A 144,179-nucleotide genomic window follows, 5' to 3' on the forward strand; every position below is an offset into this window, starting at 1 on the left:
GCCTGACCTGCTGAGTTACTCCAGCATTTTGTGAATAAATCAATTCTTATTGATGATCCATTTGATTAAGGGTGCCCACACTCATGCACGATGCACGGCACCTTGGCATGCACAGTGCCAACAAAATGACATGTGAATCGTTCTCTGCAAAATGGGAAAGCTTGCAATTCTATCAGAACCCAATGCTCTCACCATCAGCTTGCCCCAGGCAGAGGGAATAAAATGTAGCTCACTGTCCAAGATGGAGAACCTTGGTGACCCTTCATCTGTTCTGTTTCCTGTGTTTTTGTTTACCTTCCAGCAACAGCAGAATTCAATGAAATCACCTCTTGGAACCCATCAGATCCCCTGATTTTACCCCCCCCCCTCATCAATAAGGTTTATTGGGAGAGGTGTCCCTTGAATATCCTGGCCAGTTTGTTATCCAAATTACAGGCTTTCACTGCCATTCTCACTATCTCTCTCCCACCACTTATCCTCTTCTCCTTTTCCTCTTAGAACCGTGACAAGTTCTGTGGCTTCAGCCTGTTGCCCAGTCATACATCCAGTGGGATACCTTTGAATCTATCCATTGCTCAGAACAACTGGTTTGTTGAGGTCAGTAGAAATATCTTCAACACCAACCACACTACTTTCTAAAGAAAGGAAGACTTATTTTTGAGTCATAATGTAAATGCATTTAACCTCCTGAATATCTGCCACCAAATTAATAATTGACATCCTCCCCCAAAGAAAGAACTGATATGTGCATGCCTACATCATATATTAAAAAAACTACTCTTCAAGCTTCTACTTGAAGGCATTATAGATGAGTATATTTCTTGGCATATGGATCCTGAAAATGTGGAAACATAGGGTTTTTAAAAACAGTAAGTTCATCATTCTGGCCAATGATGCCTGAATGTACTGAGACATCATTTATGTTTTCAAAATTAGTGAATCAAAATCAATATTGCCTCTGCAGAGACACCAGCATAATCAAGGATGAGTCTAACTCGCTCTTCTCCCTTCTCCCATCAGGTAAGAGATACAGAAGAGTGAAAACGCACTCATCCAGATTCAGGGACAATTTCTTCTCGGCTGTTCTCGGGCAACTGAACCGTACCATCATCAACCAGAGAGTCGACCTGAACTACCATCTATCATTGGAGACCTTCGAACTATCTTTAATCGGACTCTACTGAGCTTTATCATGCACTGAAATCTATTCCAGTTAAACCTATATCTGCACAAACAGTGTGGATGGCCTGATTACAATCATGCATAGTCTTTCGGCTGACTGGATAGTACGCAACAAAAAAAGCTTTTCACTGCACCTCGGTACATGTGACAAGCTAAACGACACGAAACTGAATTTAGCTGTCCCCTGTTAAACCAAATAGTAACAGAAGCGACCGATTTTCTGATAGAATACTGAGAAAACTGTCAGACCCATAAACACCTCGAGCAGATGTAGCACCTCAAACGTGCTGGACACCTGAATTTAATACAGCAATATGGGTCCATTTTGCGTCTCAAAATAATCTTGCATTTAGATGCCTATATCTCAGGTAAATGACCATTCTGGACTAATTAAAAATGTTATTGAGCTAAAGTAAGCTAATATGTGTGCGCAAGTTGGGGAGTTATTGACTGTGGAGAGGCAAATACTACACATTTAAACATTCCTTGCTCTGCAACCGTGGATACCTACAGCCAAAGTGCAGATGGTCATAACATATGATTTGCATTTATGTATTTGTTTATACATAAAAACACTACTTTTTAAATTGAGTAACAGATTAGATTTGTACACTTCTGACTGCAGTGGGCTTTGAACACGCAACCCTCAGATTTGGAAACAAGAATGCTTCCAGCTGTAGAAACCAGGGACTGCAGATGCTGGTTTACCAAAAAAAAAAGGGTTTACAAAAATGTGTTGGAGTAACCCAGCGGGTCAGGCAGCAACCCTGGAGAACAGGGATAGGTGACGTTCCACGACCCACTGAGTTACTCCAGCACTCTGTAATGCTTCCAGATGTGACTGCTACTTTTAAGTGGGTACTGTTTATATCCTTCACAAATAAAGAAATCATTTCACTCCTCATTGTAAACTCCTGTGCCCGTTTTCTTTCAAAGGCAAGACCAGAGTCTTTTATTTTAATTCCTGGACATTATTGGTGAGAGAGCGTTGTAAACATTGTAAACCTTATGACAACCTTGTCTGTACGTGTTTTCAAAACCTCGGCAGGATTCCATTAAAATGCTTTCATTTCATGGTTTTCAGAAATGTTAACACTTGTGAAGTGTTCCGTGACATTTATGACTAAAGAGCTTGACATAAGTTACAAATTCCTTTAAAAGCTGAAGTAAAGTTTTACTTTAAAAACAACTCATCATTTAAGTTCCCATATTGTGTAACATTCATTTAATTTTAGGTGGCTGTTATAAACATAGCACAAAAAGTAAGGAAATTTGTGTTTGATAGATTATTTCTTAGTTGTAACAATGCTTCTTGGCAATAAATCTTATACCGTTGGAAAGCCTGTTTATTTCCCTTTTAAATGGTGCCACATTTGTAAGGAACATGCATTTGTGGGATGAGCAGCAGAGCTGAGTATATGGGTTGCGCCCATGAAAAATTTGCCAAATCTCTGCCAATGCCAAACAGCTTATTCTGCCATTGACTCTTGTTCGGTGTTGTTTGGTGGATTGGATGATTGAAGTCTGAAGAAACAAGACATATTGGCAATTTAACAATTTATTCATTTAATAAACAGGAGCCACAGTAGCGTGTGGAAGAACCATACACAGCCATAACAGCCTGGCACCTCCTCCTCATGCTGGTCACCAGCCTGGTCACACACTGTTGTGGGATGGCATCCCATTCTTGTCAGCACCTGGGGGTACCAGAAGCTCAAAACAAGAGTCAATAGCAACAGCAGAATAAGCTGTTTGGCATTGGCAGAGAAGATTTGGCAAATTTTTCATGGGCGCAACCCATATACTCAGCTCTGCTGCTCATCCCACAAATGCATGTTCCTTACAAATGTGGCACCATTTAAAAGGGAAATAAACAGGCTTTCCAACGGTATAAGATTTATTGCCAAGAAGCATTGTTACAACAAAGAAATAATCTACCAAACACAAATTTCCTTACTTTTTGTGCTATGTTTATATACCAACAAAGATTAATGCCAAATATTTGTGTTTTACTGTACCAACTCAACACTAAACTTCAGGCCAATATCTCATCTGAAATCTCACCTTGAACAATGGTTTGGGTGAGTTGTGCTCTAACTTTTCAGCCTAAACAATCTTGAAGTAAATAAATTCCTTGAAGATTGTGGAGCTATGCCTTACAGGGCAGTCTTAAAGGGTTAGCACAAACGAAAAGCTTTTCACTGTACGGTACACATGACAATAAACTAAACCTGGTTTCAATTAAAAGATCATGGCATGAACTGAGCCAGGCAGGGTTCCTTATTCTGAAATTAAAATAGTAGCTCTGGTCACTACTTTGCTTAAAATGTTCTTTCATCCATTGAGGTTCAGGATTCACAATAAATTCAATTAAAAAAATTTAATTCAATTTTTGAATGAAATGGCACAGAAATTGACAATGGGGGACTTGAAATGATTTTTTTATTTGTGGAAAAATAGAAGCAGTAACCACTTAAAAGTAGCAACCACAGTTCGTATTATATTTAAACATCGCTTGCCATCCCTGGATAAGCATGGTGTAGATTTAACTATGATACAGGTTTTTTATGGGGAAGGAATATTAGCAGACTCTCATCCCCTGAAAGAGTTAAATCTCTCCAGGGGTAAGTGGGGAGAGGGATGAGGATTTATAATAGTAAATGTTGGAGGTAATTGCCACCCTCTGTGAATGAAACACCTTCAAATCGTTGCCATGGTTGTACCCACGTTGTACCTCTGACCCTCGGAGGCAGATCTTACAGACTGATAAACAAGAGAGAGAGGGAGGGAGAGAGAGAGAGAGAGGCTGTCGGGTAGAGAGCAGATCGCACCACCCAATTTGAGAGAGAGAGGGAGAGAAGCAGCGAACATGTCGGATAATATTCCGCTGCAGCCTGTCCGCCACAAGAAGCCCCACGATCCCAAACAGCGGAGCGGGTAAGAGGAGACAAAGGGGCGACCGACCACCTGCAAACGCCTTGTCCTTTGAGGCTGGGGGAGAGGCGATGTTGTGTTGTTACTGAGCAGGATGTGGGAGGGCTGCGGATTATTTCTTGTGTGTGTGTGTTTAACCAGTGCTGTGTTTAGGCTGCCTCTGTATCTCTCTCTCTCTCTGTCTCTCTGGGCTTTAGAGCCTGGCCCGTGGATGGTTGGTTCTCTTCCACCACCACCACCACCCACCCCCCACACAACACCACCCACCCCCCACACAACACCACCCACCCCCCACACAACACCACCCACCCCCCACACAACACCACCCACCCCGCACACAACACCACCCACCCCCCACCCACCCAACACCACCCACCCCCCACACAACATCACCCACCCCCCACACAACACCACCCACCCCGCACACAACACCACCCACCCCCCACACAACACCCCCCACACAACACCCCCCACACAACACCACCCACCCCCCACACAACACCCCCTCTGCCGTCCCAGGACAGGTGTGCGTTGAGCGGCCGGGCCAGAGCAGGAGAGGGGGAGGTCGGCGCATCAATGATCAACACCAAGCGCTCGCTCGCTCGCTCGCTCCCACCCACCGGCCGGCCAATGCCTCTGCTCTAGGGAGGGAGGGAGGGAGGGAGGCCAGCGCGGAACCATCTGGCCAGTAGAGGTGTCCATTGTTTGTAGACGAGGGTGGGGATTGAAAGAAAGAATATTCAGAGTTGTGTTGCATTTGGGAGAGTGAGGGGGAGGGAGGAAGGAGAGAAGGAGGGTGGGGTATATTGTGTTTCTTGCCCCCAGGGCTCGGTCTGTGGGAGGCGCTAGGTTTTTTTCTCGACAGGTTCTTCCTGATTAAAGCCAACAACGAGAGATGGGCCAACAACGCAGGCAGGAAACAGATGCTCCTCTGAAAACAAACGTAGCCCCACAAGTGGGATGGTTTAAGAATGTAACATCAATGCTTTCCCAACCACACACACAATACACTGTACTTCCTGATACTCGGTATCGTCTGCCAGTAGAAAATCGATCTGTGCTGTCGTGTCAATCAAGGAGCGGCGAGCCCATGGGGTGACACCCTTCCACGAGTCATAGGTAGACCTTCCCTGATGATCTAATGCTGGAGTCATGCTCGCTGGCTTTAGGGAGGAGCCGCCTGAATCCCCAATTCACCTACAAACGCGGGGATTCTTCTATATTGGATTGAAGAATGTGTATGTATGTGTGTTGTTTTTTTTGCACCACGGGTGCATGGTGTCAGAGGTCGGTGAATCTGTGGAATTCATTGCCACAGAAGGCTGTGGAGGCCAAGTCAATGGATATTTTGAAGGCAGAGATGGATAGACTTGTCTAGTAGGGGTTATGGGGAGAAGGCAGGAGAATGGGAATACAAAAACACAGATGTCTTTATAAGGCGCTGGTCAGACTGCATTTGTAGTACTGTGAGCAAATTTGGGTCCCGTATCTGAGGAAGGATGTGCTGGCTCTGGTCCAGAGGAGGTTTACAAGAATGATTCCAGGAATGTGGGTTAGTATATGATGAGCGTTTGACAGCACTGAGCCTGTACTCACTGGAGTTTAGAAGGTTGAGGGGGGACCTCATTGAAACTTACAGAAGGCCGGAAAATGGGATTTGGAGGCAGAGATCGGCCATGTTTGAATGGCAGTGGACTCGATGGGCCAAATGGCCTAATTCTACTCATAACTTGAGAACGTGTTCCTTTAATCTTCATGGAAATTTTGGATTTTTGATGGATATTATTGGTAATTTCTTCTACACTAGAAAATTAATGAACCTTTCACCTTCTACAAGAACAGCTACCAGAACACTAAATGTTATTCCCGTTGCCCTGTATCTGTACACTGTGGAGGGCTTGATTGTAATCGTGCAGAGTCTTTCCCAAAGCATGAAAGATTTTCACTGTACCTCGGTATACATGACAATGAATGAAAATAAACTCAACAATGTGATGGAATTGTCTGGGTTCATTCCAGCCTCAGTCCTTGGAATTTAAATTTCGAACACATACTTTTTTTGGAATATGCTTTTCCCTGTCACCTGCCAACAAACACTGGCCACACCAAGAAATGCAATCATATTTTTTTGGAAAAAATGTAATTGGGAGTAGAGATTAAGTTGGATAGAAGCATATGGAGTTTCTGGAAGGAATTGCAGTCAAACGGGACTGAATGAAACAAGAAAATGGTGAAATCATCTTGGCAAGTGGTTATTTTTGCAAAGAGAATACTTTATTTCATTTCAAGGCATTTTTGTTTCAAGAGTTGTCTGCTTTGGTTTGATCTACGTTACTGTTACAGCAATTGAAATTTTAAAACACTGAATAATGGTCAGAGGGAATGAATGAAGGTCAGAAAATTTCCATGAAGACTCGATCATCATTTCCATTCATAACACTGGCATTTTAAATTAAAAATAGTTTCTTTACATCAATTTCTGCTGTGAATGGTATTTCAGTGCCTCAATTGCTGTAGAATGGCTGTGAAAAATTATTATTATTGTGAAGGAATTCTTTAATCAGACCCATTAGGCTTTTCCATACTTTTGACAAGTGCCAATGTTGTTGGAGAATATATAGCATTTTTCCTTAATAAAGATGATTATTTTGAAATGTAGGGGGGTATTATTAGAGTGGCAGTTATTGCTGGATTGCATCTCCAGGGATCTGAATTTGGCCTTGATCTCGGATGCCTGGCTATGCAGAATTTGCACGTTCTCTTTGTGTTCAAAGAAGTCTTCTCTGAGTGGTTTCAGTTTCCTTTTGCATTCCAAAGATGCTCCGATGTGCCTGTTGCTGATTTACCATTTAGAGTAAGTTATGGCAAAATGAATCAAAGTGGATTGGCGGAAATGTGCGAGAGAGAATAGGTTATCAGGGTGTGGGGAATTGAAATGGAATAGAATACTTTGTCACATGTGATGGGGCACAGTGAAATTCTTTGCTTGCATACCCAATGTATACAAATAGCAGCAACCTACAGCGCTGACAAAGTTACAAAGCACACAGGCTCCTTTTTTTCTCTCCCCACAGTGGTTCCCCCACGCCGGGGTCCCCATTGTCCTTTGTTCTCCCACCCTCCCCAATAGTCCATTGTTCTCCTCCCCCCACCCACACGGTGGTTCCCCCATGCCGGGTCCTCCATTGTTCTTACCCTCCCCCCTCACAGTGGCCCCCCATGCCGGGTCCTCCATTAAACTCCTCCCCCCTCACAACGGTCTCCCCCCCCCCCCACGCTGGGTCCTCTATTTTTCCCCTCTCCCCTCACGGCAGTGAGAGGGGAATGGAGCTATTAGGGTTGCTTCTTGGGAGCTGGCATGGCCCCACTGGGCTGGATTATTCCCTTTGTGTTATTATAAGATGCATATCCTTTGGTGCATCTGTTGGTAAATCAGCAATTTGTAATTTTCAAAACAAAAGGGAATTTAAAAAAATGGATCAAATCGCAACTAAACTAGCAGAAAAACTGGAGACGCAAGAAACTGCAGAAACTGGAATCTTGAGCAAAATGCTGGAGGAATCAGTTGGTCAGGCAGCATCTGTGGAGGGAATGGACAGACGGCGTTTAGGATGGGGTTACTTCCTCAGACTCAAAAAGGGTCTAGTCTGACTCAAGTCTAAAGACCTCTTCAGAATCTTGCCTGATGAAGGGTTCCAACCCAAAGCGTTATCTGTCCATTCCCTCCACAATGCTGTCTGACCATCTGAGTTCCTCCCATTTTGTTTATTGATCCAGGTGATTCTGTTACCGCCATAAGTATGCTTGAGCAGTGAAATTAATTTGCGTTTGACTATGCAGTTTTGTACAATTAGTTATTCAATGATAAAGACAAAAAAAGTGTGCCTTCCCCATCAGTCTGCATAATTGTCAATTAATAGCCCAGTTTCTTCAATGTTAGTTTCCCCTTTGGTATTGCCATAAAGTTTGCAAACTTCCTTCTTGCGTTTGAGGCAGCAGAAATTATGTAACGCCCTCCAGGCGCTATAGCCAGTGCAATGTGCTGTTGTCAAGGGCCGTGAGGTCTACCCCTCCACCAGGGGGACGGAGGACAGTGCAGTCGAAAATGACGTGCTGCGCTGTTTGCTGGTCTTCTCCACACACGCAGGCTGCTGATGGACGCAACCCCCAACGATGCATGTTGGCATTAAACTGTGCGGAGCCGGTTCAGGGCGACCCACTCTTTGCGGGGCATGTCCGAGCCGGGTGGGGCTGTGGTGTTCGGTGCGACAGTGAATTGAGGAGGTCGGGATGTCTGTTCCCAGCTGGTTCTCCATGCTCCTAGTATGTTGGAACCGGAGCCACAGAGGGTCGCTGCATTTTGCAAGGTAATCCTGGAAGTAAACATCTTTCATATAACATTACTACTTTGATCTGTTCCTGCGTTTCTGGATGGAATTCCTCATGTTCTATCTCTGCCTTAAAAATATCCACTGACTTGGGCTCCACCGCCTTCTGTGGCAAAGAATTCCGCAGATTCACCACCCTCCAAAGCAATTTCTCCTCATCTCCTTCCTAAAAGAACGTCCTCTTATTTTGAATAGCAGCAATGGCCAAGCCGGCAGATCAATCAGGCCTGCAGGTCTACAAAACAGTTAGCGCAGCCATGATCAAAGCATGGATGAGTGCAAGCAGTAAACCAGTGTCTGCAATGAAGAAACTAAAAAAGACAAAGTACTGGAGTCACTCAGCGGGTCACATGGATAGGTGACTTTTCAGGTCGGGGCTCTTCATCAGACTGAACAAGAAGGCGCAGCAGTAGAGTTGCTGCCTTACAGCGAATGCAGCGCCGGAGACTCAGGTTCGATCCTGACTACGGGTGCCGTCTATACGGAGTTTGTACGTTCTCCAATTGGTAGGAATATGGGTTCCGGTCTTAACAGAGTTCAACCAAGCAAACCTGTGCTACAACAATCTTGTATTATGTCAACATAGATTCATGCTGGTAAAGACATTGATTTGTTATTTGTACTGAGTGTGTGGGTAAAATTCACCTGCCTACACAATGAAGAGAATTATTGACCGACTGTATTTGTCATTGGATCTCTCTCGGAACAAGGAGATTAATTGTTGGTGCATCCTGACAGAAAAACAGGACGTTCTCTGCACTTTTTACCAAGGGAGCTCTCTTAGAAGCGGTTCGTTTCTAGCAAATCGTTTTTTGACTGTCGGATGATAGAAAAGCAGCAAGAAAATTAATTGGCCTACAGTTTTATTTTGCAGTAGTACGAGGGACACAGTTAAATGGAACACAAGATTCCTGGCTCATAAGTTCATAAGTCTTAGGAGCAGAATAGGGCCATTCGGCCCATCAAGTCTATTCTGCCGTTCAATCATGACTGATTTATCTCCCTCTCAACCCCATCCTCCTGCCTTCTCCCCATAACCCCCGACATCCGTAATAATCAATTGACACCCTTACTAATCAAAGGGTGATTAGTCAGGCTTTTCCTTACAAAGTTGCAGATTTTTATGTGTACCATTGAGGGAACATTAAGAATTTTAGTTATTTGTGGAAAAGACATAACAGTCTTTCACTTTGTAGATGATGATCTGTTTGTGATTTGGAACAAATTGTTTACTTTTCCCTTGTGATACATGTTGCCCTAATTTTTAAATTAATGCATATATGAATGATTCAGAAAAGTGTTTGCCGAGATTTCAAATTTGAGTATAATGTGTTAATTTAGAACCAAGTCTAATTTGCTTGAGGGAATGATTGAGAAAAACAGAATAATTTGCTTTAACTCTTGCGCCCAATAAATCTACTCGAGAACATTCTTGGGATTAATGAAGAAAGGACAGGACCAGAAATGTCACCTATCCATGTTCTCCAGAGATGCTGCCGGGCCTGCTGAGCTACTCCAGCACTTTGTGTCCATTTGTGGGCATTTTCTGTTTTATTCAGTAGAAAAGTACAAATGGTGCTAATTTAAGTTGAGTGCAAACATTTATTCACTTTGCCTACATTGATCTCTTTTATCTTTGACAAGATTGCGAATATGAAATTGCAATGAATGTCATTTTAAAAACATGAAGTGTTAATTTCACTTATAAATACCTTGTCACTCACTTGTTAGAGCGGCACAATGGCGTAGTGGTCGAGTTGTTGCCTTACAGCGCCAGACAACCAGGTTCGACCCTAACTACAGGTGTTGCCTGTGTGGAGTTTGCACGTTCTTCCTGTGACTGCATGGGTTTTCTCCGGTTTCTTCCCACATTCCAAAGACCTGTAGGTTTGTTGGCTTCTGTAAATTGTCCCAAGTGTTTAGCATCAAACTAGTGTATGGGTTGATCACTGGTCAATGTGAACTGGGTGGGCCGAAGGGCCTGTTTCCATACTGTATCACCACAGAAAACGGTAAAAATTACTCACCACTGTTTTCTTTATAAGTGCACACTCTAAACATATCTATTTCTTTCCTATAGATGCTGTGGTTGTTGCTGTAGAGGAAGAGATTTCAAACCTCGCACCGTGTGGCTTGGGCATCCAGAGAAAAGAGAGCAGAAATACCCACGAAATGTCATCAATAATCAGAAATACAACTTCTTTACCTTTCTCCCTGGGGTATGTGACTGAAACAAATCGAATCGTTAAATCGGCACAATGGCCCAGCTAACAAAACACTTTTATAGATTTCTCTCGCTCCATGCGTACAAATGTACGCACATGTGTATTAATTATTTTGTATGCACCACACAGTCACATTCTTCAAACAAAATTGCCTTATTAAATGAGCTGACAGACTCTCCCATATATTTTTAATTTTTGTTTTTCTAATCCAGTGTGATAAAATAGTTCATAGTTGTGTGATATATCTCGTCCAAGTCCATTCCTTGCCTTTGGCCAAAAGAAATGTCAGGTGATCTGTTTCCAGGCATCCCTCAGGTTCTTCATTAACAGGTAGATGAAAGAACCTTCAGAAAACCTCTTCCCTCGCCTCCCTTCACCTGGTGAGAAAGCCAACTCATTCCATGATAATGACATCCACTTCACAGCATCCTATGTTGGTTGGAGTCCTGCAGTGGAGTTTCTCTTGTGTTGAAAATAATAAGAGCAACCTTTGGGTTTGGGATTAAAATCATTCCAGGATCTGAATGTTGACTGGAGTGTTGTACTTTTACAACGGACTGTAAAAAAACTAGCCTTGTCATCATATTTTCTGTTTTCTTTCAAGCTGGGTGTGGGTCTTCTCCCTTCATCCAGGATTCTCTGTTGAAGAAACTGACTTAGTTGTGTCGGATGTTATTTCGTAGAGTTTGAGGATCTCGAAACTCAAAGAAATTTATTGGATCTGTTAAATAATCAGTAGGCAGATGTTTCCCAGATCATTCATTCCTCTTTAGAATTCACTTATTTCTTTGGATTAATGGAAGATCTCATTATCAGCTGTTTTTGCTTGGTTGTAAATTGTCAGCAGTTCAATTGGTGATGAATGGAAGATATTGGTGTTGCAATAATTCTTATCTGGATCTTGTATCCTGTGGAACATATTTATCAATGCGACAAGTCTTTGCCTGCAACAGAATATATAAAGCTCGGATGCTCTCTGTGAAGTTTGCACATTCTCCCCGTGGCCACGTGGATTTCCTCTGGTTTCCTTGCATATCTGAAAGATGTGCAGGTTCGTAGGTTATTTGTTTTCTGTAAATTGCCCCTAGTGTGCAGGGAGTGAATGAGTAAAATTGGATAACATGGAAGCGGTGTGAATGGGTGATCGATAGTCAGTGTGGAATCAATGGATAGAAGGGACTTTCTCCACGTTGTTTCTCTAAACTCAACTAAATGGGCTCATTCATATTTTCACAAAAATCCATCTTCTGAATCCCAGGAAAAACACTTTGCCTTTGGAAATGTTTCAAACTAGATTTATGGATCGCACGCGCATTTTATTTCCTGTTTTTATTGCTTTATGTTGGTAGTCAATTGTTGTGAAGAGTGCAGTAGCAGCAGGGGCTGTGGGTATATCAAAAGTCAAGAATGTTTTATTGACATATGTCCCAAAACGGAACAATTAAAAACTTGCTCGCAGCAGCACAACAGTAAACGTGTAGGAAAGAACTGCAGATGCTGGTTTTAAATCGAAGGTGGGCACAAAGTGCTGGAGTAACTCAGCGAGACAGGCACCATCTCTGGAGAGAAGAAATGGGTGACGTTTCGGGTCGAGGCCCTTCTTCAGATTGAATCTTCAGGCCCAGTCTGAAGAAGGGCCTCGACCCTGAAACATCACCCATTCCTTCTCTCCAGAGATGCTGTCTGTCCGGTTGAGTTACGCCAGCATTTTGTGTCTACCTTGTAGTGTTTCATAGCCTGATGGTTGTTCGGAAGAAGCTGCACCTTAGTAAATTAACAATTTAGTATCAATGATCTTCTGAAATGTTTCCCCTCGTGATTTTACGCCTGAAAATGAATGAATGACCAAAGTCAGTGTCCATTGATTAAGTTTGTACACCTTCACGTGAAAATGATCAAAGGTGGAAAATCACGAGGAGAAACATTTCAGAAAATTATAAAAACCAAATAGTTAATTTACTTAAGAAACTAAATAGTGTCCAGTTAAGTTTCTATTATGATGACCAGATGGTGCAGTTTGTTTGAAAAATGGCACATTTGTGTTTGGGCAGAAACCTGAACTATATTTTCACCATTGAAATCAGTGTAATTTCTAGTGTAGTTTGTGTCCGCTTTTCATAGTGTGTCTTCAGCAGAAACTCTGTCCTCCATCTAGAATTCCTGTTAAAACTATTGTTGGTGCAGTGTTTACAGCTTTACTAATTGTTGAAAGGTTTATTTGGGGGGGGGGGGGGGGGCTGGTACAATGTGGCAAGACAAGGCATTGACCAAATTTGTTCCTTAACATTGATTACTTAAATGTCCTTTGTTTTGAAATTGGCTCATCTTCATTTCATGTTTGATTCTTTCTCTTTTTAGGTACTTTATAACCAGATGAAGTATTTCTTCAATCTGTACTTCCTCCTGTTGGCATGTTCCCAATTTGTGCCAGATCTGAAGCTTGGTGCCCTGTACACATATTGGGCTCCATTGGTAAGTCTTCTGTGCATTAGCTTCACTACAAAATATAAGAGGGCAATTAGTTATACGAGAGATAAAATAAGTCTTCGCATTTGTCTTCCAGAGACTTGGGTAGCCCCAACCTGTTTTGCACTCAATGAAATGCAACAGTAGCAGTGCTACCAAAGTATGTAGGAAATGGGCCAGATAATTTGTACAAAGCAAACTCCCACAAATATCAATGAAATAATGACCAGATATCAATTTTAATCAAATGTGTAGGAACGAACTGTAAATGCTGCTTTAAATTGAAGGTAGACACAAAATGCTGGAGTAACTCGGTGGGTTAGGCAGCATCTCTAGAGAAAAGGAATGGGTGATGTTTCAGGTCGAGAGATGCTGCCTGTCTCCAGAGATGCTGCCTGTCCCGCTGAGTTACTCCAGCATTTTGTGTCTTATCATCAATTTTAATAATATTGGTTGAAGGATAAATATTGGCCAGGTCTTTGCATGAATTAGACTGTTCTTCAAAATAGCATTGCAAGAAGGCATTGCAAGAAGACCATGGGTTGAGGTTGAATGTTGACCTCCACCGATGAGTTGGGTAATAGGCCCCAGTTTGAATCCAAGTGCTTCACAATAATGGGGCAGGAAGGTGGTATTCATGTTATTCATGTCACATTTGTGCCTAACACCATTTAAACATTGAAGATAGACACAAAATGCTGGAGTTCTCCCCGTGACTGCGTGGGTTTTCTCTGGGTTTTCTGGTTTCTTCCCACTCTCCAAAGACATAATGGTTTGTAAGATGATTAGCGAGGAAAAAAATTGCAGATTGTCCCTAGTTTGTAGGTTAATTGGCTTTGGTAAAGTTGTAAAATTGTCCCTAGTGTGTAGGATAGTGTTAATGTACGAGGTGATCACTGGTCGGTGCAGATGCGGTGGGCCCAAGGGCCTGTTTCCGTGTTTCTCTAACGTCTAACTTTCGACAGATGCAACATGGAAAGCATCCGATCCACTTGCAACACAACTTGCTATGGTGACTGCTCTGTCCAAGACCACAAGAAATTGCAGAGTTGTGATACATCCCAGTCCATCATCTAAATCAATAATTTTACTTCCCCTCCCCCTAAACCCCCTCCCATTGACACTTCTCAGGAATGGTGCCAACATATTTAAGGCCCCCTCACATCCCAGTCATTCTCTCTTCTCCCTTCTCCATTTGAGCAGAGGATACAAAATTGAAAGCACATATCAAATTCAGGAATGGCTTCTTCCCTGCCGTTATAAGTCTCTTGAACGAACATCTGGTATGCTGAGGATTCCCAATCTTCCAATCTACCTCATTGCAGCCATTAGATTTTTTTATCTGCACTTTCTTTGTAGCTATGTTTATTCTCTCCTTTGCACTACCTGGTATATTCATGTATAGTCTAATTTTCCTGGATAACATGCAAAACAAAGGTTTTTTTTTGTTGCTGTATCTCCATACACGTGACCATAATAAACCAATACTATTATCAGTAGATCGTCTCATTTAACTCTCTCTAAGCGGCTTGGTCCTGGTACTGAATTATCCTAATGCTCCATTCCTGTGTCCATATTCAGAGACAAAGTTTGTGTGTAAACTTGCCGGGTGTTGAAAGACTGGAGCGACTAGTCTTGTATACACTGGAATTTAGAAGGATGAGAGGGGATCTTATCGAAACATAAAAGATTATTAAGGGGTTGGACACGTTAGAGGCAGGAAACATGTTCTCAATGTTGGGGGAGTCCAGAACAAGGGGCCACAGTTTAAGGTATGTAGGTTAATTGGCTGGGTAAATGTAAAAATTGTCCCTAGTGGGTGTAGGATAGTGTTAATGTACGGGGATCGCTGGGCGGCACGGACTTGGTGGGCCGAAAAGGACTGTTTCCAGCTGTATATATATGATATGATATGATAATAAGGGGTAGGCCATTTAGAACTGAGATGAGGAAAAACATTTTCAGTCAGAGAGTTGTGAATCTGTGTAATTCTCTGCCTCAGAAGGCAGTGGAGGCCAATTCTCTGAATGGATTCAAGAGAGAGCTAGATAGAGCTCTTAAGGATAGCGGAGTCAGGGGTTATGGGGAGAAGGCAGGAACGGGGTACTGATTGAGAATGATCAGCCATGATCACATTGAAGGGCCAAATGGCCTCCTCCTGCACCTATTGTCTATTGTGTTTTATTTTTATATGCAGACTCATTATTTAAAATTGTAGCTGCTGCTTCTTCGGCAGTCCCTTATGTCAAGGGTAATTTGCTTCCACTGTGGGTTCTGAGGTCAATGATGAGTCCCATGAGGGAACCACAGACTATGCCGCAGATGGGACGGGTGGAGTTTGGTGTTGCAGCTGTGTGAGTTGATTGCATAAGTGTACGCATCTTTCTCTGTTTGTACTTGGCGTCTATGTGATCCCAAAGAGAATCAAATGTTCTTGGTGTCTTCCCAATTGATTCCCCTCCAGCTTGGGTGATCCTCGCCTTGTGATCTCTATGGTTTTATCATGAAGTTATTTCTTTGATGAGGTTCAAAGAGAATCCTTGTACTATTTCCTCTGCTCAATTGGATGTCTCTTACTGTGATAAAGCTGGCAGTAGTGCGTTTCCTTCCTAATACTGGTGTTGGGAATGCAGATGATGTGGGCCTCCTGTTGAATTGGATTAAGCACATTCAGCTATATATTAGTTTTGGGATATATTGCTTCTATTCTCTACCTACCTCAATGGGTTGAGGTTGAATGTTGACCTCCATCGATGAGTTGGGCGATAGGCCCCAGTTTGAATACAAGTGCTGAATTTATGCAAAGCTTGGAATGTCAGACTGAGAGAATTTTGAGGAGCAAGCAGTAGTGGGATATTTAATAGTGGCTTAAAGTTTGTAGTGTTAAGTGTCCACGTTTTTGCATGCAGGTGAGTAGGGAACACGCCTGCTTGGTAGATCATGAATTGAGCGCCTGCTTTAAAGTCTTGGACGTTCAACGGTCATTACCCATGAAGGATCTTGGAAAATGATGTCTCGTTTTCTCTGTGTTGACACCCAATAATTAGGTTAATGACAGTACTTTTGTGGTTATTGAGTCCCATTGATCCCAATGCAAGAGTTTCGTTTATTGTCACGTGCACTGAAGTACAGTGAAAAGCTTTTGTTGCGTGCTAACAACTCAACCCGGAAAGACTTTCCATGATACCAATTGAGCCATCCACAGCATACGGTTACATGATAAAGGGAATTACGTATAGTACAAGGTAAAGTCCGATTAAAGATAGTCCGAGGGTCTCCCATGAGGAGTCTGAGAGTCTCCAATGAGCTAAATGTGACGAAGTGAACAAAGCTGGGAGCCTGGCATCTGATTATTTCACAGTACGACTGGACAATTTCCATCTATACACACTTGTACATGCAGATGTGAGCTGATGAATAAGGATTAGAACATCCAAGATTGAAATACATTGAGTCTGCTCATGTGAATAACAAATGTCTTCATATATGAGCCAATGATAGTTTGGTAGGTCTCGTGAAAGTACATCCCAAATAAAGTGCCAATTCAGCACCAGAGACTTGGTTCGATCCTGACCTCGGGTGCTGTCTGTATGGAGTTTGCACATTTTATCAGTTTATAGGTTTAGATTATTGTCACGAGTTCCAAAGCACAGTGAAAAGCTTTTGTTGTGTGCTAACCAGCCAGCGGAAAGACAATACATGATTACAGTTATACCTGTGACTGAGTGGGTTTCAAACGGGTGCTCTGGTTTCTTCACATATCCCAAGCACGTGTGGGTTTGTAGGTCAGTTGGCCTCTGTAAATTGCCCTAGTGTGTAGGGAGTGGGAATAACGGGATAACAGTGACCTAGCGTGAATGGATGATTGATGGTCGGCATAGACCCGGTGGGCTGAAGGGTCTGTTACTATGCTGAATCTCTTAAGCTAAACTAAACTAATGGATGCTGAGCACATTGATGTCATTATGTGTGGAAAAATGTCATATGGAAATTACTTTGGCGTGTGGGTGCATTGGGAAATGAGTTGCTCTTTTTCATTTTCTGATGAATGAGAGTTCAATGGTAAAGGTACGATCTTTTCAAAATGTTCAAAATGGCACTTCATACGCTATTGTGCATCAAAAGCAGTTTGAGCGATCCAGTTTCAGACTTATGACTTTAAAAACCTCAAAATACTACCGAGCTGTAACCAATTTAACCACATGGATTAGAATGGTGAAGTTGGCCTCAATTGCTCGGGCACTGCATTGATATGTTGAGTTTGTAATGTTTCAATTACCTTAAAATATAGCCTTTCACCATAAAAGCTGCAGGTCCATGCTTTTTACTTTCTTGCAGCAATTACCACAGAGTAAAGCCAGAGGGTGGTGATTCTGTGAGATTCATTGCCACAGACGGCAGTGGAGGCTAAGTCATGGGGTATTTTTAAAGCAAAGATTAACAGGCTCGTGATTAGTTTAGAGATACAGCACGGAAACAGGCCCTTTGGCCCACCGGGTCCGCGCCGACCAGCGATCCCCGCACATTAGCACTATCCTATACCCACTAGGGACAATGTTTTAAATTTTCCAAGCCAATTAACCTCCGTACCTGTACGTCTTTGGAGTGTGGGAGGAAACCGAAGATCTCGGAGAAAACTCACGCAGGTCACGGGGAGAATGTACAAACTGTATAGATCGTACCCGTAGTCAGGATCGAACCTGGGTCTCCGGCGCTGCATTCGCTGTAAGGCAGCAACTCTACCGCTGCCTTAGTAAGGGTGTCATATGTTACAGGGAGAAGGCAGGAGAATGGGGTTGAGGGGGAAATTAAATCAGCAATGATGAATGACAGAGTTGACTTGATGGGCCAAATGGCCTAATTCTGCTCCTAGGTGTTATAGTCTATGGTATACCTTCCTTTAAATTGTTAAACCATTCTTTGGGCTTTTTATTTACTGAGAGAACCATCATATTAATAAAACGTGTTTCTCCTCACCAAGAATACTGACTTTCCTTTTCTTTTTGACTTGTATTTAGGGTTTTGTCTTGGCCGTCACGATCATCAGGGAAGCAGTGGAGGAGCTGCGATGTTACGTCCGAGACAAAGAAGTGAACTCCCAGATCTACAGCAAGCTCACAGCCAGAGGTCAGTGTTTCGCGCCCTGCCCCTGCCTCTTGTATCCTGTTGGCAGCTGCTAAAACAGTGGGACTTATCTTAAATGAACAACATTTAAAATCAAAGGTCTTTTTGTGCCGGGGCGAGCGTATGTCTTTCTGCAGTACTATGTGGGTATTGTAATTGAGCCACCATTTGGAGCACTCCTGTCGGTTTATGATGCATCTCCTACTTGCAAATCCACGGAAGTTCAGTAAAAAGCCGTGCTGTTAAATCCAGGCTTAGTTTTGGGATATTGCTTTATTGCTTAAAAGCCTCTATTCTCTTACCTACCTCAAAATTATACATAATACATTATGATTACATTTTTGTGGTCTTGTCTTTACCAGAGAGCAAAAAACCTAGAGAGCAGAGGGGTTAAGTTTTTTTACAAATTGAATGAAGTGTAGATTAAACGCTTGGCTTATTGCAGGTAATTGATGCACTGTAAGCACTGGGTCGGTGTAACTTTGCTTAGTTTAATAATATCCGGCTTTATTGAATCAGTTGATTTGATTGTAATTTTATGGTAATCTCTGTAGAAATGAGAGACTTTAGCCTCTGTTGTTAGCCCTGACAAAATTGAATGCTAGTGTTTTGATTGGACTTGGTTTTACCACAGAAGAATGTTGAAAAGACCCGCAGAATAAATGTATTGAGAAATGAGCAAAGCACTCTGAAAGATGTGTAGTGTTGACAGGGTTCAGAGATAACCTCACTTTTCTATGAGATGGCTGCTGTGTCTAACAGTGACTGAAAGCCGTAACAGTGCCATGAAATCTCAATGTAGTGGAACTAATCCAATCTGAGATGGGGTGCAAGGTTGGGTTGGAGCACTGAGCACAATCTGCTTTTACTAATTGTACCGTTCCTCTAAAGTGCAGTTGTACTTCTGCTTTTGTGAGTGGATGTAACACAGTTATTTTATGGGACGAGGCTCAATTTCCCACCAAATCACCACATGCAGGACAGAGGAGAGAGGGTGGTTAAGAAGGCGTATGGTATCTTTGCCCTTCATTGCTGGAGACATTGAATACAAGAGTCGGGAAGTCATGATGCAGCTCTGTAGAACCTCAGAACCTTTTTCCCCAAGGTGAAAATGTCCAACGCTAGAGGGGATAGCTATAAAGTGAGAGAGGGAAAGCTTAATGGAGATGTGAGGGGCAGGTTTTTTTACAGAGAGAATGGAGAGGCGGGGGCCTGGAACGCACTGCCAGGGTTGGTGGTGGAGGCAGATATGGTAGTGGCGTTTAAGAGGGTTTTAGGCACATGGAAGTGGAGGGATATGGAGCAGGTGAAGGCAGATGAGATCAGTTTAACTAGGCCTCATGGTCAGCACAAGTATTGTGGGCCGAAGGGCCCGTTCCTATGCCAAAATGTTCTATGTGAAGTACTGGGTCAGATTTTCCACTTTCCTGAGATTGCCAGCTGCCTACTCCTGAAGCAGGTATTTATTCACAAAATGCTGGAGTAACTCAGCAGGTCATGCAGCATCGTGGGAGAGAAGGAATGGGCGACGTTTCGGGTCGAGACCCTTCTTCAGTCTGAAGAAGGGTCTCGACCCGAAACGTCGCCCATTCCTTCTCTCCTGAGATGCTGCCTGACCTGCTGAGTTACTCCAGCATTTTGTGAATAAATACCTTCGATTTGTACCAGCATCTGCAGTTATTTTCTTATACTCCTGAAGCGGGGATCTGTGTGGAGTCTCTCACTGTGAGCCTGACGTACGTGGTTGTTGCATGGTGCAGCAAAGCAATTCTCCAAGTGCAAGTCAAATGCAGTTACAGGACAACTTTTGCCTGTTGGTGAAACCCCATCAGATTCCCTTTCTCCCGCACTCTGCCTTGCATTCTCACTCATGCACTCTAGCATACACTCGGAAAACATAAAAATGTAAGCTAAGTTTAGTTTAGAGATACAGCGCAGAAACAGCCCCTTGGACCCACTGAGTCCACACCAACCAGCGATCCCCGCACATTAACACTATCCTACACACTAGGGACAATTTACAATTTTACCAAGCCAATTAGCCATCAAACCTGTATGTCTTTGGAGTGTGGGAGGAAACCAGAGCACCCGTAGAAAACCCACGCAGACCATGGGGAGAACACACAAAGTCCGTACCGACAGCACCCGTAGTCAGGATCGAACCCCGGTCTCTGGCGCTGAAAGGCAGCAGCTCTACCACTGTGCCGCAAATGCCTTCCCTTGCTTTTCCTTTGAAGTGTAGATAGTAGCTATTGAGAAAAAAATGAACAACATTTGCTCTTCAAGTTAAATATTAACAACTTGCAGACTGCTCTATCTACCTAGAGTGTGCATATAAGAAAAGTGAGTTCAGAGGAGAGGAAACATTATAGCTCCAGGATATTCCTGATATCCTTTTTTTTTTTAAAGCAATTCTCTCATTCTTCGCAATATGTGCCCCATGTTTGCTGTTTAACTTGTGGTGAAAGATCTGCTCAAAGTTGTATTTTGTCACTTTTGCAATGGACATCGGTATATTAATGTTATTTGTCACCTGCTATTTTTTGATGTATTTGGCTAATGTAAGTTCTTCATGTATGACAGAGATTTCTTGGGAATTGGAGGAAGGGGAGAGAGAGAAGTTGCTTTGAAGTTTATTGTTTAAATCTATAAGAAGTTTGGTTCAAACATTTGGCCCGAATCACCATCTTTGTGAATTAACAGGCTCCTAATCTGCAGCACAAAATGTCGAGTGGAAGTGTTAATAGTTGGTTCTCTCAGCCTGACTGTCAGGAAGCCGGGGAGGGGGGGGCTGGTTATTGTTAATTTAAAGTTGTGATGGGAAGTAATCTTCTGCAAGAGATATAAACAAAGTGTTTTAAGCAATAAAAACAAGGCGAGCCTTGTCAATTCCACTGATTTCTTCCTTGAACTGGTTACCAGCCTGGTAATAAATGTAATGCATTGCAGATTATTGTTGCAGCTGGTTTTAAGTTTCTCTTCAAATTGAAATGCCTTTAATAAAAAGTGAGTTGAAAATGCAGAAACAATTGTATTAATAGATGTGTTGTAATTGTATTTTTAGTGGCAACATACCTTCTTTTTGCAAGTTATTTGTTCAGTGAAAATATAAGCCAATATTTTTACAATGGTTAAGTTCATAAATTACATGAACAGGTTGGGCCATTCGGCCCACCAAGTCTACCCTGCCATTCAATGCATGGCTGCTCTATCTTTGTGATTTCTATCTTGTGAAGGAGATTTCTATTAAAACTGTAAATGATTAAGGAACTTTACTATTATACCATAGTCTTTTGATGTACACATCTTTCTTGTAAAATGAACACTTAATTTTTGTTTAAATTCTTGCAATTCCATCTTCTGCAAATAATGTTAACCAGGTTTTAGATCTGTAGTCCCCTGGAGCTTTGATTTGACCACTATTTGTGGGCCTCAACCAAACATGCCAATTTCTTGACAAAGTGTTACAAAATTAAGTCCTAATCTATCCTCATTCAGTGTCCACCATTGGAATTTCCAGAAGGGGTTTCAGGATGATCAGGAATTGATTTTATTTCCATGGCACTCTGGAGACCATCAGATGCACTTGGTTTAGTTATCGTGGACAAGAGCTTGAATTGTGACCAGCTAGCTTTCATATGCATGTACATTTTAACTATTAATTTTCCCTTTCAACTATATTTGCAGTCCTTGGAAAGAGAAGAGGTGCAGTAGTGTGCGGATTGCTGTTAAGAGGCCATTCCCATGTTGTATGGTTTCTTGGCTTGCTCTTGCATGTCTTTGCAATTGACTGACAAAGCAAAGTGTTGGTGGTGGTCTGTTAATGGTGTTAGAAATGTAACAGGATCAAAATTAATGTAACCTTCCCTTATAACCAAGGACTGTCAACCATTGCGCTTACAATTAACAGATCTATTGCTTAAAGTTAACGCAGGTGTCTCTTTTAAAATGTTTTAATCAATTTCTATAATTGATTTCATTTAGACTAAAGGAATTATCTTTCAGTGAATTTGTTCAAACTGGTGGCGATGGTTATGATGGCAATCAGTTTCTTCAACATGGAAGTGTAATGTTAGAAGCAGAGGTGAATCTAAAGCTTTGTCTTAGATTGACCTGGAATAAGATGTCTGTATAGACATAGTCTGTAAGTGTCAGTGTGAAACATAATAGAGATAGAACTTTAGTATTCTGCTGTACTGCTTATCCATTTACCACCAACCACAGTCTTTCTTCATGATATAGGCGATGACTACCAATGCTGTGCTAAAATATATTCTCCTTCTGTGACTCTCACAGGTACTGTGGTTGTCAAGAGCTCAAATATTCAAGTGGGGGACTTGATTATTGTGGATAAGGTTTGTACTTTCGTTTACATTTTAAAATAACTTTTTTCAAGTGAAGCTATTGTGATGGACAGTGGAATCTTTATCAAAAATGAAATAGTTAAAAACAATCTAAAAACTGAAAACATAGCAATTAGTCAACACAAACCCAAAGGGGCGATATTGTTTGATTAGCTTTATTCAATGCTTTGAAGGAAGAACAGAATGAGTGAACAGTGTGAATCTAGTTGAAAGCGCTATCTTCTAAAAGTATTTTAATGAACTTGTCTCCTGATTCCTTCATGCATTTAGAGGCAGGAAACATGTTCCCAATGTTGGGGGAGTCCAGAACAAGGGGCCACAGTTTAAGAATAAGGAGTAGGCCATTTAGAACTGAGATGAGGAAAAACTTTTTCAGTCAGAGAGTTGTGAATCTGTGGAATTCTCTGCCTCAGAAGGCAGTGGAGGCCAATTCTCTGAATGCATTCAAGAGAGAGCTAGATAGAGCTCTTAAGGATAGCGGAGTCAGGGGGTATGGGGAGAAGGCAGGAACGGGGTACTGATTGAGAATGATCAGCCATGATCACATTAAATGGCGGTGCTGGCTCGAAGGGCCGAATGGCCTCCTCCTGCACCTATTGTCTATTGTCTATAGAAGTGGAAGGTAAATGCCACAATGGTTTACCAACTGGCTATAAAACAAAAGATGGACACAAAGTGCTGGAATAACTCAGCGGGTCAGGCAGTATCTCTGGAGAAATAGGATGGGTGGTGTTTCAGATAGAAGCCCTTCTTCAGACCTGGCTATAATACTAACATACTAACTATAATACTAACCGGTCACTCAGTCCGGTGGAATGTATTCCACAGAGATCGTTGATGCCCATTATTAAAATAAATTAAGTTTTGGTACTGAAAGCAAAACATCAAAATTTGTGGTTGAACCCACGTCCCTTCAAAGGTTGTGGGAAGGGGGGGGAACTATCTGTTACACAAGTGGGGGAAGATGTGAAAAGTTACCAGGAATAATGAACAAACTCTCAATATCACGGTTTAAAGAGCAGACGGATTTCAATATCGGTATGTATAAAATGCATTGACAAGGAGGGAGGTTCTATCAAGAAACACACGACTTGGTGGCCTTCAGCTCACTAACGGACAAGTACTGAAAGGTGTAATTATCAGAAAGCCTGGACAGGCCATCATCCCTTTCTCTAGAGAAGGCAAGATTTGTCGGGATTTGCTAAGTTATGATGAGGTCTTATAAAGTAGGAAGAAAATGGAGGCAATTTACCCTCGTAGCAAAGCATTGCCGTTTGAGTTTATGTCATTTGTGCATGGAGTCACTCACTCTCGCGGTCAAGCTTCCAGTGACCTTTACTGTTCAGTAACCTGTTTTCTCTCCATTTGTTACAGGATCAAAGGGTACCTGCTGACATGATCTTCCTTCGAACATCAGACAAAGGAGGTGAGTGTCTCGTTCACCTCATCTGATAGGAGTCCCACCAATCTCCTCCATAGTCCCTCATTGCGCCATGTTTCGAAGATAGAATTATTTTAATGATCCAACCAATTGCGCAGCCAATACTGATATGGCTGTGATATTAATGACATTTTGTTTCACTATCACATCCAATCTAATAGTCCAATATACTTGGTTGTGAAGTAGGTAACAGATTTTAAAAATGTCCAATTACTGCAAAAACTAATTTTGGTTTTGTATTTCTTTACATATTTGTTGTGTTTTGTTATTGCCACTTAATTGTCATGAGCTGAATGCTATAGAAATGTATTACTAGTAAACTGAGACCTGTACTGTAACTGCTCATTGTTACTGTAAAGTAACATCTCCTGCCTATGGATTATCATTCAGAATGTAGGCACAAAGTGCTGGAATAACTCGGTGGGTCAGGCAGCATCTCTGGAGAAAAAGGATGCGTGAGGTTTCAGTTCAGGACCCTTCTTTAGACCCCAGACTGAAGAAGGGTCCCGACCTGAAACGCCACCCATCCTTTCTCTCCAGAGATGCTGCCTGATCTGCTGAGTTACTCCAGCACTTTATGTATATCTTGAGTATAAACAAGCATCTGCAGTTCCTTTCCACACATTCAGAATGTTATGTGTTTCAGACCCAGAAAATCATGCAGAGATAGAGTGACAATGCTTAGACTTAACACAGTCGTTTGATGCCAGTAGACTAACTCGGCTGTTCATTCTGTTATCTGACCTATTGCCCCACTTGCTGACTCAGCGTTGCTGCGTCCGTGACTCCACCTGTACCTGCAACTGGAACTCGGAACAGCTGGCGGGCAATGTTCCTCCTCTGCAGCCTGACCCCTTCCCCCTCCACAACTTCAACCCCGCCAGCTGTGGAGGGAAGTGCCAAATGCAGCGTGTCCTGACCTCCCGTGATCTCGGCAGCAGCTGAGTTCAGTTCGGCTGCACACTTCAAAGCCCAGAGAAAGCCAAGCAGTTTAAAGTGCACTGCTGTGCCATTGAGTGGAGTGCCTCTTAAACCATAGGTGGTACAGTTAATGCAAAATTGTTTGGCTTTATTAGAATCTTATTGCTCTGAAAAATAACATACTGCTGTCCAGTGCTGTAAGTTATCTTTTTGTCATTGACTGTGCAGCAACGGTCATAGATTATATCTTCTAAAAAATAATGGTCAGTTCTGAAGGGGCTCTCGTGGCCAAAAGAGGAAAGAATATATTATTTCATTTCTGGAAGTGCGTGCCATGAAGATTTAATGTTAACTGTGCCTTAGCTGACATTGATATGGGACCTGTGTGACAAGTGGGCCTGGGTTACATTAGCAACTCTTCTAAAAGATAAAAGAGTTTAATGATGAAAACAGCAGTGAAAATAACTTGAACTTTATACTGCTGGGGCCGTGTAAAATTATACTGAGTTAGGTTGTATCACAAACATAACATCAGCCATTTTCTCACCTATAACCACACCAGTCTGTGCTGCAATACTTTCATCCCCTAAGTGCAAGTTGTATAATTCCCTTTAATTAGTTAACAAATTTCCTGGAATGTTGGTTTGGAAAAGCAAAAAAATGCACCCCCTCACAGGTAATTTGAGCTCAGCAATGGAACGTTTCTGTGTTCTTCAGGCAGCACAGTGGCACAGCTGGTAGAGCTGCTGTCTTACAGTGCCAGAGACCTGAGTTCGATCCTGACCTCGGGTACTGCCTTTTAGTTTAGTTTAGAGATACAGTGCGGAAACAGGCCCTTCGGCCCACCGAGTCCGCACCGACCAGTGATCCCCGCACACTAACACTATCCTACACACACGAGGGAAATTTACATTTATACCAAGCCAATTAACTTACAACTGTATGTCTTTGGAGTGTGGGAGGAAACCAAAGATCTCGGAGAAAACCCACGGCGGTCAAGATGAGAACGTACAAATTCTGTACCAGACAAGCACCCGTAGTCAGGATCGAACCCAGGTCTCTGGCGCTGTAAGGAGGCAATTCTACCGCTGCACCACCGTGCTGCCCATGGTGTGTGTGGAGTTTGCACACCTGTAACTGCATGAGATTGCTCCGGGTGCTCTGGTTTCCTCCCACATCCCAAAGATGTGCAGGCTTGCAGGTTAATCGGCCTCTGAAAATGGTCCCCTAGCGGGAAAGAGCAGATGAGAAAATGGGATAACATAGAACTGGCGTGAACCGATGATCGCTGGTCAGCGTGGACTCGATGGGCCAAAGCCGCCTGTTTTCATGCTGTATCTCCATTCTATAAACCAAACCAAGCCACAGCTATTTACCTATCTATTGAAGCGTGCGTAAAGATATTCCCCACCTGTAGCTTGAATGCGTGACTGTTTCCTGTGTTTCAGGTTCCTGTTTTATCCGCACTGATCAGCTGGACGGTGAGACTGACTGGAAGATGCGCTTGCCTGTCGGATGCACGCAGAGATTACCCATTGCAGCTGTAAGTATCATAGGAGCAGCTGGATGTTGTGAACAACACCAGTGTACGGTAATACAATAATGCCGCACGGTGGTGCCGTGATAGAGTTGCTGCCTTACAGCACCAGAGACCTGGGTTCGATCCTGACTATGGGTACTGTCTGTACAGAGTTTCTACCTTCTCCCTGTAAACTGCATAGGTTTTCCCCCAAGTCCCCGGTTTCCTCCCACACTCCAAAGGTGTGCAGTTATGTAAGTTAATTGGCTTTGTATAATTGTAAATTGGCCCTAGGATAGTGTTAGTATACGGGGTGATCGCGGGGACTTGGTGGGCCGAAGGGCCTGTTTTGGCGCTGGGTCCCTAAACCAAACTACATTAAGCAGTCCTTTTCTCCTTGTAGTTTCTGTCTTCATCTTGCTTTCATAGAGTCAAAGAATCGTACATCATGGAAACAGGTTATTTGGCCCACTCAGTCTACACTAACGATTGATCACTAATTGGGCGTTGGTGTATATGTGTGCTTGAAGGCCAGAGTGGACTCCGTCAGCTGAAGTACCCGTTTCCCAGCTGCGCGACAGATGTACTAATTCACCTATTTACACGAATAGCACCTTTTACGCTCTCCACTCTCCCATCAACTCCTCCAAGATTCTATCACTCGCCCACACACCAGAGGCGATTTACAATGCCCAATTAACCTCGCGACCTGCTCATCTTTGGGATGTGGGAGGAAACCCACACTGTCACAGGAAACATGGAAACGCCCTGCAAATGGCGAAGTCTGGATCTAACTTCGGTAGCACTAATTGATCTTCATCGTGCCTCCCACAAAAGTATTAGAGTCATAGAGTGACGCAATGTGGAAACTGGCCCGCTGGCCTGTCATTGTCATTGCATTAGTAGCAGTATCCCCACCGATCATTTACAGCCCTCTTTATTTGTTGCCATTTTTGAAACTCCTAAAGTTTACAGTGCTGGGAAATCATTAAAAAAATTATTTGACCGATTAACAAGTAAGCCTTTTCTTAATGAATATAGTGTAGGAAAATAACTGCAGATGCTGGTACAAATCGAAGGTATCACAAAATGCTGGAGTAACTCAGCAGGTCAGGCAGCATCTAGAAGAGAGGAAATGGGTGATGTTTCGGGTCGAGACCCTTCTTCAGACTGATGTCAGGGGGGCGGGACAAAGAAAGGATATAGGTGGAGACAGGAAGACAGTGGGAGAACTGGGAAGGGGAGGGGGGGACGAAGAGAGGGACAGAGGAACTATCTAAAGTTGGAGAAGTCAATGTTCATACCGCTGGGCTGCAAGCTGCCCAAGCGAAATATGAGGTGCTGTTCCTCCAATTTCCGGTGAGCCTCGCTATGGCACTGTAGGAGGCCCATGACAGAAAGGTCAGACTGGGAGTGGGAGGGGGAGTTGAAGTGCTCAGCCACCGGGAGATCAGGTTGGTAAAGGCAGACTGAGCGAAGGTGTTGAGCGAAACGATCGCCGAGTCTGCGTTTGGTTTCGCCGATGTAGAGAATGCCTGCGTTTGGTCTCGCCGATGTAGAGATATGATACGTATATATATGCGATCACATGTAGATGTCATACACATATATATATATAATAACATTTTTGTTATTTATTATGGTTTTTACAGAGTACCATGGTTTCATATCTGTTGTGCTATTGCAAGTAAGAATGTAATTGTTTTGTTTTGGGACATATGACCATAAAACACTCTTGACTTGACTCTTGAGATACCAATGAATTAGTATGTCAGATGTCGATGTAACATTTCTTACTCTGTTTTCTTTTTCACAAAGGATCTGCTGCAGATACGGTCTTATGTTTATGCAGAAGAACCAAACCTTGATATCCACAGTTTTGTGGGCACTTTCACTCGGGTGAGTTGGTTTTGCTGTCTGTGAGAAAATGGTTCCATTTTGGGTTGGTGGGGTGGTCTTTGTTCAGGATTCTTGGGCTTAACAATATTTCCTTTCAAATAAAAATATATTGTGCAAATTCTGTGATTCCCATAAAAAGTGTCTCTCCTGCTACTTTAGTTTAGTTTAGAGATACAACGCGGAAACCGGTCATTTGGTGCACCGAGTCCGCACCGACTAGGGATCACACCGTACACTCGCACTATCCTACACACTAGGGACAATTTACAATTTGCAGAAGCCAAATTATCCTACAACCCTGTACGTCTTTGGAGTGTCAGAGGAAACTGGAGCACCTGGAGAAAACCCACGCAGTCACAGGGAGAAGGTACAAACTCTGTACCCGTGGTTAGAATCAATAACAATTGAGATTTGGGGTTACATTGAAGACAAAGAACATTCGGTAAAATAGGAGAATAATGCAATCACAGGAGTAGATAAGAAATGCACATATTCACACTTAAGATATTTTTAATTTGCCGATTGGTGTTATAATTCCAATCTTACATACAAGTACGTAATAGCATCCCATTAAGGCATTGCAGCCATTTCAATTAAAATCGTTTCTTTATGTATTTCAGGAGGATAGTGACCCACCAATTCATGAGAGTTTAAGCATTGAAAACACATTATGGGCCAGTACGGTCATAGCATCTGGTAAGGTGATTTAAAAAAATAATTCTGTTCATTCGCGAAAAAAGAGTGACTTTCTCATATTCATGTCTTTCTAACCATTTTCAACTGCTTATTGTTGAGCAAATCATGCTGTCAAAAATGAATTTTTAAATAGAAGTCTTCTCAACTACATAGTTTTTGTTGATGTAATCTTGAATTACTGAATTGCCACAGATGGCAGTGGAGGCCGAGTCAATGGATATTTTTAAGGCGAAGATTGACAGATTCTTGATTAGTCAGAGTGTCAGGGGTTATGGGGAGAAGGCAGGAGAATAGGGTTGAGAGGGAAAGATAGATCAGCCATGATTGAATGGCGAAGTAGACTTGAAGGGCCCAAAGGCCTAATTCTGTTCCGATAACTTATGAACATATGTGATGCACATTTTATTTCCTCGCAGAATCCAAAAACAGTTTTTTCAGTTAGTTTAACGGCGAAAATGATGTAGAAATTAATTCTTATAACTTTTTGTGCCTGTTACACACTAGATATGCAGTGTTGGCATCAATTCATCATATAAGGTACATTTGATGCATTTGTTATCACATTGGACCAAAGGTCTATCAAAAAGAAACAAATGGGAAAGCACATTGTAACAGCTACTTACATAATACACCAGGTATATATCTTTGATAGTTTGTTGTAGCACACGTTAATGGAGTTAGCTGGACTCCCATTATTCAGGTGAATCCAATTTTTGGAAGCACTCCTATATATATATCAAACCTCTACATTGTGCAAATTCTGCGATTCCTGTAAAAGGTGTCACCTTTACTGTCTTAGAGAGAGAGTATTTCCATTAATATTGCTCCATTAATCCAGTCAATTAATTGTTGATACTTTTATATCAATTTAGGATATACATTAATTTTTCAGTCAGTTGAAATTTAGTTTAGTTTAGAGATACAGTGCGGAAACAGGCCCTTTGGCCCAGGTCTGTGCCAATCAGCGATCACCCCATACATTAACACTAATCTGCACACACTCGGGACAATTTACAATCTTTACCAAAGCCAATTGACCTACAAACCTGTACATCTTTGGAGTGTGGGAGGAAGCAGGAGCACCCGGGGAAAACCCATGCGGTCACGGACTATAAGGTTCAAACTCAGTGCAGGCAGCACCTGTGGTCAGGATCGAACCCAGGCCTCTGGCACTGGAAGGCAGCAACTCTACCAACCGCTGCGCCGCCCCATATTGAACATGTTTTGTATGGAGTGGGTTTTCATGAAACTGCCACTGTTGTTGCTTGTCAAATTATATCATTCACTGAAGAAGGGACATGACCCGAAACGTCACCCATTCCTTTTCTCTAGCGATGTTGCCTGTCCCGCTGAGTAACTACAACATTTTGTGTCTATCTTCGGTGTAAACTAGCAAATCTGCAGTTCCTTCCTACTCATTGACTTGTACGTTGCACGTAGCCTGGCTCCATGAGGGATCTGACCCGTCCACTCTCTGGAGCCACCAAGCCCCCACTCCTCCACCCTCTCACCCGCTGCACACTGCGGCTGCTAATCAACCGTGCAATGTTGTTGCTTGCTGTGTACGGCCCAGATGGCTCATCTCAATGTTAGAATTATGTGAACAAAATGTCAAAACTTAGCTCTAATAATGACCTATTCTCTCGCAGCCTTACAGTATGCAAAGACAGTGCAATCCTGTGTTTTGCCTTTGCGCACTAGTCAGATCGCAGTGTTAGTTGTGATGGAGTCATTGGGTAATTGCTCCAGCTGATTTACAAATCCTGAAACACCTCTTTGTCCAAACTACTGTGTGTGGTTTGCTGATGACTCAAAGCCTGTCAAAGTTCTCTTTTGAATCCCCAAGATTGCGATCTTTGGAAATTACTGTAAAAATCTCTGTTAACCCTTTCCTCCCCTCCCATTTTTAACCCTGGCTGCACTTTTTTTCCCCACACCACCTTGTACCCGTTCTCCTCTTTTCATCCATGTCAAAACCCAGAAACATCATTGCTGATCAAATGTCCTTTCTACTGCCATGTGAATTTGGTTAATTGTGCACAATAAGACCTATCAAAGTCAAATAAAAGAATTGTCCCACCCCAGTCATTCCACCTTCTCCTGGCTCCCACCAGGCAGTAGGTACAGAAGCTTGAAAGCGTGCACCACCAGATTCAGAAACAGCTACTTTCCCACTGAACAGTCACTGCATAGGCTAGGGTACTGTCTGATTCACCTTTACCCCCATTGTGGACATTGGACTTCATTTATGGAACAGTTCTGCTACAATGCTGAGAACTATATTATTCTGCACTCTATATCTTCCCCTTCCCTTTACCTTTTGTATTTGAGTTTGATTTGATTATATTGACACATAGTACTGAATGAATAGAATGCAATACAAAGCCTTTCATTGTACCTTGGTGCACGTGACAATAATAAATCTACAGTAACACAAGCCTGTACTCAAAGCTCAGACCTTGAGGCACGGTGGCGCAGTGGTAGAGTTGCTGCCTTGCAGCGCTTGCAGCACTGGAGACCCGGGTTCGATCCCGATTACGGGTTCTGTCTGTACGGAGTTTGTACGTTTTCCCTGTGACCGCGTGGGTTTTTCCCAAGATCTTTGGTTTCCTCCCATACTCCAAAGACGTACAGGTTTATAGGTTAATTGGCTTGGGTTTGTATACTTGGTATAAGTATAAATTGTCCGTGGTATGTACAGGTTTGTGTTAATGTGCGGGGATCACTGGTCAGTGCGGACTTGGTGGGCTGAAAGGCCTGGATCTGTGCTGTATCTCTAAACTAAACTAACCTTCCAATCTGACTAAAATGTAATGTCTCATGGATATTTTTAAAGCCACAGTTATCATGCACACATCTTTAGTGTGTATGTGAAGCAGCTCTGAATATTGAATTATTGACACACATAAAAAAGCATTCTGGGTCTTGCTTATTGATGATTTTATAATGTTGTTTCCATTCCAGGCACAGCAGTGGGTGTTGTTATCTACACAGGCAAAGAAATGCGGAGTGTCATGAATACTTCCCACCCAAAGAACAAGGTATAGTTTGGAAATCTTGGGCTATAAATTAATTAACATTAAATCTCATATTTCTCACTCCAGGCAAAAAATAATGTTGAAAACGAAAATTAGAGCAATATCCTATTAATTTTAATTAATAATATAATGCGTTCGAAACTATCGCAATGAAATCTTTCATCATGTGATTTGATACTTAACAATTTGTCTCATTTAGAACAGTTTTCACAGTTTCTTGAAAAAGATGGCACAAATTGTAAGGAAAAAGATTTTAAATATGAGAAGGAATAGGTGACGTTTCGGGTCGAGAACCTTCTTCAGACTTCAGGTCTGAAGAAGGGTCTCGACCCGTGACGTCACCTATTCCTTTTCTCCGGTGATGCTGCCTGACTTGATGAGTTACTCCAGCATTTTTGTGTCTATCTTCGGTTTAAAGAAACATCTGCAGTTCCTTCGTACACAAGATTTTAAACATATTTGCTCAATAATGCATTGCTTCTGGTAGAATGTTCTGTGTTATTGCCAGAGCAATTATCAAGAGTTTAACTCACAGCGAACTTGGTAATCGGACGATTAATGTTAAGACATTTGACAGTAGCCATATGGATTCCAGCTTCCAATATATTCAGTTTAAAAGGTAATTGAGCGATGTTAACGTAAATGTACTAATGCGTCAGAACAGACAAAAATATTACCCCAGAGTCATGAAACAAAAAATTATTTTGTCTGCTAGTTGTAATGGTTTTGTGGAGGTTGTAATTTATTTATTGATTGATTTATTAATATGTGACTCATTTTCCTTCCCTCGTTGGTTACTTTAGTTCCACCTTTGTGAACTGATGCAGTCCTTCTTTAGACTTTAGAGACACAGTGTGGAAACAGGCCCTTCGGCCTTACCGGGTCCACAACGACCAGCAATCACCCCGTACACTAGTACTATCCTATGCACTAGGGACAATTTACAATTTACAGAAACTAATCAACCTACAAACCTGCACGCCTTTGGAGTGTGGGAGGAAAACGAAACACCCGGAGAAAACCCACGCGGTCACAGGGAGAACGTACAGACACCACCCGTAGTCAGGATTGAACCCAGGTCTCTGGGTGTGCCAGTGTGCCACCCTTCTGTTGAAGGTACTCCCACACTGTTGTTGGGCTGAGAATTCATGGATTTCATATAGCATAGAGCTGTGGCCACATATTTCTCCTTCAGTTTACGTCCATATCGTTTATGAATATCACAAACAATAGAGGTTCCAGCACAGATCCCGGAGGAATGCCCCTGGTCACAGACCTCCAGCCAGAACAACACCCTCTTCCACCACTGTCTTCTATAGGTAGTGGAAAAGTACAGAGCCAGTGCTCTATGTTCTATGAAATCCAGGAATTCTCCGCCCAAAAACATTGTGCGAGTACCTTCAACAGAAGGTGGCACACTGGCACAGCAGTAGAGTTGCAATTGGTACAATTAATTTTAGGATAGCCAAGCTGAAGAGGTGACCTTCGGCCAAACCCTGATGCCATACACCTACCACAAGGTGGCAGCAGGAGTAACATCCTCTGGTGAATGGGAGTATTCATTGAGTTGAGATTGGGATCACTACTCTGTCCCAACGTAACCTTGGGGTCCGGGCCAAAGTCTATACATCATTTGTGATTTTGTTTTTGTGTTAAAAGTCCACTTTATAGTCAAGTGTTCCATTTTTGTTTCATGAGATATGTCTCTTGATGAACCATCTCTTGATATAAGAAAATAACTGCAGATGCTGGTACAAATCGAAGGTATTTATTCACAAAATGCTGGAGTAACTCAGCAGGTCAGGCAGCATCTCGGGAGAGAAGGAATGGGCGACGTTTCGGGTCGAGACCCTTCTTCAGACTGGGTCGACTGAAGTCTGAAGAAGGGTCTCGACCCGAAATGTCGCCCATTCCTTCTCTCCCGAGATGCTGCCTGACCTGCTGAGTTACTCCAGCATTTTGTGAATAAAAACCATCTCTTGATGGTTCTTTGTTGGTAGGGGAATGACTACTTATCTTAAAAAAAAAAAAGACAGCGTGCTGTAGTAACTCGACCGGTCGGGCAGCATCTCTGGAGCACATGGATAGGCGATGTATTGGGATTTCTTCCGATTAAACCCGAAACATCGCCTATCCATATCCCCCATAAGTATTAAATTTAGTTTTCGATACTGCGTGGAAACAAGTCCTTCAGCCCACCGAGTCCGTGCCGATCAGCACAAGCTCTATCCTACACACCAGGAACAATTTATAGAAACCAATTGAACTGCAAACCTGCACATCTTTGGAATGTGGGAGGAAACCGGAGCACTCGGAGAAAACCCACGCGGTAGCAGGGAGAACGTACAAATGCCATACAGACAGCACCAGGTTGTCAGGATCGAACCTGGGTCTCTGGCCCTGTAAGGCAGCAACTCTACCGATGCACCACTAACTGTTGAGTTACTCTAGCACTGTGTTTGTTGTAAACCAGTATAGAGTCATAGAGTGATACAGTGTAGAAACAGGCCCTTCGGCACAGCTTGCCCACACTGGCCGACATGTCCCAGCTACACTAGTCCCACCTGCCTGCGTTTGGTCCATATCCCTCCAAACCTGTCCTATCCATATACCTGTCTAACTGTTTCTTAAACGTTGGGACAGTCCCAGCCTCAACTGCCTCCTCTGGCAGCTTGTTACATACACCCACCACAGTATCTGTTCCTTGTGACTGCATATCTTAGAAAATATCAATGTATTGTGTTTATTTTTTTGGAGGCACATGGAAAAATAATTTTCTCTACTTTTGTTCACTTGTAGATGGGGCTGTTTGACCTGGAGGTGAACTGTATAATGAAGATCCTGTTTGTTTCACTGGTGGTGTTATCCCTTGTGATGGTCTCCCTGCAGCACTTCCGCGGACGCTGGTACCTCCACCTGTTTCGCTTCTTTCTTCTCTTTTCCCACATAGTTCCTATCAGGTAAATGTTGTTGCTGATTTTCCGACAATTGTTTCTATACGGTCAATCTGTTTTAAGTCCCTTGCTTTTCATCCCCATTTTGGATTGCCCAGCTCATCCACCTTGTCCATGTGTCATCGACACAACTTGGCCCCATATTGCCAGTTATGGAGTTTACATCTTTTACCCTCTTGGCTAACAATAATGACCCGAGCACTGATTCATTGGGGAAAACACAAAGTGCTGGAGTAACTCAGCATCTGGGGGGGGGGGGGGGGGCGGGTTAGACCCTGACCTCCGGTGCTGTCTGGATGGAGGTTGTGACCGCATGGGTTTTCTCCGGGTGCTCCGGTTTCCTCCCCTATTCCAAAAACGTGCATGTTTGCAGGCTAATTGGCTTCTGTAAATTTGCCCTAGTTTGTAGGTTAGAACTAGTGTATGGGTGATCGCTGGTCGGCATGGTTTTGGTGGGCCGAAGGGCCTGGTTCCATGCCTGGTTCCAGCCTGTATCTCTAAACTAAACTAAGCTAAAAGAGTAACTAAGGTCAGATCTTAAAAGATCAACAAGAATATCAATCTAAAAGCTTTTATAGATCATCAAGAATATCAATTACGGAGGCACAGGAGGTGGGCAAAATGTTAAATGAATATTGTTTGTCTGTATTTACCATGGAAAAATGAGAGGCCACATCACTATTGGTGGTGTACCAATTGAATCAGTAATTGAACCTGAGTGGTGCTGTACTTTACCTGAAGAGGAAAACATTGAGAAGCGGCAGTACTCCTGACCAATATTCAGCTGTTGTGCTGACAGTTTCCATATTGGGCTGACATACATCACCTCTGCTGTAGGTATCTGTAGGAGAAACGAATGGGGGGGGGGGGGGGGGGGTAGTCATGGATTGATGGAAATGTGTTTAGATTAGTTTAGTTTAGAGATACAGTGCGGAAACAGGCCCTTCAGCCCACCGAGTCTGCGCTGAACAGCGATCCCCGCACATTAACACTATCCTACACAGACCAGGTTCAATTTACATTTGTACCCAACCAATTAATCTACAAACCTGTATGTCTTTGGAGTGTGGGAGGAAACAGAAGTAAACCCATGCGGTCACAGGGAGAACGTACAAACTCCATACAGACAGCACCCGTGATCGGGATCGAACTTGGCACTATGAGCGCTGGAAGGCAGCAACTCTACTGCTGTGCCACTGTGCCATGTGAGAGAGAATAGTTTACAGGGAGGTACGGGGGAGGGGATGGATGGGAATCTACGGAGGATAGGCTGACTGTCCTTCGATGTTATGTGAAATGGTACATAATTCATTGATTTTTGGAAGAGCTATGTTCCTGCAAAACATTTCGATAAGTAACACTTTGTAAATCAAAATGCTGGACACAATGCATTATTGATATTTCAGCAGTGTATCACTGCGATTATCACCAAATCCAGCTTTGTAAATTGAAATCACATACCTCAAAGTGTCGATAGCATGACAACAAAAAATCATGAATTGAATATTTATACAGCAAGAAATTACAGTAACTTAATGTTTTCCAGCAAACACCTAATATCGTTGCATTTTGTATTGACATTGACACACTTGTATCTGATCTGTTTGTAGTAAATTGGGAAATGGTGCAATAATTCTGTTTGAAATATTAGACTTCAGAGATACAGTTCAGAAACAAGTCCTTCGGCCCACAGACCATGTGCCAACCAGCGATTACCCCATACGTGAGCTCTATCCTACGCACAAGGAACTAGTTACAATTTTACTGAAGCCAATTAACCTACTAATCTGTAGTTCTTTGGAGTGTGGGAGGAAACCAGAACATCCAGAGAAAATCCACGCTGTTGCAAGGCAGCAGTTCTACCGCTACGCCACTGCCGTTAAACCTGTGCAATATTTTACATTTAAAATCAAAAGATAATAGGATAAATCTTTATTTGTTTTTCTGAAGGAATCATTTGACTCCAATGCCCTCAGCTTGTACTTAGTCGTTCCCAACGAAAACATGTGGATAGACAAAATGCTTGAGTAACTCAGCGGGACAGGCAGCATCTCTGGAGGGAAGGAATGGGTGACGTTTCAGGTCAAGGCCCTTTAGACTGAAACGTAGCCGAAATGTCACCGATTCCTTCCCTCCAGAGATGCTGCCTGTCCACTGAGTTACTCCAGCATTTTGTGTCTATCTTTGGTTTAAACCAGCATCTGCAATTCCTTCCACGTGAAAACCTGTAGAGGTCTGTTTTCTTATTTATGTTTCTTCTTCTTCATCTAGTATTCGTGTAAATCTGGACATGGGAAAGATGGTCTACAGTTTGATGATTCGGAGAGATGACAAAATTCCCGGCACGGTGGTACGGTCCAGCACCATTCCCGAACAGCTTGGGAGAATTTCCTTTGTCCTAACAGACAAGACGGGTATGTTGGCCGAAGATAGACGCAAATGCTGGAGGGATCGAGAGAGAGAGAGAGAGAGAGAGAGGGAATGCAAGGGCTACTTGAAATTAGGGAACGTGCTGTTCCTCCATTTTGCGCAAGGCCCAAGTCTGATAGTGGAAGAGGCCCAGGGCAGAAAGGCTCCATTTGTAATGACCAAGTGCGATAGTAATAAGAGGTCACAAAGGTAAAAATGTTGCCAAAAGAATAATGACAAAGCTGGGAATGTTCCATAAGAGTTGAAAGTACTGTGTCAGAAATATTGTGAAAAACAAAATCTGTGTTGGCTTTTGAAAAGGAATTGGATGAAATTGGGGGCAAAAAAAGGGTTCGACGGATATTATAATGGAACACAACAATTGGCTCTTTGAAGTGTTACGATGGACCCAGTGAAGTAAATGACCTCCTGATGTGTTGTAAGATGATGATTCAAACTGAGCATTTGAGGCTTGGGTCAGGTATGCTAACAATTTTCTGATAACGTCTCTGTAAATCAGTGACGGATTTTGTCAACATCAAAGGAGTGGGAGTTGTTTAGAAAGCTTTTCTGACGAGGTTGTCTAAATTACCCCGTTACCTTCTTTCAAGTACCTTATTAGTCAATGCATAAGAAAGATATTATAGAGATCTCCTCTTTTTGCCCCCCTCTTTCTTCGATCGGGGGGATGGTGTTGTGGGTGTAAGGAAGATGCTGGTGAATTATAATGGAGACTAAAACCGGAGACCCAGGTTTGATCCTGACCTCGGCTGCTGTTTGTGTGCCGTTTATACCGTCCTCATGTGGGTTTCCTCTGGGTCCTAGAGCGATACAGTGTGGAAACAGGCCCTTCGGCTCAACTTGCCCACACCAGCCAACATGTCCCAGCTACACTAGTTCCACCCGCCTGCACTTCATCCATATCCCTCCGAACCTGCCCTATCCATGCAAATGCTTCAGGGTTTCTTCCTACATCTGAAGACAAGCGGGTTGGTCGGTTAATTTACCTCGGCACAGTTGCCTCCAATGCGTAGGGAGTGGATAACAGAACCAGTGTGAACGGGCGATCGATGGTCATTGTGGATTCGGTGGGCATGTTTCCATGCTGTATCTCTAAACAAAACCAATTCTGCATCCAAAGATAGACACAAGGTGCCGGAGTAACTCAGCAACTCTGGAGAAAAAAAGATAGGTGACGTTTTTGGGTCAGGAGAGGGAAGGTGGGGGAGGGAGAATTGGAGGCGACAGAATAAAACAGGACAGATCAGGGTGGCAACAGATGACCTCAGGCAGGGTGGTTCCCTGGTAGGCCAGTTGTTGGCTCGAGAAGGTGTGAAGAGGGATACATTGCTGCAAATTGCTTAAACGACTAGGATGGAGGAAGGAGAGGGGAGTGCAGGATGAAGTTTCTTAAAATTAGGAAATTCAACATTTATACTGTTGGGTTGTAAGATACACAAGTTAAATACGAGGAGCTGTACCTCCAATTTGCATGTGGCCTAACTGGCAATGGAGGTCCAGGACAGAAATGTCAGTATGCGGAGTTAAAATGATTAGCAACCGGGAGATCCCATAAGCCTCAGCGGGCCAAGCCCATCCAGTCAGCTAGCTGGTCCAGTACCCCATGCATTCTAATCTTCCTGTTTATGTCAATGTGAGAAATAAAGTGAAATACATTTTATTTGTGGGCTCAAAGGTCCAGAAAATGTGCTAGTCCAGGCTATCTATCCCCAAGTGTGCTTGATTATCAGAGCTTTATTGTTCTACTTTGGTCAGGTTAAAAATTTGGTTTTGTAAAAATTCCATCTGTGGAAAGTTAATGCAAATCTGTGGTAAGGTGATTTATTCTGAAGAGAAGCCTCGAGATCCTTTCATCTCTCTTTATCATCAATAGCATAATTTATCTGTTTATGTAAAGTGCGGTCACCAATAAATTGGTTTTTGAGGACTTTTGTAAAATAATTTTCAAGTTTTATGGAGCTTGGGAGATGGAGGTGAATTTTGAAGAGTATTTGTTTAAACTGCTTAATGTAAATGTTGCAATGAAAATAAACTTGCAGTATTCTAAGATATCTAATTGTATGCTTATGGTTGCATTTAGTTTACAAGAATGTATCATAATGTAGTTAATGGTTTCCAGGCAGAAAACTGGATCATTTCTAAAAATGGCTTGTTTCACGCCTCTTGAAACCTCTCAAGTCAGAGTGGATTAATCTTAGATAGGCCAGTAATTTAGTTTACTTTAGTTTACAGACACAGCGCGGAAACAGGCCCTTCGGCCCACCGAGTCCGTGCCGACTAGCGATCCCCGCACATTAACACTATCCTACACATGCTGGGGACAATTTATAATTACACCAAGCCAATTAACCTACTTCTTTGGAGTGTGGGAGGGAACTGTGGATCTCGGAGAATATCCACGAGGTCACGAGGAGAAAGCACAAACTCCATACAGACAGCACCTGTAGTTGGGATTGAACCCAGATTTCTGGCGCTGTAAGCGCCAGAAGGCAGCAGCTCTACCGCTGTGCCACTGTTCCGCCTTTTTGTCATGCTACATTTGGTTTCTGTACCCCTGAACAAAGGGAAATAATCAAGACACAATAATTGGCTTCTGTGCACTTAAACCAGAGAATGGACAACAAACAAAGGGCCGCTGACTCCTGCTGAGAAAATGTGCTTGGCGATTTTGATTTTGTGTTAGTATAAAACGTGTGTTTATAGATAGACAGTTTTTTGAGTGGCTTTACATTTTTATTTAGGAAGTTAAATATGAAACAGATTGCCAATTTGGCGTTGTATGTTTTATACTATTGCACAAAGTAAAACCTCACAAGATATAACTTCCATTGACTGGTGAATTTTGGAAACAGCATTGAATGTACTCGGTATCACTCATTGCATTAAACACAAGGTGCAGAAGGCAGCGTCCATTCTCCTTGTCTCTGAGGCCTGTCTTATAAACCGGCGTTGTCCTTCAGGGCGGCACGGTGGCGCAGCGGTAGAGTTGCTGCCTTACATCACCGGAGACCCAGGTTAGATCTTGGCTGCAGGTGCTGTCTGTACGGAGTTTGCACGTTCTCCCCGTGACCGCGTGGGTTTTCCCCGGGTGCTCCGGTTTCTTCCCACATTCCATGGATGCGTAAGTTAATTGGCTTCAGGTAAAAGAAGCAAAACAGGAACTTTTCATCTCATCATTTTGCTGAACCATGCACTATCTCACAAGTGCAATAATATGTCACACGATTAAATAAAATGCACTTGGATGAATTAAAAAATTGGATAACTTTGCTTTTTTTTTGCATTCCACAGGAACCCTTACAAAAAATGAAATGCAGTTCAGGCGTCTTCATTTGGGGACAGTGTCCTATGGATTGGATTCAATGGATGAAGTGGAGAGCCATGTATTTAGTGCTTACACACAGGTAAGCAGGTGATGAATGACTGGGCGCCATTGGTGTTTACTGCACAAATGAATAATTACGCGCCTCTTCAAGAAAACTTTAAAAGCCTTTGATAAATTTCATGATACTGATACAATCTTTTCTCATTTGTTCAGTCCAGCTCAATTGTTCTCTATTAAACATTTATTATCAAAGTTTAACCTTTTTATTATCAAAATGTGATTACTTACCGCCTGTAAGATATTCAATGACTAACTGTTCCATGGTGAGCAGGAAGGCTCCATCTTGCTTGAGTTGGCCAGGATAGTGGTTGTGTAGCTGTATTAGCCTTGGGGTTAATCATTGCCCTGATCCCTGTGTGGACGATGACATAAATTAACAGATTAGACCTTATGGTGAGTCATGCTCATGTTCTGGGCTCAAATGTGAAAGAGGTGAAGAGAGGCCTGTTGGCTGGAGAAGGGGTGGCCAGCTGTGAATCAATGACAGACGGGAAATCGTTAGGAAGGTATATTGGAAAAGGTGTAAATGTGTGATTTGGGGATAAATCTTCACCCGTGTTTAATCTTTCGTTCATCACTTCCTGTTGACGTTGAGTTCTATTCCAGTTATAGACGCAGGCAGGTGGTACTAGTGTAGACAGGGCATGTTAGTTGACGTGGGCAAGCTGGGCTGAAGGGCCTATTTCCAAGCTCTGTGACTCTGTGACTCTATGATTCTTACTCTGCCATTTGTTCAATATGGATGTTGAGGGACCTGAGCCTTTACATGGGATCACGGAAATGTAACTAAAATATGATTAATTAAAGACTGTGCGAATACCCGATCCATTCCTCTCAAAAGTGTTCAGTGTTTTAAAAACAATTGTTTTTGAATGTAAAGTCATGATATTTGGAGACAAATTTCAACTTTCAGGCTGGCATGATTCTTCTTGCCGCGATGGTGATGAATATAATCATGGTGCTGTAATCAGCTCGGAATTAATTTTGTGTATCCCCAGGCTCCAGCTGCGTCACAAGATAAATCTTCATCAGCATTTCCGAAAATACGTAAGACGGTTGCCGTTCGTGTTCACGAGGCAGTGAAAGCAATCGCTCTGTGCCACAACGTCACGCCCGTCTATGAGTCACGGGGGCCTGACTCCACTGACCAAGCTGAAGCTGAGCAAAACTATGAAGATGCTTGTCGAACTTACCAAGCAGCCAGTCCAGACGAGGTCAGTCATCTGTGTAATAGAGTCACATCCTTCTCCCTTTAGCCATTAATTTATGTTCTGGTTGTTGCCAAGAAATCGCTAACAGAGGAACAATACCGGGATTTTGAGTTAACTTCTTGATTAGCACGGTTCAGTTCAGTCGAGTTTATTGTCACTTGCACAGAGGTACAGTGAAAAGCTTTCGTTGCGTGCCAACCCGTCAGCTGGAAGACAATGCATGGTTACAATCGAGCCATCCACAGTGTGCAGATATGTGATAAAGGGAATATCGTGAATAACATTTAGTGCAAAATAAAGCCAGTAAAGTCCGATCAAAGATAGTCCCGAGAGTCTCCAATGAGGTTGATAGTAGTTCAGGACCGCTCTCTAGATGTTGGTCGGATGGTTTAGTTGCCTGGTAACAGCTGGGAAGAAACTGCCCCTGAATTTGGAGGTTTGCATTTTCACACTTCCATATCTTTTGCCCGATGGGAGAGGGGAGAAGAGGGGAGTGGTCAGGGTGCAACTCATTGTTGATGATGCTTGAGGCCTTGCCGTGGCAGCGTGAGGTAGAAATTGTCATTTAACCTTCTGTAATTTGCCCTTCCCTTTGATTTCTCAAATTCCACTTGGTGTTGGCTGGTTTTAAGTTTCAATTGTTCAGAATATTTTGTTCTATAATATTCGTGGCGGCATTCATAGAGTGGCCTGATTCGTTCTGAGACTTGTTTGACTTTCTTTTCATTGGAGTTTTTGTTGATGGGTGAAGCATTTAGTTTGTTTTGTTCATCGTCACGTGCTACCCAGCCAGCGGAAAGGCTTACAGACTTGGTCATGAGTGAAGTACTCATTTTACACCACTATCCTTGCATGGACCCCATTTGAGGAAACGTCTTGCTCTCCGGTTGGGCAGATGCTGTCATGCTGAAGCTGACTGCTTCAAGAAGTGTCCAGACTCATGCTGTTTTCTCTTCTTTTAAACATACCATGTAGTAGGTCCTATTTTGCGATGCTACAGTGATATCATAAGGGCAGAAGGTCATAAGTGATAGGAGTAGAATTAGGCCATTTGGCCCGTCCTGTCTACTCCACCATTCAATCACGGCTGATCTATCACTCCCTCCTAACCCCAATCTCCAGCCTTCTTGCCATAACCCATGACACCCATCTTCTGCGATAATTGGTGTTGCAGGTGGGTAGACTTGGGATCACGACACATTTGGGGGTATTGTAGCAGAGGTATTGTGTACTTCAATAGGGTTCTGCATGATTCATAGAGAAATTTAAAGCAATTTTTCCCCATGACAGACATCAACTTTGCATGCTTGGTTTATTTAATTTGGAGATACAGTGTGGGAACAGGGCCACGAGTCCGCTCCGACCAGCGATCCCCGCACACTAACACTATCCTACGCACGCTAGGGACAATTTACAATTTTACGTAGCCAATTAGCCTACACGCCTGTACGTCTTTGGTGTGTGGGAAGAAACTGGAACGCTTGGAGAACACCCACGCAGGTCACAGGGAGAACGTACAAACTCCGTACAGGCAGCACCTGTGGTCAGGATCAATTTCTGGTGCTGTAAGACAGTAGCTCTACCGCTGCGCCACCATGCCATGCAATCAATGCTGAAACTTGAATGCTCCATTTTGGGTTAAATATTTAAAACTGAGTGTATTTAAGTTTTTTAGCATTGAGTTTTCATTCATTGCTTTGCAATAATTTAAGCAGACATGCAAATATAGAAACATTCCAGCTCTGTTTTTAATCTATATATAAAGTTCTGATTTCCGAGAATCCAATAAGCCTTTTGTAACTTCTCTTCCTACCGCCCACAAAATGAATATTAAGGAATGGTTATTTGTATTTAGCTGGTCAAAATCTTACTTTATAAAGCACAGATGTTTTTATCAAAGAGAGAAGTGGAAGAAAACAATGAGCTGTTTGGTTTAAGGATCAAAATGATGAATATGTTGATAGTCTGGTTTAGTAAAATGAAATTATGAAGTCGCTGAGACATCCAAAAATTGCGCCGAAAAGGTTTGCCGCTGACGTTACCTTGCAAACAGCGGTAAAGGAAATTCAGGGACCTGGAATGTAAAGGGTGGACCTCACCATGGATGTCCAGTCTTGCTGCGCCAACTATTTGTGGGATGTGTGAACAGTCAAGAGTGAAGAGTTTTATTGTCAAATGTCCTGAAACGGAACAATGAAATTCTTACCTGCAGCAGCACAACAGGTATGTAAACAAAGAACTCTGTAAAAGCCACACGATTAAAATAATGGAACAAAGAGTTTAATTGCTTAAATGTTAATCACGCTAATCAAAAATCAATTCAGCAGCATTTTCTGCACCAAGTTTGCAATTTGTCATTCGACAGAACATGCTTTTAAATATTCATGGCCATTGAAAACTGCAAATATATCTATCTATCTATATCTATATATATATATATATATATATATATATATATATAACTTTTTTGTTGTTTATTGTTGGTTTATAACAGAGTACGATGTTTACATACCTGTTGTGCTGCTGCAGATAAGAATTTCATTGTTCCGTTTCGGGACATTTGACAATAAAACACTCTTCACTCTTGACTGTTCACACATCTCACAAATAAACATAGCACAAAAAGTAAGGAAATTTGTATTTGGTATATTATTTCTTTGTTGTAACAATGCTTCTTGGCAATAAATCTTATACCGTTGGAAAGCCTGTTTATTTCCCTTTTAAATGGTGCCACATTTGTAATGAAAATGCATTTGTGGGATGAGCAGCAGAGCTGAGTATATGGGTTGCGCCCATGAAAAATTTGCCAAATCTTCTCTGCCAATGCCAAACAGCTTATTCTCCTGTTGCTATTGACTCTTGTTTTGAGTTTCTGGTACCCCCAGGTGCTGACAATCAGGTGCCTGATTGGCACCTGATTGGCAGCACCTGTGAGCATGGGCCCTGCTACAGTGGTCAGTAGGTGTCTGCTCCAAGAATCGGCACGCCACGTTTGACTGATCTGGATAGGGCCCGTGCGATAGGGCAACTTCAAGCTGGTGTTCCGCAAAACCAAATTGCGGCATTATTTGGAGTGAGCCCTAGTACCATCTCCAAAGTGAAGGCCAAGTTCCATATAACGGGGGATGTCAGAGACAGGCCGCGAAGTGGGCGTCCCAAGAAGACGACACCCGAAGCAGACCGTTTCCTCACCCTGTCAGCACTTAGGAACCGTAGGCTGTCTTCTACAGATTTGCAGTCAAGGTTTGCAGGACGATATGACCGACGGCTCTCTGCCCAGACAATTCGGAACAGACTGCACGCAGCCGATCTCCGGTCTCATAGGGCTGCCAGGAGGCCTGCCATGACTGCCCTTCACCGTCAGGCCCGTTTGCGCTGGTGTCGGCAACACGTGCACTGGAACCTGAACATGTGGAGGAACGTTATGTTCAGCGATGAGTCCAGGGTCAAAGTGTGGAGAAGACGCGGAGAACGCTATGCTGATTGCTGCGCCGAAAGAGTAACATCTTTTGGTGGAGGCAGTGTGATGGTGTGGGGCGGCATCTCCCTCACTGGAAAAATGAGGCTTGTCATCATTGGAGGCAATCTCAATGCAGAGAGATATCGAGATGAGATTCTGCAACCAGTGGCAATCCCATATCTCCACAGTCTGGGACCAAACTCTATCCTCCAAGATGACAATGCTCGCCCCCACAGAGCAGGGTTTCTCAGAGACTACCTCCAGAATTTGGGAGTGGAGAGGATGGAATGGCCTGCCAGCAGTCTTGACCTCAACCCCATTGAACACTTGTGGGATCAGCTTGGGCGTGCTGTTCGTGCCAGAGTGACCAACACAACCACGTTGGCTGACTTGCGACAAATGCTGGTTGAAGAATGGGATGCCATCCCACAACAGTGTGTGACCAGGCTGGTGACCAGCATGAGGAGGAGGTGCCAGGCTGTTGTGGCTGTGTATGGTTCTTCCACACGCTACTGAGGCTCCTGTTTATTAAATGAATAAATTGTTAAATTGCCAATATGTCTTGTTTCTTCAGACTTCAATCATCCAATCCACCAAACAACACCGAACAAGAGTCAATGGCAGAATAAGCTGTTTGGCATTGGCAGAGAAGATTTCGCAGATTTTTCATGGGAGCAACCCACATACTCAGCTCTGCTGCTCATCCCACAAATGCATGTTCCTTACAAATGTGGCACCATTTAAAAGGAAAATAAACAGGCTTTCCAACGGTATAAGATTTATTGCCAAGAAGCATTGTTACAACAAAGAAATAATCTATCAAACACAAATTTCCTTACTTTTTGTGCTATGTTTAGTTGGCACAGTGTGAGTGGCCATCCAAGGTATATATAAACAATAATAGCGCAAAGACAAAAATTATGCCCCTCAGTTCTATGTAGCTCAGAGTCTGTTTGGAGGTTGTGGTGTTTAATACCCACACCACCCTGGCCACACTCACATTTTACCCTTGCCATCGAGAAGAAGGCACGGGAGCCTGAATACTGTAATGTCCAGCTTCAGTAGCAGCTTCTTCCCTATGACCATTAGACTGTTAAACACTACAACCTTCAAATAGGCTGGAAACTACAAACGTGCCCATTGTCAGAGGCAGTTGTTCGATTAAAGTGATAGAATGGGACTTAGAGTCATAAAGGGTGACCAACATGTCCCAACTACACTCATCCCACTTTCCTGTGTTTGGCCCATATATCCCTCTAAATCTGTCCTATCCACCTACCTGTCTAAATGTTTCTTAAACTTTGCGATAGTACCTGCCTCAACTACCTCTTCTGGCAGCTCTTTCCATACACTCCCCATCCTCTGTGTGGAAGAAGTTGCCCCTCAGGTTTCTATTAAATCTTCACCCCCCTCACCTTAAACCTATGCGCAACACTTGCGCTACCTTTCTCCGTCCCAGCCTGAAACTATTTGCCAAGCAGCATCTTTTTGCAGAGATCAAAGTGATTTTATTTTGTGGTGGTCTCAGCAACTCCCGGCAGTTTTACTTCCCGCTTCTGTGCGGTGGAATGACTCTCTCACAGACCACCGCTTCGTGCCCGCTGTAAAAGTCCATTCTAGTTTATGTGACCCATTCACTCCTGGGATACACTCACTGAACCATTAATGCAATCTGTGTTCTCCTCCGAATCTCCTGCTCGTAAAACAGCTGTAAAAACGAGACACTTTCTTGACTTATTACTAACAAAATCCTCCGTTATTGAGTCCAATCAATAAGGTGAATCATTTTGATTTGATTTAGCTATTTACAGTTTTCGATGCCCATGAATATTTAAAAGCATGTTCTGTCGAATGACAAATTGCAAACTTGGTGCAGAAAATGCTGCTGAATTGATTTGCGATTAGCGTGATTAACATTTAAGCAATTAAACTCTTTGTTCCATTGTTTTGTATTTTGCATAAACAGGGGTTTGTGTCCCTTGACATGATGTAAATTCTCCCTGTTTGATGCAGGGTGTTAGAAAAGATTCCCTCTTGCGCAATTCAGTTGGAACAAAGAAGCGTGGGTTGATTTCTCCCAGCACTCATAGTCATAGATACAGCGTGGAGACAGGCCCACGTGTGGGCTCAACTTGCCCACACCGGCCAACATGTCACAGCTACACAAGTCCCACCTGCCCACATTTGGTCCATATCCCTCAAAACCTGTCCTATCCATGTACCTGTCTAACTGTTTCTTACGTTCTGGGATAGTCCCTGCCTCAACTACCGCCTCTGGCAGCTTGTTCCGTACACCCACCACCCTTTGTGTGAAAAGGTTACCCCTCAGATTCCTATTAAATCTTTTCCTCTTCACCGTAAACCTATGTTCTCTGGTCCTCGATTCACCCACTCTGGGCAAGAGACTCTTTCAGAAAGGCTTGTCCGTTTACTTAACCCCAATCTAATTTATTTCTGTGCTCTTGCTCCTAGTCTTCTGTCCTTCACTATCTTCAAGCATTTGGGTCTCCTCCGTTGTCAGAGTGCGGACATGCACAAACTGGAGGATCAATACCTCCTATTCCGCTTGGGTAGTTTACAGCCTGACACTGAACGTGAACACTGAATTCTCCAATTTTACTTAACTGTAAATAGTTAATATATAATACATAGCTCCTGGATCCCAGCTTGCCTCCTTATTTTTTTCTCCCATTTACTCACCACTCAAAACCCCTTATCATTATCTGACCCTTCACTGAAACTAGGATTGCAAATGCATTGGTTTGTATTAGTATTGCCAAGAGATAGGGCGGCACGGTGGCGCAGCGATAGATTTGCTGCCTTACAGTGCCTGAGACCCGGGATTGATCCTGACTACAGGTGCTGTCTGTACGGAGTTTGTATGTTCACCCCGTGACCGTGTGGGTTTATCCTGGTGCTCCGGTTGTCTCCGGTTGTATAGGTTTGTAGGTTTTTATTCACAAAATGCTGGAGTAACTCAGCAGGTCAGGCAGCATCTCAGGAGAGAAGGAATGGGTGACGTTTCGGGTCGAGACCCTTCTTGAGACTTCCCGAAACATCACCCATTCCTTCTCTCCTGAGATGCTGCCTGACCTGCTGAGTTACTCCAGCATTTTGTGAATAAATACCTTCGATCTGTACCAGAATCTGCAGTTATTTTCTTACACTAAGTTTGTAGGTTAATTGCCTTCTGGGAGGGAGGGGGGGGAGGGGGGGGGGGTGAGTACAGAAGAGTTGACAAGAATGGGGAGAATTTAAAAATGGGATTGAGGTGGGATTAGTGTAAATGGGTGGTTCTTGGTAGGCCCAGATACTGTCTCTTTAACTCAATTTTTTTAGTGAAAGTCAAAATTGCAAAGGGCTTAAATAGTTTTGAATGATTTGCCTTATTTGACTTACCTAGTGCCACTGGAGAAGCAAAATCTCAGTGCCAACTATAACCCTGCGTTTAATTGCAAAGAGCTCATCAGAAAGCAAGTCGTGCATGTGTGTACGGCTTATTCAGGTTCAGGCTTGCATCATCGTGCTCTTGTGCTGAATTTAAAAGGTTATGTTGTGATTAAATTATTAATGGACTGGAGGTTAAAGGATGTTAGCATGTTGAGAATGGTGAAAGGAGCATTAGGACGCAAAAAGTGAAGTATGGCTGCCTTGAGCAATGACTCAACTTTGTACTTTTCTCAAACACGTCATATTAATGCCATTTTCTGTCCTTTGACCAAATATTGCTCCATAACGCCCGAGCATTCTGACCAGAAATGTGCTGGCTTCCTCCCTAACCTGATCGCAGCTGGTGGGATAATAGTTATAGGATGCGTAGTGGATAAAATATTGCCCAAGGTTCCAGCTTTTCATTATTACCTGGTGACTCATGCCTGATGCATGGCTCTAACCGTATCCTTTCCTGCCTGTTTAACTTGGCTCGAGTTTGGTATAAACCCACTTGAGGTTTCACAGGAGCCCGCCTAGTTTCTAAATTGATTAGTAAGGGTGTCAGGGGTTATGGGGAGAAGGCAGGAGAATATGGTTGAGAGGGAAAGATAGATCAGCTGTGATAGAATGGCGGAGTAGACTTGTTGGGGGGGAATGGCCTAATCCTGCTCCTAGAACTTATGAATGCAGTTCCTAGGGCTCACCTGGGTATATTATTCCTGGATCCTTGCTTGCCTCATTCCCCCCCCCCATATACTCGCCAGTCCCCACTTCCCCACCCCAACCCCCTCATCATTATCTGACCCTTCACTGTAATGAAACTGGGATTGCAAATGCATTGGTTTGTATTAGTATTGCCGAGAGATAGTGCAGCATGGCGCCGCAGCGGTAGATTTGCTGCCTTTTGGTGCCTGAGACCCAGGTTCGATCCTGACTACGGGTGGTGTCTGTATGGAGTTTGTACGTTCTCCTCGTAACTGTGTGGGTTTTCCCCGGGTGCTCCGGTTTCCTCCCACACTGCAAAGACGTACAGGTTTGTAGGTTAATTGGCTTCGGTAAAAATAGTAAATTGTCCCTAGTGTGCGTAGGATAGTGCTAGTGTGTGGAGACCACTGGCCGGCACGGACTCGGTGGGCCGAAGGGCCTGTTTCCATGCTGTATCCCTAAACTAAACATATGGCAATTGTGTTTATTCTTGGCTAACCAGCCATAATGGGACAATGTTAAAATGCTTTCTACTGATAATTCTTTTTCTAAGTAAATCAAATTCAATTCCAAAGGCCTCCAGAAAGACATTAGCTGTGCTAAACATGAGGTGAGCGGATTTAGGCCCGCAAATGATATTAATGTTTCCTCCCTTAATTTGGCACCAGTAAGCTGTCAGGTCTTGATATCTGCGACAAAATGCAGACCTACGTATTGCAAGAATATCCCCCAAGTCAAAGCAGTAAAACAAATCTGTTGTTCAGGAGGACTAGAAGAGTTTGTTGTTTGCATTCCAGGACAGAAGGAATGATGTATATAGAAGCTTCTTTTCTCTTGTGTTTAACCACCCAGAAGTGTCAAAGGTCAGGAATATAATATCTCCCCAGTGCACCACCTAAATTACAGTGAAATCATAATAATGTCATTCCTGCTTGAAGCCAACTTGCATTTAGCCCGAAAGCTTGCACACTCTGATTTCAGTGATGGATGACAAGACAGAAAGGGGATGTGTAAGTGGGCCGGGGAGGCAAAGGTCAGGAACTGGATTGTATGAGGTCATTGAGTATTCAGTGCCTTTTCAAATCTTTGGCACCGCTGGGTCAAAGGTGAGAGACTAGTTTGATCTTTTATGATAATTTAATGGTAGAAAACAACCATTTTCTATGTTAGGCAAACAGATAAACAGTCTCTAAATTAGTGGAGGAAAATGTGATTAATATGATGCTCGTCATCTTTATAGTTGGATTTAAATGCATCCATAAAAAATGTAAATGTCCAAGATAAACCTCTCAATTCATTGGTTTTTCATTCTATTGTATAAAGACACTTTTCTTCCCCATTTTCAAATAACCGCCGTTCACACCTTCGATGGGATAAGAACAATCAAATGCTTGGCATTCTGAAGCAGATATGAAAGAATGAAGCGACTGGGCTTGTATTCACTGGAATTTAGAAGGATAAGAGGGGATCTTAGAGAAACATATAAAATTATTTAGGGGATTGGACACGTTAGATGCAGGAAACGTGTTCCCGATGTTGGGGGAGTCCAGAACCAGGGGCCACAGTTTAAGAATAAGGGGTAGGCCATTTAGAACTGAGATGAGGAAAAACTTTTTCACCCAGAGAGTTGTGAACTTGTGGAATTCTCTGCCTCAGAAGGCAGTGGAGGCCGATTCACTGGATGCATTTAAAAGAGAGTTAGATAGAGCTCTTAGGGCTAGCGGAATCAAGGGGTATGGGGAGAAGGCAGGAATGGGGTACTGATTGTGGATGATCAGCCATGATCACATTGAATGGCGGTGTTGGCTCGAAGGGCCGAATTTTAGATTTAGATTTTTTTAGATTTAGAGATACAGCGCGGAAACAGGCCCTTCGGCCCACCGGGTCCGCGCCGCCCAGCGATCCTCGCACATTAACACTATCCTACACACACTAGGGACAATTTTTTTTTTACATTTACCCAGTCAATTAACCTACATACCTGTACGTCTTTGGAGTGTGGGAGGAAACCGAAGATCTCGGAGAAAACCCACGCAGGTCACGGGGAGAATGTACAAACTCCGTACAGACGGCACCCGTAGTCAGGATCGAACCTGAGTCTCCGGCGCTGCATTCGCTGTAAGGCAGCAACTCTACCGCTGCGCCACCGTGCCGCCACACCTGCACATCTTGTCTATGTTTCTATGTGTTTAGTATTTATTTTGGAGGGGAGGATAATCTTTTGCCTGTTTTATTTTCTCTCCTGGAGAGTGATCACCAAGAATCTGAGTGGTAACTGCTTGTCATATCAAAGCCAGCCTGCATTCTGTAATGCCCAGTTCATGAAGGTGCCTTGCCACCACAGTGCCTTGCTTTTGAAATTTTAAGGGATTTTTTTTTCAAAACAAGTTATTTATCTCCAATGTTCTCTGTTCACTTCCCTTACCTCTCCGCAAGTATTAACTTGCCTCAATTTGGTGATTGTCACCCACCTATATCGTTCTCAAAACGCTGTTAGACCTTTTAGAGATACAGCGCAGAAACAGGCCGTTCATACCACCGAGCCCGCGCCGACCAGCGATCCCCGTACACGAGCACTATCCTACACACTAGGGACGATTTACAATTTTACCCAAGCCAATTAACCTACAAACCTGTAGGTCTTTGGAGAGTGGAAAGAAACCGGAGCTTCTGGAGAAAAACCACATCGTCACAGGGTGAACGAACAAACTCTATACAGACAACACCCGTAGTCAGAATCTCAAATCTAAAGCTGACATCCCCCAGAGAAGCTAAATGCCTTTAACCAGCTGCATTAAATCTCCACTGGAGCTTTGTCATCTCGGGCTCACGTTTGCATCAGGTTTTTCATGGACACCTTTCCAACATGATGGAGCACTGTAATTTGATAGTCAGGCTTCTCCAAAGACCAAGCAATTCTAGATTGCTCCACGCGGTCAAATAAGCTGCCTTCATCAATCACGAGGCATTTGTCAACAGGAAAAAAAAAATCATTTTTCAATGCATTGTTTTCTTGTAATCATTTCGGCGAGCTGCCTTTGAATGGAATTCAGCTATGTCACCACGATTTAACGAAGAAAAGCAAGTCCCATCAGATTCTTTGAAGGAATAGGCTGTCCTCTACTCCTGTGGCTAATGGCACTGGTGCACCTCCTTCACACCACCAGCTTAAGCTTTTTTTCCGATGCCTCAGGGCGTCACGGTGGCACAGCCGTAGAGTTGCTGCCTTACAGCGCCAGAGACCCAGGCTCGATCCTGACTATGGGTGCTGTCTGTATGGAGTTTGCACATTCTCCCTGTGGATTTTCTCTGGGTGCTCTGGTTTCCACCCACACTCCAAAGACATGAAGATTTGTAGGTTAATTGGCTTCTAATAAATGGTAGATCGTCGCTGGTGTGTAGAATGGTGCTGGTGTATGGGGTGATCACTGGTCAGTGGGCTGAAGGGCCCTTTTTCGCGCTGTATTTTTAAAGTCTAAAGAGGTCTGTCATTTTTTTTCAGATGACTATTAGTTTAGAGATACAGCGTGGAAACAGGCCCTTCGGCTCGTCGAGTCCGTGACGACCAGCGATCCCCGCATGCCAACACTAGCCTACACACACTAGGGACAGGTTTCTTACAATTATACCAAGCCAATTAACCTACAAACCTGTACTTCTTTGGAGTGTGGGAGGAAAACTGAGATCCTGGAGAAAACCCACGGAGGTTACGGGGAGGTTACATACAAACTCCGTACAGACAAGCACCCTTGGTCAGGATCGAACCACGGTCTCTGGCACTGTAAGGCAGCAACTCTACCGCTGCGCCACCATGCCACCCAGATTTGCGATGGATACCCGGATCAGTCCTTGGCACCCTGCTGTGTATTGCAGCAAGGATCACCAGGTTAACAACGAATATACATGTTGCTCAATTTTTCCATGCAAAGATTAGCATCTCAGCATCTGAGGTTCAAGGTCCCGAGATTCAGGCTTCAGAGATCAGGTAGAACATCAAAATAATTAGGAAATGTTCACAGCACTTGATATAGGATACCTATCATGGCTGACACCATTCCCTCATCATTAACAGACCAGGCGTTATTTTGCCCAATACTAATGTATTTTCATCTCCAACACCAAACGTATTGTGTACATAACCACACTAACCACTGTCAAACATGCATGCAGCAAGCTTTCCCACCCAAAGATCGCAATAGAAACGCTTATCCAGCATATTTCTCACGTGGCTTCATTGATTAATTTTAATTGCTCTTTCCTGGCCTGGTCTTTCCTAAAATTATGAATTACTTTTCCTTTTTTGTCTCTTGCTCCTCTGATAGCACTGAGGCGTACTGTGCCGTTAGAAATAGCCACGCACTCAACAGTCTTTCTAATCCTAATGAAAGCATCGTGTCACCTGAACAATCTTGGCCTTCACTCGATCACAGACATTCCCTTTCTTGAAGAAAGGTCTCGACCCGAAACGTCACCCATTCCTTCTCTCCGGAGATGCTGCCTGTCCCGCTGAGTTACTCCAGCATTTTGTGTCTATCTTCCCTTTCTTCTGTCTGCTACATTAAACATGTTTGTTTCCTCACGTTTCTCGTTCTGGGGCAGAGATGCTGTCGTGAAACGTTACCTCTCGGTCTCTCACCACAGAATGTTGCCTGACCAGCTGCCTATTTCCAGCACTTTCTGTATTTATCTCAAATGGATAATCCAAGAAAGCTACCAGTTTTGTTTAGATTGGAGATACAGCGTGGAAACAGGCCTTTTGGATCACTGAGTCCACGCTAACCACAGACCACCCCGTACACTAACTCTATCCTACACGCTAGGGGCAATTTTGCAACCTTACCATAGCCAATTAACCAACAAATCTGCACACCTTTGGAATGTGAGCCGAAACCGAAGCACCCGGAGAAAAGCCACGCGGTCACAGGGAGAACGTACAACCTCCGCACTGACAGCACCCGTAGTCAGGATTGAACCAGTGTCTCTGGCGTGGTAAGGCAGCATCTCTACTACTGCGCCACCGCGCTGCTCCAGTTGAAAGTCTCCATAGAAGTAATAACTCCAGGATAAAAAGGAGTAGAAATGCACCACGTTTTAAGCCGTTATTTATTACTGCTTCAAACCTGATTTAAAAATCCGCCAAACTGCTGTTAGTCAGGCACCATTTGAACAACATAATCATTGATAATGACTGCCCATCAAACTCCTTGGCACCAGTGTAATTACAGTTGGGCTGTATCATTCCTTTGATGATTTAACTTTAAGGGAAAGGCAGTTTAAAAGTATGGACCTTTGTGGTACTTATTCATTCTCTTTTTATTACATATTCTCTTTATTTTCCTTCATGTATCTGAACCATCTTCTCTTCATTGCCTTCTCGGTCGGTACCCAACTTGACACTTGATTGATTGTAATTCACCAGTCTCTTTCCTCCGTGCTTCCTGGGGCTTTTTCCAATCACCACCTCTCAATGCTCAATATTCCTAGTGTTACTTTCACTGTTTGGTTGGCACCCAGATACTGTGGAAAACTACTAGCTCATGCATTCCTCCCAAATTAATTATAAACAATAGGAGCATGTCAAAATAGCGATTAAAAAATGGTCAATAATAAGTTTACATCATGCCTATACTTACAACTTCTGAAGGCTCGAAATGTCACCCATTCCCTCTCCAGAGATGCTGCCTGTCCCACTGTTACTCCAGCATTTTGTGTCTGCCTTCGGTTTAAACTAGCATCTGCAGTTCCTTCCTACACATTCTGAAGGCACCTACCTCAATCCATGCTCTAACGGAAATTGTTTTTTTAAATTTTTATCAATAACCAGTTTTAAGCATGTGTTTGTGTTTTACTAAACTTTATGCAGGTTTCTATTATTTTACAGTCTCATAAGTTTTCCAAAAGATACCTTCATTCCTTCTGTAATTTTTCTAAGACTATTAACTGAAGGCACATTTCAATGTTTATATGCCAGGTCTTGCAATGGAGTCAAGCGTATGGATGTGTTAGCGTGGTTAACTTTGTTACTGAATGAGAGGATGGTGACCACTTGCGGAAATTGTTATTTTAAAGTCATACTTCCAGCAAGCAACTCAATCTGTCAGCACAATTGTTCAAGTCAGCCTTTGTTGACTTCATGTGGTATTGTAGTATCTGGGGTAGGCAAATGTCAGGTTATAGGCTAAAGGTTAAAGATGTAAGCAAAGTGGGTTAATGTTATTTATTAACAAAAGTGACCATGACCTGTAACAGGACCCAGTTTGTTCATTTTCGTAAAGGAAGCTTTCAGAGTTTTGGTGGTAATGTTCATTCTGCCATCTGGAACTTAATGGGTGGTGTAGTATGTCTTGGAGGGAGGCTATGCATACCTGTCAAATCTTAACGAGTTACCAGCGTTTCCTGCGGGTTTCCTTATGTTTTGTAGTCTTGCTGATGTACGGCACATTTCAAGATAATGGGCTGGATCGTGCCCTGCCCACACTTCATGTTACTTCTCCTTGGATTCCTGCAGTCGCACTTGCCTCTCGCAGTTGGGCATTTCCGTCCTCATCCCCGTCGCCGCGGCCCCAGCTGTTTCACAGGCGAAGCAACCAGGCCTCAGGCACTGTAGACTCTGCCCCTGAAGTGCCCAGAGAGTGATCTCACAGCTTGCGATCTCACAGCTGATGATCTCGCAAAGCCTTATCGTAAACGTCTCTGAACCGCGGAGATATTTTAGCATGGTCGAAGCATTTAGCTTAGTTTAGAGATACAGCACCAAGACAGGCCCTTCGGCCCATCGAGTCCACACTGACTAAGTGATCCCTGTTACAGAACACAACTTCTGAGTTTGCCATTTTGTGACAGAACAAAAAAGGAATATGACGTTTTGGGTTGAGACTCTTCTTCAGACCGAAACATCACCCATTCCTTGCCATCGGTGATGCCCGCAAATTCTATGCTGCAGTGCCTCTTTAACTGGGCTGAAAATGGGAAAATTTGTTTATTTTAGTTTAGTTTAGAGATCTAGTTTAGAGGCAACAGGCCGTTCAGCTTACTGAGTCTGCGCCGACCAGCAATCCCCGTACGCTAACACTATCCTACACACTCGGGACAATTTACAAATTTTACCAAAGCCAATTAACCTACAAACCTGCACGTCTTTAGAGTGTGGAGGGAAACCGGAGACCCTGGAGAAAACCCACGCAGGTCATGGGGAGAACGCACAAACTCTGTACAGACAGCACCCGTAGTCAGGATGGAACCTGGGTCTCTGGCGCTGTGAAGGCAACAACTCTACCGCTATGTCGCTGTGCTGCCCCGACCTATCCAACTCCACTTTTCACAGATCATTTTCATGCAATGTCCTTCCTCATTCCTTCCTATTCATATTCAATGGATGGTGCAAGTAGCCTTTGAATGGTTTTTGGGCAGAGCTAAATGGATTCTGAATAAACAAGAGGGTGATAGGTATGAATGTTGAGGTTATTGATCAGCGATGATGTTACTAAATGACAGGGCAGGCTCAAGGCTTTGGCTCCTGCTCCAGATTTGTATGTTTGTTCTTGTGCTGAGTGGGCGGCAGGTTTCACTGTGCCCTGGGTCATTAGTGCAGTGTTTTTCAATCTTTGCTGTACATGAGCCCCCGTGGAGATTAGCACACTTCAGGATATCCCCTACTGATTTTCAGCATACCTTCAGGGGCAGGGTCCAGAATTGGAATGCAATGGAAAGGGACTTCCTGTTCAAGTCAAATCTGTCCCAAGTACAGCAGTGGAATAATTTGTTAATAGTTGGACAAGGCAGAAATCTGATTACGGATGCACACTAATTTGATCGTTTCCCAGAGGCTTGGGTAAAGACCGCGTACCTCAGTTTACAATGTATGATCGAGTGTTATTGTCTGTGTCATTTGCAACTTCCTGTTAAATTGAACCAGCTGACCTCTGTGCAGTGCTGGCCCACATATGAGCTGACAGAACATTCCTCATCATAAGCAATCGCAGTAACGAGTACGCCGGAGTCTTGCAGCAGGTCTTTGGAAACAGCTACAGACACAGCTCTAGGTGGAGGCAAAGTTGCGAATATCTCTTACAAATGCAGTGCCGATTCTCACATTTCGCTTGCTTTCCACAAGTAACACTTGCTTTCCCTCTCTCTCCGTCCCTCACCCCACCCTAGTCCTAGACAATAGACAGTAGGTGCAGGAGGAGGCCATTCGGCCCTTCGAGCCAGCACCACCATTCAACATGATCATGGCTGATCATTCTCAATCAGTACCCCGTTCCTGCCTTCTCCCCATACCCCCTGACTCCGCTATCCGTAAGAGCTCTATCTAGCTCTCTCTTGAATGCATTCAGAGAATTGGCCTCCACTGCCTTCTGAGGCAGAGAATTCCACAGATTTACAACTCTCTGACTGAAAAAGTTTTTCCTCATCTCCGTTTTAAATAGCCTACCCCTTATTCTTAAACTATGGCCCCTGGTTCTGGACTCCCCCAACATTGGGAACATGTTTCCTGCCTCTAACGTGTCCAACCCCTTAATAATCATATGTTTCGATAAGATCCCCTCTCATCCATCATTCTCCGATTAGTTTCACTGTCCTTATTAATTTTACTGATTGTATGCCTCCTTGTCACCTTTACCTCGGCTAACAAGGAACCATTCTTCACTTCCTTATCGTCGTCTGCTTGGATCTGGTGTTTTCACACCTTACCCTTCCATATCTCTAGTCTCCTTCTCCCCGACTCACTCTGAAGAAGGGACTCGTCCCGAAACGTCACCCATTTCATCTCTCCAGAGATGCCGCCTGTCCTGCTGAGTTACTCCAGCATTTTGTGTCTGTCTTCTCACATTTCCCTCCGACACAATGGTCGAAAATGATCCCAGGAATGACTGGGTTAACGTGTGATGAGCATTTGAAGGCACTGGGCCTTTACTCGCTGGAGTTTAGAATGATTAGAGGGGACCATGTTGGACCTTGCCGAATAATGGAAGGCCTGGATTGAGTGAATATGGAGAGGATGTTTCCACTCGTGGGAGAGTCTAGGACCAGAGGTCATAGCCTCAGAATAAATGGACGTATCTTTGGAAAGGAGACGAGAAGGAATTTCTTTAGTCAGTGGGTGGTGAATCTATGGAATTCATTGCCACAGACGACTGTGGAAGCCAAGTCAATGAATATTTTTAAACCAGCATCTGCAGTTCCTTCCTACACATTATTTTTAAGGCAGCAATTGACAGATTCTTGAATAGTAAGGGTGTCATGGGGTTATGAGGCAAAGGCAGGAGAATGAGGTTGAGAGAGAAAGATAGAGCAGCCATGATTGAATGGCAGAGTTGACTTGATGGGCTGAATGGGATTATTCTGCTCCGAGAACCTATGAACTTATGACCAAGGCAATGTTCAGACAAAGATGTTCAGCCCTACCCAACCTTGCGTTTTCCTCTATTTTATCAACTTTATTACCTTGTCCAATCAATTAATCTATATGTATACCTTTTGGAGATCCTTTGTGTCCTCTTCAATAGTCAATAGTCAATTTATTTGTCACATACACATAAATGTGCAGTGAAATGAAAGATTACCCACAGTCCAACAATAAGACCAATAAAAATATGCAATAAAAACATACAATCATAAACCAACACCAAACAAAAAGAAACATCCATCACAGTGAGTCTCCTCCAGTCCCCTCCTCACTGTGATGGAAGGCCAGAATGTATTTTCTCTTCCCCTGTCGTCTTCTCCCGCGGTCAGGGTGTTGAAGTTGCCACGTCGGGGCGGTCGTGGCTCCCGACATTGAAGCCCCCGCCAGGCAGAGAAAATCCCGCGGCCTATTCCTGGCCGCGCCGGACGGCTCCAAGTTACTCCAAGTTACTTTGTATCATTACGCTTGGTTCTTTTGTAAAGCACAAAGCAGTAGAGTAACTCTGCAGGTCAGGCAGCATCCGTGGAAGAAATGGGTAGGCGACGTTTTGGGGTGCGACCCTTCTCCAGACTCAGAAAAATTCCTTCCACAGATGCTGCCTGACCCACTTTGTGTTTTACACAAGGTTCTAGCATCTATAGTTCCTTCTGTCTCCTCTTGGTTCTTTCATCCATGAATGTAGATTGTTGAAGTCACATAATTGATCTTCATAGTATCTCACTGTTAGCAACATGCTAACTTAAAATAACAATGATTCCTGCAACTTTCTGTCCTTAAACTATTCCTCTTTTGAAGCTCATACTTTACGTAGCAATCTTTGTGTCGTGATTTTTGAAATGCTTTTTAAAAATCCAGTTTTATTGATTTATTTCTCATTGACTCTTCTGTTAGCTATATACAGGCGACTAGATCTTTTTAACTTTGACAAGTCATATTATCATTTATTGAATGGTTACTTAACAAATGCAGCATTTTATCTGCTCTAGACAGCAGGCTATCCGATCTCTACTACTTTTTTTAACAATATACATAGTTATAGTATTAAAATATTACAATACAATTGATGAATTTCCAGATTTGTCATTTTTGGGGTTGATGAGTATCTAACCCAGGCAGTAAAGATAACCATAGTTCTCCCAACTAACAATGATCTATTCTACATGTTCCTTGAGCTGCATTCCCTTTGTCTTGTTTTCACACCTTGCGCTTCCTTATCTATGTATTTCCCATTCCCCTGACATCAGTCTGAAGACATCAGTCCGAAACGTCACCCATTCCTTCTCGCCAGAGATGCTGCCTGTCCCGCTGAGTTACTCCAGCTTTTTGTGTCTATCTTCTATTTGACATATGATGGGTTTTATTTTGAATGTGACCTCAAGTGAACAACAGAGAGGAAATAAAAACTGTCTGACCAAATAGCAACTTGCTTATAGATTTGGAATATGTACGTCAGGGGACTTCAGCGATGTAGCTTAAGTATATCCAATTTATATCCAGGACAAATTTAACCAGAAAACTCTCCACTTCATCAGAATAAAATGACAAAATGCACCTTTTATCAATAATTGTTCCCCAATAACCTGTTTGCTGAGGGTCACTGTGTGTTCCAGTGGAATCAAACTTTGAGACCTCATCTTAGACTTAATCCAAACTTGAGTGCAAGACCTCGAAACAAGGAACTGCAGATGCTGGTTTACACAAAAGGACACAAAGTGCTGGAGTAAATTGGCGGGCGGGCGGGCAGCATCATTGGAGGTCATGGTTAGGTGACATTTCAGATGCTGCTTGACCCTCTGAGTTACTCCAGCACTTTGTATTTTTTTGGTCAATAGTCAATAGTCGTTTATTTGTCACATACACATAAATGTGTAATGAAATGAAACATTACCCGCAGTTCAACAATAAGACCAATAAGAATAATCAATAAAAATGCAATAACACATACAATCATAAACTAACACCAAACAAAAGAAACATCCATCACAGTGAGTCTCCTCCAGTCCCTCCTCACTGTGATGGAAGCCCAGAATGTATTTTTCTCTTCCCCTGCCGTCTTCTCCCGCGGTCAGGCTTATACATGCGTCTGCAGTTCCTCGTGTGTCCAACAAGTTCATGAAGTTGTTTTCACAGCATCTTCCAGCTCGGGAAAACTCAATACCAATAAGGCCAAGAGCATTGGGTTTGGAAGCCAAGAAGGTCCCAACTCAGTGGATTACAACCAGCCAACAGTAGGATTACAACACATAACTATTGCTAAATATTTAGGCTGAGATAAAATAACACCATAGGTAGAGGAATGGTTAAAGGACAGAAAGCAAAAAAAATTCCCCAATTTAGCATGTTATTAACAGTGAGGTGCTATGAAGATCAATTCTGTGACCGGAGCAATTTCTGCAATGGTCAAATGGTCTGCCACCATTTTCTTCCCAGCCTTAAATGAGAGGAGATACTTGTTGATATTTGTTGCATGCTTGCCTGGTGTGGCACTATTCCCTATCTTGTTGATGCCATTGACTGCTTTCCCAGATAAGCCAGATAGCAGCTCCCTCCACTGTCGCTCTGACTACTATTATGGGATTTGATTCAAATCATACTATAGAGACATGATGGATGTGAATTTCTATTGGATTCTGCTGCTCAGCTGAGAGAATTTGGAACATTTCCCAAGGCAATTCCCAGCATGATTTGTCCCAGGTTCAGCAGCACTTCCACTGAGGCTATTACTTTCCAGCAGACGATTTGCCCATAGTGAACTCAGCTTCCACTATCCTTGCCTTTTCTAACTTCCCCAAACACCCACCCATTTACCAGTGGGGAGGTCGGTGGCTATGTTGATACAACACTCTACTCGTGCGAGTTGGAAGGAACTGCAGATGCTGGTTTAAACCAAAGATAGTGGCAAGAAGCTGGATTAACTCAGCGGGACAGGCAGCATCTCTGGAGAAAAACGATAGGTGAAGTTACGGGTCGAGACCCTTCTTCAGAATGAGAGTCAGCGGAACAGGATCCGAGAGATATAGATGGTTCAAGTAAAAAATGAATATGCAAAAATGATCGAGGAAAGGTGGAGCCCACAATGGTCCGTTGTTGGATGTGGGGGGTAGGTGATAACGAGTTATATAGACAGTGAAACTCATCAGGGCGACAGTGAAAGTAGTACAACGTTGACAGTGGGGCTGGGACAGAGAGAGAGGGGATTCAAGAGTTAAAATAACTGGCCGGAAGTAAACACAATCGAAGTCTATGTCAGTGATGTGGAGACTTGAAGTAAGTTTATGACTTTGAACAGCATTAAGTCGACATGGGCGATTGCAGCTGATCTTGCCTATTGCTGAACATGTTATTTCAGACAAAAGAAAATAATGTAAAGCCCTAAAGAATTTGAGAATGGTGAGATCTGGATGAATTCATTTTATTGTATCTCAAATGACTGTGAATGCAGAGATGACAATCCAGGGTTGAATGTTTAGTTTAAGAGATACAGCGCGGAAACAGGCCCTTCAGCCCGCTGAGACCACACCGACCAGCAATCCCCACACATTAACACTATCCTACACACACCAGAGACAATTTACACTTATACCAAGCCAATTAACCTACAAACCTGTATGTCTTTGGAGAGTGGGGGGAAACCGAAGATCTTGGAGGAAACCCACGCGGTCACGGGGAGAACGTACACACTCTGTACAGATAACACCTGTAGTCAGGATCAAACCCAGGTTTCTAGTGCTGTAAGGCAGCAACTCTACTGCTACTCCACCGTGCCACCTGCATGTCTCCCCTCTTGCTTAGAAGACGAGTGGCAGCAATTTTGTATTTTGTTTTCGTTATTATACCATTATATCTGTCATTAGGACGTTTGTACTTCACTGCCTTCTACCCATTGATGATTGATTATGAAAACTGATATGCCTAGTTCTGCTAATGCTGTATACAGATAATTAATATGCTTATACCTTTACTCTGAGTGCATGCGGCACTTCACATTTCTAAGTTGCTGTCACTGCTGCTAATTTGAACTGATTGCTGATTTCCGTGTTAATTCTCCTGAGGAAGTCTCACCAGTTAGAGTGCGGTCCTGACCTCCCATCTACCTTATTGGAGACCTTTGAACTATCTTCAACCAGACTTCAATGATATATGTGTGCACTAAATGTTTTTTTTAAACCCTTCATCCTTTAGTCTTTGACTGGACAGCATGCAAACCAAAGCTTTTCACTGTTCCTCTGCACGTGACAAGAATAAACTAAGGTTAGAGGCCTTCTAGCTGTATTACAAGGTTGGCTGGCTGTGTTACCTTGATACAGGTGGTTCAATAGACTTTAGAGATACAGCGTGGAAATAGGCCCTTCGGCCCACTGAGGCCGTGCCAACCAGCGCACCCCACACCAGGGCCAAATTTACAATTTACTGAAGCCAATTAATCTACAAACCTGTACGTCTTTGGAGCGAGGGAGGAAACCAGAGCAGCTGGAGAAAACCCACACCGTTACAGGGAGAATGGACAAACTCCATACAGGTAGCGCCCGTAGTCAGGATCGAACCCGGGTCCCTGACACCACAAGGCCACAACACTACCGCTGCACCACTGTGCCGCCCTTTCTGCGAAAGTAAATTACCACCGGTAAATTTCTCTTTGTAATCCAAGGTATTTATTCACAAAATGCTGGAGTAACTCAGCAGGTCAGGCAGCATCTCAGGAGAGAAGGAATGGGTGACGTTTCGGGTCGAGACCCTTCTTCAGTCTCGACCCGAAACGTCACCCATTCCTTCTCTCCTGAGATGCTGCCTGACCTGCTGAGTTACTCCAGCATTTTGTGAATAAATACCTTCGATTTGTACCAGCATCTGCAGTTATTTTCTTACACTCTTTGTAATCCAAGATCATGAGTAATGAGTAGCTGGTGCATGAGGGTGAATTGCAGTTCTGAGTAAAATGTAGATCCAAGGGATTGGAGATGTTGGTTTACAAAAAAAAAAACAAAGTGCTGGAGTAACTCAGTGGATTAGTTTTCTTCAAGCTAACAATCAATTATTCCTCCCCCTTAGCTCCGCAGCTGAGTGACCTTTCAACTCTGACATCTGGCAGCCCAGCTGATGTTTCTATTGCTTGTGTGTTTTAGGTCTCGCTGGTGCAGTGGACAGAGTGTGTGGGCCTGACTCTGGTGGGCAGGAACCAGTCCTCCATGCAGCTGAGGACACCAGGTGGACAGATTCTGAACTTCACCATCCTGCAGGTGTTCCCATTTACCTACGAGAGCAAACGCATGGGAATCATTGTCAAAGTAAGTGTCGATAAAGAAGCCAAAATGATCTGCTATGTCTTTACCAGGGAGATCAGATTCCTTAGATGGACACGAAAAGCTGGAGTAACTCAGCGGGTCAGGCAGCACCTCTGGAGAAAAGGAACAGGTGACGTTTCTCCAGAGATGCTGCCTGACCCGCTGAGTTGCTCCAGCTTTTTGTGCCTATCCTCGGTTTAAACCAGCACCTGCAGTTCCTTCCTACGCAGATCAGATTCCTTATTCCTTTATCCATCAATTTACCTTTGCTTTTTCCATCATCCATGAACCCAGGCCACTCCCTCTTCCCCTCTCTCCCAACAGGCAAAGGGTGTGGAAGTGTGAGCATTCTTCAAGCTTTGTACCTCCACACACCTCCAGATTCAGGGACAGCTTCTTCCCCGGCTGTTATCAGGCAACTGAATCATCCTACCAACAACTAGAGAGCAGTCCTGAGTTTCGACCTCATTGGAAACCCTTGGGACTATCTTTGATCGGATTTTACTGGCGTTTATCTTGCACTAAACGAGCTTACTAGAAGGCAGCAACTCTACCGCTGCGCCACCATGTCCATCGCCCAATATTGAGTGTCCAGTGTGAGGAGAAGAACAGAATTAATCTTCAGGCCTCAGAGGGTGAATGGCCTGAGATATTGACTCTGTTTATCTCTGTGTAGACCCTGACAGATCTGCAGTGTATTTCCAGCAACTTCTTGTTAAACTCCCACATGTTGAAGATGGGAGAGAGTCCATGAACTGCAAGAGGTGTGGCAGTATTGGTGATCCTGTGCATATTTGACTTTGAGCTGTGAGCTCAACCAGGGCTGCTGATGGAGACTGAGTCCCTCGCTGGTGCTTCCCCTCCCTTGCCAGGGACACAGGATGCGATCAGATCACTGTAGAAAGTGGGGAGTATTAAACATCAAATGTTCTAGCTCCTCTTGTAGAGTGGCGCATTCAATAAATTCAATTACATTTTTTTTGTTTTTAGTTTAGTTTAGTGATACAGCATGGAAACGGTGCCTTTTCGCCCCACTGAGTCCGCGCCGACCAGCGATCCCCCACACACCAACACAATCCTACACACACTAGGGACAATTTGCAATTATACCAAGCCAATTAACCTACAAACCTGTACATTTTTGGAGTGTGGGAGGCTACCAGTGGTCCTGGACAAAACCCATGCAGGTCACGGGGAGAACGTACAAACTCTGTACAGACAGCTCCAGCTCCCATGGTCAGGATCGAACCTGGGTCTCTGGCACTGCAAGGCAGCAACTCTACCGCTGCACCACCGTGTCACCATTGTGCATGTGCCTGCTTTTCCTCAGGCTCTTTTTTTTCTCCTTAATATTTTTAAATAGTCAATCATATCACATTATCAGTGCCCACCAGAGGACGCTTGAAAAATCCTGCTAGTTAAAGCAAAGCTTGTAGCTTGTACATGGTGTGATATTTTAGCATCAAAATTAAGCTTGCAATATTTGTCATCTACTCTGACCATGTTAATATTTTCATCTGCCATTTCCTGTGCTGCTTTGTGGTAAGATACATAAAAAAGTGTCTATTTAAACTCTGGAGCATTTGTCTACATTTGTCTAAACATAAACTGCTTTTAGTTTACTCTAATTTGACCGAGACTGGATAAATTTTGATTTCAACTCATCCATGAACTCTATTATTTAATTTTTGGGCCAACTTTCAGACTTGACTTTCAGAGTTTGTTTCAAACAAAGTAAGCAATATTATAAATATATGCATCTATCTAATTAAGAGCATCATTTGTTGTTGCCAGGTGACTCCGATCACGCATCTGTGGTAAATGACTATGACGCCTTTTATTTAACAAGTGATTGGTTTTGTGCATATTATCTGAAGAAGATCACTGCACATACTGCCTGCCATGTAGGTTTAGTTTAGTTTAGAGATACAGTGCGGAAACGGGCCCTTCGGCTCACTGAGTCCACACCGACCAGCGATCCCCGCACACTAACACAATCTTATTACTACTAGGGACAATTTTCACATTTATACCAAGCCAATTAAACTACAAACCTGGACATCTTTGGAGTGTGGGAGGAAACCAAAGTTCTCTGAGGTTTTCTCCGAGAACTGTAAGCGCTGTAAGGCAGCAACTTTACCACTCCGCCACCATGCTGCCCTAGTCTATAGTCTATACACCAGTCTATCGGCTGTGGTAATAAGAACTCTGTAAAATAAGGACTCTATTTCCAAAGAACCTCATGGGCTACAAAATGCTTTTAGAGTTCATGTTGACTATTTATATAGGTACAAGTTTGTTTTTATTCTGTTAAATGTCCAACATCGCTAAAATGGAGAAACAAGGAAATGCAGATTTACCAAGGAAAGACACAAAATGCTGGAGTAACTCAACGGGTCAGGCAGCATTCCTGGAGAACATGGATATGTGATGCTTCGCACGATCATTGAACCACACCTGGCCCTCTCACTGAATAATCCCGCCTTGTCGTTATGAGAGGCTGACATGATTCATAAGGTGAAGATAGACACAAAATGCTTGAGTAACTCAGCAGGACAGGCAGCATCTCTGGAGAGAAGGAATGGGTGACGTTTCGGGTCGAGACCTGAAGAAGAAGGGTCTCGACCCAAAATGTCACCCATTCCTTCTCTCCAGAGACGCTGCCTGTTCCGCCAAGTTACTCCAACATTTTGTGTCTATCTTCAGTTTAAACCATCATCTGCAGTTCCTTCCTACATAATTCATAAGGTGTTGTGGTTTGGCAATTATGTTTGCTATTTTTCATTCTGTGAACCAGATTGTGAATTCAAAAACAGCCCACGATTGATTATCTTTCAAATTTAAACACGAGTGGGTCAAAGGCAGGTGAGAAATGGGAGGCTGGTGGGAAGAGGTACACTGTGGGGTGACATCAGGAGGTTCTACCGCACCCACATGCCACCACACCTCCTTGCATGACTCATTCCCTGTCTCTCACTCCTAATCACATTTGCAGCGCAGCTCAGTTGCTGTTGCATTTTCCGGTGCATTTCAATAGACAATAGACAATAGGTGCAGGAGTAGGCCATTCAGCCCTTCGAGCCAGCACCGCCATTCAATGCGATCATGGCTGATCACTCTCAATCAGTACCCCGTTCCTGCCTTCTCCCCATACCCCCTCACTCCGCTATCCTTAAGAGCTCTATCCAGCTCTCTCTTCTGCAGCAGTCGCTCGCCATGGCTAATGGTTGCAGTCAAAGGTGCAGCGAGGCTGAACGAAGCTGACCAAGCCAAGTAAACGCTTCCACAAAATGGCAAAACATTTATTAAGATGTTACAAAACTACATAGAAGATGAAATGAATAGATCGGGTAGAAGCACAGTCTCTTGCCCAGAGTAGGTGAATCGAGGACCAGAGGACATAGGTCTAAAGTGAAGGGGAAAAGATTTAATAAGAATCAGAGGGGTAACTAATTCATGCAAAGGGTGGTGGATGTATGGAATAAGCTGCCAGGGGAAGTAGTTGAGGCTGGGACTATCCCAACATTCAGGAAACGGTTGGACAGGTACATGGATAGGATGAGGGTATCCCTCATTTGAAGGATATGGGCCAAATGCAGGCAGGTGGGCCAAGTGTGCCTGGGACATGTTGGCTGGTTTGAGTACGATGGGCCGAAGGGCCTGTTTCCACAGTGTGTCACTCTATGACTCCATGACTCCATGACTCAACAAGGGCTTGTTTCCACAATGTATCACTATGACTCAATAAGATACCCTCCTTATGTTGAAAGGTGGGTTTTTTGACTGGTGGGTCTCATGTGGATAGGGCATGTTGGTTGGCATGGGCAAGGTAGGCCAAAGGGCCTGTTTCCACACTGTATGACTATGACACCTATGTGGCCATAATCAGCAGTTAATCTTTCACTAAGGAGACTATTTAAAGATGTCTATTCAGCACGTTTTGAGCAGGAATACATCCTCACTGGTCCGACCATCTAAATCCCTTTGGCTCCCCCTACTAGTTATTTCCAAATATTGAGCTATCAGATTGCTTCTATCTCTAGAAGTTCAGTTCATTATCCCACAGAGTGGTTCAGACTTAAACGCTCCCTCTAACGAGCACTGAGGATTCTGTCCCTAAAATAATAAAGGGCAAGAAGAAAATCACTTTCCGTGAGACGTGATGAACTGACTGTGATAAATCTCCCCTTGTCTGATCACTTCAAACAAAGTTGCCAGAAATCTCACATCATCACTGTACCATTTCCGCCCTGTGTTAATGGATAATGCCGATGTCCTTCTGGTATTTACACGCATTGAGCAAACACTGACCACCACAATTTAGCTTCTCTATTTCCTCGCCTTCGATCCTCGTCTTTGTCTGACTTGTCCACAGTGAGCCACACTCTGGACAACCCGGGCAGGCATCATTAGTAATGTAACAATGTCCGGTTGAGCTTGGTTGGGTGGGGAAATAACTCGTCTGCACCAACTTTTAAACGAAATCAGTATTTATTTGAAAAAGCCGTTGCTTCCAGCCTGACAGGACATCCTGTTTCTATAATCACAAGCAATGTTTGCTACACACTCAATCACATGCATTATATTTCTGCTTGGTTCGTAAGCCGTATTCCAGAGCAACCAACTGAATTTAAAGATAGACACAAAATGCTGGAGTAACTCGGCGGGACAGGCAGCATCTCTGGAGAGAAGGAATGGGTGACGTTTCGGGTCGAGACCCACTTAGTCTGAAGAGTCTGCCGCTGAGTTACACCAGCCTTGTGTGTCTTCAGCGTAAACCACCTATTGCTGTTCCTTCCTACAAACTTAATTTAAAGTTTTAGGTCTGCACAAATAAAGACTGATAATAAAATAATTTAATTAACTGAGCTTGAAGGCGTGAAATGTATAACTTTAACTGTGTTTCTGTATATAAAGTTGCCCATTCCCCCCACCCTCCCTGCCCCACCTACTGATCTGAGTGATTTGTAGCAGGGCCAGTTTAAAATAACAATGGGACATTCAATATTGATTAATTATCTTTCTGGTAGTGTGGACACCTCATTCTCTAGACAAAGCAGAACACCATGTACAGAGAAGTATGCATTGCAGGGAATGTATCATGAAGTTCAGGAATACATTGAGTTACATTAATCTCAGCTAAACATATTTTGCAAGGCTGCCTATTGATAAGCACTTAGTGCAAGCAGAATGTTTATGAAAGTATAGTTTTTCAAGCACTCCTCACTGGAACTCCAGAATGTAGCCCAGTTGTTTTAAAAGAACATTCCATTCTTTGCTGAAGTCAACTGAAAATGGGTGCAGGAAGACAGCAATGAATAGAGGGCAGGTTAGTTTAGTTCATTGTCACGTGTACCGAGGTACAGTGAAAAGCTTTAGTTGCGTGCTAACCAGTCAGCGGAAAGACAATACACGATTACAATCGAGCCATTTACAGCGTACAGATTGTCTGTCATGATAAGGGAATGACTTTTAGCGCGAGATAAAGCCAGTAAAGTCCGATCCAAGATTAGTTCGAGGGTCACCAATGAGGATGATAGTAGTTCAGGACCTTATTAATTCTGCAGTTGTAAAGCACAAAAGTAAATTGTTATTGTGTTTCATCTTTACATCCAGCATTTCCTGAGGAAAGGTTTGGGTGTATGATTGTGTTAATTTGTCAGCTCTCCCTGGAGTATTCCTTTGATGTGCCATGGCAAATGTATGTCATTGTTTGTGATTGAAACTACGGCGGTTTCATGTTTCACATACAGATGACCCATCGTGATTGTTAACGCAGCCAACATTTTAAATGACGTGCTTCTTAAGTGTTTTTGACCTCTTTGAAAGATGTGCTAAACTGAGTCTAAAGAAGGACCCCGACCCAAAACATCGCCCATCCAAGTCCTCCAAAGGTGCTGCCTGACCAGCTGAGTTACTCCAGTGCTTTGTGCATATTTTTGCAAACCAGCATCTGCAGTTCCTTGTGCTTGCTTCCCAAACTGCTCCTTTAGAATCTCTCAAAAACCTTTCTTTTCATCACCACTCCCTCTCCGTGAACCAATTGGTGACCCCTTAACTCTCCCCCAAAATAGTGTACTTTTACCCACTGTCCCGGCATTTCTTTCTGCATTCTTGAAGTACCCTGGCACTTCTTTTATATTAAAGCAATAATTTTAATGAAAGGCGTTGGCTATTAAAAATGTAAGATGGCGGCTTTTAGTTGGGGAAGAGCTGGAAGGGGCAAGAGCAGTTTTGTGAAGCTCATTACAGTCATCATCCCAATGGTGCTTTGTTTATCACATAAGCACCTGCACAGTGAAATTCTTTTTGCATATATTGCACATGTGGGCGCCACCATTTTGGCACCTTTATTCAAAGTCCAAAGTCAGGTGGGCCCGCTCACTCGACGCACAGGGGCGGTTCCCGCAAACCAACGTCTCTCTCCTCTCCTCTCCTCTCCTCGTCCGGCCATTTTTGTGTCCCTGTAGGAATTTGGCAGTGAACAAAGTATTCGAGCTAGAAACAAGGAACTGCGGATGCTGGTTTACAAAAGAAGACACAGAGTGCTGGAGTAACTCAGTGGGATCAGGCAGCAACCCTGGATAACATAGATAGGTGACGTTTTCAAGTTAGGACCCTTCTTCAGACTGATGGTAGGAAGGTGGGGAAAGAAAGGTGGAAGAGAGGTGGGGATGTGCAAAGTACTCTAGCTGCTCATTTAACTGTCTGATATCAATTGTAATTGTGTTTCTTGTTCAGGATGAATCCACAGGAGAGATTATGTTCTACATGAAAGGAGCTGACGTGGTCATGATGGGAATTGTTCAGTACAATGACTGGCTTGAAGAAGAGGTACATATTCTTCCTCATTTTCTTCATCAGTGTTATAGGAAATTCCCCGTAAAAAAGGTCGCTGGTATTATTTCAGAGTATCGAAGTAACAATAATATGTTCAGAAGCAGTATAAAAATATATAAGAAAGATTTTCAGTATTTATAAAGACATGTTTCCCACATTGTGAACAAGATTGTAAACTTCTGCACCTGATGACAATGGGGTTAATGCTGTGGCCTTATGCTCACAGCCATTGCCTTTTAAATCTTTGGAGACACTTGCAACAAAAATTAGGGGTTCCTGGAGTTAGTTTGACAGTTTTAGTTTAGTTCAGAGATACAGCATGGAAACAGGCACTTCGGTCCATGCAAACCAACAATCACCCCATACACTAGTTCTATCCCACACGCCAGGGACTATTTACAGAAGCCAAATAACCCACAAACCTGCACATCTTTGAGATGTGGGAGGAAACCAGAGCATCGAGAGAAAACCCATGACGTCACAGGGAGAACGTGCAAACTCCACACAGGGAGCCCCCTTAGTCAGGATTGAACATGGGTCTCTGGTGCTGAAAGGCCACTGTGCCACTGTGCCGACTGCTCTTTCCATCCCCCTGTTCCTTGATTGTGATGCACCTGGGCCCTACTTGATTATTCCTTTAAGCTAGGACTATTTCCTGTGTTCACAGTAGCAGAATCATGGTGCCCAAAATTCTGTCCTCTTCCACTGACCAAGAAGGTTAAGTGGAAGACAGATAAACCAGTGTTCAGAATTAAAACATGATCAGCCTAGCATTGAGTATATTTTAGCCCATACCCATGGAAAATAATTCTTAATAGATTGTTAGCAATAACCGAATCAATAAAAAAACTCTCATTAATTCATGTTTCTACATGGCATTTTCTGTCATCCGTGTATGAATTTGCTGGTAGAAATATACATAAGTAGGTGAAGTAAGTGGGTGGGTGAGGGGGGCGGGGTTGCTACTAAACATATAGGATGTCATTTCTTGGGTGCTTTATGTTTCTGGCAGATAATTTTCTGAATAATAAATGTAAAGAATATGATTATTCTTCTGTTGTTCTGAACATTACTTGATTACAGTGCGGCAATATGGCCAGAGAAGGACTTAGGGTTCTGGTTGTTGCCAAGAAGTCCCTAACAGAGGAACAGTACCAGGATTTTGAGGTAACTTCTTGATTAGTACGGGTGTCTGGGGTTATGGGGAGAAGGCAGGAGAATGGGGTTGAGAGGGAAAGATAGATCAGCCGTGATTGAATGGCGGAGTAGACGATGAGCTGAATGGCATAATTCTGCTCCTAGACCTTTTGAACCTATAACCGGCTCTCCATATGAATTCTTTTATTAAAACATATCTTCCAGTGGCTTAGCAATTGTATTCAGAAGAACATTTTAATTAATCCAAACTTCTGCATGGAAACAATTTGACATCCATGGGGTTCGATATTTAGATACAGATTGCACATACTTTTGAACGATATAGAAATGGTTTCATTTTAATATATTTATGGGGGGTGGGGGGTGGGGGATTGTTTTGTGTGGATTTTATGTGGGTATAACTCCAGATGCAGAAAACCCCCCATCATTAGCAGCCAAATGATGACAGTGATCACCTACAACATTGATTAGATGATGGTGCTGTTATAGCAAGCTTGGTGTTCCATCTACCCTCCCATCTTAAATACACAGAACTGAACCAATGTTCAATAGCTCCATTTAGAGGGGTCACCAATCAGTTTCTGATATTAAAATAAGTAACAAACCCATTTCTAGCTCCTGAATGCTATTTAGCAATCACTTCAGGAAGTCTGTACGTTGGATGAAGGCAGGCTGAGGTTTGGTCGAGAGGCATCTCTAGACTGCTGCTCACCAACAACACCTGGATAATGACCATGTAGTAAGACCCAAGCTCGTCCATGGGACTGTGCTCCAGGGTATGGCAGAACGTCTTCTAAGAGGGAAGAAAATATGTGGCTTTATGTCAAAGTAGTCATGCCTTTTGCTGACCAAGTTTAGATTTTAGAAATACAGCGCCTGAAACTGGCCCTTCAGCCCATTAACCAGCGATCACCCCGTATACTAGCACCAACCTACTCACTAGGGAGCATTTACAATTTTACCGAAGCCAGTTTAACCGACATACCTGTACGTCGTTGTATTGTGGGAGGAAACCGGAGCACCTGGAGAAAACCCACGCATTCACAGGGAGAACGCACAAACTCCATGCAGACAGCACCCGTAGTCAGGATCGAACCCGGGTCTCTGGCGCTGCAAGGCAGCAACTCTACCGCTGCGCCACTGTGCCGCCCCGTTGACATGTTGTATCAAAACTTTATCGTGACATTGAATGAACAAATGAATGTAAAAGATGTATTTTCTCCAGAATCGTTACATTCAAGCAAAGCTGAGTGTGCACGATCGGTCGTTGAAAGTCGCTACGGTTATTGAGAGCTTGGAGATGGAAATGGAGCTGCTGTGCCTGACTGGGGTGGAAGACCAACTGCAGACTGACGTCAGGCCTACCCTGGAAATGCTGAGAAATGCTGGAATAAAGGTACGAAACTCCGGCCCATGGAACCGCAGAGCCAAAGTTCTGCCTTGCCTAACTTTTGTCTGAATTCTTAAGGTCTGGTTTACATTGGGCAAGCATGTTTTAGAAACATAGAAAATAGGTGCAGGAGTAGGACACTCAGCCCTTCAAGCCAGCAGCACCATTCAATATGATCATGGCTGGTCACCCTAAATCTGTACCCCGTTCCTGATTTCTCCCCATATCCCTTGATTCCGTTAGTCCTAAGAGTTATATCTAACTCTTGAAAAGATCCAGTGAATTGGTCTCCACTACCTTCTGCGGCATTGAATTCCACAGATTCACAACTCTCTGCGTGAAAACGTTCTTCCTCATCTCAGTCTTAAATGGCCTCCCCCTCATTCTTAAGTTTTGTTGTTGGAGATCTGAAACATAAGGATATGGCTGAAATTTTTTTGCACCCTGAACTCTACCTGATATGAGCTATTCCTTTAGGAAGCATGGAGGAAGCAGGTAGAGGAACCACTGAAGAGCTGTGAAATGGCGCCAAAACCTGGCGACTCTTGCATACAGCCTCAGTGGGCTGTTTCTATGTATGATGCACTTATTATACTTAAGTAGGGCAATATTCGTCTGATCTTTAGTTTAGTTTAGAGATACAACGTAGAAACAGATCCTTTGTCCCACCGAGCCCACGCCGACCAGCAATCTCCATACTCTAGCGTTATCCTACACACTAGAGACAATCTTCAATCTTTGCCAAAGCCAATTAACCTAAAAACCTGTGCATCTTTGGAGTGAAGGAGTAAACCGGAGCATGCAAAGAAAATCCATGCGGTCACAGGCAGAATGTACAAACTCCAAACAGACAGCACCCTTGGTCGGAATCAAATCCGGGTCTCTGGTGCTGTAAGGTAGCAATTCTACCATTGCCCCTGTGTGCAAAATAAATAATTTCTGCAGGCAAAAAAAAAAAAGAATTTCACTGTACCTCGGTACACGTGATAATAAAGGAGCCATTGAACCATTATATCCAATGATCTCAGTGCATTTGCTCATCCCTATGTTTCTGACAGCTCTCAGAGTTATGCACACTTCATATCATGTTGCATGTATTAGCAGTTTTCATGTCTTTCAGTTTCCTTTTGGATATGGATGGATCTTCCTTTTCTTACACCTTCCTTACATCTCCCGTGTAGGTCTGGATGCTCACTGGAGATAAACTTGAGACAGCAACGTGCACAGCAAAAAATGCACACCTGGTAACTAGGAATCAAGATATCCACATTTTCCGAACAGTAAGTATTTGCACACTTTTTTCTCATTGTCACCATTGGATACCCAAACCACTAGATGACATTGAGCTCAGTAATCTTTTAAACCGGGGGTGATGGAGCTAAACACAAGAGTGGCATTTAAGAAGCTTTTAGAAAGGCACATGGATATGCAGGGAATTGAGAGATATAGAGGAGATTCGCTTATCTGGCATCATGTTCGGCACAGACATTGTGGGCCGAAGGGCCTGTTCCTGTGCTGCACTGTTCTATGTTGAATGTATTCCTTTCAAAAGGGTGGTGCCAGCACCAGCATTTCTTTCAAGAAATGATATTGCAGTTTCTGAAAGGGAAGGAGAAGCATGATTGTAAGCTGTCCCATTGCTGGAGATCCTGAGCTTTGCTATATTTACATAGAAACATAGAAAATAGGTGCAGGAGTAGGCCATTCGGCCCTTCGAGCCAGCACCGCCATTCAATGCGATCATGGCTGATCATCCACAATCAGTACCCCGTTCCTGCCCTCTCCCCATATCCCTTGATTCCGCTAGCCGTAAGAGCTCTATCTAACTCTCTTTTGAATGCATCCAGTGAATTGGCCTGTACTGCCTTCTGAGGCAAAGAATTCCACAAATTCCACAACTCTCTGGGTGAAAATGTTTTTCCTCATCTCAGCTCTAAATGGCTTACCCATTATTCTTAAACTGTGTCCCCTAGTTCTGATCACCCTCAACATCGGGAACATGTTTCCTGCATCTAGCTTGTCCAATCCCTAAATAATTTAATATGTTTCTATAAGGTCCCCTCTCATCCTTCTCAATTCCAGTAAATACAAGCCCAGTCGTTCCATTCTTTCATCATATGACAATTCCGCCATCCCGGGAATTAACCTTGTGAACCTACGTTGCACTCCCTCAACTGCAAGAATGTCCTTCCTCAAATTAGGAGACCAAATCTGCACACAATACTCCAGGTGCGGTCTCACCAGGGCCCTGTATAACTGCAGAGAGACCTCTTTGCTCCTATACTCAATTCCTCTTGTTATGAAGGCCAACATGCCATTAGCTTTCTTCACTGCCTGCTGTACCTGCATCCTTACTTTCAGTGACTGATGTACAAGGACACCCAGGTCTCGTTGCACTTCCCCTTTTCCTAATCTGACACCATTCAGATAATAATCTGCCTTCTTGTTCTTGCCACCTAAGTGGATAACCTTGCATTATACTGCATCCACATTATACTGCATCCGCCATGCATCTGCCCACTCACCCAACCTATCCAACTCAACCTGCATCCTCATAGCATCCTCTTCACAGTTCACACTGCCATTGTCTTCAGGAGTGATAATAAATAGCTCTGATATTTGCGTGTTGTAATATTTTTATGTACAGCCTGGGGCAATGTCCAACTATCTATCAACCAGAAGGGGCCAGCAGAGAGTTGGCTGCCACAGATTATTTTCCCTGCACTGAACCATCCTCTTTATTACCTGGGAAGGGGAGTGAAGCTCATTATTTTCTCACAGTGATATTGCATCCAAACTGTAAATTGCCTTGGCACAGTAGCATTCAATGCTGAAGGTTTGAAGGATGAGCTTTCATTGCACTTCACTGAGTAGATAATGTAGACTGCAACTTCAGTAAGTGCAGAAAATGAGCTGAATTTCAACAGTTTTGTCTGTTCACCATTAAAGGCCTAGATAGAGTGGATGTGGAGAGGATGTTTCCACTAGTGGGATAGTCGACGACCAGAGGTCATAGTCTCAGAATTAAAGGGCGCACTTTCAGAAAGGAGGTGAGGAGGAACTTCTTTAGTAAGAGGGTAGTTAATCATTGCCACAGAGGGCTGTGGAGGCCAAGTCAGTGGATATTTTTAAGGCAGAGATAGACAAATTCTTGATTAGAACGGGTGTCAAGGATTATGGGGAAAAGGCAGGAAAATGGGATTAGGTGGCAGAGATCAGCCATGATTGAATGGTGGAGTAGACTCGATGGGCCGAATGGCCTAATTCTACTCCTATAACTTGTGAACCTGTAGATTCAATAAAATGCCCCCAATAAATCACGACCAGAGAATTTGGTGCACATAAGGGGTGACACAGTGGCACAGCGGTAGAGTTGCAGCCTTACAGCGGTAGAGACCCAGGTTCAATCCTGACTACAGGTGCTGTCTGTACGGAGTTTGCACGTCCTCCCTGTGACCGCGTGGGTTCTCTCTGGTTGCTCCGGTTTCCTCCCATATTCCAAAGACGTGCAGGTTATTTGACCTCTGTAAATTGCCCCTACTGTGTAAGATAGGACCAGTATACGGGTGAACAGCGTGGGCTGAAGGGCCTGTTGCCACGCTGCATCTCTTAACTAAACTAAATATGGCGACTTTCCTTCCATATGATTCTCTGAAAAGATGCAAAGGAAAAACACTTTAAAGTTAATGACAATCTTTGCTTAAACTTTCCAAGTTTTTACATTTTAATTCTGAGACCTCTTTAGATTTCTGTTGCTGTGAATACAATAATGGCAAAGGGAATTCAAAAATAGCATTGTTCTATTTTGTTCACTCTCCCCCCTTTTCCTCCATGGCTTCTTTGTAGCTTGACCCTTACTCCAGCTGAAGCATAACTTCCTATTAGCAAGCAAATGAAAGTCCGTGTAGTAGCTCTGTCTTCAAGGCAAAAGAATGTCGCAACTAATTCGGAACATATTTCACCCTCGGCGGCAACATGCTCGCTCCTTGTAACGTGTCAACACACGGCTACTAGAAAGGAAATGTGGTCCAAGTCATGAAGTTAAAAAATAGAACCACGGGATGTTTTTCATTTTGTTCGTAGAATATCTCCCGGACACTTTTCTCTTGGGCATTAATTCCAGCGCAGGGACATCGAGAACCAGAGGGCATCGGTTTAAAGTGAAGGGGGTGAGATTTAATAGGAATCTGAAGGATAACTTTTTCACACCAAAGATGGTGGGTGTATGGAGCGAGCTGCCGGAGGAGCTAGTTGAGGCAGGGACTATTGCAACGTTTAAGGAACAATGAGACAGGTACATAGATAGGACAAGTTTAGAGAGACACAGGTAGGTGGGAATAGTGTAGGTGGGATATATTGGTCAGTTTGGGCAAGTTGGGCAGAAGGGCCTGTTCTCCACACTGTATGACTCGGTAACTCTGTGACTCTATCCTGGAAGCAGTTCTATAGAACAGAGAGCAGTAGATCACAGGAAAGGGCCCTTCAGCCCACCATGTTTGTGCCGAACTTGATACCAAATTAAACTGATCTCATCTGCCTGTACATGATTCATACCCCTCTATTCCCTGCACTTCCATGCGCCCATCTAAAAGCCTCTTCAACGCCACCGTCCGATCTGCCTCCACCACCATCCCGGGCAGTGCGTTCCATGTCCCCACTACTCTCTGCGTAAAAAAAAAACTTGCCCCGCACATCTCCACTAAACATTCCCCCCTCTCACCGTACAGCCATGCCCTCTAATGTTGGACATTTCTACGCTGGAAGGGTCTCGACCCGAAACATCACGCATTCCTTCTCTCCGGAGATACTGCCTGAGTTACTCCAGCTTTTTGTGTCCACCTACGCTGGGGAAAAAGGTTCCTGACTGTCTATCCTATCCATGCCTCTCATAATTCTACATACTTCTATCAAGTCCCCCCTCAACCTCCGACATTCTATAGAAAGTGGGTTCATCTATACGCATCCAGTTTCTGTTGCTCATATATTTATGGCTTGGCCGTGAATGTCCAGCACATCTCATATCATATCATATATATGCAGCCGGAAACAGGCCTTTTCGGCCCACCAAGTCCATGCTGCCCAGCGATCCCCGTACATTAACACTATCCTACACCCACTAGGGACAATTTTTACATTTACCCAGCCAATTAACCTACATACCTGTACGTCTTTGGAGTGTGGGAGGAAACCGAAGATCTCGGAGAAAACCCACGCAGGTCACGGGGAGAACGTACAAACTCCTTACAGTGCAGCACCCGTAGTCAGGATCGAACCTGAGTCTCCGGCGCTGCATTCGCTGTAAAGCAGCAACTCTACCGCTGCGCTACCGTGCCGCCCATTTTGGATGAATCTGTACTATTGGTATGTTTTGTTTCTAGATAACTAATCGAGGAGAAGCCCACTTGGAACTTAATGCTTTCAGAAGGAAACATGATTGTGCGCTGGTCATATCTGGAGACTCCCTAGATGTGGGTATTTAGTACAATTTATTTCACAAACTTTGTTTTAAAGCAATTCAAGGTTTCACATTAACCTCTGCTATGTTGATTTATTTATTGACATTGATAGTTCAGCTTCTCTCACTGTTTGCTAATAGCTTCATAGACTCTTACAGCGCGGAAACAGGCCCCTCGGCCCAACTTACCCACGCTGACCAGCACGCCTGATCTGCACTAGTCCCACCTGCCTGCATTTGGCCCATATCCCTCTAAGCCTGTCCTATCCATGTACCTGTCCAAATGTTTCTTAAACATTGTAACAGTACCTGCCTCAACTACCTCCTCTGGCATTTTGTTCCATACACTGACCCTTTGTGTAAAAAGAAGTTGCCCCTCAGGTTCCTATTAAATCTTCCTCCCCCCTAACCTTAAACCAATGTGCCCTGGTTCTCAATTCCCCTACTCTGGGTAAAGACACTGTGCATTTACCCTGTCTATTCCTCTCGTGATCTTGTACACCTCAAGAAAATCACCACATAAGACGATCTATAAAATAATCTTCCCAGTTCTGTGGAATACAGCATTGGGGTATAGATTCCAAGACGCTGATCATTCTTCTTTGGTGTTTGTATCAGAGTTGTGGACGATTTATTCCCTAAAATTAAGTTTATTCATGCATACAAATTCATCATTTTGGGCCTCTGCTTGCCTGTTGTACAAGGGGGATTAAATGCACCGGTAATTAATTAATTTTGTTTTTAAAAATAACGTCATGGTATCAATGGACACCTCATCTAACTACAGATGTGGAATTGAGTTATATGCAAAATGTTGCTTTAAATGTTGATTAAGATTGGAACTTTTCAAGCTATTTTGGTTTGACTCGTCTTCTGCGCAGCACAAATAGATACAGTAGTCGATCTTCAGGCCAGACCCTTTGTACACAGGAAGAATAATGCGGCAGCATGCAGAGCTCCCATTAGACAATAGACAATAGGTGCAGGAGGAGGCCATTCGGCCCTTCAAGCCAGCACCGCCATTCAATGTGATCATGGCTGATCATTCTCAATCAGTACCCCGTTCCTGCCTTCTCCCCATACCCCCTGACTCCGCTATCCTTAAGAGCTCTATCTAGCTCTCTCTTGAATGCATTCAGAGAATTGGCCTCCACTGCCTTCTGAGGCAGAGAATTCCACAGGTTCACAACTCTCTGACTGAAAAAGTTTTTCCTCATCTCAGTTCTAAATGGCCTACCCCTTATTCTTAAACTGTGGCCCCTTGTTCTGGACTCCCCCAACATTGGGAACATGTTTCCTGCCTCTAACGTGTCCAACCCCTTAATAATCTTACACGTTTCGATAAGATCCCCTCTCATCCTTCTAAATTCCAGTGTATACAAGCCTAGCCGCTCCAGTCTTTCAACATACGACAGTCCCGCCATTCCGGGAATTAACCTAGTAAACCTACGCTGCACGCCCTCAATAGCAAGAATATCCTTCCTTAAATTTGGAGACCAAAACTGCACACAGTACTACAGGTGCGGTCTCACTAGGGCAACATCATAGCAACACATGCGCAGGCATCCACCAATGCAACTTCAAATCACGTTAACATTTGCAGATGATGGATGTGTCAGTGTCCATAGATTGGACCCGTGAGGTTGACTGACCCATGAGATTTGTACAATGAAACGGCATTGGCTGCGCCAGTATTACAGGTCAGCTATTGGCGGGGTTAACCATTAGACCTGTTGTAAATCTAACAGTTTAGAGATACAGCACGGAAACAGGCCCTTCAGTCCACCCAGTCCACGTCGACCAGCGATCCCCGCACATTAACACCATCCTGCACAATTGTACCGAAGCCAATTAACCTACAAACCTGTTCGCCTGCGGTGTGTGGGAGGAAACTGGAGCACCCGGAGAAAACCCACGCGGTCACGGGGTGTTACAGGGGAACAGGTTCAAGGATCTGACGAGTAGAACAGAAAAAGGCTCAAATCAGTTACAAATCAGTTTTATTGGCAGGAGAGAGAACAAAAACAATACTTGCCTCGGTATGCGCGGGGCCCGTTTTACAGCAGCACACCTCCCTCTCTCTCTGCCTCCGTCCGTGGCGCTGATCATGACTCAGCCTGTCGGTGAACCCCTCTTGTACATAAACTAACGTCTGGCTTATTGGCGCCTGCCTTTGTACAGGTAAGAAATCAGCCGTTGAAATAACCGCCGGTAAGTCCTGGCCAATAACGCTGCTCCCAAATTCAAACTATAACCAATGGCAGGGGACTGCATCCCACCAAGCCCCCCCCCCCCCCCTTGGGAACAAAGCGCTGTTAGGAGGGCAAAGCAATGGGCGGCACGGTGGCGCAGCGGTAGAGTTGCTGCCTTATAGCGAATGCAGTGCCGGAGATTCAGGTTCGATCCTGACTACGGGCGCCGTCTGCACGGAGTTTGTACGTTCTCCCTGTGACCTGCGTGGGTTTTCTCCGAGATCTTCGGTTTCCTCCCACACTCCAAAGACGTACAGGTTTGTAGGTTAATTGACTGGGTAAATGTAAAAATTGTCCCTAGTGTGTGTAGGATAGTGTTAATGTGCGGGGATCGCTGGGCGGCGCAGACCCGGTGGGCCGAAGGGCCTGTTTCTGCGCTGTATCTCTAAATCTAAACAGGCGTGCAAAGGTAATACACACAGCACTGCCAGTTTGGCACGAAAAGGTATAAACAGAGCTCTGTCGTCTTAGCGCATGGGGATTTAAACAAAGAGCAGTCACCTGCAGTGCTATGGGCTTTAAACAGCGCTACCGGCCACAGCGCCATGGGCTTTAAACACAGTGCTATGGCCACAGCACTCTGGGTCACAGACTGTTTGGGCAAAATTCTCGTTTAACACGTGGAGAACGTACAAACTCCGTACCGTCAGCACCCATAGTCAGGATCAAACCCGGATCTCTGGCACTGTAAGGCAGCAACTCTGTAAGGCTACGCCACCATGCTGCCCTGTATAACAGTCTCTTACAGAATGGTGTTAGAGGAAAGCTCTGAACTAAATACATGTTGATCACCTTTAGATAATGTGTACAATCTAATTTGTGTCAAATACCTCTCTGTTACCAATGGTTTCTTTCTCCTGTAGGTGTGCCTGAAGTTCTATGAGTGCGAGTTTATGGAACTTGCTTGTCAGTGCCCGGCTGTTGTGTGTTGTCGATGTGCTCCCACACAGAAAGCACAGATCATCCGCATGTTACAGCAACGGACCCACAAACTAACATGTGCAGTAGGTGAGAGGCACCAACTTCTTCACATTTTCACTATTTTCTATTGAGGCTCACGCATTTAAATGTCAGGTTTGTTTTCTCTTCTCCACTTAAGATTTTCCCAACAGTCAACATGTGAATTTAAGCACACGAATCATTTAGCTTGGTTTAGAGATGCAGCGTGGAAACAGGCCCTTCGGCCCACCGAGTCCGTGCCGGCCAGCGGTCCCCGCACACAATCTTTGTCCCGCCCCCTCCCCTGACATCAGTCTGACGAAGGGTCTCGTCACGAAACGTCAGCCATTCCTTCTCTCCTGAGATGCTGCCTGACCCGCTGAGTTACCCCTGCATTTTGTGATACCTTCGATTTGTACCAGCATCTGCGGTTATTTTCCTACACAACTTCCTGCACATCAATACTATCCTACACACACGAGGGACAATTTACAGAAGCCAAATTAACCTAGGAACCTGTACGTCGTTGGAGTGTGGGAGGAAACCGGAGCACCCGGGGAAAACCCACACGGTCACGGGGAGAATGCACAAACTCCGTACTGACAGCACCCGTAATCACAATCAAACCTAGGTCTCTGGCGCTGTAAGGTAGCAACTCTAACACTGCGCCATTGTGCTAAACAGCTGATTTGAAACAAATAATTTTGCCGTACAACGTCTGGTCTTCGTCTTTTGTTTTCTTTTTTTAATTTTCTTTCTTTCTAAGAGTCTTCCTTCCTTCCTTCCTTCCTGCCACATTGTATGATTTGTGCGTTAGACTACAGTCGGGGGCCAGTTACATGGGCCACTCATGCAAAACTTCTGTTCTCTTACTTTATCATTTTGAAAGTAATCAAGTGCTCCAAATCTCTTCACCGGATTGTTGGCAAGTAAAATTTGGCAATAAAAAGTATAAGATGTTGGGAGAGTTGATCAAAAAAAAATGCTTAAGGAGAGGAATTTTAAGAAGAGCTGGGTAGAAAAGTGCATTGGAGGAGTTTTTAGTTTAGTTTAGTTGGAGTCTCAACGAGTTTAGTTTAGAGATACAGCATGGCAACAGCTCCTTTGGCCCATCGATCACCCCTACTCTTGTTCTATGTTATCCCACTTTCATTCAGTACACACACAAGGGGCAACTTACAGAAGCCGATTAACCTACAAACCTGCACGTCTTTGGAATGTGGGAAGAAACTGGGGAAAAGCCACACGGTCACGGAGAACGTACAAACTCTGTACAGACAACACCCGAGGTCAGGATCGAACCCGGGTTTCTGGCATTGTAAGGCAGTAGCTCCACTGTGCAGTAGTACCCAGAGCAAGGAAAATAACACTTCCACAAGGAATTGTACTTCCTTCACTGGACACTAGATGACACTGTTGGACAACACCCTGAGCTCGGGGGGCCTTTGTGACTTCAGTTCTCTGCCACACTCCCTGCTCCCACTCCCAGCCAAGTACACAACAGCGATGTTGTATCCTGCCATTTGTCATTGCTCCTACAACGTTCCCCCTGGTTCTCCATATGCTTTGGCCTTTTGATTTGACTGGCCTGGGGTTGGCCTAGGATTACTGTTGCAAGCCTCTAGTTTTAAGGGGAAAGTTGGGAATGAAATACTTCCCTCTCAGATATAAACGTGCAAGCAGGTAATGAGGTGTACGTTCACACCACCGTAAGTGGCCAGCTAGTCCAAGAATGGACCCAGGCTTTAAAGGTGGACCAGAAGAATCCCTTACTCAAGCCTTATCTGGACCATGGGCCACATATAATAGACCGTAGACAATAGACAATAGGTGCAGGAGTAGGCCATTCGGCCCTTCGAGCCATAATGCACCATAGGCATTGGCAAATAGGAGAGCTTCGTTTTTTTGTCAAAGGTGTCAAGAACTTTAAGATTTTAATAAACTCTTAAAATCAATGATTAAAATAATTGTTTAAAAAAAATTAAAATGCATGGATGATTCAACAAGTTGAGAGGTGGTTTATTCATGTAATGCAGCAAATCCCAGTAAGACTGGGGTTTCCCATGTGTCACCATGTGTCGTACAATCTGATTCTGAAGAAGTGTCCTGACCTGAGATGCTATCTGAGAGGAGATCTTATCGAAACGTATAAGATTATTAAGGGGTTGGACACGTTAGAGGCAGGAAACATGTTCCCAATGTTGGGGGAGTCCAGAACAAGGGGCCAAAGTTTAAGAATAAGGGGTGGGCCATTTAGAACTGAGATGATGAAAAACTTTTTCAGTTAGAGAGTTGTGAATCTATGGAATTCTCTGCCTCAGAAGGCAGTGGAGGCCAATTCTCTGAATGCATTCAAGAGAGAGCTAGATAGAGCTCTTAAGGATAGCGGAGTCAGGGGGTATGGGGAGAAGGCAGGAACGGGGTACTGATTGAGAATGATCAGCCATGATCACATTGAATGGCAGTGCTGGCTCGAAGGGCTGAATGGCCTCCTCCTGCACCTATTGTCTATCCATGTTCTCCAGGGATGCTGTCTGACCCGCTATGTTGCTCTAGCACTTGGTGTTTTTTAAAATTGTAAACCACCATCTGATGTTCCTTGTTTGTACAACCAAGTACAATGATGGCTGTGGCACTATCCCTCCGTCAGTTAGTTATGGCCATCCTTCACTAAACAGTGCAAGCATGGTAGAGCAAGTGTGATCAGATCCGAGGACTCCCGTTATTACAGATGCATCACTTGCTGCAGAAGAACATTCCACAGCAGAAGAGTTCTCTTCACTTTTTAACATTAATCCTATATGATCCAATACAATTTTAGACAATAGGTGCTGGAGTAGGCCATTCGGCCCTTCGTGCCTGCACCGCCATTCATTATGATCATGGCTGATCATTCTCAATCAAATTTTCTCTAGCCTGCCCTGATATTAAATAAGAATAGCATAACTTTCCAAACTCAGTAACGGTGTGGGCGGCACGGTGGCGCAGCGGTAGTGTTGCGGCCGTACAACCCTTACAGCGCCAGAGACCTGGGTTCGATCCCATCTAAGGGATGCTGTCTACAGCATTCTGTACGTTCTCCCTGTGACCTGCGTGGGTTTTCTCCGAGATCTTCTCTTTCCTTCCACACTCCAAAGATGTACAGGTTTGAACGTTAATTGGCTTGGTATAAATGTAAAAGTGTCTGTAGGATAGTGTTGACATACGGGGATCACTGGTCGGTGCGGTGTGGGCCGAAGGGCCTGTTTCCACACTGTACCTCCAAACTAAACTAAACTATGCCACTGGAAACTGAGAAGCTTGGATTTAAAGTTGCTCTTGCTTTGTTTTATTCCATTTACATCGCAGGGGACGGAGGTAACGATGTGAGCATGATCCAAGCTGCGGACTGTGGAGTGGGGATTGAAGGCAAGGTGAGGATTCACAAGCACGTTCCACACACTCTCACCTATTCTGTTAGACTGCTTGTACATGATGATCCAGGGCAGATCAACTGTAAATATTGAATTCCAAATGGATTTGCCATGAGCAGCAGAGATGAAATGAGACTCATCTCTTGTGCCGGCTGCACATCATTACATATTTAGTTGTGGAGGAGGAGGGTTTAGCTCCAAAGAACAGGTGAGGTTTTGCAGCAGTTCGGTGTGGAGTATTAATCTACACAATTGTGCAAAAGGCTGGAAATATGGTGCCAACCCACCAATTTCTGAATTTAGCCAAAGCATGATAGACCGTGTACTGGAATCTTTGGGGGAGGTGAGTCTGTAATTTAAATATACGGATCGAGAGCAAATGTAGCTGTTGTTTTGGGTTTTAATCCGAAACACGTTGATTTTAGTTTGGAGACACAGCATGGAAACAGGCCCTTTCAGGCCACCAAGTCTACGCTGACCATCGATCACACATTCACACCAGTTCCATGTCATCACACATTCTCATCCAGTCCCAACACGTTAAGGGCAATTCCACAGTGGCCAATTAATCGACAAACACGCACGTTTTTGGGAAAGGACACCGGAGCACCCGGAGGAAACCCATGCGGTCACGCAGGGAGAACGTGCAAACTCTGCACAGACAGCACCCGAGGTTAGGATCGAACCCAGATCTCTGGCGCTGTGACGCAGCAGCTCCATTGTTCGCGAGGGAAGGTGTGATCAAGAGGGATACAAGTTGTGAACTGTGGAACTGGTTAAATGACATAGTGGGAGGGAGGGAGGGGAAGGGGTAGGGTTATGTTTGTAGAAGTTACTTATAATTACAGAATACAACATTCATCCTATGTATCATAAAATGCTGGATAACTCAGCGGGTCAGGCAGCAGCTCAGGAGAGAAGGAATGGGTGACGTTTTGGGTCGAGACCCTTCAGTCTGATATCAGGGTAGGGGGCGGGACAAAGATAGAATGTAGTCGGAGATAGTAAGACATCAGTCTGAAGGGTCTCGACCCGAAGCGTCACCCATTCCTCCTCTCCAGAGATGCTGCCTGTCCCGCTGAGTTACTCCAGCATTTTGTGTCTACCTATGTAAACATAGTACTCTGTAAGCAATATAATACACAAAAAAAATTCAGTACATGTATATATGTACACAAACATGTATACACGCACACGCACACGCACACAAACACACATACATAACGCAAACAAACAAACAAAATAATAGTGCACAAAGACAAAACCAGTGCCCCCATGTCATATCATATCATATCAAGTCCGTGCCGTCCAGCGATCCCCGTACATTAACACTATCCTACTATGCTTGAAATGAAGAGAGCAGATTGATCCCTGGGATGGCAGGACTTTCATATGAAGAAAGACTGGATAGACTGGGCTTGTACTCGCTGGAATTTAGAAGACTGAGGGGGGATCTTATTGAAACATATAAAATTCTTAAGGGGTTGGAGAGGCTAGATGCGGGAAGATTGTTCCCGATGTTGGGGGAGTCCAGAACCAGGGGTCACAGCTTAAGGATAACGGGGAAGTCTTTTAGGACCGAGATGAGAAAACATTTCTTCACACAGAGAGTGGTGAGTCTGTGGAATTCTCTGCCACAGAAGGTAGTTGAGGCCAGTTAATTGGCTATATTTAAGAGGGAGTTAGATGTGACCCTTGTGGCTAAAGGGATCAGGGGGTATGGAGAGAAGGCAGGTACAGGTTACTGAGCTGGATGATCAGCCATGATCATATTGAATGGCGGTGCTGGCTCGAAGGGCCGAATGGCCTACTCCTGCACCTATTTTCTATGTCTTCAGAGAGAGGCTGAACTAATGGGAATCCAACCGGTGTGCTGTGAAAACTCCCCTGTGCATTTGGAGAACCCCTACATTCAGCCTGCAGCAGAGTTGAAAATTAAGACTTCACCCATTTGGTTAGCAAGTTGCTTGATTTGGACTCAACCTGTTGGTTTTGGCTTGGCCCAGGAATGGGCCCGTCCACGCTGCACGTTTCCGAACTACAAGCTAATGTGTTTCTACAGCATTTTATCCTGTGATTTATGTTCTCTGCACTATCCTAATCCACAGGCAGCACACACCATTGTATAGTTTATCATGCAAAGTGCTTCGAGGGGTTTACTTTTGCGAAGGTGGTGTGAGTAGCGCAAGTGATGTTAGATAAGCTCTGATTCAAAAAGCAACAAAGAATCATTTCCACGGCAAAATAAAAGTAAAAAATACTGTGTATGTCGGAGATCTGAAACGAAAAGAGAAACTGGTGGATGCGCACGACATCTGAGGAAAGAGAGGCAGAGATTCGGTCTAACTTGCTGAGTATTTCTGATTTTATTGCTAAACCTGCCGTATTCTACCACTGCCTCTTCTGGTGTGATCTGCTCTTGGTCTACGGTTGGTTCTCAGTTTAAGTGGAGTCTCAGCGAGTTTAGAGATGTAGCGTGGAAACAGGCCCTTCGGCCCACCGAGTGCGCGTCGACCACGATCACCCGTACGCTAACGCTATCCTACACACACTAGGGACAATTTACAGTAGCCAATGAACCTACAAACCTGCACGTCTTTGGAATGTGGGAGGAATCCGGAGCACCCGGGAAAAACCCCATGTAGTCACGAGAACGTACAAACTCTGTACAGACAGCACCAATAATCAGATTCGAACCCGGATCTCTGGCGCTGTAAGGCAACAACTCTACTGCTGCGCCACTGTACCCCTGCTCAGTATAGATGGTGACACAAGGAACAGCAGACGTTGGCTTACAAAAAAAAGACACAAAGTGCTGGAGTAACTCAGCGGATCGGGTTGAACATGGCTAAGTGACAATATGAGTCGGGACCTGTCCCGACCCGAAACATCACCTATTCATGTTCTCCAGAGATGTTGCCTGAACTGCTGGGTTACTCCAGCACTTTGCGTCTTTTGTTTTGGAGTTATAGTGGGCCTCTGGTAAACCCAGGAGCTGGTGACATTGCTATAGGGCAGAGTGCAATCTTATCAGTGCCTGCCTACCTGTGCATGATAGGTGGTGCAATGCGAGGATATTAAACTGAGCATTATGTGTATGAGAGAACTTGAGGAGCTGGGGATGTACATTCAACAGCTTTGCTGACAGCGCAGAAAATCTTAATCTCGGCATCAATGTGCAGATGTATCGTACTGCTAATGCTTTATATATAAAAATAATCTGAGTTCTGAACCAAACAGGAGAACTAATTATTTTCAAAGCAAAAGGTCACAGTCCAGAGAGACCATGGGTCACAAGAAACAGGAATCAAGTGACAGAGACTGATCACTAGAGGCAACTTTCAAGGAGAAAAGGAGATCAGTAATTTTCATTTGGCAGCAGCATGTAAGCAAAGACACATTCCTTCTGAAATCTGAGGAAATGGGAAATACTGTTTGGCAACCAGTCTAGGGAATATTTATTTACCAGTGTCAGCACTCAGCGGAAATGGTCAAAAGAATAAGTTTCAAATAAAAGTACTCGAAGGAAAAGATCTTTGTATTTTTTTCTTTCTCCCGGCGATGTTACAAGAAGATGTTAGGATGGCATATTGTGTCTGCCATCCTGAATAAAAATAATTACCACAGATGTGTGGGTAAACTGCAGATGCTGGTTTATACTGAAGATAGACACAAAATGCTGGAGCAACTCAATGGGTCAGGCAGCATCTCTGGAGGAAACAAATTGGTGATGTTTTGAGTCAAAAACCCTTCTTCAGATCTTTTTCAATGTCACTGATATTTATTTTAGTTTCATATCATATCATATCATATCATATATATACAGCCGGAAACAGGCCTTTTCGGCCCTCCAAGTCCGTGCCGCCCAGCGATCCCCGTACATTAACACTATCCTACACCCACTAGGGACAATTTTTACACTTACCCAGCCAATTAACCTACATACCTGTACGTCTTTGGAGTGTGGGAGGAAACCGAAGATCTCGGAGAAAACCCACGCAGGTCACGGGGAGAACGTACAAACTCCTTACAGTGCAGCACCCGTAGTCAGGATCGAACCTGAGTCTCCGGCGCTGCATTCGCTGTAAAGCAGCAACTCTACCGCTGTGCTACCGTGCCGCCCTCGAGATGCATCGTGGAAGCAGTCCCTTCGGCCCGCGCCGAGTCTGCGCCGACCAGCGATTCCCGCACACTTACATTATCCTACAAACACTGGGGACAATTTTGCACTTTTACCGAAGCCAATTAGCCTACAAACCTGCACTCCTTTGAAGTGTTGGAGAAAACCCACGTGGTCACGGGGAGAACGTATAAACTCCATACAGACTCCCTTAGTCAGGATCGAACCCGGGTCTCTGGCGTTGTAAGGCAGCAACTGTAAGACGCTGCGCCACCGTGCTGCCCGAAATTCTTGGCCACAAAAATACTACCTGATATAGGTTAGGTTGACAGTAATTTACTTGCATTATCTGGTACGATTTATGGTTGAGCAGAATTTGTGACCAAAAGGTTGACTACTGTAATCTTTCAGTTTTTAAGATCAAAAGTCAAATCTGTTAAAGCAGACACTAAAGACATTGAAAGGAATGGTTCATTGGCTTACAACACTCTCCTTTCACCTCTGCTGCATTTGTTAAGTGAGAAGACAGTTCACAAGTCCACGGATTAGAATTAGGCCATTCGACCCATCGAGTCTATTCCGCCATTCAATCATGGCTGATCTCTGCCTCCAAATCCCATTTTCCTGCCTTCTCTCGATAACCCTTGACACCCATTCTAATCAAGAATTTGTCTATCTCTGCCTTAAAAATATCCACTGACTTGGCCTCCACAGCCCTCTGTGGCAATGTTCCACAGATTAATTACCCTCTGACAGTTGACTTCATTGCCTCAATAAACTTGTTGGAAACTATATTTAATTTGCACTTTGATTAAATTTGTATTACTAAACAAGATGGTATACTTTTCTAAATTTCTTTAGGAAGGAAAGCAAGCATCTTTGGCGTCAGACTTCTCCATAACTCAGTTCAAACACCTTGGTAGGTTACTGATGGTCCACGGACGCAACAGCTACAAGAGGTCGGCTGCCCTCAGCCAGTTTGTCATCCACAGGAGCTTGTGCATCAGCACCATGCAGGTAACTAAACCCCTATGTTCTTGAGGGCCTGAGCTAGCAGGAAAGTTTGGGCATGCTAGGACGTTATTCCAAGGAGTGCAGGAGGGTTGTTCATGAAATTCATAAGTGATAGGAGAATTAGGCCATTCGGCCCATCAAGTTTACTCCGCCATTCAAACATGGCTGATCTATCTTTTCCTCTCAACCCCATTCTCCTGCCTTCTCCCCATAACCCCTGACACCTGTACTAATCAAGAATCTATCTCTGCCATAAAAATATCCTTTGATTTGGCCTATGTCCATCCTGGCCTTTTGCTAATCAACATCGGCGATCTTTATTAGTGTATAAATTAAAGTGTATATATATATAAATTATAGAAGTGTATAAATTAATGAGGGGAATGCACAGTCTGTTTCCCCAGAGTAGGGAAATCAAGAACCAGAGAACGTAGGTTTCAGGTGAGACTGGCATTACACAATAGGAACCTGAGGGGCAACGTTTTAACTCCGGGGATAGTGGGGATAAGAAATGAGCTGTCAGAGGAAGTAGTTGAGGTGTGTACTATCACATTCAAAAGACACTTGGAGAGATACATGGATGGGAAAGGTTTAGAGACAGATGAGGGAAATGTGACCAGTTTAGATGGGGCATCTTGATTAGCCTGGATGAGTTGGCTAAAGGGCCTGTTTACGTGCTCTACGACTGTATTTAACTGCTGACGAGATTGACTGCCAGACAATGGCTGACGTCAGTGCTTTGTATATTGGACAACGTCGCAAATGCAAGGTGTAAGCTCTACTTTGAATGCGGACAATGTTTTTAAATTATTAGGTTCTTTTCAATTGTGATTTAAAAAAAGAAGATTGAAAGTTCTAGTCCAGCCTTTAATCATACTTCTTCCTTCCATCTACACACTCTCAGATACCGCAGTACTTCAGCAATTCTGAAGATGGAAAGGAAGAAACTAGCTGGTGTTAGTGCACCCATTAGTGTCATGGCCATGGAGCCATGGAGTCATACAGCTCGTTGGTCCAATTCATCCATGCCAACCAAGATGCCCTATCTATGCTGGTCCTACCTTCCCTCGTTTGGCCCATATTCCTTTAAACCTTCTCTATCCATGTACCTGTCTAAATGTCTTTTAGATGTTGATATAGTACCTGCTTCAACTACTTCCTCGGGCAGATCGTTCCATATACCCACCACCCTCTGTGTGTAAAAGTTGCCCCTAAGGTTCCTATTAAATCTTTCCCCTCGTACATTAAACCTATGTCCTTTGTTTTTTGATTCTCCATGTCTGGGTAAAAGACTCTGTGCTTTCACCCTGTCTATTCCCCTCATGATTGTATGCACCTCTATAAAATAACCCCTCAGCTTCTTGCACTCCAAGGAATAAAGTCCTAGCCTGCCCAACCTCTCCCTAAGGTGCAAGCCCTCGAGACCTGGCAACATCCTCGTAAATCTTCTCTGCACTCTTTCCAGCTTCATAACATCCTTCCAATTACAGAGTGAACAAAACTGAACACAATACTCTTAAGTGAGGCCTCACCAAGGCATTGTACAACTGTACCATAAAATCCCCACTTCTATTCACAATACCCTTGATGGGCCAAACGGCCTGATGAAGGCCAATGCACCAAAAGCCTTCTGGAACACCCGATCTACCTGCAATACCATTTTCAGGGCATTATGTACCTGGACTCCTAGATCCATCTGCTCTACAACATTGAACGGTGTGTTCTCATCGGACTGCTTTCCAATTGCTTGTGTCCTGGTCCCCGAAGGAAGGTTCACAAATTATTCCAATGTGTAAACAGGGCCAGTTATCTTTCAGTCATATTTGGAATTGTTACAAACTTCAGTAGTGCCAAGACTCAAGGTATGAGTCTGACAGAAGGAAAAGCAACTGGGAATTGGGAGAAGTGGCTAAGGATTCCGGCCAGGTTCCCCGCACCTACTATGTTCTGCATCTCACAGTGACACCATGTTCTTTCCATCTCCCCTTCTTCCCCTTCCCTCCCCCCCTCCCCCCCCCACTTCCTCTAATTACATCCCTCACTTCCTCTGTTTACACTCCTCGAGAAAGATCACCCATAATTTATAAACATTCACTTCCCTCCCATAGACGCCAGCAAAAGAAACACTCTCACGTGGACAATTATTATCTCCACCCTCTCACTGCACTCCCTCTGTACTTTCCATATCTTATCTTCTTATTTCAGACTTCCAACATCTGCCGACTTTTGTTATTCATTCATAAATTATTAGACTCACTATATTTAATTTAGTTTAGAGATACAGCGCGGAAACAGGCCCTTCGGCCCACCAACTCTGTGCCGACCAGCGATCCCCGCACATTAACACTATCCGACACACTAGAGACAGTTTACAATTTTACCAAGCCAATTCACCTACAAACCTGCACATCTTTGGAGTGTGGGAGGCAGCTGGAGCACCCGGCGAAAACCCACGCAGGTCACGGGCAGAATGTACAAACCCCGTACAGACAGCACCCGTAGTCAGGATCGATCGCGGGTCTCCGGTGCCATAAGGCAGTAGCTCTATCGCTGCGCCACCATGTTGCCCCTATATCTTTGGAAGTATACGATTTGAAATGTAGATGAGAAGCTTTTTTTTTCTTTGCCCCTCCACCATATGCATGAAAACATTGTGTCGTGTTAGTAAAATTCAAGGGAGTTATGGATTTTGGCCATTGACGAAACAAAGTTAAAGTGGCCTTTTAAATACTGCCAGCAACGGCCTCCTCGTCCGAACACTCAGTCGACGGGATACTTTCAGCTTCCCTCTTTGTCAGTCTGACTTCAGCTGTTCAGTGGTACCAGACGTTGCATTGTGGCATTTTATTCTCCTGCTCCTTGGACCAAAGCCCTGGAGCATGTTGAAGTTAGAGCCAGCTGGAGAAGATCACATTTGTGATTTAAATGCACAACTGGCTCACTAATCATTTCTGTAATAATGTTTTTTTTCCCCAAGCAGCTGCAAACCCTGATGCCCGTTAAAATGGCTCTGTTTGTTTTCTTTCCACAGGCTGTTTTCTCCTCAGTGTTTTATTTTGCATCTATTCCTCTGTACCAAGGTTTCCTTGTTATAGGGTAAGTAAAAAAAAAATCACTTTGGTTACAATACACCTGGTATTAGAGTGATACAGTATGGAAACAGGCCCATTGGCCCAACCTGCCCACACCGACCAACATGTTCCATCTACACTAGTCCCACCTGCCTGCGTTTGTCCCATATCCCTCTAAACCTATCCTATCCATGTACCTGTCGAAATCTATATACTAAAACTCTCGTTTGTTATCTTGTTTGTGACTGAACTTCAGCCAAAACGGTACAAGATAGCGTGACAATTTTAGGCCCACCTTACTCACCATTGACACTTTAGTGATAATGCAAGTAGTTTTATTGAAATCGGTGTTATATTTTTTAAGTGATTCACATTTTTAAGTTTAAAAGGAGGGGAGGGGGAGGGAGGCAGGGGGGAGAAGGGAGAGGAGAGGGGAGGGGGGTTGAGGAGAGAGGGGAGGGGGGGAGGACAGGGTGCTGCACAATGCAGGAGAGGCTTGGGCCCAATGGGTCCACTTGGTCTAGTGTTTCTTAAATGTTGCAATAGTACCTGCCTCCACTACTTTCTCCAGCAGCTTATTCCATACACCCATCACGTTTTGTGTAAAAAATGTTACCCCTTAGGTTCCTATTAAATCTTTTCCCCGCCTCACCATAAACCTATGCCCTCTAGTTCTCAATTCCTCTATGCTAGACAGTTTATTATTGGAATATAATACTTTTGATATTGCTGAACTTGTGGAAATATGTGTTTTTGTAGACATATTTGTTAGTAATGATTTTGTAATTATTGAAGCAGATAAGATAGCTTGCCAAAGCTGTAATAAACAGGGATTGGAGAAACAATGATCTGCAGATGCTGGTTTACAAAAAAAGACACAAAATGCTGGAGTAACTCAGCGGGTCAGGCAGCATCTCTGGAGAACATGGATAGTTGATGTTTCAGGTCGGGGCCCATGTTCAGACTGATTGTAGTGAGTGGGAGAAAGCTGGAAGAGAGGAGTGCCAGAACAAAGCCTGGTGAGGGATAGGTGGATACAGGTGTGTGTGTGGAGGGGGGTGGGAGTGGTGGCTGATAGGCAGATATTTGGACAAAGGGTGGAGATGCATGGGATAAGCATAGAAGAATTGCAAGTTGTGGAGCCAGTGGAAGGAATATGGGTGGAAGGGGAGGGGAGAAATGGGTGCGAGCAGGAGAGAGGGGAAAGGGGAAGTGGAGGGTGGGGAGGGGACGGAAGAAGGCGGGGAGTGTGGATGTTACCTAACATTGGGGAATTCAGTGTTCATACTGTTAGGATGTCTGCTACCCAAGCAGAATATGGGGTGCTGTTCCTTCAGTTTGCATTGGCACATAGCAGAGGATCTTACCTGGTCTACCAACACCATCACCACAGTAAAGAAGGCACAGCAGAGACTCCACTTCCTGAGGATCCTCAGGAAAACCAACCTGCAGGAGAAGCTCATGTTGTCCTTCTATCGCTGCTCCATCGAGAGTGTGCTGGCATACTGTATAACCACATGGTATGCCAGCTGCTCAGAAAAGGACAGGAAAGCCCTTCAGAGGGTCATCACGACGGCCCAGAAGATCATCGGCTGCTCACTGCCCTCCCTGGAGCACCTGTTCAGCCTACGCTGCCTCAGTAGAGCAGGCAAAATAATAAAAGATCCATCCCACCCCGGCCACCGTCTGTTTGTTCATCTGCCCTCTGGTCGACGTTTCAGGTCGATCAAATCCCGAACAAACAGACTTAAGAACAGTTTTTACCCCAGGGCCATACGAGAACTGAACACTACCTTTGCACTAGGCAACACCGTTAAAAAATCTTGTACTTAATATAATTGTATTTATGTATTTATTTGTTTTTGCATTTATTGCATATATGTTTGTACGCACCGTCAGGATTGGCTATTTTTTAATTTTGTTGTACTCGTTGCAATGACAATAAATGAATATTATTATTATTATTATTATTATTATATTCTGTACTGATCTGTGCAGACCATAATGTGGCCGGAAAATAGTTCAGCAACCAAGCTAACGAGACCTGATAGATACAGCCTTAGTTGTCAACCACCTTTTAAGGTCAAATAAATAACTTTTAAAAGGTAATTAATATCGCAGTTACTGTACCAAAGAAGGAAAGGGCCTTGTGCACCTGGAAGTTTATATTTTACATCTCTCTTCTCAGGTATTCCACAATCTACACCATGTTTCCAGTGTTCTCTCTTGTTTTGGACAAAGATGTTAAATCGGAAGTTGCAATGCTTTATCCAGAACTCTATAAAGATCTTGCCAAGGTACATTAATGGAATTATTATCTTCATTGTCATTGTACAGACAGACCTCCCAACCCTTCCGAATTTGGCGGAAAGTTTTCGTTTTCTTATTTCATTTCCGCCATTCCGATTTCACCTCACATTTTTCCGCAAAACACGTACCTCGCCGCTCACCCTGCCTCTCGCCCCACCCCACGCCTCACGCCGCTGGCTTCGCCTCGCCGCTGGCCCGGCCTCGCCTCGCGGCTGGCCCTGACTCGCCTCGGGCCCCGACTCGCCTCGTCGCTGGCCCGGCCTCACCTCGCTGCTGGCCCCAACTCGGTGCTGGGTTCGCCTCACCTCGCCGCTGGCCTCGCCTTGCTGCTGGCCTCCCCTCGCCGCTGGGATCCCCTCGCCTTGCCGCTGGCCTCCCCTCGCCGTTGGCCTGGTCTCACCTCGCCACTGGCCCCGATTCGCCTTGCCGCTGGGCTCGCCAGAGAGGGGATGGGGTGCGGGGGGGGTGGGGAGTGGGTCGTGGGGGTTGAGGAAGGGAGAGGGGGGGAGTGGGGGGTGGGAGAGAGGGGGAGGGGGGTGGGGGGAGGGGGAGTGGAGGTGGGGGGAAAAGGTGGGGAGGGACGGGCGTGAGTGGGGGGGAATGGGGGGTAGGCGGGTGGGGGGGAGGGTGGGAGTGGGGGTGAAAGGGGGGGTCGTCGGGAGTGAGGGTAGTGGGGGTGGTGGGGAGGGGTGGGGGGGACATGGACTGTTGTGATGTGCTGTTGAAGACCACTGGAGCAAGTATGTCTTCAATGAAATTAGGTTTGTGCAGTTTTAAATGAAACTCTTTCTTCATAACTTAATCATACATTTTGTGTAAGAAAAAATAGAGAAAACAAAACAAAACAATTTTTTCTTTGTGTTGTAAAAAGTATTTCTGTTCAATAGCCTTTCTATAAATAGCAGAATATATCCATGGTAGGCCTGACATTGTACATGTAGTCCAAGAACTACAGACTGTTGGAAATAACAGTCGTTTTTCACACATGAATGTAGCGCAACGCGTACGCGCATTTGGCGTGCATACTTGTTTTTTGCTGAAAAGTTGCATTACGCGCCATATTATGAATTTTGATGTAAAATTCCGAATTTTAGACATCAAAATTCTGAATTTGTAAAATCAAATGTTGGGAGGTCTGATTGCAAGTGTCTTGTATGTTTTGTGTTACATTTTTTCCAAGTTCTTTTAGCATTTTGCAACATCTAGTTAAACGTACTTGTACATGAACACTGTAAATGGGTTTAGCCAGATTAAGCCATTAGAAGGCCATCGAGAAAGAGGCGCTTAAATTGAAATTGAAGCAAAAGTTCAACTGAAGGTTGGGATGGAGGTTCGGGAGCTTGCACGCCATCACTTTCTACAAAGTGACATTGATGCATCACTCCCAGACGAGCTCAATTCTTTCCGTGCTCGCTTTGAACAGGGGAAGTACGATGTACCTTCACAAGTCCCCATAGCCCCCAATGAACGCTGATGCACTGTATAAGAAGTTAGACATTGCAGATGCTCTATCAAGTGCCATCTTCTATGCTGTTGTGTGCTGGGGTAGCAGGGCAAAGGCCACGGAGTACAGTACAATAAACCTCCATCCGAAGCAAAGTGGAAGAGTTCAATTCACCATCTCCACAATTGTTCCTCTGGCCGTCAGCATTTAACTGTGCACATGACAGCAAAAAGAACCTGAAATATTTTGCAGCAGATACCAGGGATTAACTCTAGCGTAAAACTAAATGGTGGAAGGTCTCAGAATGGCAGGCAGCATCTGTGGAGGGAAGTAGACATTCCAAAACATTGGCAGCCCGTCTTTCTCCGCAGCTGATGCCTGACTCACTAAGTTTCTCCGATATTTTGTTTCTTGTTCAAGATTCCCATATCTGCAGGCTTTTGTGCCTCAATAATTCTAGCATTTTGCATTTTGTTTGAGACACTAAACGAACAGCAAAGTTAACTTCCATGAGTTGATATCTATAATCCCCGCGTATATTATTTTGGCAATTAAATAATTTTTGAATCTTTGTTTTCAAAGGCCATTGGCATGACTTTAGATAACAGTGTGGCATCATACTAGCGTTGAAAATGATTGTTTCAGCAACTATCTGACAGGGGCAGCTTAACACCTTTGCTGACGGATTTTTTAAAATGCAAATCTAAATGAACAACATCACAATGGAAACTTCTGCTGCCGCAAATACAGTTGAAACGGCAGTTCCAGGAATTTAATGCTGCTTTAAAAACTCCCAACACGCAAAAACTGCGTTACTTACTAAATGTGTCAAATGATTTGTGTTCAAAGAATTCTAAATTAAACTAATTGGAGAGCTTTCCGCCGTGAAACCGTGAACACTTCAGTTACACATTCAAAATTTAGGTTTTCTTTCACTTAACATCTGCACCAAATGATGTGAACTCTGAATATTGAAACGTTGACTCATCATTGAGCTGTAACTGTAACGTGCAGCAGCATCTCTGACACTGATTTTTTTTTCCCCCTTTTCTATTTCAGGGTCGACCGCTGTCTTTCAAAACATTTCTGGTTTGGGTTTTGATTAGTATATACCAAGGTATGGGAATGGCATTTTGTAATAAATGCATGTAAAACAAAATACATAAAGGTTTATATTTACGCAAGAACATAAAATGTTGGGGAGAGTGTAATTCCATCGCTAGCCTCCAGCATATTCAGTACGGTAGCGCAGCGGTAGAGTTGCTGCTTTACAGCGAATGCAGCGCCGGAGACTCAGGTTCGATCCTGACTACGGATGCTGCACTGTAAGGAGTTTGTACGTTCTCCCCGTGACCTGCGTGGGTTTTCTCCGAGATCTTCGGTTTCCTCCCACACTCCAAAGACGTACAGGTATGTAGGTTAATTGGCTGGGTAAATGTAAAAATTGTCCCTAGTGGGTGTAGGATAGTGTTAATGTACGGGGATCGCTGGGCGGCACGGACTTGGAGGGCCGAAAAGGCCTGTTTCCGGCTGTATATATATGATATGATATGTGATTGTTTGTCTAACAACACTACTTTATTGGCCAGCCAATTTACTTTTTCCACTCATCTCAATGCCTTAATATATATTGTTGTAATGACTTTGATGGGCTTCAAACTATTGAAGTGATATTCGTTGAAGTTTAGGTATAGGAATTAATTCAGCTTTCTTGTCTTGTTGGCAAGATCCCACAAATAACATTGTGATGAACTTTATTATTGATCAAGGCACCAAGATTCCCTCCACTCTGCTTTAAAGAATGCAATATGATGTTTTGTATCCCTTTGAAAAAAAACAGGTCCTTGTCTAGAATCTCCACACTGTGGTGTCACTGTCAGTGGAGTACCCTGTCAGTACTTTCACTGGAGCGTTGGTCTTTACCAAGACTTGTAACCACAACCTTTGGCTGTCAGGCAAAAGTGTATGTCACAAGTCCACATGTTATAGGAGTAGAATTAGGCCAGTCGGCCTATCGAGTCGACTCCGCCATTCAATCATGGCTGATCTCTGCCTCCTAATCCTATTTTCCTGCCTTCTCCCCATAACCCTTGACACCCGTTCTAATCAAGAATTTGTTTATCTCTGCCTTAAAAATATCGAACTGACTTGGCATCCACAGCCCTCTGTGGCAATGAGTTCCACAGATTAACCACCCTCTACATAGAAGTTCCTCCGCACCTCCTTTCCAAAAGAGCACCCTTTAATTCTGAGGCTATGACCTCTGGTCCTAGGCTCTCCCACCAGTGGAAACATCCTTTCCACATCCACTCTATCTATGTCTTTCATTATTCTGTAAGTTTCAATGAGGTCCCCCCTCAACCTTCCAAACTCCAGTGAGTACAGGCCCAGTGCTGTCAAACACACTGACTCTTCATATGCTAACCCACTCATTCCTGGAATAATTATTGTAAACCTCCTGTGTACCCTCTCCAGAGCCAGTACATCCTTCTTCAGATATGGGGCCCAAATCTGCTCACAGTGCTCCAAATGCGGCCTGACCAGCGCCTTTTCGAACCTCAGCATTACATCTCTGTTTTTGTATTCTCGTCCTCCTGATATAAATGCGAGCATTGAATTTGCTTTCCTTACATGGGCATGTTTTGATTTAATTAGCCATACTTATCAGCCTGTAACACAAGCCAAACAAGAGTCTTACTTCTCTTCACTTTTTGTTTTCCTAGGTGGAATCATCATGTACGGCGCTCTGCTGCTGTTTGATTCGGAGTTCGTGCATGCAGTGGCCATCTCCTTCACTTCGCTCATTCTCACCGAGTTGCTGATGGTGGCACTCACAATCCAGACCTGGCACTGGCTCATGATCGTGGCAGAACTTCTCAGCCTCAGCTGTTACATCGCTTCTCTTGTCTTCTTGCATGAGTTTATTGGTAGGTCAACATCAAAAAGGTATTTTCATGAACTTTGCAGCCATGTTCTTAAAAAGGTACTGCAGTTTCCTTTCCATGTACCATTCCTTTCATCTGAGATAGACACAAAAAGCTGGAGTAACTCAGTGGGACAGGCAGCATCTCTGGAGAGAAGGAATGGGTGACGTTTCAGGTCGAGACCGACCTATCTTCGGTTTAAACCAACATCTGCATTTCTTTCCTACACATTCCTTTCATCTTGCCCCATTCGTAAGCTAATGCTCTGGTCCTAGGGGAGTCCAGAACAAGGTGCCACAGTTTAAGAATAATGGGTAGGCCATTTAGAACTGAGATGAGGAAGAACTTTTACAGTCAGAGAGTTGTGAATCTGTGGAATTCTCTGCCTCAGAAGGCAGTGGAGGACAATTCTCTGAATGCATTCAAGAGAGAGCTAGATAGAGCTCTTAAGGATAGCGGAGTCGGGGGGTATGGGGAGAAGGCAGGAACGGGGTACTGATTGAGAATGATCAGCCATGATCACATTGAATGGCGGTGCTAGCTCAAAGGGCCGAATGGCCTCCTCCTGCACCTATTGTCTATTGTCCTGATCTTCATAAGCTAAGGGGATAGATCTCCCAATCTACCCCATTGTGGCCCATGCACTCTTTTTGTTTGATCTTTCTCTGTAGTTGGAATACTTTAATGTTGTAACACTCTGTTCTGCACTCTGGTATTTTTCTCTTTGCCTTCCCTTCAGTATTTGTGCATAGTTTGAATGTAATCATGTATGGCATATTGGAATGATTTGACTGGATAGTACACAAATGAAAGTTATTTACTCTCTCTCGGTCAAATGACAACAATAAATCTATACCAGTCGTTGAGGTTTATCCAGTCAAAGATGCACAATGCTTATCCATGATCCTGAGGAAGAGTCGGGATCATACTCTCCAGATCCAAGAAGGCATCCATCTGCAATCACGCATTACAATCGCTCCATTCTCATAAATCTCTACTCCAACAGATACTGTGGTGCTATTCACTGTACCTCAGTACACGGGACAATAAACTATATTCAACTCAACTCATTCCCCAACTCTGTGTATTTCCTGATCCCACCACCAGGTGGCACTTGGGATCAGCAACCCAACTGACTTGCCTCCCAGCTCCGGACTAAAACAGATCATGGTCATTAATGCCCCTTTAATGTCTATTGGAAATTAGCCACCTTTGGATAAATCATATTGCAACGGGAGATTAGTCAGGAATGGAAGCTGTAGAACCCTCCAAGATAGACACAAAATGCTGGAGTAGCTCAGCGGGACAGGCAGCATCTCTGGAGAGAAGGATTGGGTCTGAAGAAGGGTCTCGACTCAAAACGGCACCCATTTCTTCTCTCCAGAGATGCTGCCTGGCCTGCTGAGTTACTCCAGCATTTTGTGTCTACCTTCGATTTAAATCAGCATCTGCAGTTCTATCTTACACAAACCCTCTGATCTGTTGGTTAATTTGCGTCTTCACATCCCACACAGTTTGCAAAAGCATCCTGCAGCAACTAGTCTTGCATGACGTACTGAAAAACTGGCAATGATCCAGGTTATCTTTCATTAAATCTTGAAACAACTTGCACCAATGCACTATTATTGCCTACTCATCTGTTTTTTATTCTGCACTGTTTCATGAGACCATTGGTTTCTGCAACGTGAGCTCAACTTCAGTTGTAAGAATATAAATATAAACTTTCCTAATTGACAAAGACCGAATAGTTAAAGGCCTGTATAGAATGGATGTGGAGAGGATGTTTCCACTAGTGGGAGAATCTAGGACCAGAGGCCATCGCCTCTGAATGAAAGGATGTATCTTTAGAAAGTATCTTTAGTCAGAGGGTGTTAAATCTGTGGAACGCATTGCCACAGTAGGCTATGGAGGCAAGCCAATGGATAATTGACAGATAATTGGCAGAAATTGACAGATTCTTGATTAGTACGGGTGTCAGGGGTTAAGGCAGGAGAACGGGGTTGAGATGAAAAGATAGATCAGCCATGATTGAATGGCGGAGTAGATTTGATTGTTCCGATTTACCTAATTCTCGTCCTAGAACTTATGAAGGCCAGTTGCAATAGGACAACTTTTACACATTAATTTGTTGCTGGTGTATCTAATTTTCTGTGTGTTGGAAAGGGCAAATTTTGGTCACAACTAATCCTAACTCCAAAGAAGATTGGCACCGAAAAGAAGCTGATGATACAAACATTTGTGGAGTTTTTCATAGCGAGGAAAGTTTTCTAAGACTGCAGCATGATATAGATCAGCTGGAACAATGGCAAATGGAAGACAACCATGACAAATACATGACATGTATTTTCAGAAAGCAAGCAAGAGTAGGACAAACACAGTAAATGGTATGGCCCTAGAAAGTGCCGAAGAACAGAGGACCCTTGAGGTACAAGTCTCTAGATCCCTGGATGTGGCAGCACAGGTAGATAGGTTCATGAAGAACATGGGACATACCTCCTGGAGAGCGTGTCCTATGTACCTAGGCACAATCAGAGAGAGCTTGAAAGATTAATCTTCCTACAAAGTTCTGTTATGGACCATGTAGGCAAGAGTGGCACAGTGGAGCAGTGGTGGAGTGGTTGCCTTACAGCGCCAGAGACCCGGGCTCCATCCTGACGCCGGGTGCTGTCTGTACAGAATTTATACCTTCTCCCCGTGACCAGTGGGTTTTCCCCGGGTGCTCCGGTTTCCTCACACACTCCAAAAAATACAGGTTTGTCGGTTAATTGGCTTTGTGAACGATTGCAAATTGTCCCTATTGTGCAGGATAGTGCCAGTATATGTGGATCGCTGGTCGGCACGATCTCGGTGGGCCAAAGGGATCTGCGCTGTATCTCTAAACTAAACTAAAAAAACTCCCTTCGGGGCTAGTGATTATGTTCCTCCAACAAAGTTCTTCTCTGACAACCACAGAGTTTGCATTGGAAATGATATGATGGCACACCAGTCAATGGACATGTTTAATGCAGAGCCTCCTAAAGTAATTAGCTTGCTGGAAGACTGATGATGCAATCTCCTTGTAAATAAACAAAAGCGGCATGGTTAAGTTGCGTGCCCATGCTCGAACTGCCATGTAACGCAGTTTGAAGTCATTGTACTCTGAAGACTACCGCTAGCACTCAGAATGATAGTTTACCAATGTTGCTCCAGCTGTTAGTAGATACTGGTAGCATAGGTGGTGAGAGCAGATATTGAGGGGGGTGGTTCTGGGATGCCAGAACTAACTGTTGAGCCTTCCCGAGGTGTCATGGGCCAAACTCAACGAAACAGCAGTGAAAGGAGGTTCTCACTTAGTAATCCCAATGATATCCTTGTATCAGGTTTGTTTTTCGTGTGCTTGTAAACATGTAGGTAGCTGATTATTACATATGGAGTTAGTTATTATCCTAAGCATTAATTTGTATAATCATTTTAGGTAGTACTTTGGCTTTAGGCTAGGTTTCTTGGTCGAGCGATGATCCTGGTGTAGCTCAAGTACGTTGTAATGTGATGTTGATGTTTTGTTTCGGTTCCTGACAGCCGCGGTTTACAGGTCTAGAAGAAACTAAAGTGAATGGTGTCGCAGAATAGAGCTATCCTATGTATTAATAAATGTAGTCGTTATAAATATATTTACACATTCACAGCCACAATTATGACCTTAGCAAGAATTGAAACATTCGGCGGAAATGGAAAATTATTCTGGTTTTTCAGTTTCTATTCATTTGCTGAAATCTTTCAATTATTCAGTATTCACGTAAGTGGAAGCGGTTTCGATTGTCGTGGCGAATGGAAAACAAAATAATTGTGACGAACAAATGTTTCAGTGGGGAATTAAGTTCACCGCACTGATTGTTGTGACGGTGGAGCTATTGTACTAAACCCAAAGTCGCCCGGTACATAAGATTGCAAGAAGATTAACTTGAAATGCCATTGTCTTGAGTGGGATGTTGTCCCAGTGACATCGGCGGCTGTTTGGAGAGTGTGCGGGGGTTCTTACGTTCATAATCCCTACACTTCCATGGTTCTGACAGATGACCATCTCCATCTGTCAGGGTGAGGATGTTGTACTGTGTGGGAAGCAACAGCATATGCTGGTTTAAACCGAAGATAGGCACAAAAAGCTGGAGTAACTCAGCAGGACAGACAGCATCCCTGGAGAAAATGAATAGGTGACGTTTCGGATTGAGACCCTTCTTCGGACCTTCAGTCGGAAGAAGGGTCTCGACCTGAAATGTCACATATTCATTTTCTCTACAGATGCTGTCTGACTTGCTGAGTGACCCCAGCATTTTGTGTCTTTCCTTGATAAAACAGCATCTGCAGTTCATTGTTTCTAATTTTGCCTTATTCTCACTCTCCATCATTTCAGGGTATTTATTTGAAATGGGAGCTGTTTTCACTGTCAGCCCTTTCCCCAACTCCCCCTCCTCCCCCCTCTGCTCAAACCTCTGTGAGGAGAGTTTACTCCTACCCTCCTACCACATGCCTCCATGGGCTAATATCAGCTGATGGACCACAGGGGGAGAAGGAATTGAACTGAATAAGTTATGACGTTGAAACCTTTAAACCTGGTCATGGCAGCGAAGATGTGGAGAAGATGTTTCCAGAGTTTAAAAATAAGAGGTCGCCCATATTAGACAGTGATACACCTAACTCAAAACTGCCAATTTATTTGGAAATGACTTCTAGCAAGAAAATGAGAAAGAATCAGTAGCTTGGAGTAAGCAATGTGGACATGTGGAAAAGAACAAGCCAGGATCCCATTGACTTACAAATTTGAAGGAGAAAATGGAGTTGGATTGGACACACCCTCAGAAAACCTGCCACAAACATCACCCGGCAAGCCCTGAAATGGAATCCAAAAGGAAAAGAGGTTGCCCCAGGAACAGCTGGAGAAGAGGTGTCCAGGCAGAAATGTCTGGGAGTGGGCTCAATTGGGGAGATCTCGAAAACCGCCGACAACCGAGTAAGGTGGAGGACATTTGTCAATGGCCTATGCTCCCTAGAGGAGCAAAGGGCTTAAGAAGAAGAAGAAGATGGCAGCGAAGATGTGGAGAAGATGTTTCCAGAGTTACAGTTTAAAAATAAGAGGTCGCCCATATTAGACAGTGATACACTTAACTCAAAACTGCCAATTTATTTGGAAATGACTTCTAGGAAGAAAGTGAGAAAGAATCAGTAGCTTGGAGTCAGGTGAACATCAAAGTTGCCGAGGATCATGAATGTAAGTGAAGGGGACGTGAAGATATCTGAAGAACTGACCAGAATCTTTCACTCGTGCAGACGGAGTCAGTTATACTTGGGAAGGAAGATGGGAGGAGGGTGGTTGCTAGTTCAAGATTTTGACATTCAGAAATTTCATTCTGGAGCATTATTCACTGTTGGTGACTGTTTCATGCAATGTTACAACTTGTTTAGATTTTTGTCTAGGTTTATTATCGTCACTTGTACATGGTACAGTTAAAACTTTGATTTGAATGCTGTCCAAACAGATCAGATAATACCATACGTCCATCCAGTCAAGTCAAACTCATGCACTATAGGGACAAAAAGGAAGATACAGATTGCAGAATATAGTTCTCAGCATTGCAGCGCACCAGTCCCATCGACAAAGTCCAATGTCCGCAGTAGGGGTAGAAATTAATCGGACAGTAACCTAGTTAGTTCATGGACGGACCGTTCAGAAGCCTCATAACTGTGGGGAAGTGGCTGTGCAATACATAAATACATCAAGTCAAACTCAAGAACAATAGGATGGATGTGGGTTAGGTTACCCTCATGGCGAGTGGTGCTGGAATTGAGAAGTGTAAAGCCTTGAATTTTGAGCACTTGTCCTATATATAACATTCTGTAAATTTAATTCACGGACGCTATTTGGTGCATCTTACAAAGGACAGTAGCATTGGACCAGGTATGTTTGTAACTAATGCACAACTTGGTTTTCTGTTGCAGATATCTACTTTATCATCACATTACCCTTCCTGTGGAAAGTCTCGGTAATCACTCTGGTCAGCTGCCTTCCGCTGTACATCCTGAAATACCTGAGGAGAAGATTTTCGCCGCCAAACTACTCCAAGCTTACCTCGTAGATTCTGAGGTCTGTGACCCCACTCCAGTCGGGAATCACGTCCAACAATTTAGGAGATTTATTTGACGGTCTCAACTACTGATGAACTGAAATGCTACCATAACAGAAATGACCAGCTGGTGGAAAACAATTGGGTGGCAAAGATTACCAGAGATGTGGCCTGCTGCTTCAAAGTCATAAGATTTAATGACACCCAGTCAAAAAGGGAAATAATGCACTGTTCAAAAGTAGGAGGCTAGAAAAGAATAGATTAATGGTAGAAGAATCATCAATCTATTGCAACCATTGAGCCACTGATAAAATATATGTATAAATATGCTTATCTTTATCATTCTTTTATTTTATTTGTACCATAATGTTAATCTGAGTTTCGGTTATTGATCTCTTTCCATTCACCATGCTTGGTAGTAGGTTATATGGGTGGCACGGTGGCGCAGCGGTAGAGTTGCTGCCTTGCATCGCCAGGGAACCGGGTTCCATCCTGACTACGGGTGCTGTCTATGGAGTTTGTACGCTCTCCCCGTGACCTGTGTGGGTTTTCTCCCCGATCTTCGGTTTCCTCCCACACTCCAACGACGTGCAGGTTTGTAGGTTAATTGGCTTGCTATAAATATAAAAATTGTCCCTATTGTGTGTAGGATAATGTTTGTGCAGGAAATCGCTGGTCAGTGTGGGCTTGGTGGGCCAAAGGGCCTGTTTCAGCGATGTATCTCTAAACTAAACTAAAAAAACTAAACTAGAATGATACATTTTTCTTCAGTCTTTCAAGCATCCACCCCATTTTACTGCCCAATCATTTTGGATTGTGCAAACTATGTTTTGTGCATTTTCATCGTGGTTACAGAATCTAGAGATACGTCTTCTCGTTATTGATCGACTAACATTTTCAAGATGGTGGCCCAAATGCTATGGGGCAAAACATTGTTTATCCACATGCACAAGCCACGCAATGTAATAGCATTCATATGTTGTACTTGCCTCTGAGATTCAATACCACTGGTCATTGTGTGGTGAAATTTCAAGAGTTCAAGGTACATAGGAGGTGTCACAAAATGCTGGAGTAACTCAGCAGGTCAGGCAGCATCTCTGGAGAGAAGGAATGGGTGACGTTTCGGGTTGAGAGCCTTCTTCAGACTGATGTCAGGGGAGGGGGCAGGACCCGTCCGCTCCCCTGACATCAGTCTGAAGAAGGCTCTCGACCCAAAACGTCATCCATTCCTTCTCTCCAGAGATGCAGCCTGACCCGCTGAGTTACTCCAGCATTTTGTGATACCTTCGATTTGTACCAGCAACTGCAGTTATTTTCCTACACAAGGTACATAGGATGCTATATTGCATCTTCATCATGTCTGAACAAGGATCCCAACCCAAAACATCATCTATTCATGTTCTCCAGAGATGCTGCCTGACCTGCTGAGTTACTCCAGCACTCTGTGTCTTTAATTTGTGATAAATCAGCATCTGCAGTTCTTTGTGTCCATGCTATACTGCATGTACTACATGTGCCCTCAGTGTAAACATCCGATCACTAATGTGAGTTTGAAGGAACCTGTTATATAAATTATGGTTAGGAATAACCATTGGGCAGTGAACGTCACCAACAATGTAACCAGCTGCTTTAGAATTGATTAGATTTAATGACACCAACTAAAAAGGGAATCAATGCACTGTTCAAAAGAGCGAGGCCCAGAAAAAAATCCATTGAAGATAAAGGGATCACTGACGTATAAATCTATTCAGCCACTGATGTAAATGTGTGTAATATTTGGTTCCCTTCCCTCATCCCCTTATTTTGTTTGTGATTTAATTACATTAGGGCATCTTCTTCACTGACATTAAAATTTAGTTCATAATTTGATCTGTCCAAAGAGTAAATTTCCCTGATTATTTTACTTTATGCACTCATTTGTGCTTTGAATGTGCCAGAGCCTAAGCATGCACTTGACAGCTAACACAAGCATTTAAAGATTCCCGTAGTAAAGAAACAGCATAGCAAACTATCAATACTATTATTCTGTGATCAGAAAGTACTTTTTGAAGCTTCTTCCGGCTCGGGTCATTCGAGCTTTGCTGGCTGAAACAATGATGCTGATTTGCAACGTTATCTCTGGCAAAATGAACGCTATGCCACAACTTCTCGCCATCTCTCTTAACTGTGTTTTTGAATGTTGAGTCAAGGGAGCTCCGTTCAGAAAAGTGCTAGTTTCGCAGCCCACCTTTCAGAGTTTTACTTTCACTTGAGGGTAAACAAGAAAGGTTAAATTTCAGTTAAGTGACATGATAGTTGTGAACCTTGAATATTCACTCCATCTCTCGGGAATAGCACAAAGAATGGGGAAGTCATAGTTTTTCTGACAGGTAAAACTGCATAGTATTGGTACATATAGAAGAGAAACCATCAAGTCTTTGTTGTTTCATTACTATTATAAAATAATTCATATGGGTGAAACTAATCTGTACCATTTGATCAGTGGTTGTTTTTGAGCTTTTTAAAAAGCTTTACTAACAGGATCAAACTGCACACTTGTTTTAATGGCTTCCATTGGTGGCCTCCATTAACTGCACATTGTCTACAGACTGAGTGTTTGATTTCCAGTTATAAACCCCCTGTGGGCAGTATAGTTTACAGAAAATTATCCCTGTGCCCAATGTGGGTAATATATGTATGTCTGCCTTTTAAATGATAGGTACATGTATTATGTCTGGTGAACATCTTAATAACTGTATTTATTGTGTTGCTTTTGAAACTTTTCCCGATTTGGACAACCAAGTATGAACAGAATAAGGCAGGTGATTTGAATTTTTAATATATTGCGGCATCCAGAATGACCCCATTACTTTAATATGAATAGTGGTGGTTAAGGTGTTTACTGTGTATCGTTGTGACTGAGGACAAAGAACAATTGGGCCTTAACTTTCTAGCTCAACGTTGCAAGCTCTTGACTGTGCCATTGATTTCCACGCCATTTTATTCTGGCAGAAGTTGAACAAATAGACATTTACGTGGTTATTTTGAATTTCTCATTGGACAGCAGAAGTCTGGATTTGCTGCGCTCACTTAAAGTCTAGATCATCAATGGTCTGAAAAAGGGTCTCGACCCGAAACGTCACCCATTCCTTCTCTCCAGAGATGCTGCCTCTCCCCGCTGAGTTGCTCCAGCTTTTTGTGCGTCTATCTTCAGTTTATGAGTCTTCACTTTGAGCAAGAAACCAAGGAGTTTTGGAATAATGTTTCTGGCCAAATTATGACGGACAAATTTGCATCTAATACAAACTACTAATTTAAGAAGGCATTAGCACTGCAGCCACCTTACCACGAGTTCCGATTTTCCTGTTAAGTCTGAAGACGCACTTTGGAGAGTGAGGCCATTTTTATAGCCGTTGTCATTACTTGTAGGAACTGGTTTTCAATGAACATTAGTAAAGGCCTGGAGAAAGTTGAATGGCCACCTGAATACCTAATAAATAATTATGGTGAGCACAGGAGCCAGGCAAAATAGCAAGTGAGTGTGAATTTAAAAATCAACAATTAGTTCCACAGAATCTTATGCTACTTCATTTCTGCAAACCAGCTAAAGTTTGAGTTTCATGCAATGAATTATCGATTTTGTATTGTAAACCATCATTTATGATTGATTTATGAATTCAAAAAATATCAAAAGCTTTTTATGTTAATTAATTATTGTTGTTTTATCGTGTGGTGTAGATTTTGCATCTTATTAATTGGGGCCCCATATGTTTTTAAATGTTTCTGTTCCTTCATAACTTCCATCACATTTGATATCTTTTATGGGAGATGCACATTGCTTCTATTCTCTATCTTTGTGTGCCCTAGCCATTGATCCAGAATCATTACCACTCACAGGAGTTTGTTGTCTGCCCTTTTATTAAGAATCTGGTGCAGAACTTCATTCTGTTCACCATAGCCATATTGTCTGTATTTTCCTCTTATTCTAAGCATGAAGTTCACTTCTCTTAGAGCAAGAAAATCTCTTTGGAGACCCTTTGAAATCCATCTGTGTATGCCACTTGTTCATCAAAATGCTTTGAAGGGTCATGGTTTGGGGTAATGTTACATGGCACAGTGTCGCAAGAAATAAGCGCTCAGCTCTAAAAAACCGGATTCTTGCCTTAGGTGTTGATAGTACGGTGTTGACACGTTCTCTTTATGACTGTGTGTATTTCCGCTGAGTGCTTGAGTTTCCAGCCACATCCCTAGAACATGTAGGTTGGTCGCCGTAACTACAAATCAGGGGAAGAGGTGTGTGAGTGACGAAAGGTAATATGGAATTAAGTGGAGGCATTGTATCCATGGGTTTGCTCTGAGAGCTGGCATAAATTTGAGGGGCTAAATGGCATCCTGAAGGGGTGGCACAGTGGCAGCGGTGGAGTTGTTGCCTTGCAGTGCCAGAGACCTGGGTTTGATCCCGAATATGGACGCTGTCTGCATGGAGTTTGTACGTTCTCCCCGTGACCGCGTGGGTTTTCCCCAGGTCCTCCGGATTCCCCCCCCCCCACACTCCAAAGACGTAGGTTAATTGGCTTTGGTATAGATTGTAAATTGTCCTTCGTATGTGGAGGATAGTGCTAGTGTATGGGGATTGCTGGTCAGCACAGACTCGGTGGGCCGAAGGGCCTGTTTCTGCACTGCACCTCTAAAGCTAAGCTAAAACTAAAATGGTGTTAAAAAATAAATAACAATGAGCACAGAAAGTATGAACAGTTCCATTACAGATTATGATCTCTGAAGTATGCAGGCAGATGTATTCTGGAAGTTAAACTGGCGAGACAAATTTTCCGTGGACATCGTCAATGTGCCCCTTTTTTTTAGTCCTTTGCCTTTGTATTTTGGTCCCAAGGTTTGGTAGCACACTGTGGATATTGTCCCTGTAGCTTGTCAATGTGTTGGCTTTTGTGACTGTACTACTGAATTTCTTATATCCTGCCATAGCTTTCCTGCTCCATGTTACTGTGCTGAAATTTAGCACCATTTTGCATGCAATTGTCTCAGCTTCTCGCTAACTCCAATAAAAATATTTGGACATGCCAAACACTCTGCAAAATAAGTGATCTCATTTGGACGCGCAAGCCCTAACCACTTCTGAGAATAATGGTGACGAGAAATTCATCAAATTTAGAAGAAACAAAGTTTCCTTCAAATCTATTGGGCGCAGAAAAATTATGTTGCACATATATTTGAAATGTAGATAAATATAGTTTAAACAGCAGGGTGGTGGCGCAGCGGTAGAGCTACTGCCTTACAGCGCCAGAGACCCGAGGCCTGACTACGGGCGGTGTCTGTACGGAGTATGTATGCTCTCCCCGTGACCTGCGTGGGTTTTCTCTGAGATCTTCGGTTTCCTCCCACACTCCAAAGACGTACAGGTTTGTAAGTTAATGGGCTTGGTGTAAATGTTAAATTGTCCCTAGTGTGTGTAGGGTAGTGTCAAAGTGCGGGGATCGCTGATCGGCACGGATTCGGTGGGCCGAGGGCCCTGTTTCCGTGTTGTATCTCTAAACTAAACTAGTTAAATTAGGTGCTAAGCACTTTAAAAAAAATCCTTACTGTGCTGGCTAGAAATCAGACCTCCTCAGACCGTGAAAGTTTTTCAGTTGCCAATCAATAAAGACACTTTTTCTTTGTAAATATTATCAAGGTCACTGAGGTTAATGGGATAGATAATGTACTGGTTATTCAGCTCCAGTGACCCATGACTGCTCTTAAAAAATGTACCGTTTTCATTGATAGATGATTGAAATGTGCAGACCAGCACCACATAATGCAAGCTATTATTCTAGAATAACACATCAGTTTTTCAAAAAATGTGCACATAATATAATCAATTCGTCAAGCCCGCTTAGAGTACCCTTCTGGCAGAAAGAACTGGTGAGAGATGAGGTGGTGAACGAGGTGACCTCAAGGGAAAGTCTGTGTAGGGAAAAAAACTGCAGATGCTGGTTTTAAATCGAAGGTAGACACAAAATGCTGGAGTAAGTCAGCGGGTCAGGCAGCACCTCGGGAGTGAAGGAATGGGTGACGTTTCGGGTCCAGATCCTTCTTCAGTCCGAAGAAGGGTCTCGATCCAAAACGTCACCCATTCCTTCTCTCCCAAGATGCTGCCTGACCTGCTGAGTTACTCCAGCATTTTGTGTCTATCTTCAAGGGAGGGTCTTGTTTCTTGAAGGACCCCTTTTGAGGCCACCTTGGTCTATGGTAGAAAGGAAAGATTTAGCAATTTAGAAAGACAGAATTATGGTTTTGGTGATAAACCTTCCCAAATTTCTTGATGTAAAGTTAAATACAAAACAAATTGGCATGTTTTCCATTACTGCTAACCCATGAATCAATTTGGTGAAATGGAGTTTGATGAATATGGGTAGCTAGCCTCAGACTGTGTGGAGTTTGAAGTTAATTTCAACACCTGTCTTCTGGAGTGGTTAAGAAGAAACAAGGATCTGCAGATGCTGGTTTACAAAACAAAGGCACGTGGTGCTGGAGTAGCTGAACGTGTCAGGTAGCATCTCTGGTGAATGTGGATTGGTGACCCGAAATTCTTCAGAGATGCTGCCTGACCCTCTGAGTTACTGCAGCACGTTGTGTCTTTTTTTCTTAAGTGATTGCCACAATAATGTGAGAGGGAACCCTTTGTAATCACATTCAATTCAATCATCTACATGTGGTATTTGTGAAAGGAATGGCTTGTAATAAAGTTCTTGGACTGCCATTGCCTAAAAGGAAAATCTCCCTCCACAGCACCTGTACAGGACAAAACAATAAGCGTAGGGGAGGTATACTTATTTCTTGCTTTAGATTGTGCAAAGTCATCGAGATTGGACATCATAAGAGGTCTAGAAATGGAACACCTTGAGGACCAAGGGATTAACTCATAAATAACACATCTGCCCTTTCTGTTGAAATGCAGGAGGATTTTTGCTACACTGGTTGTTGGGTAACTTTGAATGTTTAATGTAAATGTGAATAGTTAATGTGAAATAGTGTGTTCCACTGTAAGAAGACTCCTTCGGATAGAAACTGCTGCTCAGAAAATGTGCACTGAATATCCTTTATTGCTCTCTCCTGGTTATTTATTTTGTGTGAGCAAACAACAGATGCAAAAATACTCTTCTATTTAAATGGAGAGGGCTGATAAGATCAACCCATTGTCCTCCAGGTACGACATCAATTGCCCTTAGATCTTTCAATGCGACTCTGGAAATTCCTTCTGGTCTTTCCAGCCCAAGGTCTTTTCAAATGCTGTCTTCTGGGGCGTTATGATTTCTAAATTAAATCATGTGACTAGGTATATATACAATGGCATGTCATGCATAGATTTCCATTGGATTTGTAGGATGGTGGTCTTTAAAAAAAAATCTTGGTCTGTGTTGTTGCTCAGAATGGCAAGTATTGAATCATGATAATATAGGTATCTCTGAGAATATGCACAAACAATAGAGCTCTATGAATCTGTCCACCTTGTACTTTTAGTTACCCGGCCCCCTATCCTCCTTAAGTTCAATATGTCTTGATCAATATCAGGCATTGGGCTTGATTTCAATGTTGTAATTGCATGTTACTTTATATCCTGTGAAATATCATAGTCAGGTGGCGTGGAAGGCTAGAGTTGGTTGGAGAGAAGCGGTGGACAACATGATAAGGGCAAAAGGAGGAACAGTTACAAGAGTGAATAGTTTTTGTTCACTGCTTCACTGTTTACAATTAGCGGATAATTTGTAGATGGAGGACTAGTGGGGGAAGGCATAATATACAAATGATACAGATTTCTCTGAAGTGAAGGGCGGCACAGTGGTGCAGCGGTAGAGTTGCTGCCTTATATCGCTGGTGACCCGGGTTCGATCCTGACTATGGGTGCTGTCTGCACGGAATTTGCACATTCTCATCGTGACCTGCGTGGGTTTTCCTGTTTCCTCCCACACTCCAAAGACAGTTTGTAGGTTCACTGACTTCAGTGAAAATTTTTTTTGTAAATTGTCCCAAGTGTGTAGGATAGTGTAAAATCTGGGCCAAAGGGCCTGTTTCCACGCTATATCTCTAAACTAAACTAAACTAAAACTGAGGTGCAGCATGAAAGCGTTTTGGAACTTCTGAACTAAATTATTAATTGATTGGATCCTTTTGCTTATCCCTCACTGACTGGGATTTTATCAATAAATGCCAGTGTAATTGTGTTTGGGTGTGGACTTTTAGTGGCTCCACTAAAATGATTTTTTCTCAAAAAGTGTAAATTCTTCTTGTGCCTAAAATGGCTTGGTATTGATTTTAGAACTGGATTCTGATTAGTCAGTTCGATTAAGTTTGGTCGCCTCATACTTGAGACCTGGAATTTGCCAAATGATTAATTAAAAGGAACAAAATGATTGTTTAGTCCTCAAAGGGCTGGCCATTGTGTAAAGTGTGTTTTGCAAAAACAGAAATAAATGTCGTGTGAACATGGTGTTAATTCAGTTAATTGTTGGTGTCGGTGCTATATTTCACTGTACCTTCATTGGTACACGTGACAATAAACAGACCTCTGAACCTTTGAATACTATGCTCTTTTTAGAGCAAAGAAAATGATAATATGTTACACGGACAATAAAAAGCAATTTTATGAGAGCTTGCTTTCAGCGGTACGTATGTTTTTAGGTTTATGACTGACTCCCTGTGATTCACTCCCTGCAGCAGGACCATAGTTACTTTCCATGGTCATCTCTTATCTGAACCTTCTGTATTGCCACTTGTTCTTGAGCATTCATGTGAAGTAACATTTCTGCCACCATTTGTGCTTTTAAGGCCAGCCTGTGGTATGAACATTTGACTAACATTTGGGGGGCACGGTGGAGCAGCAGTAGAGTTGCCGCCTCAGCGCCATGGACCCATGGGTTCGATCCTGACTGCAGGTGCTTGTCTGCTTGGAGTTTGCACGTTCTTCCCGTGACCTGCGTGGGGTTTTTCCGGGTTCTCTGGGTTCATCCCGGATCTCTGGGTTCCTTCCACACACCAAAGAAGTACAAGTTTGTAGGTTAATTGGCTTGGTATAAATGTAAATTGTCCCTCATGTGTGTAGGATAGTACTAGTGTGTGGGGATCGCTGGTCAGCGTGGACATGGTGGGCCGAAGGGCCTGTTTCCGCGCTGTATCTCTAAACTAAACTAAACTGATGCCCTTGGACATTGCAATGCTCCTCTAGAAATTCCATCTTGTGGTCTCTCAAGCCCCTGCACACTTAATCTTCAGTCTTCTCAAATGCTCTCTTCTGTGGCATTGATATTTCAAAGTTCATTCATGTGACCAAGTATATTTACAATGGAACTGTTAGTTTTGTGTGTATTTTTAGAATAATTTGAGATGAGCTGGTCTGGTCAATTCAATGGACGCCGGTGGTTTTACCGTCCAAAGCAGAATTAGAATAACAGCCAAACATGGAATTTAACTACAGTGTAAACAAAATACAAAGTTTTGAACTGACCCACCATGAAAAAAAGAGATAACTTTTAAGTCAAGATCCAACAAAATTAAAAACACTTGCTGGTCGCCTTTGATAGCACGAGTCTTAAACCATTTTCAATCCTACAACATAGGTCAACATGCTCACTGCGGCCTCGTTTTAGCTTCACCAGACCTCGTCACTGGTTCAAAAACATGCATTCCAGAGGTGAGGTGAGAATGACACAAAGACATTGCGTGTGGCATCAACAAGCCCTGATAAAACTGAAGTGAATGGCCATGAAGGGTAAAAGACTTCAATAGTTCAACTTGTACTTTGCACAAAGGAAGTTATATTTACTTGGTGGAGATCAGTTATTCCGAGCTGGAATATCACTGGAATAGTTCCTGACTCAAGTATGTTTAGCTGCTTCATCAATGACTTTCCCACCATGATAGGGTGAAAGGCAAGGATGTTTGCCAATGATTTCATAATTTCAATTCCATTTGGCTCTTCTCATTAAATGAACGAGCCCATGCCTGAGTTACACCCTGAGATCTCCCCACTGGACTTTCACCTGGATAGATCGGAGCAACCGTCCCTTTAAACAGGTTTTGGCATTGATGCTTCACTGTGCTTCAACTGCACGTTCAGATCCAGAGACAGGGCAGGGAACTCATGAGGAACCCATGGTGGCTGTGACTACATCCAGGTCCAGCAGGTGGGTTGCAGTTCAATGGCAATGTGGTAGATCGTGTGTGGCCTGCTGCCTAGGGAGACTGGCTCTGTGCCTGTGCCCTGGGTGAATGAGACCATGGGGATAGACTGAGCCCATGGGAGTGAAAGGAGCTGAGGGATGGGATTCATAGAGTCCACGAATAAAGTTTTGGGTTGGCCGTGGTCAGAGTAGGTTTTAATTTTATACCCAACCAGACTTGCACTATGCACGTAGTCCTAAAATAAGACAAATATTTGTTGGTCACAGTGACCACACTTTCCAACTAAATCCAGGGACTCATCAAAATAGATAATGTGTGTGAAGGAGCTGCAGATGCTGGTTTACACCGAAGGTGGACACAAAATGCCGGAGTAACTTCACGGGGCATCTCTGGAGAAAATAAATAGGCGACGTCTCGTGTCGAGACCCTACAAGTGACACGTGGGAATGAAATGGGTTGGGGTGAGGAGATTGTTTAAAAGAAGATTAGATAGAAAAGAGAGGAAGATGAGAATGGGTGGCGCAGCGGTAGAGTTACTGCCTTACTGCGCCGGAGACCTGGGTTCGACCCTGACCTCGAGTGCTGTCTGTACGGAGTTTTACGTTCTCCCCATTGAGTGGTTTTCCCTTGGTTCTTCTGTTTCCTCCCACACGCCAAAGACGTACAGGTTTATAGTTTAATTGGCTTCTGTAAATTGTAAATTGCCCCCTAGTGTGTCGGATAGTGCCAGTGTACAGGGTGATCACTGGTCGGCACGGATTCAATGGGCCGAAGGACCTGTTTCCACGCAGTATCTCTGAAGATACACTATATTGCTGTATCTATGTTAATAAAATACTATTCTGTATCTCCTATTCTGGGAAACATCACATCACCTATCTGCTCATAAGATAGTCTGAAGAAGGGTCTCGTCCCGAAACGTAACCCATTCCTTCTCTCCCAAGATGCTGCCCGACCTGCTGAGTTACTCCAGCATTTTGTGAATAAACCTATCTGCTCATACCTTCTTCCTCCATGCTCTCTTGTGCTCTTCTCTCCTCTTTCTTCCCCTACCTTTCTCTCCCCCCCCCCCCTTTTCTTGCCCTCCTCTCTTTTGCTCACCCTCTTTTCCTCTCGCCCCATTCACCCCTTTCTATGGCTGTTCTCCCTGCCTCTTACCTCCCTGCTCTCACTCTCTCTTCCTGCCGCCTTCTCTCTATCACTTTTGTTTCCTCCCGTTCTCACAACCACCCCCGCCCAACGCTTTCTCACATCCCCTGAGTCACTGCTGTAGGAGTTGAAACCAAACTCCCACCTCCAGTTCAGCATGTCGGTAGGTCAGGGCAGAGTACGTTGTGCCTTCAGCCCTGTAACTCAGTTCAACACAATGCATAGAGGCAGCTGGACCAGAAAGTGCAATGGGCAACAGTGATGGTGACCTTGTGGAGGGAGTGGGATCAAGACAGCAGGTCAGGGTAGGGAAATTGCCATGGCAGCCAGCATAATTCATATGATAGACACAGAAAGCTGGAGTAACTCAGCGGGACAGGCAGCATCTCTGGAGGGAAGGAATGGGTGATGTTTCGGTCAAGACCCTTCTAAAGACCCATGAATCGAGTCACTTTAGAGACATTCCTTAGCTGGGAAGAGAGAGCTTCATATCAATACAATGGCCTGAATTTGGAGACATATAGTCTCCATAAAATGATATATATTTTTAATGAATGCAAACTGAAATGAATTACTGAAGCAAATTAATTAAAGTTAGCAGCAAATTAATTTGGCACATATTGAAATTCTATCTAAACATTCTATCTAAACAGCAAAAGTAAGGTGAAAAATAAAAATATTTTTAAAAACTGCAGATGCTAAAAATCTGAAATAAAACCACAAGATGTTGGAAAATTTCAGAAGGTGAGGCAGCATCTGTGGAAAGAGAAACAGGCAACATATCAGGTTGAAGGTACTTCATCAGTTTAGACATAGCTGACTTGTATTTGCCCCGTAGTCATTTGAACTAAGTAGTTGGAAATGTGACTTTCTAGTTTACATTTTGAGTCTTTTTTTTACTTTAGATGAATACATAAGATTATTCCAAATTATTCCTGGATACTGTAAATGGGATAACTACTTTAAAATTTAAATCTTGGTGTCTTTATATTCATCATTCGATTTCAGCAATTCCTCAGTTAAATATACCATTAGCTGAGTGAAAAGGAAAAAAAAAATTAATTCCCCTATAGATCATCCAAAATGCTTTACAGACAATTAAATACTTTCAAAATGTCATCACTGCAGTAAAGAGTGCAAGCAGCAATGTAATAATGACCCTTTAAATGTGCAAGTAATGTTTGCCACATTAGGTAGTATAAGAAAATAAGAGTAACTCCTGTGTTTAGCTCAACATAGTTCCTCGGGCTCTTTTATAAACACTTCAAACAATGGTCATGGGCTTGATCTAATGTCTTGTCTGAAAGACCTTGCAGTGAAATGTCAGTCTAGACCTTTCTTCTCAAGTCTCAACTTGCCCACACCAGCCAACATCTCCCATCTCCACTAGTCCCAACTATCTGCATTTGGACCCTATCCCTCGAAACGTGTCCTATCCATGTACTTGTCTAAATGTTTTGTAAATGTTGCAATAGTACCTGCCTCAATTACCTCTTCTGGCAGCTCATTCCATACACTTGCCACCCTTTGTGTGAAAAAGTTACCCCTCAGATTCTTATTAAATCTTTCCCCCTCACCTTAAACCTATGTCCTCTGGTTCTCGATTTCCCTACTCTAGGCAAGAGACTCTGTGCATCTACCTGATTTATTCCTCTCACGATTTGATACACCTCTATAAAATCATTCACCTCAATAAAATCAACACACCTTTGTAAGATTTTGTCCGACTAAATATTGACAAGCCATTGTTTCGGTCCCTGTCACAAAACTTGAAACTGATTCAGATTATTGACAAGCTTCTGTTTGTATATGTTTAATTTGTTATTAGTACATTTTTAATCCCTTTTTGTTAAACAATTGTTAATTGTTAAAAGGATTCATTGTTAATCCTTTTCTTGATTCCTTTATGTTAAAGAAATTGTTAGCTATCATTATCATTATATTATATATAAGGACTAAGAAACAATTTAGGTTTCTGGTAGTTTCTTGCTCCATATTGTGAGTACTTTCTTCATTGTTCAGATGTTTTTCCTACAGGGTTTAATTTCCTGCATGGTACCTGGTGAACTGTTTTCTGTTTCCATTCCTTCTCCAAGAATCACAAATAAATCAGCAACTGATTGCTCAACTTTGAAATTAAGTTTGACTCAAATATAAACTGAGTCTTAGTACAGTTATCTGAGTACTTCCCCTTAGGAAGCAAGGGAAATTTTAAAGACAATTGTGCCCATTCTGCAGATGAGGGAAAGGAAATTAGTCACTTGCCATTAAACCGGTTTGATAATATTTTATAAGTTTTGGGGGATATAGATGATCCTGGATTTATACAATGCTGTAAATGTTGTACTCTGTGTTCTGTGGTTAAACGCCTCAAATATAGTTCTTGGAAAATTCACACTGAAACAAATATGCAGATTAGCCTGATTAAACTGTGGCCGGAAAATTTGCAAACAGATTTTATTTTCAGTAATACTCGCCTGGGACTCATTTTCTCATCAACTATCTGATTTTCCTATCAGCAGCAAACAATACTTAAGATTATTATTATTATGAATTTGTATGCTTTAAAATCTAATTGGATTTCTCACATAAGATCTGCCCTTCCAGTTATATTCAGAATTTGCTCTTGCCATTGTTTGAGCAGACTTAAGGCACGATTGGAAAGAACACTGAGTGTCCATGGCCATCCATTGTCCAAGCAGTTGCTTCCAATGCAAAACATGGCCGACGCCATCCTGGTAAAAGAATTGGAATACCTAGGGGTAATTCACACTGGAGTAGGACATTGTAGTATTGATCGGGTGCACAGATGAGGCATAGATAGGGTAGAGAGGCAGAACCTTTTTGCCAGAGTTGAAAGGGCGGCATGTTGGTGCAGCCGTAGAGTTGCTGCCTTAAAGCGCCAGAGACCTGGGTTGAACCTGACTACGGGTGCTGTCTGTGCGGAGTTTGTACGCTCTCCTTGTGACCACAAAGGTTTTCTCCCGATGCTCCAGTTTCCTCCCACACTCCAAAGACGTAGGCGTCCATTGGCATTATATAAACCAGATAATTTTCCAGTCTTGTGCCAGCGATTATGTTGCCTATGATACCTTCATTTGATGTGTTTGTTGTGATAAGTGGATGGCAAAGTACAGGTTATTTGCTTACTGGTAAGACCTGGTGCGATGACGCATCTCTGAAGTGTATCCCATGCAAACATGTGCGACGTCCATACAATGAAATTCATCCCGCTACATTAAATGACACTGTGCAAACTGCTGAGAAGCTAGACAAAAGACACTGCGAATGCCAGAATCTTGGGCATAAAACACACGGCTGGAGGAACTCAGCAGGCCAGGCAGCATCTGTGGAGGGAAAAGGACAGATAGCGTTTCCAATCGTAACCCTTTCCCCAGTCTGAAGAAGTTCCCCGTTCTGAAACATTGTTCAAGCAGAATCAGTGCAGGGAAATGGACAATCGAGTTCCTCCAGCGGTCTGCTTTTTTTGAGTTCAGAATCTATTCTGGTAGCTGGTCTTGGCTGGAGGTTGAACAGTTGTGAAGTCCCCTGAAAATGCGGCACCCAGGCCAGGTGAAGCGACCGATCTTGGCCTCATCAGGACTTCCGCGACAGAAACATAGAAACATTGAAAATAGGTGGAGGAGTAGGCCATTCGGCCCTTCGAACCTGCACCGCCTTTCAATATGATCATGGCTGATCATCCAACTCAGTATCCTGTACCTGCCTTCTCTCCATACCCCCTGATCCCTTTAGCCACAAGGGCCACATCTAACTCCCTCTTAAATATAGCCAATGAACTGGCCTCAACTACCTTCTGCGGCAGAGAATTCCACAGATTCACCACTCTCTGTGTGAAAAAAACATTCTCATCTCGGTCCTAAAAGACTTCCCCCTTATCCTTAAACTGTGACCCCTTGTTCTGGACTTCCCCAACATCGGGAACAATCTTCCTGCATCTAGCCTGTCCAACCCCTTAAGAATTTTGTAAGTTTCTATAAGATCCCCCCCTCAATCTTCTAAATTCCAGCGAGTACAAGCCGAGTCTATCCAGTCTTTCTTCATATGAAAGTCCTGCCATCCCAGGAATCAATCTGGTGAACCTTCTCTGTACTCCCTCTATGGCAAGAATGTCTTTCCTCAGATTAGGAGACCAAAACTGTACGCAATAGTCCAGGTGTGGTCTCACCAATGCCCTGTACAACTGCAGCAGAACCTCCCTGCTCCTATACTCAAAAGAACAACTGCGGCCCGGCTGGAGCCAGCAGATCCGCTCCCATAGTCGACTTTCGAGGCTGACTTTGTGGGCTCCCCAGCAAGTCCAGCGTAGAAGTCAATTTGCTTACAGGTTTAATGTGGCAGGAAAATATGACACAGCAAGTGTGAGATTGGACAAATCCAGAAATGGAGAGAAAAACTGTTCTGGTGAAATGGCAGTGACTTGACCAAAGATGCTGCTGACCCATTGTAGCATTTTTGTGCCTTTGTCTGAACCTATAAATTGCAATGAACTTTCAATTCCTTTTGCAGGCATTTTTTAAACAGAAATGGAACCGAGGCAGACCAGAAAGGTTCCAACTTTAATCCTTGCTCCACGCCGTTAGCAGATCTCAGAAAAGGTCAGCTGTTAAAGAGGTGAAAAAAATCAACTTAGGTTTCCCAAACAAAGATCCGTGGTTACTGTAATGTGCAAATATCAACGGAGAAAATAATTGGAGTTGGCCGTTACCCTTCTGCAGTTAATTGAAGCCAATGCAACCATTTCAGAAGTAGAGTAAAACATATAACTGCTGTGTGTGTACTTAGCAGTATTGGCTAAGGAGCAATATTCTCTTCCTCACTCGACTAACTCTAAACTAAATTTAAGTACTTGACTGTGTACGGGTATTTTCTACAAAGCACAAGGATTTATGCCATGACTACACCACGGGAATTGTGTTCATGCAGGAGTGCACCAGGTTCCTCGGGAATCTAAAACGTGGCAACTCTTGTGTACTGACTCAGTGTGGTCCACTGTTTAGTACGATCGGGCCTAATGTGTGGTAGATTTGTCACTGCAAAAAATAAGTTCTCTGTACTCAGCCATGTCACAGCACTACAACATTCCAGACCTTCACTTATACAGTATCTCCCCCCTTCTTCCCCCCTTCTTCCCCCCTTCTTCCCCCCTTCTTCCCCCCTTCTTCCCCCCTCTCCTCCCCTCTCCTCCCCTCCCCTCTCCTCCCCTCTCCTCCCCTCTCCTCCCCTCTCTTCCCCTCTCCTCCCCTCTCCTCCCCTCCCCTCCCCTCTCCCCTCCCCCCCTCCTCCCCTCTCCCCCCTCTCCCCCCCCTCTCCCCCCTCTCCCCCCTCTCCCCCCCTCTCCCCCCCTCTCCCCCCCTCTCCCCCCCTCTCCCCCCCTCTCTCCCCCCCTCTCTCCCCCCTCTCTCCCCCCTCTCCCCCCCCCTCTCCCCCCTCTCCCCCCCCTCTCCCCCCTGCGTATTGAGACAGGGCAAGGACCAGACTTTTATTGCTGTTCGTCTCCTCAGCTATTGCAACCATTGCATCTTGCTGGGAATCACATGTTTTTGCTCCCACTTTGAAGGAAAAAGTACATTCAACTTGCTCCTGACTGCACACCCCTCTCCACCCTAGTACTTTCAGGGAAGCATCTTTGAATCTGAGTGCGTTCCCTACACTATGCTAAACCCCAACTGGCTGCTCCATATCCCCGCTGCTGGTCAGACCTTTACACATTGCACCTGAGGTGTGGGGAAGGTGGATGCTCATCTCACCCACTGTGGTGATTCTGTGGAGGCCAAGTCAATGGACATTTTTAAGGCAGAGATCAATCGATTCTGGATTAGTACGGGCATCGGGGGTTATGGGAAGAAAGCAGGAGAATGGGGTTGAGAGGGAAAGATAGATCGGCCATGATTGAATGGCAGAGTAGACTTGATGGGCCGAATGGCCCAATTCTGCTCTGCTAGAACTTATGAATTTATGAACTTACGAAGTCCACGAAGTTGAAGCTCGTGTCAAAGGATCCCTGACCAGAAAGGTTGACTATTTCTCCTTTTCCATATATTCTGGGTTGTTTTGTTGGGTTCTTCCAGCTTTTCCTGTTTTTGTCTCAGATTCCAACATCTAGTTTTATTTGGGGAGACAAGGAACTGCAGATGCTGGAACCTTGCGCAGAAGTGCTGGAGTAACTCAACCAGTCAGGCAGCATCTCCAGTGGACATGGATCGGTGACGTTTTGGGTCGGCACCCTTCTTCAGACAATTTTATTTATTTCCATAAAAATGAGTGAAGTCTGTCAATTAATTTTGCTGAGGTTTTGGCCCGATATTTTCTCTCCCATTAAAATGTTAACATTGGAACCATTGATTGGGGTCACATTTCAAAGCTAAACTGATACAAAGCCACAAAATTGTTGCTGAGAATGTAACCTTAATTGTACTCAGAATAATCAATGCTTTCAGTTACAATAGGAGAGCCAAGCATTGAAGTAATTCAAAAGTCATTCCATCCCTCTCCCTTCTGAGGCCTCCGACTAGTATGACTGTCTCCGACTACATTTTATCTCTGTTTTCTTTGTTGTTATCTCCTCCCAGCTAACAATGATCTATTCTACATTTTCCTTGACCTCCACCCCCTTTGTCCCGTTTTCACAACTTACACTTCCTTATCAATGTGTCTCCCTCTCCCCTGACTTCAGTCTGAAGACAGGTCTCAGCCCGAAATGTCACCCTTTTCTTCTATCTAGAGACACTGCCTGTCCCGCTGAGTTACTCCAGCATTTTGTGTCTATCTGAAGTCATTCGATATTGTGTTGGATATGTAAAGATGAACAACTTGACAAATGTCTGGCACTGTCTGCATTTTTTGTAAACTATGTTATAGTCTGTCATCTGTGGTGGAGTCTCTTGCTGATCGTTCCCCTGGTCGACCCATCACACAAGATGAATGTCCAGCAGATGGTGCTAAAAGATGACCAACTTGTGATATGTTCGGTTGGAAAACTGTGGGTAAGATACTGGCTCAATTGCAGATGAAAGTTAATATTATTTTGTAGAAACAAGGAACTGCTGGTTTACAAAAAAAGACACGAAGTGCTGGAGTAACTTGACGGGCGACAACTCCAGTGTTTCAGATAAGACCTCTTGTATATCGGCGAGACCAAGCGAAGACTCGGCGACCATTTCACCGAACACTTTGGCTTGGTCCGCCAAGGCGTTCGGGGTCTCACGATTGGTAACCATTTTAACTCTCCATCTCATGCCTATACCCAACTTTCTGTCCTGGGTCGCCTCCATTGCCAGACGGAGGCCAAACGCAAATTGGAGGAACAGCACCTTATATTAAGTAGCTCACAAACCAAAGATATGAACATTGAATTCTCCAATTTTAGGTCACCTCTAATAATCCCCCTTTCCCCCTTTCATTTCTTCCTCCACACCCCCCTTTGTCTCCCCCTCCCCCCCCCCCCCCCAGTGCCATACCATGACTTGCACCTATGTCTCCCCACCCCCCTCACCTTCCACCTACATTCCTTCCTCTGGCTTCACAATTCCTAACTCTTAAATCCTTTTGTCTCACACCTGTTTTTTAAATCTATGACCTTGTCCAACGTTCTGCCTATTAACCCCCCCCCCCTCACCTGTGTTCACCTATTACCTGCCGTACTTTGTCCTGCCCCTCCTCTCTTCCAGCTTTCTTCCCCCCCCCCCCCAATCAGTCTGAAGAAAGGTCCCGAACTGAAATGTCACCTGACCATGTTCTCCAGGGATGCTGCCTGACCTGCTGAGTTATCCCAGCACTTTGTTCCTCTTTTTGTTCATGTTAGGTTAACTTGATGACTGACCAAAATGATTGTAAATCGCAACTTGCTATTTAAGGGCAATGTTGGTGATTTAACTGGGTTGCATTAGGAGATGTTGCAATATGTTGACACAATGTTCAATTTGCACTCGCATAATTTTAAGCACTTTACGGACTGGAGCATTTTCTTATTGCTCTTTCTTGACCGTCTCCTAATGGATACATTTCACAGCCATTTTTTCACACAATCCAGAAAGGTGAACTATATGTGTGTGCATAGTGGGGTGACTGATCAGGATGACTAACCTGATCTAACTTGATGTATCTCATTGCAGTATTGCTGCTCAGGTTTGTTCATCCTTCCCTCTTTGGGCTTTCTCCCCCATTTTCTCTCTGAAGAGGTGAGCAGCATTGCACAAGGAGCAACATTTATTCAGCAGAGATAAATGACCGAAAGTTAGTTATCACGGTGAAGTGTTAGTTCGACTCTTGCATTTCTAACAAGCCCTATTTGTAATAAGCAAAGCAGTAAATCTCACAGCTGATATTTTGCATACAGAGATATCAGTGATGACTCTTTTGATATGATTAGTTTAGTTTAGAGACACAGCGCGACCACACCGACCAGTGATCGCCGCACATTAACACTATCCTACACACACTAGGGACAATGTTTTTACATTAATACCAAGCCAATTAGAGTCAAGAGTCAAGAGTGTTTTATTGTCATATGTCCCGGATTGAACAATGAAATTCGTACTTGCTGCAGCACAACAGAATATGTAAACATAGTACACTGTAAACAGTATAATAAACGAGAGAAAAAAGAATAGTTCAGTGTGTGTATAGATACACATACTCTCAAATACACACATATACATATATATAAATATATATATATCTGAAGGGTCTCGACCCGAAACGTCACCCATTCCTTCTCTCCTGAGATGCTGCCTGACCTGCTGAGTTACTCCAGCATTTTGTGAATAAATACCTTCTATATATATATATAAACATATATATACGCATACATACCAACACACAAAAAACTAACAATAATTGTGCAATAATAGTCTATTGTAGTTCAGAGCTTATTTGAGGTTGTAGTGTTTAATAGCCTGATGGCTGTAGGGTAGAAGCTGTTCCTGAACCTGGACGTTACAGTTTTCAGGCACCTGTATCTTCTTCCCGATTGCAGGAGTGAAATGAGTGTGTGGCCAGGGTGGTGTGGGTCTCTGATGATGTTGGCTGCCTTTTTGAGGCAGCGAAATCTGGTAAATCCCTTCCCTTCGTTGGTGGTGGGGGGGGGGGGTCAGAGCAGGTGATGGACTGGGCAGTGTTCACAACTTTTTGCTGTCTTTTTCGCTCCTGGGCATTCAAGTTGCCGAACTAGGCCACGATGCAACCAGTCAATATGCTCTCTACTGCATACCTGTAGAAGTTCAAGAGAACCCTCTCTGACAAACCAATTAACCTACAAACCTGAACGTCTTCGCAGTGTGGGAGGAAACCGAAGATCTTGGAGAAAATACTTGCAGGCACAGGGAAAATGTGCAAACTCGGTACGGACAGCTCCTGTAGCCGGGATCGAACCCAGGTCTCTGGCGCTGTAAGGCAGCAACTGCGCCACTGTGCTGATTGTTTTATTTTGGTTGCTAAGTGTTGCGTGCTCGAACACTGATGCATAATGTTGAACTTGTGATCATGTATGTTTGTTATACATAAGTTATTGGGTGCCTAATCTTAGCAATGCTTCTTTACGAATGAGAGGGAAGGTGAGATAGATACTGAGGAATTCCAGGCTCACTATTGACAGGCCGCTAGAGATAAGGCCAGAGGTCTATCTGGTGGTGAGTCACACACTCTCGAACAACTGGCACTCAGTACGGAGCCAAACAAAGGCATAAGCGGAATTTTGGAAAACAAAATCTGTAAATTGCATATCGCTTATCATTGTAATGGTATTTTGTTACGGAAATTCACTAAACCAAGACTTCTTCCAATATTCATTATTCAATACCTTAATCATCCCCACTTTGTTTTTGCTTCCATTTTAGAGTGGTTAACCTTGTCCCACTGCCAGCTCCCCATTAAGTCAAAACACAAAGGGATGGGGGAACCCAGCGAGTCAAGCAGCATCAGTGGAGGAAATGGATAGGTGACATTTTTGGTCGGGTACCTTCTTCTGCCTGGCCCGTCGAGTTCCTTTGTGTTTTACTCGAGATTCCAGCATCTGCATTCCTGTGTCCTCGTGCAGTTGGTTGTGTGCAAGGGTCAAACATAGAAAATGACAATTAAAATGTGCCTGGTGTTTTTCCTTCTCTTCATGGCCATGAAGGACTTTTCACAGAATTACCCTGGGCTCTCATTTCAAGAGGCATCGGAGAAAGGAAGCAGGACAATGAGATTAAAAGCAATTAAACTTCATGTGGCATCAATTCCTTTACCAAACTTACTGAATATATTTGCAGTACAGCATTTTTCAATTAGGGATCCACTGATACATTGCCAACACTTGGCCATTACTTGAAGTGAAACTTAAATATCTATTCAATATTTTGTTTTGAATTTTGTTTGAAGACCCGATTGGAAAGCAGAGATACTCTGCTGATATTTTAATCATGTAGTGGAATGAAATAGATGCAATCATTAATAATCTTCTGACTTGTTTCAATTTGATGAGGACAGAAACGATCTGGTGACCTCTGTGTAGTGTTGTGATATTGCTGGGACTACTTTGTGTATCCAAGGACTACTTTGTATGCCTGTGTATATAAGTGATTGCTGTGATTAGGCGGTCACTCTGGATCCAGATGACCACGGAATAAACAGCCTAGAGTTAAGCTCCACCATGATAACATCATAAACATGTGTACTCGTGGTCCTTCCAGAGTCACAACAAAGGTACAACAAGTACTGGACCACGGAGTACAACATGTTGGCAGTGGTTTGGTGATTTGCCTAGAACGGTAAAGAGAAACCCAAGCGGAAAAGGTTCACAAGTCATTAAAAAAAAATTAAAAAAAAAAAAAAAATTATGATTTTTTTTGTTGTTGTGAAAATTGATGCTTTTGTATATGTATATATCTGTGGAGTGACCACACAGAGTGAGTGACCACACGGAGATGAGTGACCACCCGGAGATGAGTGACCACCCGGCGATGAGTGAAATTCCGCAGAGGAGTGACCACCATGATGGCGAAAAAAAGCAATTGTGTTTAATTGTGTTTAGTTGTGTTATTGGTTTTGTTTGCAAAAAGCAATGGTGTTTGGTTTTGTTTGTTAAATATATTTTAGCCCTCGAATGGTAAAGAAAACCATTTTATATAAGACAAGGGGGATGTTGTAATATATAAGACAAGGGGGATGTTGTGATATTGCTGGGACTACTTTGTGTATCCAAGGACTACTTTGTATGGCTGTGTATATAAGTGATTGGTGTGATTAGGCGGTCACTCTGGATCCAGGTGGCCACGGAATAAACAGCCTGGAGTTGAGCTCCAGCAATGTAACCTTTTATACACGTGTACTTGTGGTCCGTCCAGAGTCACTAAAGGTACAACAGGTACCGGACCACGAAGTACAACATGTAGGTCACCCATTCCTTCTCTCCAGGGATGCTGCCTGTCCCCGCTGAATTACTCCAGCTGACTATTTTTGGCGACCTCTGACATGGTTTGTACCTCATCAACCCTGCCTGGAGTTCAGCGCCATGAAAAAGCAGAAGGACTTTATTTGCAATGGACAGAGATGATTCATTTCATATCTTCCAACCAAGTTGCTATGACTGAAAGGCTATCAGTTCCATTGCAGTCCAGACATATAAAATCTCCTTTAAAGTGTTTCTTAATTCAAAGCAGTACTAAAGGAATGTGTTATGTCAGAAACAATATATTGCATCATACATACATACATGTGAATTTTCCCTGTATTATGACACTGAAAATTTGATTGCTGAATTTAATGAAGTCATTGTCTTTGTCATTTATAACCAAACACTCCCTTCCTGCCAATTGCCATTAATTGAGGACCCACATCACCCAGGCCACACTCTCATTTCACTCCTACCATCAGGAAGAAAGTATGGGGGTCTGAAAACTGCAATGTCCAGGTTTACTCCCACAGCCATCGTTATTGAACATTACAAACTCCAACAACACTGCAAACTACAAACTGCCTCAGTTGCACTAGGGACTTTCAGCTTGTTTTATTTTTGTTCTATATTGTTTTTTAAAAAAACAAACTTTTTCTTGTTTGTTGTATAATCTATTGAGTACTATGTTCACAAACCTGTTGTGCTGCTGCTGCAAATATGAATTCCATTGTTCAATTGTGGGAAATAAGACAACAAAACACTTTAAACTCTCTGTAGTGTAAGAAAATAACTGCAGATGCTGGTACAAATCGATTTATTCACAAAATGCTGGAGTAACTCAGCAGGTCAGGCAGCATCTCGGGAGAGAAGGAATGGGTGATGTTTCGGGTCGAGACCCTTCTTCAGACTCTCTTGGTTCTTGAGTCATTTTCTTGCCTCTACCTGGGCTGCCAAATGCAAGCATGCTGGTGAGGGAGGGAGTTAATAAATAATGGCCATCACTGAATGATATTGAGATGGTAAGTGTTCAATTTTCCATCTGGAGAGACAGAATTAGTTACTTTCAGTGCGACCAAGATACTGGATAACGTGACACTTGGTGAGAGGAGAAAGATTTAATAGGAACCTGAGGGGCAAGTTTTTCGCACAAGGTTGGTGGGTATATGGCACAAGCTGTCAGTGAGGGTAATTGAGGCACGTACTATAACAACATTCAAAAGACATTTGGACATGTACATGGATGGGAAAGGTGGGGCCGAGCATGGGCGGGTGGGATTGATGTAGGCACGTTGGTCGGCATGGGCATGTTGGGCCGAAGGGCCTGTTTCCATGCTGCGTGACTCCATTAATGGTCTAAGCCTGCTTATTTCTTTCGATGGAACTATTCAAGAAGGAAGACTTTCTGAATTAAAAAGAAAACTTGGCAAGAAAATAGACTTAAATGCTGAGTACATTATGCTGAGTGCAGACTTAAATGCTGAGAGGCATTACGCTTTCAGAGGCTGTATGGAGATTGGCAAGGGAGAAAGGTTGGCTCCTGGCTCTTGGATCCAGCAACCTGTCTGGGCACTGCATGTTTCTTCTTGTTTTGCAAGCTGCCATGTGGTAAAACACACAATACCTGACTTCAGTAACCAGCAACGGTAGACAGGATTAGCGAGGCTGCTTTTCATTACTATTCCTGATTCTCAAAAGAGTTTGACCATGACATCCCTCAGAGCCCGGCTGAAACTCAGCATTCTTTGAAGGAAGTGATGCATTCTCCTGTATGTTCCAGTTGTATATTTTGGATGTGCTGCTGTGTCCTCTGGTCCTGAGGTTTTGCATCTAAATGGTTTAACAGATTGAAACGATTCCAGGTTGACTTTTTAAAAATAAATCACCTTTCATTTTGAATTATTACATTAGTGCTTCACATCTGAAGCAAGAAATTGATTCTTACATGTAACAAAATGGCATGTCAAAGTCAGTACATCAGTTAGACGCGCCTGGAAAAATACACAAGTGAACTGAGTTAAAAGAAAAACTTGCATTGATGCAAAACTTCTCGTAGCCACAGGACTGAACTACTGTTGCACGCAAACTGTATGATGCAACCTCTACTTTGATATGTCGGCAATATCCCCTTCGTAACGGACAAAGAATATAATAGATTTCCACTGACTAAAATCCGTGCAGTATAATGTTAATACGTCAGTAATCATGTGCGCAGTCTGCAGAAGGATCTCGACCTGAATTGTCACCTATTCCTTTTCTCCAGGGATGCTGTTTAACCCGCTGAGTTACTCCAGATTTTTGTGTTTATCTTTGGTTTAAACCAGCGTCTGCAGTTCCTTCCTAGACATTTGTCTTACACTATTGGTATTAAAGAATGATTAAATTTTACACCATAGAAATCTTAGCAATAGTGTGTTTTTAGTTTTTTTTAACAGTTAAGTGGTGCTGTTGTGATGATTGATACAGTTTCATCATCGGTGGTCACTCGAAGCGAGTATGACCCGCTTGATACAGTTTAGGTTGTGTTTGTACGAAGTATTTGATTTTGGTGAACAAATATCAAAAGATGCTCACTTGTGCATCTTAACTACACAGGCAGCTAGATAATGTAAGGCTAATCAGCTGTCCTTTCTCAACTGTAAAACCAAAGGCACAAGATTTATTCAGATCAAGTAAAGCAAGTCATCTATAAATCTGAAATTGGATAACATTGTAAATTAATGTAGAAACAAGGAACCGCAGATGTTGGTTAGTACACAAAAGGACACAAAGTACTGGAGTAACTCAACAGGTCAGGCAACAGCTCTGAAGAACATGGATAGGTGACATTTTGAGTCAAGATCCTTCTTCAGTATGGTAAACTAATTGTTAATGTTTCTGTGGTACAGATGATAAGTTTTAGTAACTAAATTATGGATATCTGATCACTTATTTGCTTCTCTGAGTATTTGCATGTAAAATAAAAATGATTTTTTATGTTGATCATTAGTGATATTGAAGGTATCGAGCCTGGATTAGATATTTTGGAGGGGAATTGGTTTTGTTCTGTGGGCTTGCTTTTGACTAGCTGGTGAAATAGAGGTAATGGTGTAGAATGCAAACATTAAGTAATGTGTTCAGCAGAACACAAATGAATAAATAGTTCAAACATGATTAATCACTTTCATATCCAGCAGGATTTGAAGTATTTGAAACATGCTCAAATTGATTTTTTTCCCCTAATTCTTGGCACATGGAGTGTAACATCCGACCATTGTGCGAAAATAAATGATTTCAAAACATTTCCTCAGTTAAATGAATTGTACATCCACACTGTCCCCACATCCCCCTTCTCTGCCACACCCACCCCCAACCAGTCTTTGTGTAGGAAGGAACTGCAGATGCTGGTTTAAACTGAAGATGGGCACAAAAGGCTGGAGTAACTCAGCGGGTCAGACAGCATCTCTGGAGAAAAGGAATCAGTGACGTTCTGGATCAAGACCCTTCGTCAGAACTGAAGAAGTCAGAGTCTGAAAAAGGGTCTCTACCCGAAACGTCACCTATTCCTTTTCTCCAGAGATGGTGTCTGACCCGCTGAGTTACTCCAGCTTTTTGTGCTCAACCAGTCTTTTACGTGCAAGGTACAATTTCTATTATTATCATCATGGTGATTATTATACTAGTGGAATATTTACAGAGTTACTTATGATCCTGTCAATTGTTAATAGCTATAATTCATCCCTTAAACTGATAAAGGCATATGGAAAACTAAGCAAAAATATGAGTTGTAAGAGGGGGAAATTTAAGGTGATAGAGACCTGAGGAACAACTTTTTCACGGAGGGTGGTGGGTATATGGAATGAACTGCCAGAGGAGGCAGTTGTGGCTCATGCAAAAACAACATTTAACGGAAATTAATTGATGGAATTAGACACATTTGGCTATAATTTGTAAGTGTTTACGTTTAAAGGTATAGCATGAAAAGAGGCCCTTCGATCCACCAAGTTTATGCGGACCATCGATCACTTCTTCACACCAGTTATACGTTATCCCTTGTTCTCATCCACTCCCTGCACATTATGGGAAATTTACAGAAGCCAATTGATCTGCAACCTTGCAAGCTTTTAGGATGTGGAAGGAAACCAAAACACTTGGAAGAAACCTACGGAGTTACAGAGAGTATGTGCAAATTCCGCACTGACAACATCCGAAGTCAGGAACGAACCATGTTCTCTGGCGCTATGAGGTAGCAGCTCTACCATCTGTATCATTGTGCTGCCCATATGTCTTAATATGCTCCAGTAGTTTAATTTAGTTTAGTTTAGAGATAAAGCGTGGAAGCCGGCCCTTCGGCCCACCGGATCCACGCCGACCAATGATCCTCGCACACTAACACTATCCTACACACAAGGGACAATTTATAATTATATCCAACCAGTCAGCATATAAACCAGTACTTCTTTGGAGTGTGGGAGGAAACCGGAGCTCCTGGAGAAAGTCCCCACAGGTCACAGGGAGAACGTACAAACTCCATACAGACAAGCATCCGTAGTAAGGATCGAACCCAGGTCTCTGGCACGGTAAGGCAGCAACTCTACCGCTGCACCAACATGTCGCCACTCACTTGAGAGAAATAATTAAAGTTTAGAGATACAGCGTGGAAACAGGCCCTTCGGCCAACCGAGTCCGTGCCGATCATCGATCATCAAACTCAGACCTAGCTTCGTGCTATCCTATCCTGCACACGAGGGGTAATTTACGGAAGCCAAATGACCTACAAACCTGCACGTCTTTGGAATGTGGGAGAATACCGGAGCACCTGGAGAAAACCCACGCTGTCACAGGGAGAAAGTGCAAACTCCACACAGACAGCACCTGTGGTCAGGATCGAACCCATGTCTTTGGCACTGAAAGGTAGCAGCTCTATCGCTGTATACCACTGTGCCGCCTAAAGTCATTAAGAAAATATTTAAAATGCGAAGTAAGAACTCAGAATCCTCATGATTTCATGGTCGCTAATTCTTTTACTTTGCAATGGTAGTCTGTGTAGATGTACAACTTTAAAATTGATGACTTTTTTACTGCAGGCAACAAGTTAAAAACTAACTCTTTAAAAACTGGCTCTGACTCATTCCTTGCAAAGCAAAATATTTAATCTTCTTTATTGTGTGGCTGCCTAGCATTTAACTATACCCATCTCAAGCTGAACACAATGCTACCAAGTGCTGGGAGTTTAATTGTCCAATTCTACATTGGTAGTCAGTTCATTTTCAGAGTGATTAATTTTTGCAATTTGGCAGAAACCCCCCTGATAGAATAAAAAAACAGTGAGAGTAAGTGGGAAGATACTTACTCCGTTCACAATGCCCCTAATCTCAATGGGGATGGTGGTATTCATAGACAATTTACAGTACATACACTGTAATGCTGAGAAGTAAAATTACATGTGGGTGGGGAATAAAAGATCCAAAAATGGAATATTGTGAAATTTACTTTTATTAAACCAAGCATCAGTGACATTTACTGTCACATTAAAAATGCATCAAAAGACCTAGTAGTTAAGCTACCCACTGTTTTGTGAGCTTGGTGTTTTCTCTTCTTTTTGGTTTTGAGATACAGCACGGAAACAGGCCCTTTGGCCCACGTGTCCACACCGCCCAGCTATCCCCGCGCTTTAACACTATCCTACAGATTAGGGACAATTTACATCTATACCAAGCCAATTAACCTACAAACCTGTATGTCTTAGGTGTGTAGGAGGAAACCGAAGATCTCTGAGAAAACCCACGGGGTCATGGGGAGAACGTATAAACTCTGTAGAGACAAGCACCCGTAGTCAGGATCTAACCCGGGTCTCTGGCGCTGTAAGGCAGCAACTCTACCGCTGTGACACTGTGCTGCCCTAAACCACCTTTTCAAGATCCATTTGAACTGCCTCAGTGTGATACCTTAAGACTTGGGAAGGACCACATCTATTTCAATGCTGTCCTGTCCACTATCCATATATAATCTGTTCGGTTTTGTAATTTGTTTTTTGTTGAATGTCTCATCAGATTCACCAGAATGTCGCTGAACCAATAGTGTGTGTCGCCCTGGCACCAAATGTAGAAAAGGAAAGAATTAATGTTTTAGATTATGTCGAAACAAGGAACTGCAGATGCTGGTTAATACACAAAAAGGCACAAAGTACTGGAATAACTCAGCAGGTCAGGCAGCATCTCTGAAGAACATGCATTGATGATGTTTCGGGTTGGGACTCTTCAACAGACTGATTGTGAAAGGGGAGAGAGAAGCTGGGAGAGAGAAGAGGCAGGACAAGGCATGGCAGGTAATATGTGTAGGGAGGAACCGCAGAAGTTGGTTTAAACCGAAGACAGATACAAAAGGCTGGAGTCTGGAGACTCCCTGATGCATCTGTGAAGAAAAAGCATCTCTGGAGAAAAAGAATGGGTGATGTTTTGGGTCGAGACCCTTCTTTAGACTGGCAGGTAAATTGATGGACACAGGCAAGGGGGGATCTAATGGGCAGATAGTTGGAACAAAACCCAGAGATTAAAACAGAAGGTGTTCTTCAGCAGGGTCTCGGCCTAGAACGTCAACTATCCATGTTCTCCTGAGATGCTGCATGACGCTGCTGAGTTACTCCAGCACTTTGTGTCCTTTGATGGTTTAGATTGATGATCTATTCCTAGTGCGATCAAAGAGTCCTCATCCCCACAGATGCTGCCCAACCTGTTGAGTATTTTTTGTTTCATTTCAGATTTCCAGCATCCGGTTCGCATACAATTTTCAGTTTAACCCAACAGGAGCCCAGGTGCATTAAATGACTTGATTATTGTACAGCACTATTTACTTTGAATGAAGCAAATAGAATAAAATAATAGATTACAGAAGTCATTCTCATTGAACAAACTTTCAGCTGATGTGGTACCTTATATTTACTTTCTTAATTTAATTGGAAAACACCGATAGATGGACAGTGGAGCTCCAAGGCAGAATGATATTAGCAAATTCCACTTTAAAGTGAATTCATCACAAAAAGTAATTCAGGGATGGAAAGGCGAATTATTTCAACAAGGAAATGGCGGGACTGTCATATGTTGAAAGATTGGAGCGACTAGGCTTGTATACACTGGAATTTAGAAAGATGCGAGGGGATCTTATCGAAACATAAGATTATTAAGGGGTTGGACACGTTAGAGGCAGGAAACATGTTCCCAATGTTGGGGGAGTCCAGAACAAGGGGCCACAGTTGAAGAATAAGGGGTAGGCCATTTAGAACGGAGATGAGGAAAAACTTTTTCAGTCAGAGAGTTGTGAATCTGTGGAATTCTCTGCCTCAGAAGGCAGTGGAGGCCAATTCTCTGAGTGCATTCAAGAGAGAGCTAGATAGAGCTCTTAAGGATAGCGGAGTCAGGGGTTATGGGGAGAAGGCAGGAACGGGGTACTGATTGAGAATGATCAGCCATGATCACATTGAATGGTGGTGCTGGCTCGAAGGGCCGAATGGCCTACTCCTGCACCTATTGTCTATTGTCTATTGAAATACGCACTTACCAACTCATTACAAGTCCTACACCTTTCCTGCTAATGTCGAAATCCTTCACTCTTGTAAATTAATTATTTCACCTATTGAAATCGAGGGAATTAAAATACATTTAATTTCAATTCCATTGCTTTATTTATCAAGTCATAGGAGTTGTACAACACAGTAACAGGCCCTTCAGCCCACCGCGTGCATGCTATTTTTTTTGTCTATGTACACTCATCCCATTTGATCTATTACCCTGTATCCTTCAATGCCTTCTCTATATAACTTTCTGTCTCAATACTTCATAAACATAATAATTGAATGGGTTTCCAACCCTCTCTGGCAGCGCATCCAAGATATCAATCATTCTCTATGTAAAATACTTACCCCAAAAATCCCCTTTGAACCTTTCACCTTCAAGGGCCAATTCAAAGGTGTTTCACACAGTTGCAACATAATATTGCTACTCCTTTATGCCCCGAGCTATGAGGCAAGCATATCAAACACCTTCCTCACCACATTATCGGCCTGTAATATCCATTTCAAGGAAGCATGCACTTGGACCCAGAGTTTCTCTGTTATTCCCTAGTGTCCTACCATTTACTGCATATGTTCTAGCCCAATTTAACAAAGTGACCATATTTGTCCTATACTGTGTATGTTCTGCATCTTTAATAACTGTTCCCCTGATGGCAATCATGCTAAAGAATGTCTGATTTTGTTAATATATTAATATATTGAACACTTAAACAACCCTAAAGACAAAACATAAGCAAGATTCGTGAATAATGAGAAATAATTTTTATTACTGTGAAAAGAAATAAGTCAGCAGAAAATCCTTAATATTTCACGGTGACTCTACTGAAGTGAATGTGAAGTGAGGATTAGACTTTTTAAAAAGGAAACCAATAACATTGGAGGTATCACAAAATGCTGGAGTAGCTCAGCGGGTCAGGCAGCATCTCAGGAGAGAAGGAATGGGTGGCGTTTTGGGTCGAGACCCTTCTTCAGACTGATGTCAGGGGAGGGGGCGGGACTTCCCGACCCGAAACGCCACCCATTCCTTCTCTCCTGAGATGCTGCCTGACCCGCTGAGTTACTCCAGCATTTTGTGATACCTTCGAGTTGAACCAGCATCTGCAGTTATTTTCCTACCAATAACATTGGAGATAGCCACCAGGTCTTGCAGCATCTGTAGGGCCAGACTAGAGCTAGTGGACTGGATGCTGCTGGAATCCAATGGTTCCCTGTGATCACCTCCGTGTTAGCATTATGCTCACGCACTTTTCATGGCCACTGATTCCTGTCGGGTTTCCAGGTTCATTCCATGAAGCAGACCGAGCAGTGACTGGATTGGAGTTGCCGTTATCTAAAGCCTCACCCACAAATTTACTTTAGTCTTCAGAGATGGAGACAGGTCCTTTGGCCCACCGTGTCCGCCCTGACCAGCGTTCACGCCATGCACTAGCCCAATCCTACGCACTAGGGACAATTTACAAATTTACCAAAGCCAATTAACCTACAAACGTATGTCTTTGGAGTGTGGGAGGAAACCCGATCACTTGGAGAAAACCCACGCGATCACAGGCAGAGTGTACAAATTCTATACAGACAACTAAATTAAATTAAACTAAGCGCCCATAGTCAGGATCGAGCCTGGGTCTCCGGTGCTGTGAGGCAGCAACTCTACTGCTAAACCACTGAGCTGATCAAATGGCCTGATCAGCTTTTTGGGCTTTGCGTTTTTTCCGCATGTTCCTGACATTTAATACCTGAGAGAAAAAGTTGAGCAATATTCCTTTTTTTAGTTTGACCAAAATATTTGTAATCGATGCATTCAGTTAAAACATTTTGACTGATATAATTCATTAAAACGCTAATATTAATATAAAACAAAATGAACCAACTGCTTTCACTTATATTTTCAATGAATTCCTGTGGTCTTGGACGAAGGAATGGAGCTGTGCTTGATGCTCTGAGACATAGCTGGCATAAAGTTGGGGGCATGGCAAATGTACCCGTCTCCTCAGCTCAGGGAGTTCTGGATTGCCTCAGGTCTAAGTGTTTAGCCCAGGCGTGGAGTGAAACAGTGTGCACTGTGGATGTGCAGAAGTCCAGAATGTGCTGCCAACAACACTGTTGTGAGCCAACAACACTGTTGTGAGCCAACCACTGGTGTGAGTCCAAATGTCAAGTGGCCAAGTGCACGGATTGAACCAATGGCTCAGGTCAATGATAATTCAGCAAAGCTAATCAATCTCAGCCATCTGCAAGATCATGTAGCTTGCCAGGCATGATGACGAAGCATGGGACCCACACCAAAGAGTACAGCATGGCCCCATTTGAGTGATTCAAGGAGTGGAATCTCGTCTTGAGCACCAAGCCTTCATTCCTGTCCAAGTGCCAGGAAAGAGCATGACTACAGATGTAATTAAGTTGCTCAGCACTACCAGTACCCTGACTGAAGCAAGGTGCCAAGACCAATTGTCTATCTGATACACTGGCTGAAGTAAACGTGGCATGGTAGACTCTTCGAGGATGACTTTGTTGTGTGTGCTTCCAGGATGCATTACAAGGTCCACAAGGAATTCCATTCGTAGTCAACATGATCCACTCAATCAAGGAGTGATAAACTTTCTAAATCAGGGAAAGCACTAGATTTATCTGTAGGACTTAAGGTGCTCCTTGAGTGAAGTCTATCACTCTCTGAACCATTGACAGGTTCATAATCCATCAGCTTTGTTGAACTGCAAGTACAATTGCTCATAATGTGAAGAGAATGACATTTGTTTAGTGCCACTTAGAGATACAGCGTGGAAACAGGCTTTTCGCCCCACCTAGTCCGCACCCTGTACGATCACACTATCCCACACACTAGGGACCATTTACAATTTTTACCAAAGCCAATTAACCTACAAACCTGTACGTCTTTGGAGTGTGGGAGGAAACCGCAGAACCCAGAGAAAACCCATGCGGTCACGGGGAGAACGTACAAACTCCATGCAGACAGCACCTATGGTCTGGATCGAACCCGGCTCTCTGGCGCTGTCAGGCAGCAACTCTACCGCTGGGCCACCGTGCCGCCTCTTTTTTTTCTTCGGGAGTGGAAAGTAAAAATGATGTAGTGTGTCCACTCTTCTTGAGTTGAAAGTGTCCGTGAAGTCTGGAATCCAGAGGTAAAGTGTGGTATGTATCTGCTGTTGTCACCTGGCATGATCCAACAACTAAGTTCAGGCTAAAAGTCTTCTTCACATCTACTGAGAGAGAGGACAGTTGTGTGGTTGCACCTCAACCTTCTCACCATTGCCAAGGAAACGCTTAGCCTCAGGACGGATGATGCTCCTCAGGTGGTTTGATGAGATTGCAGCTATAAATGCTGTAAAGTCATGATCCCATTTCATGGGCATTTTACACTTGAAATCAACCTTCCATTTCTTAAAAAAGTATGCACCTCAGCCAGGTTTCAATTTGAGAGATAAACCACCATCAACAACAAAGTGACGGGCAAGTTGAAGTGCCTGCATTATTCTGCTCTGAATTCCACCCATTTATTTCTTCAGCAACTATTTGCTCTATTTTGACTCTTGAAATTGTTTTACACACAGTTGGGTTAGAGTGGCACTGTGGTGCAGTGGTAGAGTTGCTGCCTTACAGCTCCAGAGACCCAGGTTCAATCCTGACGACGGGTGCTGTCTGTATGGTGTTTGTACGTTCTCCCTGTGACGGAGTGGATTTTCTCCCACATCACAAAGACATGCAGGTTTGTAGGTTGATTGCCTTCTGTAAATTGCCTCTGAGATAACATAGAACTAGTGTGTGGATGACCGTTGGTCAGCGCGCACTCAGTGGGCCGAAGGACCTGTTTCCATGCTGTAACTCTAAACTAAACTAAACATAGTTGGGTTATTCCTTTAAATCTTCAAGTTCTTTTCGTCTTTGCACTTTAACCCAGGGTCAACTCATAAATCATCACTAACTGTGAAAGTAATCGTAAAAAAACAAAAAAAATTCCACTTGTATAAAAATCTAGACAATGACCTAATTAGCACCCCTTGTTATATGACATTTTCTGCTGTACCAACATTAAAAGAATTGTAATAGACATTGCTTAAAATGTGCCAAAATTATAAGAGTTGCGAAGGTCTATTCTCGTGTTTTAGTGTAATATGCTTTGGGTAGAAGTCATCAGAGCGATATCTGATATTTTGCCAGCTTAAGGCTGAAGTATTGAGGAATTTTTCTGCTATTAGCGTCTGCTTTATACTGTACAGCGACAAGCCCCGAATCTAGTCCAAATTGCCTGCGTTAGAACTCCAATCTGGCTAGACATTGGTGGAACAGGAAAGATGCGAGACAAAGTAGGACAAAACTTTGAAAGACAACAATCAGCTGAGCTAATGACACCAGAAGTAAATTTGGGGCAAAGTTTAGAGGTAGGATTAGCTCAAATTGAGATATCAAGGATGTAGGTTCTATAGCCAGGTCAGGTGAGAAGGACAATAGACAAGCCATCTCCTCAGGACATGAGTTCTGCTGAAGAGGTGACAGAGAATGTTTTGAATCTTGTACACACACCTTTGTATGGTAATTGGCTTCTGTAAATTGTCCCTAGTGGGCAGGATAGAACTACTGTATGGGTGAATGCCGGTCGGCATGGACTCGGTGGGCCAAAGGGCCTGTTTCCATGCTCTATCACTAAACTAAATTGAACTAAACTAATCACTAAGGGAGCAATCACCAGTGATCAATAAATGGTTCTATCCAATATGTTGGCAGACGATTTATGAATTTGAGGTGAGTTGTTTGTTATAATCAGCTCCTTTTGTAACGTGGCCAAGCACACGTTGTGGTGATCAATAATGAAAGGAAGATTAGGAGTGGGCGAATTTTGAATTGTATTTGCATTCATTGGCATCATGATTAATGTTCTCTCACTTACTGGCTAGACAGTGGTTGCTTTTCTCCTTCCTCCTCCACTTCCTCCTCCACTTCCTCCTCCACTTCCTGCTCCTCTTCCTCCCTCTCCGGCGCTTCTTTCTCTTCAGCTTTTTTTAGTTTCGAGATACAGCATGGAAACAGGCCCTTCGGCCCACCGAGTTTGGACTGACCAGCGATCCCCGCACACTAACACTATCCGACACACACTAGGGACAAGTTATAATTATACCAAGACAATTAACTGACAAACCTGAACACTTTTGGAGTGTGGGAGGAAACTGGAGATCCCGGGGAAAACCCATGCAGGTCACGTCACGGGGAGAAAGTTCAAACTCCAAACAGGCAAGTACCCGTAGACAGGATCGAACCCGGGTCTCTGGCAATGTAAGGCAGCAACTCTATCGCTGTGCCACCATACCACCCTACCTTATAACTGGTGGCGAAGGTTATGCCCTTATCATGATGAGTTGTATGTCAATAGACAATAGACAATAGTCAATGTAAGACCACCACGAAGCTTGGGTGGGCTACAGGGCTTATCTGGAGTGACCCAGCACGAGACATATTATTAACTTGCAGCATTGATTTGCTACATCAGGCTTTATGTGGCATTGTGTGAGACTCCTTGTTTGTCAACTACTTGAGTACATAGGTTGCACACGCATGTTTGATACATCACCTGCAACCACTCTTTGGCTCCAATGCAGGTGCTGTAGTGCATTGCTGCAGAATGATGTGATTACCACTGTTGTCATAATGTTGAGCATTAACATACATAAGATCATAAGGAATAGGAGTAGAATTAGGCCATTCGGCCCATCAAGTCTACTCCGCCATTCAATCATGGCTGACCTATCTCTCCCTCCTAGCCCCATTCTCCTGCCTTCTCCCCATAACCTATGGGACCTGTACAAATCAAGAATCTATCTATCTCTGTCTTACAAATATCCACTGACTTGGCCTCCACATCGTTCTGTGGCAAAGACGTGGGATCACTGAATTCTCAATGATTTGCCAAGTCCGGTGGTAGCGTTTTAAAACTTTTATTCAAGAACAACGGTCACATGGCATCAGAGCAAAGCATTAACAGAGCCATAGACCTTAACTAAAAACTGAACATCTCATAACCAACAAATCAAAGAAACTATGGAACTGGAACCAAAGGACTGAAGGTTGAGAGACAAAAGACACTCAACTAACACTCTTACAGGACAGAGTACAGAATGTCCTGCTGAGAAACAAGCTTCCTGATCTATATACGGCTTAGTTTAGTTTTAGTCTAGTTTAGTTTTTTAGATTAGTTTAGAGATACAGCGCGGAAAAAGGTTCTGTGGCCCACCGAGTCCGTGCCGCCCAGCGATCCCCGCACATTCACACTACCCAACACACACTAGGGACAATTTTACATTTATATCAAGACATGACTTACTGCCTCGAGTCACAGCAACTGGAAGCAAAATGCTTTAGATTGCACCCTGCATGTTAGGGAGGCCAGCAATACTCAGAAAGTGAAGAATTACTCAAAAAGCTGGAGTAACTCAACGGGACAGGCAGCATCTCTGGAGAGAAGGAATGGGTAATGTTTCGGGTCGAGACCCTTCTTCAGACTGGTTAAGGGATAAGGGAAACGAGGGATATAGACAATGATGTAGAGAGATAAAGAACAATGAATGAAAGATATGCAAAAAAGTAACGACGATAAAGGAAACAGGCCATTGTTAGCTGTTGATTGAAAAAGAGAAGCTCGTGCGACTTGGGTGGGGGAGGGATAGAGAGAGAGGGTATGTCGGGGCTACACAAAAGCCATACACTTGGCCCACCTGATGGTGTATAAGATCATGAGGGGAATAGATAGGGTGAATGCAGTCTTTTACCCAGAGTAGGGGAATCAAGGACCAGAGGACAAAGGTTTAAGGTAATGAGGGAAAAAGAGTTAACAGGGCAACTTTTTTAACACAAATGGTGGTGGGTATATGGAACGAGCTGCCAGATGAGGTGGTTGAGGCAAGTTTAAAAGACACTTGGACAGGTACATGGATAGGATAGGTTTAGAAGGAATATAGGCCAAATGCAGGCAAGTGGGACTCGTGGAAATGGGGCATGTCGGTCGGCATGGGCAAGTTGGGTCAAAGGGAATGTTTC

The 144,179-nt window shown here is 43.5% G+C and overlaps 1 protein-coding gene across 1 annotated transcript; it reads left to right on the forward strand.

Moving 5' to 3' along the window:
• The first annotated feature begins 4,005 nt into the window (after positions 1-4,005).
• On the forward strand, positions 4,006-108,022 carry atp9a (ATPase phospholipid transporting 9A). Its single transcript, XM_078418993.1, has 28 exons — positions 4,006-4,119; positions 10,585-10,723; positions 13,088-13,201; positions 18,214-18,322; positions 22,616-22,674; positions 24,058-24,109; positions 26,494-26,588; positions 28,383-28,463; positions 29,084-29,159; positions 32,124-32,200; positions 34,997-35,157; positions 37,423-37,565; positions 40,873-40,985; positions 41,965-42,180; positions 64,307-64,468; positions 71,207-71,299; positions 72,389-72,472; positions 73,689-73,859; positions 75,035-75,133; positions 79,232-79,321; positions 82,424-82,568; positions 85,848-85,912; positions 90,894-91,049; positions 94,078-94,142; positions 96,306-96,414; positions 98,931-98,988; positions 100,595-100,798; positions 106,769-108,022. The coding sequence occupies exons 1-28, from the start codon at positions 4,052-4,054 to the stop codon at positions 106,903-106,905; spliced, it is 3,141 nt and encodes a 1,046-aa protein (XP_078275119.1). The 5' UTR covers positions 4,006-4,051; the 3' UTR covers positions 106,906-108,022.
• Positions 108,023-144,179: the final 36,157 nt, after the last annotated feature.

This window comes from Rhinoraja longicauda, chromosome 22 (assembly GCF_053455715.1).
Source record: "Rhinoraja longicauda isolate Sanriku21f chromosome 22, sRhiLon1.1, whole genome shotgun sequence".
NCBI lineage: Eukaryota > Metazoa > Chordata > Chondrichthyes > Rajiformes > Arhynchobatidae > Rhinoraja > Rhinoraja longicauda.

Bases quoted from the DNA above. Each gene is read 5' to 3' on its own strand.
- atp9a (XM_078418993.1), top strand. From the start codon at position 4,052: ATGTCGGATAATATTCCGCTGCAGCCTGTCCGCCACAAGAAGCCCCAC. The intron at 13,202-18,213 runs GTAAGTCTTCTG...ACTTGTATTTAG, and splicing joins ACACATATTGGGCTCCATTG to GGTTTTGTCTTGGCCGTCAC. The intron at 29,160-32,123 runs GTAAGGTGATTT...TTTCCATTCCAG, and splicing joins CAGTACGGTCATAGCATCTG to GCACAGCAGTGGGTGTTGTT.